Source organism: Acipenser ruthenus, chromosome 18 (genome assembly GCF_902713425.1).
Source record: "Acipenser ruthenus chromosome 18, fAciRut3.2 maternal haplotype, whole genome shotgun sequence".
Lineage (NCBI taxonomy): Eukaryota > Metazoa > Chordata > Actinopteri > Acipenseriformes > Acipenseridae > Acipenser > Acipenser ruthenus.
In genome coordinates this window covers 2,588,890-2,731,824 of record NC_081206.1, presented here as the reverse complement: position 1 = coordinate 2,731,824, position 142,935 = coordinate 2,588,890, and the positions used below count along the sequence as shown (strand labels likewise).

Genomic DNA, 142,935 nt, shown 5'->3' with positions numbered 1-142,935 from the left:
GGGCATGGAGCCTATAGGCACGTTCTTGAGCAGATATCAAAAAACATGCAGCCAGCTCATATTTTAAAACCACCGTGCAAATTAACTTAAGATGGGTATCATAGTAAATGATAACAATCCTCTCTGTCTACCAGCTATCCATCTGCAGAGGCTTGGAGAGAACTTGTGATCATCCACACCGCAAGCAAGCAAGCATCAAAACCACGCAATAGCAGTTATATAGCTTTTAACAGCATCTCACTGGCATGCAAGCATAGACCATCCAATTATTTTATGCATTCTGAATCCCCCTAGAGGAAGAAGAAGTATGCACTGGGGACTGTGAGGCTTACTAAAGTCTACTATTTTGTTTCCTCACAGGACCTGGATGCATCCCAGAAACCAAATGTGAGTGAGGAGAGTTCTCACCTTCTACCTCTTCATCTCTCCCAGCTGCCAGCTCATACCAGCTCCCTGCCCAGTACTCTCTCCCACATGGGGGGCCACAGGGCTTTGAGTCTGGCCTCTGGTTTCTCCCATCCTCTAGAGCAGAGGGAAGGATCCTATCTTGCTCCCTCTACAGTCAGATTCCCTGCTGTGCCTCACAAAGCCCGCCCACTCCCCAGGGGTGCCCTCTCATTGGACAGCGAGTGTGTTGCTAGGGGCCACGAGGAGGCTGAACTACAGAGGAACTCCAGGTCTTTGGAAACAACACAAGGCCTCTCGCTGCAGGAAGAACGACCCACCAGGAATGTAGGGTACGGAGAGGGTCCATCACAGAACATAGATAACAGGGAAAAGGCTGACTCTCTCCCACCGGCCCGAGTCTTTGGTGCAGAGGATAAAAACATTACGCAGTGGTCTTCAAAAGGAGACCTGGACCCAGCCTGTTTCAGTTTGAGTCGGAATTCGTTGTTCGGGGATTCCAGTGTGAATGCAGATGGAGAGGAATGTTTGAATTGGATTCCTGCAGATTCCTGCTTGAACAAGGAGGAGGTGAACAGCATTGGGTCAGGTCTACCGAAGACCTTGCAGGCTCTTCACAGAGCTGCCCAGGCTAACCTGGAGGAAGCGGACACAAGCAGCAGCGATGATGAAGGAAAGCTTGTCATCGAACTCTGAAGTGGGCGTGTCTTTAACAAGACTTTTATATAGACTCGTGAGAGAGTTAGAGTTAGATATGTGTGGCTCTCTCTAGACTGATGGTAAATAACTCATGAGTTAGCTTTGGAAACAGGGTCCACGGTGGACTGAGATGAGGTATGAGCTGATGGTTAGAGATGAAGATTGTGATACATGTACGCTTATGCTCATCTCCCTGGCCTAGTTTCTGTATTTGTGTGCGTGCAGAACTGACAACAGACAGTGTTACTTCAGATTATATTTGTAATGTTGGATTTTATTTCTGTTGCTGCAGATGTTCATAAGAAGCTCTTAATTGGGGTGGATTAGTGACCATTGTATTTGCCATTGGTTGTGCAAGCTGTTTTCGTCAGCTGTTTAATAAATTATATTTAATAAAGTATATTATGATATTCTGTTGCATCTTTCTCTCTTGCTGGTTCTTCCCTATGATACGGTGATAAATAAACTGATGTGCCCGCTCTATTCATATCACAAAAAGATTGACCTTATAGGACACCATAGGTGCCAGGACCTTGTTTGAGTGGAATTAGATGTGTCTTCAGTGGGGAAGTTTGAAGTGATTTGGACCACTGTAGCATGTCTGTTGCTTGCCAATGCACATTGTTCAATGCAGGCACTGCTTTGGTGGACGAGCCGGTTGCACCCGCTATCATGCACACTGTGCAGTTACTGAGATCTTTCTGCTTTGCCATGACCGTTGCTGAATAGTTGCACACACTCACACCTTAAATAGCTGATGGTGGTGCATCAAATGACCACCTGAATGTGCTTACATTGCTGACGTTCTACTCTTTTTTTGCTACAGAAAATTCAACACAGAAATGATGTCTAGCAGTTGGTGAAGGACCTGCACTTATAAAAGTTTACCACAGTATTTATGCAGTTTTGTCATGTTTTTTCCATGCTTATACTATGTATAGTACAGTTTAACCTGGTTTGCCATGTTTATTAATATGCTTTACCATACCTCGCAATTCTTTAAAATGCTTATCCATGCTGTCACTATTCTTTACTACACTTTGCTATGCTTTTACTATGGCAAACATTTATAAAGGTCAAAATACTTTACCTTCGAACTGTCTTTTTAAATCAGTAAAATAGGTTCCTACCTGTTGTTTTTTTTCACATATTATTTTAAGAGAGAAATATAGACGCTGTTATCCCTAACCTTGGCTCTGCAGCAATGCATATTTAGATCAATTGCAGTCCACTCCAGGGAATGCATTGAAACTGGATCAAGGTTTGATTGATTCAGATGGAAAGAAGCATATATTCAATGCAATGTCAAAGGCTGACGCACGTGCACATGCATACCAGCACTGCCTACCCTGTGAAGCATATGTGACCTGACCTGGAAAACCTCCTTCTTTTGGCAGGAGACTCCCTTCTTTTTGCTTTAAATATTATTTTCATGTAACTCATAACTCTTCAACAGCAGTTTAGCCCGGAGATTTTATTTTTTTAAAGCCTTTGTGGCATTCTAACCTCTGTATCCATCTGATCCCTTTAAGGAATGAAGCCGACATATCTCAGATTTAGTATTTTCCTGTGTTGTTATTTTTCTGTCTGCTCCCATCATTTGTCAGTGTCTTCAACGATGGCCAAAAAAAACCACCTATTTCACACTTGCCCAAACATCTCCACCCTCTCCTACCTCTTTTATCTCCTCTATCTCCCTTATCTCTTCCTTGAGAACACTATGTGGCAGTCAGCCAACTCCTCAGCGGTACTGTGAGATAGCATTTTGCCCATTCTGCACAATAATAAAGAGAATAGCAATGTAATCTAATAAATCATGTACTTCACTTCGATATATCCTGCCTCAAGGTGTGTGTCACAACAACATGAGTGGTTAAGACAGCTCTATATGTTTGTATTAAAAAAGCACGCTTGGAATTTGTTGGCATTAGAATAGTGGATGACGGTCAAGTGAAGTCCCCTCCATGCTATTTCCATTAACACTGTAGACTAGAGGCTTACAGAATCAAGGAAATATAACATGTTGTTTGTTAAGCACCTTTGATGAACTGGTATGCTTTGTGTTGTGTTGCTGTATTTATAACATAGCCAATGTACATGCTTTCTGTCGAAAGCCAAGATAAATATTTAGTTCAGGCCTCCTACATTTGCAAGCGAAGCAAAAAAGGTAAAAAGTCAAATTGAAAGCACATCAGCCTCTTCAGAACCAGCAGCTCAAACAATGTGTGAAGAGGGTCTGCATGGCGCTTGGGTGTGTTACTGTTCTCTTACCAGCTACCAGCAGCTATTGAGTGATTTAAAAGGGGTTTCGATGCTCGGAATCGAAATCACATCGATTCTCAAAACTGAAATAAACAGATCACAGTCTTGTGTGGATTCTTAATTTGTTTCTTATTGTTATTGCAGTTTTTACACCACACCATGGTTTTTAAATGGAGGCAGTGATTTCCGCTGATGTAAGAGAGCAGAGGCTGAGCGCGATCCTGTGCACCGCAATCAAGTGTCTTAACCACAATGCAAAAGAGCCAGGCTCAACTGCATACGTGGTTCTAGAGCTTTTAACCTCCTCGTCTCATCTCACCGACAGGACAGGACAGAATCCTTAACGGTAGTGTGTCACACGACACTGCCCATTGCACTGACACCCATTATTCTATGGCTTTTGTGTGAACTCTATGGAGTTTGAGAAGCTGCCCTGCCAAAATTAAAACATATTTGCATTATAAAACAGATATAGATAGGTAAACTTAACATGGTACAATTGTGCACACAGTGACTGAAGGGGATAAAAAACTGACCCAAAAACTAGCTCCTTAGCCAATGAACATTATGGTGTCCATAATTAATTCTTTGTATAATCTCATTAGAATTTTTTGCATGATAAGGTTGTCTAGACAGAAGCTCCCTCTGTACAAAATCTGTTCTCATCATTCCAACCAATGTGATTACACATCTCTTTGATTGGTTTGTATCTGTGGTTAATGTATCCCGCCTCAACCCTGCTTTCCCAGATTTCTCTCCATCCTGCACCCTTCATCTAGGAGACAAATAAGCTCTGAACCAGCAGGCCTGTGAAATACACCCATATTGTTTTAATTTGTCCAATAACAGTATAAATCCACATGTCTAGCTCCTTTTATTAACTTTACCCAACGCAGCGGTCATATCCAGGAAGATAATTGCCTGCAGAAGCAGGTAAGCACTGAGCCAAGAGCAAGGGTACATAATGAACACCAAGGAAGTGAGAACCATCAAAATTTCATTCAAAAGCTGGGAGAGTCAATATTAAAAACATCAGCATGCAGACTTCTGATAATCCTCAACCAAGACATTGAACTCCTCTGCACATATGTAGTACTATCTGTTTCTAAGCACAGTGAATTCCACCAGGCATGACATTTAAAAATACTCTATGTTTGCCCAAAATTGTGGAGAAAGCACTTGACAAGTCGACACACTGGATAAAAAGAAGGCTGATTTCTATTCTTATCCCATCTGTGTAAAAGGAGAGTGAAATGTGACCCAGCCCAGGTTCTACGATGATTACATTTTACTTTACTGTTCTTTAAAATATGATCTCAACTGCCAACAGACATTTTTCTTTAAAGTGATTTGAAGACTGAGGTTGCTTTCTATCATCCAGACGACATGAGGTCCACAGACAGACTGGCTCGCTCTTTGGCTGGCTGAGCATTCGTTTGTTTCTCATACCTCTTTTCTTACCTCCTATTAGCATTAGCAGCATTCCCTATCCCTCCACTCGTCTCTACTCTACAGCTGTTCCAGTGCTGAACTGTGCTTATTGAGTTGGCTTGAACTCCTACCACCCTTCATTCTAATATCTTTAGATCATAAAGATGAAGAAGGTTTGGAGCTGTCTGGATGGCTGTTGGGGAGAGCTCCAAGGACTTGGATTCCTGGTGCTGCAGATATTAACCTGTGAAATTACAGGTCCTCAGCAGCTACAAGGTCATAGGGCTTAGGTCGGCCAGGGTGTTCTCAGCCCACCGCGCACCAGCGACCCCTGTAGACTGGCCAGGCGCCTGCAGGCTTGCCTGTAATGTTGGCTGCATGGCAGGCCTGCAGAGTGAAAAAAAGCGGTCGGCTGACGGCACACTCTTCGGAGGACAGCGTGTGTTCATCTTCACAGCTCCCAAGTCAGCGCAGGGGTGGTAGCGGTGGGCTGAGCTTAAAAATATAATTGGATATATCAAATTGGTAGAAAAACTGGATAAAATCAATTGGCAACTACTAAATAATAATAAAAAAAGAAGATATGCATCCAATGTTTGACAGCAAGCATGACCCATTTATACCAAGAAATGATGCTGACTTGGCTTTAAGACACCATGGAGCCTTCTGACATAACAGTTTCTGACATGTGTGTGTAAAGAAACAGAATACTATGGAGGGTTAGACCTCCACATGGGTCTTCCTCCCAATACTGAGTCCTCCACCTGGTTCTCATACTGTAACGGTGAGAGCTGGATGATCTTCACATGACACCGTGCAGCTGTTTTCAATACCTAACATGACTGCGTGCCAATATCTTTGCATGCTTTTCACGCCCCCTCCCTCTCTCCACCCTTAACAACATTATTAAAACCCAGATTTAAAGCTAGCATCTTGCTATAACAAGTTTTGTTTTTCATTTTTCATTTGCTGTGACTGTAGTTTTTTTTTGTAGGTCTGTCTTGTAATTAAACAGTTCATGTGTGTTTTGTTTAGAAATTGACTTGACTGAAAAGAACAATTTCTGCAACAGGCTAGAAAAGGCTTGTGAATTTGATGAAAAGATAACAAATTATTCAAAGTTCAAATTATTATTATTTGCATTTCCAACCCACATATCCTTGATTTTTCCACAGTTTAAAAAGATCTATAGTATTGCAATTTTTTGTCTGTTTATTATATATTACTATATATATATATATTATAGTATAATATTCTGTAAACCAACGCTGGCGCTGAATTAACAATGTTTAATTCTGCAGCTCACCCACATCGCTATATGACATGTGGGGTGAGTCATGCAGTCAAGAGCTAGCTGGTTCAAATCCTGGTTGCGCTAAACTCACCTATCCGTGATTATCCTGAGGTTACTCATAAAAATAAGAGGTTGATGTAACCAAGATGGTTTCCCTGGTAACGCCCTAAAACAAAATCCCACTGAGCCTTTTCCCAGCGCGGTGTGGGTTGATGAAGTCAATCCCTTGGCCTCTCTCAGTGTTTTCAAATGAATATTTATCTGAGTTTAAAAAAGGGGAACTTGCTCCCCTGATGGCTTCAAATAATACCCTAAAACTGCATGGTGTGACTTAAAACTTTGTACTGTATAGAGATCAAAGTTATGTGCCCTTTGCAAATGTCTTTATATATGTATATATATATATATATACAGTATATATATTAGAGAGAGAGAGAGAGAGAGAGAGAGAGAGAGAGAGAGAGAGAGAGAGAGAGAGAGAGAGAGAGAGAGAGGGATATGCCTTGGCTTCTTCACCTTCATGAGTGGTGGAATGAAACGTAAAATTAGATCCGGCTAAGGAGGAAAAAGTACTTTTATCATGACGAACCCACCCAGTACAATAACCTTATTAAACACACTTATTAGGTTTCAGTCACAGGGGGGTGCTTTTAAAAATGCTGGGTCACACACTTTAATTAATTACCCTGAAATGTTACTTCGTGGTCAAAGCAAAGCTTCATTCATTTAACAATCAATGAAAGCCTGTATTCACTCATGTGACCGTTCTGAAGGCAGTGCCGCAGGGTGGCTCAGGGCTCTACGGAGGCTCCCTTCATTTCCCCGGGCTCTTCCATTCAAAGTGTACAGTGGGCACTTCAGTTTAACTTGGACAGCGTGGAGTAACTGAGCTCCCGTTGAGGCTGGTTCTTGTTTCCAGACCACCACCACCAGAGCATCAAGGACCTCAGATTAAAATCAGCATCTCAATAACATCAAATTCATTTTAAAAATCCAACTCATCGCATTACCTGGCCTTTGATACAGGTGACTGTTCTTTACTTGGCTGTGTGTTTTGTCCATTCTTCCACCGGGACTTTAACATTGTATTTGCCTCGCATCCAGATGTTCTCATTCCCCAAGTTATAACCCCTGCATACGATTAATTCATTTACAAGACAAAACATATGCATTGTAAAGTATAGCATAGTTAGAAAGTTATTATGGTACAATTATACATGCAACGACCAAGGGTTACCTTGACTAAGACAGCCTCCCCCCCCCTAAACAATGGGCTTGATTAGTCTAGCTGTGCGATGCAGCCTTGAAAAGCAACAAGACTGTCTGTCTCAGCTCCTGATTTACTTTGGTCAAACAAATGAAAAAACCTGCAAGCCGAATCCACAGTGTTAGCAGCATTGGGAGTACAGAGGTGGAAGTGACTCTGATCCATTGCAGGTATGAAACGGCTTGAAAGATTGTTTTCACTCTATTTAGTTTTCTTTCAGGGAGAAGGGGGTGTAATATCGCATATATGCGCTTGTCAGTCACAGCTTCCTCTAAATAAAACAAATATAGCAGTGAGCAAAGCACTAGCATTTCCTGTACATTATATTATTCCATACAGTATACTATATACAGCATTATCATGGTATTTTTTTATGTGGGGTGTAATTTTTGCCACCACTATTTTAAGCCCCCTTCCTGTCACTACTAATTATTCTCATTCTTTATAGCCCTCTTCAAAACCCAAACCACAATATGAGTTCTGCCTTGGGAGGTTGACAAGTTCACATGTCTCTACCAAGACGCTCCAGGGTTTATTCCACTAAATACATAAAGCGCACAGTCAAAGCTGCCAAGCCCGCATCCCTCTGGATGTTTGTCCTTTTCATGATGAAGGAAACAACCGGGTTCATATCAGCCATTTACTCGAGGATCGCTCACTGTCTTTGATTGCCAAATCCACAGGAATCCCTTCACTTAAGCACTCAAGATATTGACTATATTTTTGGCAGAAAACAGTGAGAGCCAACCCTGTCTGCCACTTCCCATTAACCAACTCTCTGTCTTCACAACTGCGGTTAAACTTTAGTGAAGGTGTATTATATTGGAGCTTGCTTTCTCACTACACAGAACTGCAGGAGACGAACCAGACGAGCATTGGTGACCCCCTCTTATTAGTAAAATGGCATTTTCTTGTTTTAAAACCAGAACCGCAGAACAATTACGAGCACATGTTGTCTACCACAGCTTAAAATCCACCGCTTAAAAACCTTAAACATAAATCTAAAAACACAACACATATAAGAAATGTATACTTTTCTTTTCGTAATAGTTTACCATCCGGTGTACACTCCAACATTGAAAATCTTTGGCTTTAGAGTTTGCTCGCTTTCACCTTTCAAAGTATTACAGGCACACAAGCTTACACCCTCCTCAGCCCTTTCTGGCCTCTCTTCTGTAAAATGAGGCAGCTACTTGAACCCTTTATGACCCAGGAGGAGTAAGGAGTACAAACCATTGACTTCTCACTATGTGAAGTTGTTGCAGCTGCTCTACATTACAAGCGCCTCAACTCCTATTGGCTTGGTATTATACCACACACAGTGTGCTAACCATAAGCACAAGGACAAGCATGAACTGTAAGACAACAGTTGCAACCTTTTAATACATGCAACAACAGTGCCTACAAAAAAACCCTAAAAAAACCATCCGCAAATCTGTAAAGAAGACCACATGGCTGGTGAGACAGCTTTCCTTGATTATAATGGAGCGCATCGCAGCAGCAGCTGGTGTCATGGGCTTCATTTCTGATTGGCTGGCTGCACGCTGTTGCCAGCTAGGATGGTCATACTATGCTGGAAGACACTGTCTTTACAAAAGTTGCTTGTGTGACCAATAATTAACAACAGCAAAAACTTGCTGTCTTGGATAACCAATACTATAGTTAAATAGGAAAGGAGGGGATTAGTTACTTTTAGTATTCATTTAGAGAAACTTGAGTATTCCTCAGCTGGTTCACACTAAGCAGGTGCTATGTTACTCTGAATCTCTTGAGACGGGTAAGGGTCATTGACGGGATGATCTCTTACAGATGTTTCAAAGGACCGCTTACCAAGGTTTGAGATTCCAGTAACACTTTACATTGTTCATCTCAAATTACTGTGCATTTACATAGCAGTTACTAACCCTAACCCTAACCCTAACCCTAACCCTGTCTCTAAACTCTGTAAACATTGCAATGTTATTATGCATAGTTACAGTGAGCTTAATGTGTAAATCTTTTTGCACGATATAACCCTAACTCTATCTCTTTTCTGCTACAATTGTGTGCTTACATATATCGTGCAAAAAGACTTACACATTAAGCTCACTGTAACTATGCATAATAACATTGTAATTATGTGTAAGTACACATGTATTTACTGATGTAAAGTGTTACCTTATAAATATAAAAATAAACACAGGAGTGGAAATGAAACATATAATGATAAGATGAGAGTGGACCTTGCTGGACCAGGACAGGAAATAATACAACCGAGCTTCGGAAAGGAAAACAAATGTCTAGAAATCACCCAAGTCCTCTATCTGTATTAGCAAGTTTTAAATTGAAAGCAGACCTTTTATTTAAAACATTTTCCTTCTCAACTTCTTGCAGTTTTTCTAGGACATTTTATTTTGACATTACATCATGTTGTTTTTTACATTATCTCCTTAACAGTGAAAAAAAAAAAAATCTGTCAAATTTATTTCTGTTTGTTTGGATTTAAACCAGATGGGTTTTGCATGAGATTGATACCATCAGGATGGATACTATACACAAACCGCAGGGACAAGTGGAAATGTGAAGCATCCCTTGAAATGAAAAGCAGGGTGATAACCCAAGCCAAGCACTAGCCATAATTCCAAACAGCAGCCGTTATGGTCTGGTTGATTTGACCTATGACCTTCTGCAAGGACCGTTTCCAGAGAGAAGGCAATGGAAGCATGTGGAAGACCAATAACTGGATAGGTTTAAACAGCTATGCAAAGGTGGGGGAGAAAATGGGAATACAATGGGGGATAAAGCAGGATTTCTTCTATATTTTACAATCTGTGTTTGCTGCCAGGATCTGCAAGTGCAGTCCATGCTGGAACGGTGAAAGGCAGGGATGCAGGGGCGTTTCCAAACACATAGCATCTTGACTTAATTAAAAGTGTAGCTTCACAAAGAGACGAGGCCAGGGGAGAGAGAGCCTTGTTATTACAGGTGTTCCTGTGCACCTTGCAAAACAGCCTCCTCATCAGCACAGACCTGTGGGCGTGACCGTCTGACATCCAACTCCTCAGCAATCATGTTGAGTGGGGTTCATGAGATCCCTAACCCCCTCTTTCACTGGTCTTCTCTGCTGACAGGTTGGAGTGCTTACCAGAGTCAGTAGTTATTTTACATTTTTTATATGGCCGTTTACAGGGTTCAAGGTTTGGTTTCACAACAGGGCTTGTCAAGAGAAGTAATTAAATTCTAGAATTAGAACTCCAAGGGGCAGTGAGGTGGTAGATAGAGGCTGTTGCACGGAATGCTATGAGCTTCTATTTCCCGGGGAAGCAGCCAGTTACACTGCAGCAATCCCTTCCAAAAGAAATGCTTGAAGTGTCTAACTGCTCTCAGGTGTGTCTGGTTAACATTTTCCCCTCGTATAAAGCAATGGGGAAAAAAAACACAAAAAACTTTATATTGTGTCCAGAACAGTTTTTTTCAGGTATCTGAAAATAATATCTCATGCATGCAAGGGTTAATGAAAAAAAGAAACTCACAACCTAAAAGCATTCAAAAAAATGCACATTACATATCATCACTATTATAATGCTACGCTTCATATCTGGATTGACCAGAATTACAGCTCTTAATCTGCGTCATCTCTGGCTATTCCCATCTCTTTAAATTGTAAATTGCTATAGCTCAATGTAACCCTTATTTAACAGATGCTTCAGAGAAAATGACAGGCTGTTACTGGGATAATTCCTCCAGTCATTCCTGGTAGTTTGTGTTCTGTAAATTGAAAGCAGGACCTGCAGGATTAGAATTGACAGGGCTGAATGGTGCAAGGATTCAATCAGTGACACAGAAGGGTTCAGTTATGTATCTCAGATGTACAGTTACTATTAATTGTCTGATAAAATGCTACTAATATGTGAAGGGAAGCTTTTGCACACAAAGATGAGTTAAAATAACTGATTCCAGACCTTTCTTGTGCATCGAGAAAGTGTCATAAACGTAAGAGGAAGGAAATACCTTCACCCTCACCCTCACCCTCACCCTCTCATTCACCCTCACCCTCACCCTCACCCTCTCATTCACCCTCACCCTCACCCTCTCCCTCACCCTCACCCTAACCCTCTCCCTCTCCCTCACCCTAACCCTAACCCTCTCCCTCTCCCTCTCCCTCTCCCTCACCCCCACCCCCACTATAAAAGCAAACCTGCTTTTTTTGCTCTTAAACAAACCTTATCCAATTATTTTTACAGTCAAGTCGTGAGCAAGAATGTCATTTTTCTTTACAGGAATGGTGTCTCTCTGGTCCACTCTGGAAGACTATTAAGTGAAGATTGATGTGTCCTTTAATGTTGAAGAGGACTTTGATCTACTCGAGCTGCATCGAAGCTAACTTACTGTTTTATACGTTTTCTTGTTTGGATGCTTGTGAGTTTGTTTCCAGGCTGGCTTTTGACTCCAGATAAATTCTGCTCCTCCTCAACTTTATTAAGCAGATTTACAATTTCTAAAAACATTTCCCTCCATAAAAAAACAAATTCAGTACCAAACCGGGATTGTAAAACCTTATGAATTGTACTGTTTACTCAGATAAACTGTTCAGGGACCATCTATGGAAAGCATAGTGTAAAGTTACAGCATGGCTTTCATACTTTCTTTTTTTTCACATGCTTCTCCAGTTTCACTCAATGCAGGATATGAAGTACTGTAATAAAATAACACTTTACAAAAGAGTGGTGTTAAAACAGGGTTTCATTCAAGCAGTCTTGGTCAGGAAACGTTAGTGGGGAGAGAAGACCTGTTCCTCACAATGTTTTCCAGCAGGTATTTCCTCATGTAATGTCAATATATTCCCCCTTTCTTCTGTTCCAGTTAGTTTTGTATGACATCACCACCTTGTATGACCTGCTCATTCATTAGAAGGCTGCCAGGGAACTTTGAACTGTTCACAGACCTGCAACCACAAAGCCAACCTGGTAGACAACAGAGCCAAACACCCTCCCCTCGAACTTCAGATCAAGCTACAGAACAACACATTTCCTCACGGCCCTCTTTCTCCTGGGCGATGCTGAAGAGCACTGCTCGGTTTCCTCGGCTTGGCAACTTCACTCCATTTTCTAATTTGCTTCAGAGGAATCCCAGCTGTGAGTTCAGCATCACTGTGAATTAGCCGCTGAACCTTGTCCAATCAAAGTAGAACACGGCATTGCAATATTTCCTAAACAGAGGGCAGGGGATTCAAAATGCAGTCATTATTACAGGAAGTGGATAACTGAGGTCTTATTTTAGGTCCCATTGACTCCAAGTGCACAGCCACAGGAACTCAACCAGACTGCTTTCAATTGGCTCCACTGTCTCTCTCCAACACTGCATCCCTGGGCAAGGGTTAAAGGTACTGCTGATATTACATGTGGTATTTTCCTGGCTAATAAACATGAAAAATGAAACGATCCAGGAACAAAAGCGGTCATTTCTTTCCATTATAATGCATGAGTAACTGTCTGTTTTGCAAGCATAATTTACAGATTTTGGACGAGGAGAGAAAGCAAGTAAAACATCTAATAATAATAAGAACCATGAACCCTTCGGTGCTGAAAGCCAGCTCAGTCATTGAATTGCTCTGGGTTAATAAAAACACTGAGCTACAGCCCTATTTAACTGAGAATTCTCAGGGAGAATGTGTTTGTTTTAGTAAATGTGGATTACCTTGACATAAAGACAATGCAAACTGGCAGCAGACTAGTTTGCATGTGTGATTGAATCGGTGTTCCTCTATTGACTCCTCTTGATTAGCAGGGAGCTGCAGATTTGCTTTGTTTTAGACACCGTGTGTTCAATCTGCCTAAGCACATCTTCATTATTGCACGGTTTGACAGAGCTGTGGCATCACTGGTGTTGAGTGATATGAGGCTGCTGTTTTCACAGGAAGCTCGCTGCCTGTAGCATTACCCACATGCTGCACTCATAGTGTACTCTCACACTCCGTCTAGTTCACTGTTAATATTTGTAGATCTGAGGTTAAAATGGTTTTTGAATCTCCACTGCATGCAATCAGACGGTGCGTATTTGCTGGTTGTTGAGTTTCGTGTTACTGTCTGTGACTGAATAAATAAACGACTTGTTAAATGCTGCTGACACGTTATTAAAGGATCATTGCAGTTGCTTTAGGTGTTGCTCACAATCCCTGGACATGCGTTCACCTCTTATTGTCAGCCAAAATCAGCAATGAAGCAAGAAGTTTTGCCAACCCCCTCCCTCCACAAGGCTGAGTCAGGGGCAGTAAGATACATCTAAACAGACATTAAAACAAATCAGAAACTAAAGGGAATAACATTGTACAGCATAACATTCAAACTCGAAGTCTGACATTTCTATCTAGGGATTTAAAATGTGAAAAGCGTGCTGTGTTGACAGTGCCTACCCCTACCCCTACCCTACCCCAGGAGGTTTACAGTGGAGACTCTTTCTGCATTTCAGTGCTGTCAGTTACTGAACCCCTCTCTGGGAAAGCAAATGGCTGACTCCTCTTCCTCGTGTTCTTGTTGACCGTCTTCATGAAACTGTAACACACCAATGCCAGCATCGCTTTTTGCGCTGCACGACCTAAAGGATTCTTTGGCATTATTATTGTATATTATGATGGGTTTTTTTTTCTTATTATTTTAGTAGGTAGGATTTACTGTACCTGCTTTGAGGAGGTTGCTGGTTCAGGATTTATGTCTGTGCAGGATCAAGAGGGGTTTAACAGGGCTTACACCCTCAGTGCGCAGGGTGCATAGGAGGGGTGGGGTTATGTCAATGCGAGTATAGCTGAATGGATAATTAAATGATAATTGCATTTAATAGTGGTTGCAGTCCAGGTTATCAGCATTAGCTAGCAGTGGCCCCATTCCGGATTTTAAAGTACACTCTTGACCTGGAACTGTGCTTGCAATAGGAGGAGAGCCTGGGAGGGTTGTGAAGCTGCCTCTATAGTGGAAAATGGTGGTTGCTCATGATTTGGATCAAACAGTTCCTTGATTAATACTGCTCAGTGTTATAGGGCTTATACTACGGTTTAATAGGAAGCATCACATTACACAGAGTCGCGGGTCATTTTCTTCATAAGGCCTGTGATGCTCCCTTGGCACAAGCTTCTAAAGGATGTTCAGCTAATAACACTCGTACAGGTGTGGATTTCATTTCATGCTTCGGATAGCAGTGTCAGGGAATTGGCACAGGGACTGGTCATGCTCTCTCGGGGTACAGAGAGACCTCCCTGCTCAGAGAGAGCTTGGGCTCGCCTCAGTTCACCTGCAGCTAGTCTGGATGGCTGAGCAAATCCGCGTGTTGAGGGAGCGCTCGGGGTCACTGAACAGAGCAAGATGATGACATCTACTGAGCAGATCTCGAGTATCTTCGTCTTGTCAGTTGAAATTAGAACCAACAACTGGACCAAAGTAATAATAAAAATAATTAAAAAAAAACACATATATAGTATTCGGTAGTTGAGGGCAAAACAGTTTACTTTAGTATAATACAGTAGATGAAAAAATCTAGTAAACTGTATTTTTTCATCAGTATTTATGAAACCTTACATTAGTTTATACAGTGCCTCAGACTGGGACCTTGCAGTCCCGTGAGGTTCCAATGTGATTTCCGACAGCATGTGTTAACATACGGCACTAAGATACAGCGGGACCTTGAGGTTCCAATAGGACTGAAAGGGTTCATGATTGCTAACTATGAGCGGATCACAAAAGGGAATGCTATTGTGCTGATACTAGCGTAAACTATTACATGGCCAGTGTCCTACAACGCAAGATTTTTTTCAGATTTGTCTTGCTAACATGAGGAAAACCATACCGTAGATGCTGAGTGGTGATGTGAAAAGCCCTGTTATCCAAGCTAACCTCAGATTGTTTAGAAGTTCTACAGTAAAGTACAGGGGATGGAAGTTGTGTGACAATTCCACTATGGTTAACCGCTGCTGCTGCACACACACACGCACACACACACACACACATGCACACACACACACACACACACACACACGCACACACACACACACACGCACGCACACACACGTACACACACACGCACACACACACACGGACACACACACACACACATGCACACACACACGCACACACACGCACACACACACACACGCACGCACACACACACACGCACGCACACACACACGCGCACACACACACGCACGCACGCACACACACGCACACACGCGCACACACACACTCGCACACACACTTTGTGAGTGATAACAATGGGAGCTGAGACTTTCATTGAACCTAATCGTTACTTCCTGGCACGGACCTCGTTGAAAACGTAGGGGAACACGAAGCTTTGAAAGAAGAAAAACAGTCATTAAAAGTTACAAAACTTGAGGTCAGTAACAATTTAATTCAAGGGCTCTTAGGCATTAGAAGTTTTTTTTTTAATGGAATTTTGTAACAGATGTTTTCCTGATGAGTTTTTTTTTACATGAACCAAAGAAAGGAGTGTTATATAATAGACCACCACATCAGAATAACTGTTTTATTAGCTTTGTGTAACAGGATGGAGGCTGGGTGTGAACCGGCGACCCTGCAAACCGCAAGCGAGCAACTTAACCACAATGCAAAAGAGCCGGGCTGGTCTGCGCTCGTGGTTTTACAGCTTTTAACCTCCTCTCATCTCACCGACAGGACACTGCCCAGTACAGTGTCATCATTCTACTAACACCTCATCAATGCCTGTTGACATGGACATCAGTGATAAAGTGTTCTCATGTTAGTACAGGCATCAGCAGGGGGAGTACAGCGGAGCATCGGAACACCGTGCCATAAGGTGAAAGGCCAAATTAAACAAAGTGATCTTTATCAGTATTTTACAACACTTGAAATAATAATACAACTGGAAATCTCCAATGATTAATGACTAAAGCTGAAAGCGAGCAGCTCTGTTGGGGATTTGTTGACCCTGGCGTGTTCATGCATGAATCACTCAAGGGACACGGCTGTAAAATTCAGCAGCTGGTCTGGGCTCTACATAACCCACTGAAGCGGACTGGAAGTCAGAGTCATGGGGGTAGCCTGAGCAGGAAATAGATACCTGCATCATTGTCACAAATTGTACCAAATACAGTAGATAATACTTTAGCAGTGTCAATCTTTTTATTCTGACATCAAACACAGCATCCCTGGCTGTATCTATCCCCTTTGGTCACGATTTGCTCATTACATTTTTAGAAATTTGAGAACAGTTTGTGTGAACTCTATGGTTCGAGAAGTTGCCCTGCCATAACTTTGAAGAGATAAAACTTATAAGCATTATAAAATAGATACATAGATAGGAAACTTAACATGGTCCAATTCTGCACACAGTGACTGGATTCCTCACTATATGTTGTTGATCAGCTGTTTTATTATTTATTTTTATTTTTTTATTTATTTATGTAACGGCCGAGTGACTTCTTGTGGACCAAAAGCTGAAAAGTGTATTGTTGGAAATAAAAATATTTATAAAAATAACACCCCAGAAACAGAGTTTTTATTACATTTAATGTGCTCCATTGTCACATTTATTATGACGTACTTTAAGTGTAACAAGCTTCATATTTATAAACAGAAAGCATGTGGGTCTGGTGGAGTTGAAAAGGTCAAAATGTCACATGGTTTGAAGCCAGGTATTCAGCAGAACCCTGAACCCCTCAGGAAGATCATAAAACAGTAAAGAGCATGGACCTAGCAAACACGGAAAATGTGCTCTTTAAGTCCCACCATCTGTAAGCGATGAGGAAAGGTTTTTGTTGATAAAATGATGACAGGAAGAAGAAAAGCAAAGATGAGAAAGAGCTGATGAGGTTCTGAGGGAAGTCCTTTCAATCCCAGAATCCCATTCCAGCCTCTGGTCATTGTTCAGACGCTCATGTGGTTTCCCGCAATTCCACAGATCCTACAACACAAACTCACGGTATCATTTTGACATGATGACAGTAATTGAGTCCATCTGGAGATTAGGTAATTGAGTTGAATAAATCACCATGGTAACCAGGCATAGCTTCTCAGAACTGCTTTTACCACCAGTTGCAATATAAGTTCAATAAAACCCCCAAAACTCATGTGTCTGATCGTTCCAAACACTGTGGGAGTAATACACAATTCCTCTATTTGTAATTTGGGGTGTGTTTGGGTGTGTTTATTGTTAGCTTAAACTTTCTTTCTGACTGAACCCTTGTAACATGTTATCACAGTGCATTTGTATGGTGTTCTGCAGTTCACCACGCTTTTCCTGTGGTTATACTATGCTTTACCATACCTCTCTGGCCTTTAAAATGCTTACCTATGCTTTACCATGCTTTCACTGTGCTTTATTACACTTGGCTATGCTCTCCCAAGCCTCCTTGGTCTCAATATATAAGCATGCGTGCCTTCTCAGCAGTTTCTAACAGCGTGCACATACCCCACAGCGTCTCATGAAAGCAAGGTTATTGTGTTTCTCTTTGTGATGGTTTCATTGGAATGCGTTTCACCGGAAGATGGTAAAAACCATCAAGATAAGAAAAATGGTTTTAAGGGCCTATGAGTCATTCGAACCATGCAGAGACCCCTATCAGACCACTGCGTGCAACACTGAGTACATACCACATCCTAACATTTTTTTTTTTTATCAGCTACCTAGCTGCGCAGCTCAATGGAGCGTTTTAAAAATATAGGCAGACCAAAGGCAAGATCATTCATCAATCTGTCTTACAAATACTTGAGTCTCAAGAGCGTGTGATCAAAAGCCTTGTCTGTGCCATGACAGACCTGTGTTTACTGTTTGCACTTTTATAAGTTACTTAACACGGAGAGACCCCGCGGAGGTGTTTCCAAGGCTGCTCCAGACACTTCTTCCTCCAGTCCTTTCTCTGAATGGAGAAGGAGGCTTCTTGCAGCTCTGCGTGTGCAGAACAACTGGACCTACCCTGCTGACCTTCTGGAAAGGTCTTCGGTGAAAGAAAAGAAACGCAGCAGGGTAGAAAGCATGCTATTGTTCACCAGCTGAGAGAAAGTCCAAGTAAAAATAGACTTGTTTAGTTATGGAATTGCATCAGAAAGAGAGATTATTGATGCAGGAGTGCCAGTTGCTTGGGTTCTTGTTTTTTAGGAAACTTTCAGGAAAGTCAAGTAGACAACCATCTCATGCCTTTATCGGTGCAGTGGCCAAATCTTGATAAATGGCTAGATTCCCAGAGCTATTAACTTTGAATAGTCACTACCACAGTTTTTTTTATAGCTGGTAATAACACACTCCATAAAGTTACCAAACTGCAAATAAACAGCTCAGAAATTTAATTGAGGGGGTTCTGAGTAATCTAAAGTTGTTTTCTAATTTGTTTGAGAATAGTTTTGGGGGTTGTTTTTTTCCTTTCAGACAAAAATTGCGCTAATGACGATTTGGAGCAAATCGCTTTGAGACTCCAGCGCAAAGTCGTCTTGAATCAGTGTGAAACAGAGGGCACAGTGGTGCAGTTGCTTTATGATTTGAAATGACTTCAGTGTTCAATGGTGCAAAACGTTTCACCGATCCTCTGGTTTAAATGAGGCTCCAGTCAAACCCCACGCTCGCCTGTCTTCCGATCAGCCGTGTTTAACAGCTCCGGGTGTGCAGTAGATTTACTCACACTGCCTTGAGGATTAAAGTATCTTAGCGTGTTCTGTTTAAATGGGACAATCTGTTTTCCCTCAATATTTATTGTTTTACTTCATTAAACTGAATCAGCAGTCTCTCGTTACGCTGAGGTCCAGGGCTAAGCGGCTGCAAGTTGCAAATGAAAATAAACACTGCCAACAAGATAATGCAAAATGATGGATTTTATAAACTGGATAACCAAAAGATAGTCCAGACTTAGCAGCAGGCTTGCAGGGTTCAGGGTGGGTCTGGTGGGCCCCAGATTCACAGGCTTCACAGTGAAGAATACACTGGAAACCCTGCTTAATAGGATCACTGGTTTTAGTTTACTTTAGTTTATTCACTTTGTGCACACATGGCCATCACAGGAGCATCTCAATAGTGCAGCACTAATACAAACAGAGACCTAAGCAGATCATAGTCAATAATAAACAATACAATTACTATACATCCAACATAATATCAATAACAATACACTACATACAATACACACATATATATAAAATACATTTAATCAGCTGCTTTATGTGATCAGAATGGATATATACAAACATGCTCACATTAAGAAGCGTTCATTACAAATCTGTCGTTTTGATCAATCGCTTTTATTTTTGGTTTCTTTGTAAATGAGGTATTGATCTGTTACATTTAGTTTACATGAGGATAGCCTGGAGTCATTCACACGCCCAGTGGAGTTGCATGCAGCACACAACAATCAAAAGGAATGTGGATCGATTATATTCAGAATATTCTGAGCATCATCATCAAACTCCTCTCGGCCAATCAAAGTGTTCCTCTTTGTACAAACTTTCCCACAACCCCCAGCTCTGACACACACCCTGGATCGAAACATTTTAAAACAATAGGAATTTCGTATAAATAAAATAAAACTTAAAACAAATATGCATGTCACCCTCTTCTTTGAAGTAAAGATGATTTATTATCATGTACAGTACAGCCGTCCTTTTTTAACCAAAGAAAAGAATGTCTTGACTTCCTAGCATTCTCCACTAAGACTGATTATAAGAATGTCAAGCAGACTGTATTTGGCTGAGAAAAGTCTAAAGACTGTAAAAATAACTTGACTGTATTAAAACAGAGGTTTCTCAGCACAGATAAACCTTATATACTAGACAACTAGAGAACCAGTGATTATCAGACCTCAGCACACTCCCCTCAAAGCTGATGATCGCCCAGCAGAATAATCCATGTGCTGCATGTGTTATTGAACGTGAAGTTAGGTTACTCCTTGGGAAGCAGGGAATGGGATATACAGCAATGTAAAACCACACCACTGAAGCTGGCTTGTGCTTCGGATGTATTTTTAACACATATATAAACATGTGAATTATCGCGTTTGGGAGAAGCATTTGCAGTCACTGGAATGAATTAGAGCCTGGCTACATTTCCAGATATGGAAACACAGATTTTATTTATGGTTCAGGGGGAGGGAGAGTATTTTTTTGGAGGTATTATTGAGATTATGCAATTATAGGAACACACTGGTTGCAAAGGAAAACATTGCAACATCACTTAGCATTCCTGTGCCTTATACCACAAGTTATATAAACAATAAATATTTTTCAAGTTCAAGTGTTGATCACTAGGTATCGCTGTCTCTGAGCTCCACTCCCAGCTTTCTCAATTGCTGGATAAACACTTTCCCATTAGTCCAGATACACTATCACATGGGTACTGATCTGATATTCCAGTCCTGCAATGGAATGTGTTCGGATTCATTAGCCTGGCTAGAACCCAGAACGTACTCAATTATCAAAAAAGGAGATGCTGAAGGTGTAAGCACAGTACCCCTTAGAAAGGTTTACTACAGTATTTTTGCAAGGTAATTTTGCAGTTTTCCTATGCGCTTCCTGTGGTTACACTTTGCATTTACCACGGTTTACCATGTTTTTTTAATATGCTTTGCCATACCTCTGGTTTTCACAATGCTTACCTATGCTTACCATACTTTCACTATGCTTTACCGCACTGTGTTATGCTTTTGCTATGGGAAACGCTTATAAGGTCCTGCACAGGAGACCTCAACAGAAAGCAGTGAGCTTGTTTTAAACTCCCCCGGACCCCCTCTGTTAGCATTGTAAATTATAAAGTTAGTGTACCAGTCAGGTTTGTCAGTTTTGTTCCAGTTTTGGGGGCACTTGTAAATCAGACGTCTGCAGGAGTAAATTAGCCCTGGGAGGGTTTGCATGTTTAAAAGCCCTTTACATCTGCTAGTCATTGCGCGTACACTCTTTGACTGTATTTAAAGGAAACAGTTGTCTGAACTCCAGGTGCTAACCACATTATAAACTTTCCTTCCTCTGGTTTCAAAGCTACCATAACTGTGCTTTCTTGAACCACACAACATATGCAACACACTAAACGGAGTGCTAAGCAAGGAAATCAAAATCCACAGCAACTTCTGTAAAACCTCTCTCTCCTGCAATTCTGCTTGATGTACACAAGGGGGCTGCCTCGCTGCCCCTACACACCTGTAGGCTGTTTCTTAGACTGACCAGGTTTGATTCTGCAAAAAACAGCACAGAAGTTTTGAGTTGTGTGTTGTCTCTTGAGTACACTATGATTTATACTGATGCTGAATTTGAACCAATAGAGCTATCATTAGTGGGTTCCTAACTCACTGCATTGGATTATGGAACCCCTATTTAGAACCATTCAGTTTCATATTGCACCCATCTTGACAGAACCCTATGTGTATAAGAACTGACGGAACCACGTGGTTCTAGAATGCTCGGGAAACTTCTTTTCTTAAGCTGAGGGAACAGGAAGCACTGTGTGGCTTGGAACTTGGTTTCAGGAGACTAGGTTTCAAGCCACTGCGTGGCACACCAGGGGAGGCTTGGGGTTTGATACAGCAAAGTTGCCTCAAACCAGGTCTGTGGGTCTCCTGGACCCAGTTTTCAAGCCACTGTTGCTGAAAAAGTGGCTTTGTGTTCCCTCGGCTTAAGCATGTAGAAATGTCAGCCCTGAAGCAAAAACATGCATTGAATCAGCAAAGAAAAAAAAAACTGGAAAAGGTTCATTATGCTGTAGTGTCAGAATTGGCCAGAGGGAATAGGACTATGTCAGCGATAGGAAACATGCTATACAGCAGGTCACAATGGGAACAATAAGAACACGGAGAAGCAGAAGAGGAATGCTTAGCCTCTTACATCACCAAGATGCCTTTATATGGAAAGCAAGAAATACCATCAATGATACTGCCAAAGAAAGCATTCTTATTGGGGCGCCTATACTTCCTGGCTGTGTTGTGTCCATATGCAGAATTGCGTTGTCGTTATTTTCTGCATTTAACTCCATACTCCAACTCCATACTGCAGTTATTATAGTCGAAAGTGATTCCTATTTATATGACATAAATGAATGTATTTCATTATTACACCTTTAAAATAACGATCGGTGACACAGGTGTGTGCGTTTCATAGCTGCAATGCAATAGTTACGTAAGGCATAAAAAAGGTATCGCTTCAGTTTGAAAGGGTGTGGCAGTCTTTACTCTTTCACATACATAAGACTTAAACACACGCACGCACGCACGCACAACAGGGGAGAGCGGGGACAGATGTAACATCCTGTAAATTTCTCTTCACTACGCTCATATGATTTGAGTTAGACATTGATACAAACAGCTTCCACCTGTCCTCTACCAATCCCCAATTATCCTGTTTTAAGACCTGATATACATACAGGAAGTGGTAGTCTTCGCGCAAAAATCATTCTCAGTGAGACAGTAGGTGTACAGAACACCTTCGATAAAACGAGCCTGTTGGGGTCCAAGCCTTTTGTTCGTTATATCGAGGGTAAACTGTTGGAGTAAGTTAATGAGATGATATTGTGAATACAAGTAGAAAGTAGAAATTAATTAAAACGCAGTACAAAAATCCCAAATTGAGGCTAAACTTTTATTCAAAATCAATCTGACGTTTCAAAGGCCACCAAATTTTTATCCAACATACAAGAATCGCAAACTGATCTTTTATTCCAAATCAACCCGACATCAACAGTTTGACATGAAAAGTTAATCAGATCCTCAAGTATTTTTTTTTTTTTTTAAATCAATTTTGCTTTGCCGCACGGTTGCTGGACAAGCCAAAGAAAGTGCTTTTTGACAACCTATATTCATGACAGAGATATGCCTGCGTGACTCCTTTTTTCAAACGATCGATATAGTTTCCAGATTTGTTGCAAAATAAAATGATTTTTGTTTAGGAGGCATAGTTACATACACATTCTCATTAAGACCAAAGAGTTGACTTCACAGTGATGTTGACAATGTGTGTATACTGTAACAAATAATCCTTAACCTAAGAAGGAGCCTTCCGTCGATTCAGGGCCAAACTCGATAATTATTACACTAATAAATGATCAAAGATAGTCTGCCAATTGCTAACTAACAATTAACACGTCGCTGTGGGCCACGACCTACGCCGCTAAAAGTAATTAATTTTTAAAAGGAATCTCAGGGTGGAAATATTCTCACTGTTTATTCGCTTCTCTCTCTGCTTCACAATAACAAATACGCCTGTCTTTAGACTCAGTTAGTCCCGCCTCGTCTCACTTCACGGCCAATCACCAGCAGCTCCTGTGGTCCATGCCTGTCCCCCATAGGCTGTTCGACTGATGTGACACACACCCGCTTCTACTCCAAGCGTATAATATTATCTTTTTTTAATTTGGAGTCCAGGGGCCAGGTTCAGGGATCAAAATGATAAAAGTGTGGATCCATAAACTGGGTAACACAAAAATAAAATTGGGGAAAATATTTTCTCTCCTAGGTGATAAAATCTCAGGTTGGCACAGGCAGCTCCTTGTCCATTGGCAGACAGAGACCTGAACTGAGCATCATGTGCCGAGTGAGTGAAGGCACTCTAGCTTGCTTCTGATTGGAGAAATTCAAGGTGTTACCAGCATCCCCTGTTACAACCGTCCCCGGTCTCACTCTGGCGGGTGTTATGGTGCTTTACCAGAGAGCAAGCAACTTGCACCGTGCTGTAACCCTGTTCACGCTAATCCAGAAACAAGTGCAGCAGCAGCCTCGCGTGCTCTGTGTGCGGTACTCGCGCTGCAATCGAGTTCCTGTCTTGCGGGTGGTGCCTCCTGCATGCCTAAGCGTTACACTATAAAAAGCGTCCCGAGGTTTGATCTCCACAGATCACTGAGCATGTCTGCTAGGGGCGACTCTCAATGCTTGGAAAAAGGACTGGCAAAGGGACCCTTGGATCTGCAAGCATGCTGGACACCTGAGATCTCACAGCACACATACAAAATGTGCGGGTTTTTTTTTCATTAGACCTTAGCTGCATTGGAACCGGTCTGCTATTTGGATATTAATGCAAGTTGTTGCTTTACAAGAGAGGGAAAAAAATACGGATTTTTTTATACGTTTTTTTTTTCTTTTCATTTTTTCCTTTGTCTTTTGCATGACATTTATATTTCGTTTCTGTTGGATAGTTGTAATTTCGTTGTAATAATTAATTTTCTCTCCTGGAGCTATTGTGGCATGGCTAGTGTGTTATTGATGGATCTGGTGGTTTGGTTGCTAATAGGACTAACAGCTACGTTTGCAAAAGGTAAGACTGCCGCTTTAATCCTAGTGTATTAACTTGCGCCTAAAGTTCAGATCCCATACTGAATCATACACTTAAAATAAATCAACTGCACTGGACTAATAAAGAGATTTATAATCACTTTAAAATGGAAGTAGTCTTTAATACTAAAACAGGTTTAAGGGGTGTGAAACTTTGTGTTTAATTGTATCCTTATATTATTATTATTATTATTATTATTATTATTATTATTATTATTATTATTATTATTATTATTATTATTATTATTAATTTACTAATTTAAGGCCAATGAACAGTATAATCTACTTAAAAAGAAAATTGTTAATACAGTTAGGAACTCTGTTTGTTCATCTTATTATAAGTAGGGCTATTTTGAACTGTATAAATAATATCGGATCAATTTAACAGCGCTACAACAACTGTTCTTTCGAATGACAGCAGCATTCCAGCGCTATGCAGGATCACAAGCAGAAAACAAGGCGAACCACTTGAAATCTTTATTATATTGTTCACTAATATGATTTTGATATGTATCTTTTTTTTGTGTCCATCACAGACATCAATGAGCTATGGTGTTATTAGGCCTATAACAATATGATCAGTTGTAATGATGTTTTACGATATGTACACACTTAGAAAAAAAGGTTCTATCTAGAACCATTAAAGGTTCTTGCATCGCTGTAGTAGGGAACCTTTTTAGGTTCTCTCCCCCCCCCCCCCCCAAAGATTCTTTCAAACCATTTCCTTACCCATGCATATTTTGTTTGCAATACAGACCCTCCCATCTTGATTTTTATTATATTGTTCCTACTACAAAATCATTGTGTGAAATTAAAGATTAATGTAATGTATTTTAACATTTAACTATGTAGATAGACCATTCCCTTTTACAATTCTCCTCTGTAAGTAAGCTATAGAAATATCTTAATTATTAGTTAAAGCAGTAATAAATAGAACACACAGATTACTAACTACTTCTGTGTAAGGTGAATTAAAATTTAAAAAATGCAGCAAAACTTTTTTTTTTCTCTAATTGGAGAAAAGCAGTTCCATTTATTAAATACAATCATAAAATATGTACATAATTAAATTGAAATTAAGTAAATTAATTAATAAAAATGAAAGGGTTAGAGACTTCCTTCACATTTTCTCCAGTAAACTCCAGTAGAAACAAACTTAAAACACTAAACATTTCTGCAGCACTTTCAGAACAGAACCTTAATGATCACTTTATGTGTTTATTTTCTAAACACAGGCCGAAACAGCATTATATAGTATTTTAAGACAAATTGGCACTGTCTTTAAAGTATTAAGTTTGAAGACAGATGCCTCCAAAAAGCTCATCGTCTTCCTCGTCTGCTTTGGATGTTCAATACCAAATATATAATATAAAGAAAAAACAGACAGCCCCCAAAGCAAGAGACGCATCCAGATTCAAATCATCAGTTAGCATGGACTGGCCATCCATTACGACGGTCACTCTCTCGTATGACAAAGGAGTTCCCTCTGTACAGTCATGTAAAACAAATCACAGGGGTTGGGAGGGCTGGGTCCTGAAATATATATTTTTTAAATTCAGAAACCCATACATGTCAAAAAAATAAATAAAATACAGTACAAAACAACAACAACAAAACATTATGGACTTGGAGGTCATTCAAAATGTTTGTGATAGGATAATTGCACTGGCTGAATACACATAAGAGCTATTACAAATGCACATGGGGTGGAAGGAAAGGCCACTTATGTTTACATAATATCAGAAAAAATATTATGAAACATTTACAAACTTTTGTTTTGATCAAGTAGTAATATATAGTACATGCAAAAGGTACACAAAATGTAAATATATCTGTTAGCTGCAATGCTTCTTTTACATTCTCTTACATTCAGCCTACAAGCAGTAAAAGATGGACACAACCGATCAATCAAAATGTACCTGATCTATCACAAATAAAGTTGACGAATCTTCTTTTAACAGGGATGGTAGAAGTAATATTGCTGCAGTCAACTCCAAACCTAGAAAAAAAAAAAAAAAAAAAAACCCATAATAACCGATAGGTTGTTACCTGACATCAGTATCAGTATCCAGAGAAATCACATTCCAAAAAGATCCAGGTGTTAGCTGCTTTAAAAAATACCTGTGTGTGTGTGTATAATATATATATATATATATATATATATATATATATATATATATATATATATATATATATATATATATATATATACACACACACACAGTATATCTATTTACCTGAATAATTATTTTGATAGCTATCAATATTAAAATCCAAAAAAAAGAAAATGTAATGTCAACCTCAATGTTTTCCACAACTGAATCAAAACTCAAACCAAAGCTTACCTTTCTTCTCTAGGTCATTCAAGCAGCTGGCACACGTTCTTTGGTTTTACAGTGCAGAGTACACACAGCACACCTACAATGTAAATAAACGTGAAAAAAAGAGATTGCAAAATAAATCATGAAAAAATAACACAATTTAAAAAAAGAAACTGAATTTTTGTTAAAAAAAATAAATTAAAAAAAGCCCCTTCCTATTCTCTCTGAAATTGCACATTTATTAAATACGCGTTTTATTAATCGTACGCAGATGTTTGAATAGACAGTAAAACGATTTTTAAATGTCATGTAATGAGATAGTTGTGAGCGACAGTCTCGTTAGGCGGTATACATGGCTTGTTTAAGGAACAAGTACTTACCTGAGCGCCTCGTATCCTGCAGACCTGTCTAAAATAAACACGCAGGCGAATTAAACTGCTCGGAACATCCGCAGAACAGAAGCAGTCCCTAGAAGTGAATGTGCCGGTAATTGTGTTTTGATCAGTCCCCATGGTGAATATCAATGTGTTACAGCCTACAGTAGGTATTTTAATTTTGTATGTTAAAAGCTTCACATTTAACTGAAATTCTAACATATACACCTCCGCTGCATGCAAAGACAACTTTTCGGTGTGTTTGTTTATTTCTCATCTCACATGTATCCTGTCGTTACAGGTTCTCCACCTCCCAATTCCGGATTCAGCGAACCCAGTTTGACACAGCAGGCGGGACACGAGGCGACCCCAGTGAACACAGTGGACACCAGCTCCGCTCTGGGTCGCGGTGTAGCCAACGGGTCGTCGCCGGGGAGTAATCTGGGCGAGAAGATTTCGAGCACGGGCAGCGAGTTTACAGCACCTCGCAGGAGATCCAAACGCTGTACTTGTTACACCTACAAAGACAAAGAATGCGTTTATTACTGTCATCTAGACATCATCTGGATCAACACACCCGAGTGAGTGACCCGAGTTTTAAAAATGATACTTATTTCACGGGTTGGTTTGTATTTGACTTTTTGACTATGGAAAGGCATGGGAGTTGTTGTGTATAAACTAGGCAGGCACCATGTATTCCGTGTAGGACACGGCTCCTTTAGCGCGGTGTGATTGTTTTCTGCTCTCGGATGTGTTTGTCTTGTGGAGATGAATACGGTAACGGTATCTGTGCTCATTAGGGTTAACCCTGCATTCAACCGTATCAAGATGTATGCAGTTTAAATTAAACTATGTAACTTTGCCCAGAGCGCAGAGGTCCCGATCGTTTTGTACGGTGAAGAAATTGCAAACTCCTGTAGGGAGGGCTCGACGTATTCTATACTATTTTAGGTTGGGGGCATATAGACAGGACTGGATATTACACAAAGGCGGCGTGGTTTTAGGGGTTTGAACCTCCCTATGAATTATTTAAATACGTGGGACAATAAAAAATTCAGGCATGTGCAAAAATCTCGATCCATCACCAGCACAAGCCTCCACCAGCCCTACGTGAGGAAAACTGTGGATTGACGGAGACTGCTGTTGTTCAGTTGCATTTTAGCTGTGATCTACAGTATACCTCAGGGATGGAAATAAGACTCCCATTGCATTGCAGTTTGACCCATTCCTGGTTTTACTAGGAGTTTAATCAAACACCACTGAGTTTGTTTCCTCTCCATTACACCTGAATTGTAATGGAGAAAGAATTCAGTTTGGTGAATTTCCTGTAACAGTGTTTTCCTTACTCACACTGTATTGCCTTTCGTGCAGTCCCATAGTGGCACAGCATTGATGCAGCTGGGTTAAACTGCAGAGAAAAGTGACTGAAATATATCCTTCTTGTGTTGACTCACTTAACATTAATTCATAAATTAAAAAAACACACTTGTGATGTGATTCTTTATCAATTGTCATACGATCTTCTGTTCTACAGTGTAACAGCAATTTGACTTCTCTATAACTAAACATGTTTTTTTTCTGGTACACTTGCCAGCCTAGTAGTCAGGTAACATGTATTGCACTGTAACTGCAGGCACAGTGACAGTGCAGCCTTTGCTCTTGATGGGATTGGTACCTAACCAGCGATAACTCTCATAGCTCTTTCATTTGTATTTTCCAATTGGTTGAACTTGGATTACAGCCATGTCCTAATATTATATATATATAAAAAAAATGTGAATTATATTTTTGGATTAAAAACAGTTTTGGCTGACCAGAACGACACATTAGCAAGCCCCCCCCCCCCCCCCCACTTTATTCACTGCAATAAAAACATCAAAGAACACTGAAGCTACTGTACCCAGCTGCAGCTCTCAACATGTAAACCATTCATCCCACTTAAAGAAACTTTGTCCAAAAAGCTGCTCTTAAATTGCGTTTGTGTTACAGTTAAAAACTCCTTGAATACCCACACATTTACTACCAGTGGACCTACAAAGCAGTAAGCTTCTGGCCATTGGATTTTACATTTTAAGCAAATCACCATGCAGTTTTTATATTTTTTAGAGAGGCTGCCAAATTTCAGACAATGCCCAGCTCTGTTGTAATATCCTTGTTAACGTTCAGAACACATGCAATAGTAGGACATATACTGGCCATACACAAGTAACAAAGGGGATCTCAAAAGTATAATGCTGATTACTTTTGTAACGTGTGTTCATCGAGAAACTGAGCTCTGGTGATGGGGGGTCTCAATTAAACAATGCTGTTGCTGTATTCATAAAGGAGTTGGAATTTATCAGGTTAAACCTGGATAGCCCAGTGTGTGCAAAGAGTAGCGCTCTGTGGCTTCTGGGGTGAAATTACCCATGCCTGCCATTAGAGGGAGCACAGATCATATGAGGGCTGGTGTGTGCTATCTGCAATTCTGCAGCAGTCCAGACAGAATGAATCTCTATTGAGGGAAATGGAAAGCCTTTCTGTAGAGCACTTTACAGCTACAGTACGGCATGTCTAGCCCTGCTCTGTTATTGTCGTCACACACAGGGTAGGTAACCAAAGATTTGTGGGGCGCTCAAGCTGTCACTTTGTTTTCTTGTAGAAATGTACGGAATGTCTTTTATTGATGGACGTCAGTGGCATTTTGGCGAACATGATGGGAGAGAGATTTCAATCGGCTTTCTAGCAGTTAGCAGTTCTTCATAAACGTTTATATTGACCTTGCTGCAGCGCAGTGTAACGTTATAGTACACTTAATGCAAATAAATAAAAAAATAAATAAATACTTTCACCTCAGTTGCTGGGTAACAGCAGGAGTTTTTACCAGACCAAATAAATATGCACTTTCGAAATGTAGTTTATAGAATATCCAGGTGAAATGAATACCATCAGAAGTAGTAGGCACTCTCTTGTTGCAGTGATCCCTTGCTTTGTTTTTTCACACTCCAGTATATGAGAAGGGGAGCAGGGAAGAAAGCTTTGCAGTAAATACTTAACATCCACAAAGAACAATCATGTAAACTGAAACCAGCACCTGCAGAGGGTTGTTAAAATATAGCCTCTAACCCACAACTCAAGTGTTGACCAATTACATTGTCAAAAAAGTGCTGCGAAACAGCAAATAAACCTTGATTTCATGACTTGAATACTTTATGATTTTAAACATGAGACCTTAATTTAAATAATAAAGGGGCTGAGAAGAGACTTTTGGAGACTTGATGCAAACTGTGACTAGTTTTTATTGAAGAGTCTGTTCTTGCAGCAGCAGTCTCTGAAATTGATACATGTGTGAGTGAGTGGTGATTTTATTAAGTCTTGCTTCTCCATCTTTTTTTGAAGGGCTTTACAGCTTATCTGGCACAGTTGACTGTATCTTTCTCTGACATCCAAGAGCGAGTGTCAAGCCAAGAAACAACAGAAATTCAGTTGGAGGCGATAACTGTTTGGCAGCGGTCTGTGAATGATCTCTCGGCTTTCTGGTCTGGTTAAATTGGACCACAAAGAAATCTATAGAGCATCCGTCTCAGTAGAATAAATGAGACAATTTTTTAATTTGTTTTTTTTTTAACAAGAATGAATGAAAGCGTATGTGAAAGGTGTCGAATGGAAGATGATGCTTTTCCCTCCTCGGGGTTTCAGACTGCATGCAATTCTAGTTATTGTACAGGGTGTGTCTCTTTGACCGTGCATGCTGGAATCTTAAGAGGCTTTGTCTCAGAGCACAGGTAACCTGATTGTGCAAGATATTCAGTGGATCACAGCCAACAATGCTTCTCCTAATAACTAGTGTTTGAGTTAATTGACTTCTCTCTCTTGCAGCGTGTTCTACTTAATGACATTTCAAATTCCTGGTAATTGCATTATTTGTGACGCCTACTAAATTAAGAATTGAGCAAGTTCAGCATTTAATGTTCACCTAATTGCACACCTGTTCCTAACTAGGCACACCATTGTGTGTTTTACAGGCACTTGTTAAAATAGTTTTAAAAAAATGGCTCAAACTGATGGATGCAATTGGAGACTTAGATTACACCTTCCTATTCTCTCTGAAATTGCACATATATTACATTCCTTATAATTCCAGTTACTGCATAAAACTGTGAAGCAATTAACAGTAATCAAAGGCTTTGGGGTCTGGTTGCCAGTGTAAATGTGCGCTCAAACAAGGAAAATAAGGATCACGCTTAAGTGTTGAGTAACAAGATTACAGATCAAAGCGAAGAAGGAAGGAACTGCCATCTCTGGGGGTGAAGTGTTTCTTGGGACGTTCAAGTCCTTGTTGATAATCCTGAGATGTAGATTTATTGTATTTTAAAGTGATTTAATAAAGTAGTTGGAGCTTTGGGACTCATAGCGGCAGGATGTTTTGCTTTACAAAGTGTACCTCCGCGGTAGCTGTGGTGCTGTTTCATGACTTTCCCCTGGCTCTAAGAAGCTGTAACGTGCGTGATTACCTAACAGCTTTCCTCCTTGGGATCCTGGTTCAGTCAGTCAGATGTTTTTTTTTTAGTTTAAGCTTGGACCTCATTTATAACGGCTAGCATTCGGCCTATGTTGGTTCTCGTGAAATAGGTTTTGAAAACCATTCATATTTCATGTAAATATTGGGGGATTTTCATGTCAGTGTACGGCCTCGGTGAGGCAGTAAAAATATCAGCAAAGCGAGAGAGGAACATTCTCTTCAATCGGCTTTTGAAACACTCAATGCAGACGTTAATTGCCGTTGATTGGTACTTGGTTGTAAAGGTGAGGAAAGGACCTCCACAGATTGAGGCGGGTGGCTGCGAGATTTAAAGCTGCTGCTGTTCATGCATGACGGCACACATATGCTCTCAGATTTCTGACTCTTGACATCCACAAGCACTGAAACAGCCCATTCTGCAGGCTTGGCATGCAGCAATCTTAACCTTTAAGATTAGTAGACCAAGCAAGAGGAGGTTTATTTAGCTGTAATAATTTATACCGTCGTGCCAGAGGTCTTCTGTGGTTCTTAATACAGATGTAGTTGTTTTGCTGAAGGAACTGGTTTGCTAACCCCATGGCTATCCAGTCCCAACTCTGCTATTGTAAGCTGTCGTGTAGAGAAAGTCCTTTATTTGACGGATTGCTTGACTTGCAGGGTAGAGGTTGCAGACACTTTCAAAACTCTTTACTTTGGGTCATTTATAATCCGTTTCAGACGACTTGCCACGTGTGACTCCTGGTTTACTGTGCTGTCAATGTTACCTTTCACCTATGGATGTGATACTGTAATGAAACAATCTCTCTTCCTCAACTCCTGCTAACAACCGACAGTGGACATTACGCCTGCAAATCTATGAATTTACAGCTACAGTTTCACAGCACTGTCCCTGTGAGGTATTGATGCGTTCTCCAGGGTTTGCTGGCACATCAAATGCATTGCAGTCGGCAGGCACAAAGCGGGATCTAGTATTTTGACTGTAATGAAACTTGAGAGCCTTTCAGCAAATGTAAAAAATGCTGCCACTGCAGCATTTACTGTAGGAAAGGTAACTACACGCAAAACAGCAGACCAGGCTTTGGAATTGGAATGGAATTTTAAAAGGAACTGGAAATAGAATTGGAATTGAAAACAAGGAACTGACCCCCAGCCCTGCTGCAGACTGCTGTAGAGGGATGATAACTGTCCACTCAACACTGCAGACCTGCAGGCTGTATCTAATATGCAGTGTGTGTGTGTGTGTGTGTGTATACCCCCGTGTTTATTGACGTCTTAAGAAGTGATTATAAAGGAGACTGGTCCACAATGCAAGATAAACTATTCTAGAACTCGTAAACTCATTCAGTGTGCTTTTACTGTTGCCAGATTGTGGGCTTCCCAGTGGATTAAGTTGGGTTTCGCTTTCCTAACGGCTGAACTGAAGGTTTGAAGGAAAACAGTTAGTGGAAGTGTCAGTCACAGTTCAGTGTTATCTCAGTCTCCACCTAACCTATCAGCAGTCTGTAAGTGATCTGTTATTTCTTTTCCTTTGGCCTCGGTCTCTGATCATTGAATCACTAACTGTGATGGACAGGCTGACATGCTAAAATGCTGACATGTGCAGGCACTCACGTAATTGCCAAGTCTGAGGTTTCCACACAGGCTTAAGAACAGAAGCCTAACAGAGGAGGAAAACCCTTACATAACCCCTTTAAGATTCCTTTAGTACTCCTGCATTTGACTATAGAAATGCACGTTTCCTGTTTGCTATAGGGTTCAATTCTCCTATCAGTCACACACAAATACTACAAAGTCCTATATAATATGCTCTAGGTAACTAATCTCCTAGATCTATCACAAACCAGCTAACTAAACGTCTAAGCGTTCTGCGTGCAATGCATTGGAAAGAGAAGGAGTGAAAAGGGATTAATAGACCAGTAAAAAGTATCAGGGTGTGTACAGTATAAGAAAGGTCCTCCTTCTCCTCTCCTGACGGTCTCTGCTCTTTCCTTTCTCTCCAGACGCACAGTCCCCTACGGCCTCTCCAGTTACCGGGGCTCACTGAGGATGAAACGCTCTGTGGAGCACATGCAGAGTGAGGGGCGAGCTGGGGCGGGCTCCCCCCGGTGTTCCTGTGTGGAGAGGGGGGACCCCCACTGTGAAAGCTTCTGTAGGGAAAGGTAAGGGACCCCCTCTTCTCATCAATCACTATGTCTAGCAACCACCTGCTGTGGTTTTCCACTACACTGATCTCTGTGTGTGTGTTACTGAAAAAAACTGCAGACAGGGATATCGGGACTCACCAGTATATTTGATAAAGAGGGTTTAAATAGATTCTACTGAATGCCAAAAAGAAAGGGCGCAGTGTTATGGGGTTACGTCTAAAAAACAAAACACATACTGTATATATATATATATATATATACATACATACATACATATATATATATGTTACTGCATCCTGCATTATAAAGAAAAGACAGACATTGCTAAAGCGCAATGGAGTCCAAAAAAACAGTGTGTTTGTCCCCGTACATGTAGCCTGGGATTCTATAGAGGAGTAAAAGTATTGTACTCTGTTGCTTCTGGAATGCACTTACTTCCTGCACAGTCCCTCCTCTATGGTAAAGCATATTCAAAACTTGGAGAAACCATGGGAAACTGCCATTTCCAAATCTATCGTGGCAAACTCTTTCTACACACGGGGACTGATAATTACTGCATATACAATTATCAATCATTCCTGGTTCTGGTGCATTCTTGCCCCCTGAAGGTAAACAGCTTGGACACGCAGCTCAGATCTCCTGATAAGCAACCCATTACACAGGAGACCAGTTAGACCTTTCACCTGTCTGGGACCTCATTCATCAGCACACTCAAACTGACAAGTGCCACTGTCAGCAGTGCCTTCTCAATCTGTTTGTTCTTTAGCAGGCAATCAACTGCATCGCTCTCAGCACCCCAGTTCACACAGGTAGGGAGACACTTGATCCTGTGATGGCAGTAAACTGTTTCCAGTAGCAGCTGCTGTTTAAGAGCGCTGTAGCTGAATCATAGCTATCAGACATCACTACCAAGGCTGAAGCTCTGTGTGTCAATATAAGATTTGACGATTTATTGTTGGTCTTCAGTTTACGTTAAGTTCATTTTCAGATACAGTGTTTAAGCTCTGTATAGCGGTCATGACTAAATAATTATGCTGATGAAGGCAGTAGTCTGTTTTACTTGCTTTCATAACAATACAGCGGTTTCCAATATAATGTACGTTGCAGTGTGAAATCTTAATAAAAGTACATCTTTGGTTAAACATTTATCAAACTTCTTTTCATTTCCAGTGCAGCTCAACTGTGTCGCCGCTTCACTGCCGCTTTTCACTGTAATGCAGATTAACACAGATTTGTACATTTCTCTTTAGGTATAAAGGAGACGCAGCGCAGCAGAAGAGACTGAGAGGGGAGAGCTTTCTGGCGACAGACAGCCGGACAGGACTCTTCACTGCGGCACACAGGTAATTACACAGGCTGGGAAACAGAACTTGACCCATGCATCTAAAATATTTGTGAGGAAATGTGATGCTCATGGTAGATGATGGTGACTGGATTGGAACGCTTTCCAACATGGACCAGTATGCCATTGCTACATGTTCTTCTTCGTCCGTTTATACAGTAAGTCACTTTATAAAGCTGGGCACTGACAAAGATGACTTGTGCAGCTAAAACAAGCCGTTGCAAGATGGATCAAACCAGGTTCAGTTTGGATTATCTCCAAGACTTCTTGATGGAAAACAAAATACAGCATACCGGAGAGGCAAAGCTATTGGGATTCCTGTACTATTCCCCTCTTCAGTAATGTAAGAATCATCTGCCTTTTGAAGATTGTCACTATTCTTATTGTATGCATTTCTCTTTGCAACAGGCATTTGAAGTGGAGGCAGAGGGCTCCCTTCGTTCAGTAGGGCACGCCCTCCCCAGAGTCCAGCCAGCCCTGCGCTCCAAACACACACGCTCTTCAAAGCTTTACTCTTCCTCCGAGCTCAGCTAACTGGCCACAAAAAAGGACGAAAGTTTGGAACGTAAGAGACTGGCCCTCCGAAAGGCCCCTGTATATTTCTGAATGCACCGAAATGGCTCAAACGGGCACCAACCAAATCGGCTGGTAATGGCTGGAACTCACTGATAATCTTTCCCAGCACCCTCTCTGGACAGGGCTGCACTGCGGTCACACTGAGGTATGGCAAGCATCCTCTGGGAGCGGGGTTACTCAGGACTCAAAATGAGCGCTAGTTATTCACTGCAGGGATTGTATAATGGGATGCAGTTTATAACTTGTGAACCGCAACGGATATCTGTCTTTTGGAGCCTTTGACCTACCTGACCAGAATGCTAGCTGTGTGTGCTACAAAACACGAGCATCACAGCACATGCATTCATACGCACTGCTACTGTTAAGGATCATCAGGTCTGATGGAGTATGTGTCATCTCCTCTTCACTGCCAGGATGTTTCAGCTCAATATACTGAGCCTTTGTGTGCTGCCTGCCTTATAAGGGTATATCAACTTGAAATATATAAATATATATATCATACAAATGTTCACATTAACAAGTATATGGGCATAGATACAGCATATAACCTGTGGGATCCAGATTACGTCTGGAATACAGTGCCTTTTTATTTCCTTATTTGTTGTTCCTGGTGTCGTATGTATGTATTGTAAAGCCTAATGTACAGTCAGTTGCAATGCCAAAAGAAACTTCATTAAATTCTGTGGCAAATGTTTTGACTAGAAGTCTTTCTCTGTGTCTTCAGAGAGACTTCTAGTCGAAACATTGGTCAAAGAGGTTTGTTTTTAGTATTACTTCATATTCTATCACTGAAAATGTTTGTATAGTTATGGATAAGACTAATATAATAAGTAGCCCCTCATAGGCAACATATATTAATCATTATGTGTAATGCAGAGCCTGGTCAAACCTCCTTTACTGCAAAATAACTGCAGCAAAGACCCAATTTATCGGTGAAAACAACAAGATGCAAAATGGGCAGTGTTCTTTCCTATTGTGCTATTTCTCAGATTAGTCTGCAATACAGTATATGTGCAATCTATGAAACTATTATTATTCACCTTCCTTAACACACAAACACAAACATCACACCCTGTACCTGTATACTAGATAAGGTTAGAGTGGGCATCCAACACATGTGCCTGTGTAATAGCTAGGGTTAGAGTGGTCCAGTCCAGCACAGCACCGAAGGCTGCTTTAGATACTAGGCTTGGGTGTGTTGTGAAGAACAGCTATGGCTGGATGCAAACTACTTGTGCCCAATCCGGTTGACCTTGCTGGTAAACAAGTCTGCAGACGCCTGCCCTTTCTGCATCCTATTATCCTATTACTAATATTGTTATAATAAATGTTTTGTATATAAAAAAGGCAATTGTAATGGTGTTTCTTTTTTAAAGTTCAGTGAATCTCCAGTTCTACAGACAGATTGAAAAAAAAAAAAAAAATCAAGTGGAACATTGTAGGAATAACAGTTACTCATTGCACTTCATATGACTTTGCAGCCATTGCTTTCAATCACGGTCCTAGAGGGCTGTTCCACTCCTGGTTTAACAGGTACACCAATATAATGAACTGCTTCAGGGTCTGCAGGGAGGTTTAATAGGTTTAATTAAACCATTTCGAATAGGGCTGGAACAAAGACCAGGAGTGGAAGGGGCAGCTTTGGACACCGCTGTCTTAAAGCATAACCATGGAAGGTGCTAAAATCAGAGCAATTTGTCAAGGGCTAGACGCTTCTATAAAAAACTTTAGAAGCAACAGTGACATAAAAACGAGAAGTAAATCCGGCACACTGCGCCCAGCACACACAACCAAACACTTTTCTGCGATTTGTCATTTGTTCCGGTTTCCAGTTGTAATGATTTACCCAAAAACTTTTTTTTTTTTTTTTTAAATAATTTTTTTTTTTTTTATTAAAACCAGACTACTCGTGTCAGACAAAACAAACACACTTTTTGTAGAAATGACCTTCCCAGCAGTCCTACAGCTACCCAGCAAGGAGGCACCAACACAGAAATACATACAACTCGTTATTTCCACAGTACAGTATATAGAGAGCAGGGCTCTCTGGTTACAATATCCTTCTCCAACAGCTTCAAATAAATGACCATTAAAAAAAAACAATTCTCTGTTACCATAATGTGTGCTTTTTAAATATAGGAAGACCAATGGACTTACAGCAATCTATACTGGGTAAGATTTACTGGAACTCTTTTGTTAGTAACTGTCCTGGAAAGTGTATGTTTATTGCTCCAAAATAATAGTACTTTTAATCTTTAAAAAAGCAATATACTTGATTTAAGACTTGTGTTGACAGACTCTATTAAGTTATATCTTGATTCTTCCATTGGTGGGTAACAAGTTGAAAACAGCCATTTCCTCTATAAAGAAAATACATAGCTGTAGGGCAAATGGACTGTTTTATTAACAAGAATCTGCAGTAGCAAAAACAAACATCAATCAAACAGCAAAAGGTACACTCTGCTATTTCCAAAAGCTAGAATCAGAAAACACATGTATATAAAAAGCACCTATTTTGGCTAAAAGGGGTAGTGTTTGCATGCGTCACCTCCAGCGGAGGGCTTTGCGTGGGCTTGGCTCGGGGGTCTGCGTGCACCCTCCTGCTCCCTGGCGGAAGATGTAACTCAGCAGCCCACAGAGGAAGCAGAGGAGCAGGATGGGGAAGAAGAAGGGCTGCCAGAGCGAAGGGATCTCCTGCATGATCAAGCGAAGACTACGCCCAAACCCCTGGGCCACCAGCTCCAGCGGCTGGACCACGACGCGGCTCGCTGCTGACGTCACGGCCTGCAAACAAGCACAGTCAACACAGCGTTACTCACGTGCAACACGCCTTAGCAGCTGGGACGCTGGGGATTTCCCATCTGAAACCTGAAGCCTTTATTAGCAGACCCTTGCCCCTCTTCAAAACGGGTTAAACCCCCAATCCGATTCCAGCTCGAGAGGCTTTTACATGCAAGAGGTACTGATGATTTTAGAATCATTCCTCAAACAGGGAGATTATGCATAAATGGATTCCAACACCGTTTAAAATTGAGTTCCATGGAATGTCAATAACAATCCAATTAGCAGAAGGGATTTTGTTAGAACGATGTAAAATCTTCATTTTTAAAATGGCACAGCAGGCATGCTAGCATTCTGCTGTATGTAGCTTGTCAGAGAATAGGTTAAGGAGACCTGTAGCTGAACAGGAATGCTCTGTCCCTGTGCGGATAGGTGTAGCAATTCAAGTGTTTGATATACTGTTGCTTTTGTTGCCCTGGTTGAACTTTTTCACTTTTATTTCGAATCCTCTGGAGTTCCAAGAGGAAAAGGGGATCATAATAATTCTTAGCAGCATGGTATGTTGTGTGTTGAGTCAGAGTTTTCAAAGTGAAGACAGTGCATTCGGAGAATGATAAGTTGCAATGCACAATGATAAGGGGGCAGTGAAAGTGCTACTGAAGCTTAGAAAGGGTAGGTACAGTAAATGGCTTCCTCAATCTCTGGAGATAGCAATCAAGTAGAAAGCTGCCTGTCGTGTGGAGAGTGAGAAGACTGAAACCTCATCTTGGGTGATGTGGTCTGCATTTCCTGTTTTCCTGGTTATTGTGTTTCGCACAGCACTAACAGGCGATTTCAAAACCACATAAATCACAACTAAAAAAAATAAATAAATAAAAAAGGATGAATGACATATTGAACTGTTTAGGACCTCACAATACGGACTCTACATACATGTATTATTAATTATTTCTCAGCAGACACCCTTATCTAGGGCGACTTACAGTTGTTACACAATATCACAATACAAAGTATCATATTGCAAAATATCACATTACACAATATCACATTACAGATAAGAGCAGTTATAAAAGTACAGGAAAATCAGTAGAAAATAAGATCCAATTCAAATAAGAGCAAAATAAAGAATACAGTTAAGAGTGAATTCATCTAACTTTGTTTACCTCTAACTCATACAGCTAGCTCTTGTGATCTGCAACCAATTAAAGGGGTCAGGGAAAATGTCCTGCAGCTACATATTTGCTAAAAGAAAAAAAGAAAAACAATGTGGTCTACAGTGCACATCAGAGTTGACATTTCTGGAAGGGGCAGCCAAAATGATCTGCTTTAGGAACACCAGACCATACAAACTAGGAACTAAATGCCAGGTTTGCCGACAGCTGTCAGACAGAGCTAAAGACTGCAGAGTTGTAAAAGACTCTTCTTACATTCTAGACAAGCGTCTCACATCCGCAGTACTGACTGCTTGTCAGACCATTAGACCAGTTCCATGTATTTAAGATTCCATTTACTGCTCCTTCAAAGTACCTGGAACCAGGTTACCTAAGCAGAACCCGATTTGTACATGCTATTAAACTAGCTAGGACCTGGAACTCTTCGGAACTGAGCAGTACGGCAAACGAATGGAAATCTACACGCTGGAATTATTTAGAAATGACGCACACAATTAGAGGTATAGATTGCATCTCGCTTCCGCCAGGCAAATCTCCATTGTGATTTCAATCTCCTTTTCCTTACCGGTCAATAATAAATAATAACATTGCAAATATGTACATACAAGTCAAAACTGTGCATCTGTTAATCATAAAAGGCTCAAGGAAATGTATTTTCCCCACGGCTGGCATAAGTACAAAGCCTCAATGGGAACATGCATAAATACTCAGAGGACGGATTGCTGGCTGGAGCAGGTGCCATTGCCACATCTTACTTTAATCACTCAGCAAGATGCATTCTTCATTCCTTTATCACTGCAGCCCCAGGCACCTACGTTCAGGTATGAGAAAGCCATTACTCGTTTTCTCTGTGTGAAGAACTTCGTTCTAAAACTCCATTATAAATTCCAGCTCAATAACAGGGGCAGCTAGACATCAATCATCCGCATGGCACAGTGGCATCTATCATCAACTTTTACTGCATTCTTCAAGTAATCTCAAGACAGGCTGATTTATAATGCGCTGGACCCTGGATTCGGAACACCATTTAGAAATGTTTTAACAGTGACAGTCTGGGGAACGTGTGGGCAATCAAGTCAAATAAAAAAAAACAAAAAAAAAAAAAAACCTTTCCATCTTAATCCCACATGATGGGATCTCGGTAATGCGCATGGAGCTGTACTCAGGATCACGCTCTTTAGTAGGTGCCACTGTACTCCCTGTACAGTACGCTGCTCATTAAAAAAGGGTGTGATGTTGTGTAACTACAGTACAATGGATCTTGATACCCTTTGCCTCCGAGCCACAGGACTGCATGAAAGAGACCGAATCGAAGGCAACTCAAAGCTGAACCATAGATACTTGATAATAGAGCCTATGCGTGATTGGGAGCGATTTGCTGACTAGTTATCACCGTCAAGGTAACAAATCTGTGCTTTTTTGAGTCAAATCAAGTTGGCAATGCTTGCGGAGTCCATTTTCTTCAGATCAAGTCACATTATTTTCTCAAGAGCAGTTTGATATTGGAAGGAGGTCCCCCTTGGAGGAGTTTCACAGACTGGTTTCAAGGTGAGGAAGGAATCTTGCCAAGTTTAATTGTTAAATAACCATTTCACTAACAGCTAACTGCTATGTGCCTTATGCTGAACACAGCCCAGTCAGTCACGTGACCTGTGGTTCAGCTGCTTTCGAACAGTATCCCGCCACCCACTCCTCGAAGATATAGTTCTGATAAATAGGGGGCTAGGTGTTTGAATCTAATCTTAAATTCTATGACCCCCTGGCCTGTTCCTAAACCTTGTGGGGCTTGCAACTGTTGTCATGAAAAACCCAAATCAGCCCTGTGTTGTACCTCGCATCATGAACTACACCACACTGATGATATCAAAGAAAGCTGTACCTCATATTATGAACCACACCACAGTGTGATAATATCAAAGAAAACTACCTCTATATACCTTTATTCTGCATTTCTAAATATTGTGGACTTCCTTTACATGGTTATATCGTATCATGATAGAGGCGTGTATAGTGATAATGAAAAGCACGACATATTGCAGCTATTTGCTGTCCACTGCATGGTTTTTGAATGATGAATAAATGCCATCTATAGCTGGTATGAATCACCAATGCTTTAACAGACAGTATCCTGAAGTTCCTGAAGATTCCGTTCTGCCATGTGACTTTTACATTCCAAGTGGCTTCTTTCGGTTTACTCAAGAGTTAATTACATAAACACATAAACAAACAGCCGCTTCCCCCCAGACACATTAAAGCATAAACAGTGCAGCTCAGTGCAGCGCGGCAGAAAGCCTGGGACAGTCTCTGGTCTCATTCCAATCCCTGTCCATAGTTTAGCTGGGTAACAATACAATAGTTAGGGGTCACTTCCTGTGCGGACTGCTGACAGAACTGGCACTGTTTGTTTATAATTTACCAGGACGGGAGGGGGGAGAGAAGAGAGGCAGGACTGCAGTTTATCAGTCCGCTGTCACATCCATCAGCCTGGACTTTATTTGGAGCCATGATGACAGATTTATTTACCTTACCACCCTTAAATTATCGCACTAGAACCATAAAGGAAACTTTTTAAAAACTAACCATGGCCCAGAAATACTGACACATGAGTACTCTCCATTGCGCTAATTGCTTGGGAACAGGTGGTTAGTTCTGCAAATTATATCTGTTATCTTACAGCACATTCCAGAATGAAATGTCATTTTTTTGTGTGAATTGAATACATATGAATGTCAAAACAGAACTGAACAGTGCAAGGGTGCAAATAGGTGCAAGATTTCACACCAGGGAGGTACAGGAGAACACTGCTTACAGGTTCAGCTAAAAAGTTTTAAAAAAAATCGCTGCATTAAATTGATCATCAAGTGCCGGCAGAACAGAGCCAACGACAGCCTTAAATTCTGACCCTTCATACTTAGTGTTACTTGATATTCATTACCCCTTTAGATGTTTTTGTTTGGTTATTATACTCCAGGAGATATCCATTCCCATACACACAGTCCAAGGGGTCTTGAAGGCAAAGGCTAGGCTACAATAACAGTCCATCGTTCCCCCTTTAACAAAACACAATTTATCAGTCCTTCACTAGCACCTACCTGGTCTACAGGCAAATAAACAGGCAATTGCTCATTCACATATGAACACGTGAGTCTCAGCATACCATTGTTCATTTCATGCACAAGTATGTGTTGCTCGCTTTAACTCAAGTACGCATATCCCATGGAGTTTGTACTGTTTTATGACATCACATTGTACTGCTTCACCATAATCCGCAAACGGCCACAGACTTGCTGAATCAGGTGTATCTCATGTAGCATTGCTGAAATAGCAAAAACAAGTTTATTTCTCCTTAACTAGAGCCGACCTTTGAAGCAATGATTTTCCGTACGTTTGCTAAATCTGAACTTTGAGGAGATGGTTTAGCAGTTATAAAAACAGTAAAAGAAAACTGTACAATTGACGTGGGGCTGTCATAAGTGCTGGGAGACAGGGGGTTTAACCATGTCTGTACCAAATGCTTGCGTTGCATTTCACAAAACACACTACTGTACTTACAGTTGCAGCCTCCTATGTTTCCCGTATTCCTGCAATATCAACATACTAACAGTATTGGTTCCAAGGTCATAAAACCAGCTGGGAAATAAAGCCCAGTGTATTGCAGCCAGCATTGTCACTTGCCATCAGATCATCCCTTGAAGCCTTTTTGGTGAGCGCTGCAGCATCAGAAGGATGTATCCAAATAAAAGCTCCCTCCTAAAACAACGGCAAAGCAGACACATGCAAACAGCTACGTTTTAGTGGGGCGATTTACTTAGATACAAAAAGTGGCTCTGACAGTCATGCAATACTCCACCACCTGAACCTACCCCAGACACAGCTCATTTAGTTTCAAAAGCCTGGCCTTTCATCCTAGCTTGACTCCAGCACGGCTTCTGACCCGTCTTCCTGGATTCAGATGCAAAGCGACTGGCAGCATCATGTCTGCAACAACCTTTGACCCCGTCCTCAAAGATCGCCCTGATCTGAACTGCTTCGTGGTGCATTAAGTTTCTACATTACTCTCATCCATCAGCCACTGCTGGCACAGCCGATTCCCAACAATACCAGGGAATGCACTGCGAATGGACTGAGACCAGGCATCACAGCCACTGACACTTCCCCAGGAAATCCTCAATCAGTCCTTATCCATTTGTCGGCGCTTGCTGGACTCTCAGGCAGGACAGACGACTTTTGTTGAATAGTAGAAGTGTCTCTGGATTTTGCTCTCAAACAAGCACAGTCGACAGGGCTGCCCAGATCTGGGTTCGAGGGTATCAAGAAAGGAGCAAGGTTTCCAGCTGCGGGAGGGACTTGAGAAGCAAATTTAAACACAAAGCAATCAAGATCCTGCAAAGAGGCAATTCAGAACCTTTCAGCACTTTTATAAGTTGCATGTACAAAGTGAACTTGCTTTCCCCCCCATGACATTTGTAGCACTGCAACTACTTGCTCTGGTGGCTTTCTGTATGCTACATATTGTTGGAGCAATTACGAAGCTCATCTCTAATCTTCAGTTCACTTTCTAAACTGATATTGTGTACATACTGTAAATATCCCTTACTGTGTCAACCTACAGTACAGAGTAGTGGACCTCAAAGTGTCTGGCCACATGCACATGCAGTATGTGCAAGGTTGAGGGCATGGTAAATATACAACGAAATGACATTAATATAGAGGCAGTATCCAATGGCACACAGCATTAGGATTGCTAATACTTGAATCTCTCTAGTACTACACCAGTGTTAATGTTGCAAGATTATGAGGCTCACAGGCAGAACAGTTAAGGACTTCCTTTATAGGGGATCCAGTGCGCCACCTTGTGCGCCATGTTTGACAGAGTCCTTTTTACAGGGTCTCTGCTGCTTTACATCACCAAACCAGCCACTCCAGCAGGAAACTGCCAAACCGCCTGTCCTACAGGAGAGCAGGGAGACGACAAGCCATCAAATCACTGCAAATCTTAAGTGCAACAGAGGGGAGGACGGGGTTAATCTAGTTCTGCAACACTGCTGTAAAACTACAGAGGTGTGAAACTTCATCGCAACAAACGATAAGCAAATCCGGATTTGATTTTTTTGTAGGTATGTAAAAACAATAATCCACATTTTTGGAATTTGATTGTTATTTGTGTGGTCTGTCCTGGGCTGCTGCTCAGCTGCCCCGGGCCCTCCCTGTCCTAACACACTTCATGATTAATGAGATGCCTCGAGATGGATTTCTGATAGTGCTGCCGTTGACACGTTCAGTCTACAGAGGGGGAGCGAGGGGGTCCGCTACTTATATTTCATTAAAAAATTCCTGTAACTGACACTAAAAAAAAGAAAAGCAACAGTTTATTTCCAAGGGCCAGAGATGCAGAACGAATGCCAGCTGAATACCACAGGAATAACACCTGAATATCTTCTGCCCTGAAGTTAGTTATTTTGAATTCAGCCCTGTTAATTCATGTGGAGTTAATTACCTGCATTCATCCCACGTTCCTTTGAAACAAATGATGTTGATCATGTTTATAAGTCAAGCCTTCCTGCATGAATTAACACTTCTCAATCTGCACCCACTATTTTAAACTGTTACCAAAATATCCAGCTTTAGCATGTTTAGCATGTTCCCTTGTGAACACAGGTCTCTCTAAATAAGCACATCTGCTCTTTTAGAATTTCACACTTGTTTGTTTCAGTATGAAGTTATTAGATTGTGACAGGATTGACCGAGGTTTGAGACTCAGAGACAGTTTTAAAGTTCAAAAATAAAGTTTTTAATAAACAAAAATGCAAAATAAACCGGCACGAGGGCCAAACAAAAAGGTTTTAAACATAAAATAAACACAAAGCAAAACTTACAAAATAAGCTTTCCAGGCTGGGCGTTGCCTTCACTGGATTACCAAAAACAGAAAACACAGCACAAACAAAACACTCCTTCTCTTCTAGAACTCTCCCCCCTAGCCAGGGCCTCTCCCCTGGCTTTTATCCCCTGTGGCTGGAGCCCAATTAATCAATAATTGCTAATTATTCAATTAGGGCTCCAGCCACATTCTCACATGTTTTCCTGGCAGGGAGGAATTTTAACCCCCTCCCTGCCAGTCCCAACCATGTTCATAAAGACGGGGCAGTCCCCCGTCACATAGATCAATAATAATAATTAAAAGTTAATAAAATAAAAAGTATGGTAATCAAATAATTAAGCAAAAAAATGTGTGTTAAACAAGCTGAAACTTGTTCCTCGCTCAATTTGAAGCCTGAGGCTTTGTTAAGATATTTGCTCTACAAGCCAAATACCTGTAAATATCTGTAACCCCTGACAGATATAAACAGTGCGTCCCTGTCTCTCGCCCTCAATCCGGCAGGATAAAACCTGAAAGCGTCCTGGTGGTTCAAAGGTTCAGTCTGCAACCTGCAGCCGTTCTGAGGTTTTCTCAAACAGCGGACCACAAAACAGATTCAAGTTCACACCTCCACGTCCCAGAAATTAGTAACCAGAGAGAGCCAACAGAGGTTACTCACCCTAGCCTCAGGGATTTTTACAGTTGCTGCCAAAACTCTGAGGTACAAACAGCAAAAAATCACTCATTAAGACAGTGGCAGAAAAGCTGGAGAGCTGACAAAGTTTTACAGGGACGATCGGTTCTGTGCAGGGTAATAACAAGCCGGAATGGGGAGCAGGGCTTGGGAGACAGCGAGGGAGAGTGGAGAACAGAGGATATCCGGCACACTGGCCTCTATTCATAAAGCTTTCAGGACTGTTAAAGGATCGCTTTTTGAACAGTGCTTATTAACCATTCTCTTAGCCTGAATGGTGAAAAAAAAAAGAATTAACAAACTCGCTTTTACATAGTTAAAAGGGGCATTGAAAAACACAAGACAAAAAGCAGGCCCATAAAAAATAGGGCTCCTAATCTGTAAGACAGCAATGGAGGGTCCTGGGTACAGCCAGTCTACAGTCCCCTGCTCTGTTTAGCCAGGGGCTGGCCCGATCTGTGTCATAGAGACCCAGAAGCCTCGGCAGCGCTGAACGGGAGTCCTGCGGCCATGTCGTGACAGCAGCCTGCTTATCTCTGGCTCACAGAGACAAGATGGCCGGCCACCACAGACCTGGATGCGCTGCTCTGCTCTCCGACCTGCTGGGATAATGACAGGAACCCTTCATCCAAGGGCACCTTTATGGGAAGATTTAATCAAAAACACAGGGAACTTTGGGGTTTCTTCAAAACAAAACAAAAACCTCAGGGAATATTTACATATATGATTCACTCTTCTTTTTCCAAGAAGTCCTTTTTCATTATCGCTTTTATGAGGCTTCATTTCTAATTCTAAGTGTACCACTACCTCCCAAGTCCATAAACTGTAACCACTATACCAACCTGCCAGAGCCGTAACTAAGCATTCTAGCGTCCGGGGGGGGCCCTTATGTGCAAACCGTGTTCGTCCGTCCACCTGTTTGACACACTCTACGTGGTCAACATGACAACTCTTGATTTGACACCGATCTTTACCAGTTTTATCACACACGTCTAGCTCCTGATAGATGCTTTGCATTTGGCTAGAATCTGATAAACTCTAGATTTCATACTTTCAAATATATTTAAATGAATATGAAGACCCTCTAAATGTGCATCGACTCACCATCAATGGCGTGACCTCCCAGAAGGGCTCCACCATCAGTGCCCGCTGGTACCTCTCGCATGCCTCTCCGCTCCACAGTATGTGCAATAAAATAGAGTTTCAGGTGCTATCATAACACTAGGCTGTACCTGCTGCATAGGGAGTGTGGTGCCTGGCTACAATGATATGTAACACGACTGTGAGCATCTGACTTTCAGCTAGAAAAAATGTCAATTCGGTGGAGTTGGCTACTATGGATTTGCTTACTGTGGTGTCTCTGACAAATCCAGCTGAGCTGTAAAATGAATCAACTGCAGCAGAATGGATCAGCTTGCATAGAAACTTGCCACTACCACCAGTATGCAACCGCCACTAAGAAATCTATGAGGGCACGACAGTGATAATAACATAGGATTGCATTGCATTGCTGTCAAAAGATTTCTAATAACTTACAGAGGGTCACTGAGAGGACCCTGGTGGGAGTCTGGAGCACAGACATTGAAAACACTGGGAACAGGCTAACCTCTGAACTTCAAAAAGGATGAGATCTTAGAAAAGCAATTAGGAATAGCTTGGGTAATTACCACAGGGTTAAGAGAAGGCTATGTTTTGATGAATTGGTTGTAAATCCTGGTAAGACAGCGTTAAACATTTTTAGGCTGGGATATGTCTAGTCGTGTACTGGATGTGCCATGACCCCCAATCCTGCCCTGGTGTGGAGGAACGTTCACATTGCAGGGCAATACAATTGTGCTCTACTAACGGCAATTACCTGATGTGTGTTCAACACTGCTGCCCTGGTCTTTCTGAGGAAATACATGCTGGAGTATGTTCCATGCAGGGTGTGCTCCTAAATCTTAAGGTACCAGAACACCACTAAAATATGAATATTCTTTAACAAGAAGTATTATACAAATTCACATTTTATCTACTACCATACAGAAGTCAAAATATTGCACCCTATTGACTTTATATTTCAGACACTTCACTGCCAGGGAAAGGTGATCTGTTGCAACTCTAGCTGAGGACAGACAGGTGGTGAGCTTATCGGATAGTTATGTGTCAGAAGGCATAAAGTAAGTAAGGAGGAGTCAATGATAGCAGCTTCTCTAGATAAACCAAACACACTCAGCTACCACTGTGCCACCTGAGCACTACCCTCTGAGAAAGTTTATTTAATGCCATGGCTAATTCCTTCCTAATAGTGCAAGGGTAAACACATCTCCAACAGATTCCTTTTTCTCAAACGGGATGAAATGAGATCTTTCAGTATATCTGACACTGTTTTGTTAATTATATTTTTCACATTTTCGTTCTCTAATTTCCCCCCCCCTGAGGTGTAGAGAAACAAGCAACCCCATTGTGGTGTTCTGGGTGGATCTCTCTTTCAGGTTTATTATCATGGCTTTGTGAAAATAGGAGGCTGTCTCGAGCAGGGGAACACTAACTTGTTGAAGCGGCTGTGCTGCTTTGGGCTTTGTTACAGTTTGCTTAATGTTTGCGTTCGCTTGAACACATTTTAATTCAAATGTTGTTTTTGCTCCAGCAAGTCAATGTGCCAATAACAATCCACCCTTTTGAGTTGATGTTTGACAGTCATGGCATTAAGATGTATTAGATTTATGATCCCCTTTATGAAGATAAAGAGTGCGTTCCTCGTTCTGATTACTTTGACCCGTGCAATAGGTTCTCTGGTAGATTTCTCAGGGAAGTGAAAGAGACATTGATAGAGCAATGCATTGCCCCCCTGGGTTCTGTCTGATATGTTTATAGAGAAGCTGAGAAAGTCCCAAATGGATATGCCCTTATAAAAGCATACCACAGTAAAAAACAAAAAACACACAAAACAATGGTTAACCATGACAAACTATTGTAAATGCACAGTAAAACCATGGGGAAAACTGCACAGAGGGAAACCTTTATGAGGGTGGTATAAGGGTGCTGTGAAGTTATTTTCTTGTTACCTATTCAGCTACAGTATATACTGTATCAGACATCAGCTGTGACTTGAACCACAAGAGAATGATTATTCAGAGACTGGGAGGAACTGCAATGGTCTTGAGTGCTGGATGTGTGTAAACACAGTAACAGACTAAGCTATTGTACTGCACATTACAGCGCAGTAAACTGAAATGCAAACAAAGGGTAAGTGATGCTCAAGATAGCATAACTGTTACACACGGATATTTATTATCCCAAGCCCATTCCAGTCCCTTTTCACACTGCAGTAACGCTTTCATCTCCCCTGAGCTACTTGAGCCAACAACAGTGCAGCCCAGCAACCCTAACACTGAGCTCCACAGAGAAAGACATCGAAATACAATATGAAATGAGACGGTGAAGCATGTTTTCATACCAGCGATTCATCACACTTGTTATTCATTCAGGAACCATTTGGAGGTCTACAAACGCAGCTGCCTGAGCACTTTGATCATGAATTATGTTCTGTCTCATGAAAAGTATTGTGTAATGAGGCATATGCGGTACTCATTTGTAATATTTTCTCCCCCTAGTATTTCAGACCTTCCACAGCAATTTGATTTTATTTTTCTTCTTAAAAAGGTGCCCAATAATGTTACCCCCTGATTTTCTCCTCAATTTAGAATGTCCCATTCTTATTTAATTCATGGGCAGGGGTTTAATTCCAGCTTAGATCATACAAAACAGATCACATTTTACCATGGTTAGGCAGGTTGACAACATCTGTTTGGGAGAGGACCAGGATGGGCTGAGTGGTAGGGTTGGGGCATCAGCTTTTTAGTTGAGGATTATTGAGATTCACCCATTGAGCATTGAAAGGAAACACCAGCCTGTACCCTGCTAACATGGATACAAAGTGCATGTGTGAGCATGTGTTGGAAAATTAGGAAAATATTTCTATGGGATCTATCAGCTACTAAAAACAGCAGATCTGGGATTCTGCAGGAACCTTCCTTAACAACACAGAAAGAGGGATCAAGCTTCAGGACAAATAACAGAGGAGTAAATTGAACCTCAAAAACTCACAGGTCAGTACCGCCATAGGGATTAGGAAGGAAGAGCTAAGAAAGTAAAGGGGATTTATCAGTGGCTCTTCACAGTGCTTAGGGAGGCTGGGGCTTTTGGCATGGTGTTGATTAAGACCTAATGTTTGATCGCCCATCTTGACGGTTATTTTCTCTATTTATTTGTATTACATCCTTGAGTTCAAGGAACAGGAAAAACCTGCTGTTATTTGGTGAATAAACATCTGGGTGTTTAGCAGCTGAATCTGATTGTGGAATACCTGAAGCACAATACTGCTACAAGGACTCAAATACTACAATTCAATATTATATTACACATATTAACACAGTGCATGGATACATCAGAACAGAAAAAAAAGCTGACTGGGAGCAAATTTTTCTCTCGTCCAGGATGCTGTCGTACCGAAAATATAACATGCCAGTACCCCGGATGAGAGGAAAATGCATTTAATTCCAGGGAAAGACTGGTTTTCTTGTATTGAAATCAACACATTAATGAATGGATTTAATGAATGCCTGCTGACAAATACTTCTTCAAGGCAATTCCGAGTCCGAGTCTCAGCACACCCCTGGTTTCTGGTACATGACGTGTGTCTTTTGCAAGGCGTACCAGGTGACATTTCTTAAAGGCAAGGTGGACAGGACACCTCTTAAAGGGATCATTAAAGCTCTCTCTCCCTTACCGTGGGATACATTCTTGCATGTTATACAAACAATTCCTTAGAGCAGTTGTATGTATTCGTCATAAACGCTGTGCACGAGGATTGTGCTGCTGTAAGAGCTTGCTTTTCATTCCAGCGCTCTGCGTGGCGCGTTGTTTTTTTCTGTGCCAGTGCTGAATGGTTACGCTCGGTGCTCTTTATACCACGCGACAGCTTTAACAGTTTAACTTTCACTGCTGGACAGGTTTCTCTCAGATGCCAACGTTTCCTTTTTCACAATAAAAACATCCATGTACGCCACTGCAGCGATTCAGAAACTGACGCAATGGCGAGGCTCTGTAAAACATGCATGTGCTAAGCACTATAATGTGGCCAAAACTGAAATAAATTTTAACCCTTCTTTTATCAAACATGCCTGCATTTTTACTGTATTTAAATGGGTCTAGGAGGAATTATATTTATATATATATAATAGCGGTAAGTACACTGAGCCACAGCTTCCTGCTCATGAAATGTTTAAAACACATCATCAGATTTGTTTCTGTACCGATTGTATTTCTACCTAAGACCTGCAGTCTCTTCAAACCCATTCAAAACCTCAACAATGGGATACTTGGAAAGAGCCACATTGCAGCGCATGTACAGACTGCCATCAGACAGCCCTGGCCGAAATCATTCCAAACGAAATTCGGGAAATACTGTCAATTCTTAGAAGGGTTAAAAGCCCTGCCCAGGTGTGAAACTGAGAAGCCCAATGAATCAGCCCCACACAGCTGCCTCTGTTGCCCCTCAAGCACAGCTGGCTTATTACTCAGTGCAGTGCCTGCCGATTCCTGAAAGCCAAGTCACAGCTCGTCGCTTTGATCTCTGCTAAAAATTTAATAAATCTGCGTTCCAATGGCCTGGTTTGTCTCATGCACATTCTAATATTCCTTTTCTCATGAACATGTTTCAACTTTTAAGTCATGAAAAAAAATCCTTCTGGCTGTAAATTGCACAAAAAAAAAGCCAAATTATAAACATGTACTGCAATAAAAAATAAATAAAAAATGATAGCTTCAGCTTTGTGTCGTGTTACAGACCACAGGATCACCATTATGTCAGTCAAGTCATTACAGGGTGCTTAAGAGAAATATCGTTTAGAAATGTAACATGTGGTTTCACTCGGGTATCAAATGAAGCTGCTATTATCATCTTAGAACTGCAGGATGATTTATTGATATTTACTTGAGTAAACTTTAATTAGGATCATTATGAATTAATTGATATGGTTACTGCTAAGCAAGGTGTGAATTTTGACCACATCATTCTTTTAATTCACAGCTCTTTGCATTTCACATGCATCATGGAATGAGCCTGTTGTTGGATGCTGGCCAAAACCTTTGAGAATAAAAAGCATACGCATGAAGACTAATTAAAGTAGTAGGGAACGTATTTATTCAAGGCTATGAAAGATTATGATAGCAGTCTCCCCATTCTCAGCTCTCCAGCCCCGTCACACTGCAAGCTATCAAAACACACTAAAGCCATCATCATTCAAACTATTTCTCATCCAAGGGTTCTTCAGAAGTCAGTCTTTTAATCTCTATCAACCATCTGACCTAATAAAGACCGAATACAAAAAGAAAACAGGGATTTCCATTATCAGCCTGATCTACAGCATGGATCTCCAATCCATCGCGTAGCTTCAACGTATGACCATGTGATTGGGGCGGATACAGGGCAGCGTTCCGTAGGGTCACCTGTCACGGCAGAAATTTAAAGCATGGAACACCGGGCACAGCTGGGGTTAAATCTGTTACTATAGGGCAACCGTCCAGGAAGCAGTCTCTCATTACTAGGCAGTGAGACCCCATGAAAAGGAGCCTCAGGTTTAGATTTCTGATATTAAAAGGAACTCATTTCCCAAGACGGCCACGCAGACAGCCTTGACTAGCCCTTCCAGAGAGGCTTTCGCTGGAAAAATGCATGTAATTGCAGTACTTACATTTAGACATGCTTTCCAGCTAAACTGTGGAGTGAACTCTTTCTAGGAAACAAACTCCAAGGGCGTCAGAAAGCTGCTGGTTTCTGTGTCTTTAAAATGAATACGTTTTGCACCAAAATCTATCCTAAAAGATAAATTACGAATATTATTGTATGTAAACCAACAATATGAGCCAAAACATAAGTGCATCACAAGAGATTTGGCAAAATGAATATGGCAAAACCTCACTTTTATGTCATACTGCTTAAATCTAAACTATAGGAGCTGGCTAGTAAAGATTGCTGCAAGGGGTTAATGAAGATCCCGGCTTTCACATTATCAGTTAAAAACCAAAACCCTTCAATTATACAACTGTGCTGTATGTGAACCTTATTGAAATCGGTTGATTACATGATCCTAATAAACTGTGTTTCAAAAGATTGCCCAACTTTGGTGGCAGACATACTTAGCCATTACATGACACTGCAGAGCTGGTGCCAAGGAACAGTGTGCCCCAGGTGAACTTTGCCTACTTGTTTGCCTCTGTGCACCTGGGTAGAAGGCGGGGATGCGAGCTGCGATGCTTGCCTCTTGGCTTCGGGTTCGACCAGCTCCCTCCCCGCAGGCTCTTTGTGGGTAAGAAGTCATGCAAAGAATCAAAGATGTCTGCTCCACAGCCATGCTGATCCATGTAAGGCAATGCAAGTTTACAGCAAACGTGTTGTGCTTTCTCCACCATCGTTGCATAACAAAAAGCATTTTGGCCCTTGTGCGTTCAAGTGATCAAACAACGGCTCTCGCACTGGATGCAGTAAAGCTTCAGGATCCATGTTGAGTGCCAGCTCTTAAACACTGCTTTGATCACAGTGGATGATAACTAAATGAAGGCAGAAGGACTTGGAAGGTAACAGAGATTAGTAATGCTTTCTAATTGCAGGAGGTAGGTCAAATCCTGTGTTACCTAATTACAGCAGGGTTGTCTGCTTTTATTTATTAAGGACACTTTCCAAAGGCACCAAAAGTAGGGAGACCGGATTTCCAAAGCTCACATTGTTACAAAATCAATAAAACCATTTCAATATTTAATGGTTATTTAAATAGCCATCGTCTCACTCTTAGTAATGAACCCGCTTGAACCCCTTGCAGCTTCTGGATGTGTATCTTAACATTTAAAAACAAGTTCCTAATACTTCAAGACAACGTGTGGGTCGTAGTATTCAGTGTATGCCCTGCGATGCGCTACAGAAGAGAGTCATGAAGGACTCCAATAACGTCTTGCACAGAACTGATTACAGCTCTCATTTCCCAATTATAGAAAGACACGGCATGGTCTGCAAAAGCGCTTTGTGTGGTGATGGTGTTGTGCTGTCAAGTCAGACTAAATCACTACAAAGAAAGACAACACAACCAATCACCTCTTTTCCAGTATCAAAACCGCAGACCCTGAACTCCCCTTGAGCACCCAACGAGCAGATCACAGTCCTTCCCATGGCAAATGTGTTGCCGTTGGCCCGGAGATCAAAGATGGGTAGAAACTTGCCATAAATGGAACTGAACAGCTTGAATTTTTTTTTTCCCTGCAATGTAAAACTATACACCGTGACAAATGACTTTTTCGCTGTTGTTTGCACATGCCCTTTTCAGACAGCTATACTTTTCAGCAAACCAAGGGAAAAACAGAGATTAAAAACTGAAGAAAACACAAGTTCATTATTGTTTTAAAGGATCGGGTCTGTTTTTTGATATATTTATTCAGGATAGTGTTATGAGCCAACACGGTTCTCTCCTGCAAGGCCTAATCGCTGTGCTGTGTGTGAGAAAATACAGATATATCGGAGTACATGCCTGTTACCACAGAGGACTTATCCCCATGTGGGGGAAGAAGGGTGATATTTATATTGGAAAGCCTTCCAAATATACTCTACATGTGCTGTTAAATCTATGTGAACCAGACAGAACAAAAACATTTAACAGCTTTTTTGTTTTACATGTTTATCGTCTCGCAGTAAAGTCGAGTTTTTAAAATATGTTAAAAGGTAGAGAAAATATGTATCTTTGCAGGCTCCACTTGCTCCTCAGGAAAACTGTTTCATAATTGACTGTTTGTAAATCATGCCCAGGCAGGTAAGAGCTGTTTGGAAGCTGTGCCTAAGGTGTTCAGAGATAGTTTGGCTAATTTTAGGTGCCATGTATAATACAGTATGTTGCCAACGGGGGGTGCTATCCCAATAATATTACTGATTTGCACAGATATTTTCTCGTGATGTGGCATGACTGTATTGCCAATAACTGGACTACGCTGAATTGTTTCAAATGAACTCTCCCTCCCTGATGTCTACGTTTATCCTTGTGATTTGGTAAATTAACCGTCAGTGACTGGAGGCTTTCTCTTCTACTGACCTCTGTGTCTAAGGGTAGAAGCAATCGTCTTCTGTTGTATCTAGTTGCACTCTTGGGACAAAATCAGTCCGTCTTTGCAAGGTCAAGCTCTGAAGGTTCCCAATGGGAAAACATCAATGGGTAAAAAAAACACTTTTCTATCTTCTTGAAGCTGTCTTCCAGTCTCTTTTAGTTCAGTAAGAGCAATTTACTGCACGACTTCTTGAAGCTGAAATTCCTATGCATTTCTTATAAAAAGTTTACCATGGTAAATTTGCACAGTATTTTTGCAGTTTTCCCATAGTTATATTATGCATTTGCCATAGTTCACCTTTTTTTTCAAATATGCTTTACCATACCTCTATGGACATTACAATGCTTTCACTATGCTTTATTACACTTTGCTATGTTTTTACTTTGGTACATTTATTATAAGGGTCTTGTGTGTCAGATCGCTCTCCACCCTAATACAAATCTTGCTATGTAACGTACAGCTTCATATCTTGTTCAGAGAAAGTAGTCTTTGAAAAATGGTAATTATACATGGATTATTACAAACTTTGACATGGTTAGCATGACTTAAGAATCTCCTTTCATGTAACGCTTGAGGGCAATAAAGGGTTAAATCATACTAAAACACACACACGCACCCGTCAATGATTTTCCCCCATTACTACAATAAGATAAAGGCATGCAAGGGATCTGTTGAAGTACCCTTATTATTTATCATCGGGACATTTCGTTGATTTGTAAATACTCTGCAATACGTCTATATGCTGATGCTGTGAGACCGCAGCTTTTGATTTTAACAGGTTTATGATTAATAGTACTAAGGCCATCGCAAAAGTTATTTGGCTCCAGATGTAACTGTAAAAATATGCCGTTCAAAAACCATCATTAAAACAGTACCTGTTTTCATCAGCTTCCCAACCACTTCCAGCACCAGGTTTTTCAGTTAGAAGAGGTATCCTCTGCAAACTATCCTTATTAGAACATAACTACTCAAATAATGTCAAGAATGGGTTACGAGTGAATAATGAAACACTGGGTTTCTAAAAGACAAATGCGTTCAGAACCACGAACAAGGAAAGCGGCTCTTAGTTGTCATCAGTCATTTCTGTGGGTCTGGTTTCCACCACAGACCCTCCACATGCTTTTCAAACTCGCTGAAGTCACTCTTGTCTCATGAGAGAACACTGGAAACAGAGAAGAAAAAAGAGCGGTCGCCCCTTTCCATACAGGGACAGCTGCTGCATAAACAGCAAACAGCACAAAGCAATTAGACGTGGCAGCCTGATAAACCCAATTCACTTCCATAACAAAATGAAACTAAATAGCACGCTTATCCATTAGTCATATACACTTGCTGAGTGGATTTCTACTCAACTTTATCGTTCTCGTGCTAGCTAACAGCCTGCTCAGTGCTAACAGTGCTTTGTGAAACTAGCCCCATGTTTTTAAAACACCATTATACATTGTGTGGTAGAAATAACTAAGAAACTGAGGGTTTGTTTGGTTGGTAGATATCATTGTTCTCGGCCAATCACATTGCTACCCTTCAATGTGTTAAACTACTGTGTACAGAGGATAGAACACACCAGTGAAGGACTGGATTCGGAGTGGAATGTATTAGTCGACTCGTTGATGGTGTTTATGAATGACTTACACACACACACACACACTCACAGGACACGCAGACTTTAATACATATCTTTGCCTGAAAGAATGCATTGCCAACTCACGTCAGCGCCCACGCTAAGTGGCTCGATAGCTATTTGAAGACTCATCTTTCCCAAGTATCCATATCTAAGTCATACCCCCCCGCTAGAACCGAATCGTATCAGCTACTCACCCCCGGAATACCAATGGCAACATTTTAAACTTTTAACAGTGAACATTCTATATAGCACAGGGGGGTCAGACTCCGGTCCTCGAGGGCCGCAGGGTCTTCTGGTTTTCATTCCAACTTAAGCTCTCAATTAACATAACCGATCAAATTATTTGTTCAATTAGACATAGTTCACATTTTTCAAGGTCTTTTACAGTTGATGATGGTAATAATGACGTAAATTGTGTTGCACTGTCGATGCTTTTAGATTCAGAAGTTTAAAGGAAAATTCAATCCCTTCCTAATGGGAACCCATTCATTACTACTGGTGGCGAGGCTGCAGAGGAGAATGGGCTGCTCAGTAGGCTTGCCAGTACTTCACAAGGCACTGCAAAGCAAGCAGGGATTTTGAGAGGCTGGGATATGACATACACAGGTGATGACAAGGCTATTATACAATTTCAATTCAAACTTCTCTGTTAGCAGAAAGTAGCGCTCATTTTGTTTATTGAAAGTAAAATATTATTACATTTGGTAGGAAAGGCAGAATATACCTTTTTTCTAATTTACTACAATCTCATTACTTGTTCTTCTCCTGGGGCTCCAAGTATTCAAATATTTAAGACCCAAGTTTTTGTTCTTTCCAGGTAGTTAACTCCGGGCTGGTAAGTACTGCAGCTAGGCAGGGGGTCTGAGGATCATAGTATTTACATGCGGTCAGACATGGTGAGGCTGGGCTCTGAATGAATGACCTTAATCTATATTAGAACAAGTCTAAGGTGGTCTTGTGCGACACTGAGGTATCATTTAGACTTGGGCACGTAGTTCATGGGACAGATGGTGTTGCCATACGTCTGAAAGAACACATGCGCTGTCAGGTTTGGAATTTCCTTTATTTCATATGCCATCCATAAACTGGATTTCGGCACTCTGCTCAGACACTGCCCATGTGTCTCCTCTGCTACTATCCAAGTGTACTGGGTCAAAGGTCCAAGGTCTCGATTCTGTCTGCAGTGGACCCACGTAACGTACGTTCTCATACTCACATCACGGAAATTCATTTGAAATACTGACCTGACTGCTCCTTTGCTGTAATGCCACCCACATGGAGAAGAATTTGTTGTTTAAAAAAAAACATCTTTACAGGTTTAAGTCTTTTTTTTTACTGGGGCTCTCTGTCCAATTGGTACACTGGAAACCTGAACCTCCAATCCATACTATACCAGTGAGCATAGCTTTCTTCAAAAAGCTGCTTCATATCTGCTTATGTTGAAAAAAAAAATCACCTGACAATGCAGAAAAATATTCTTTTTTGTGGAAGAAACCCAGGAGTCTGAAAACTCCTTATCCGATGACGGAGTTGACATCAATTCATTACAACGAAGCAACAAATGAACAGAGAGTTAGTTCAGTGTCATTTCCTCCTTGTGCAGTTCATCTACATTCTGACAGTGCCATGGACCTGCTGGGTTTCTTTCCCCTTGTCTATGCAGATCCAGCGACCTGGAACCCTGGGTCTCGTGGCTACAAATCATTTCAAACACATTTACTGCATCTCATTGTGTGCACATGCAATGCAGGAAACATGCTTGGCTGCTTACCTACTAAAAAGATGGACCCTGGAGAGGAAGATTGAGAACAGTATGTACATGCGTGGAGAGGGTTTCTGTACTGTAGCTGCCTGTGCTAGTCTGTGGATATGTCTCAAAAATAATGTCAAATCTCTTCACCTTCTGGTCAAGGCAAACTGGGATATCAAAGTAATTACATTGATCAGCATGCATTTATTTACCTTCATCTCAACTGTATAAAAAGAACACGCGCAGAGGTTTGAAAATGCCGTCACTAGGGTGTAGGATCCCATTGCACAGGCAGAAAGGCAGAGATTCAACGTAACATGCCTGCAAGGAGTCCGGCTTGTTTCTGAGGGATATGTGACAGGTCCACACTCCTTAACACCGGCCATTTGCTTAACTAATGAAATCGGTCAGATGAGGGGCAGCCCATTTGTACACCCATGTGTGCAACAGAAGGCAGATGTTCCATGGTTGGCTATACATTTGGATAATGAAATTATTACTGCATCTGTGGACCGTGAATGAATAACTTTGGTCAGTGTGCGTTGCTTTTGTGAGACCCGAGACTGACAGTAGCTATGAAGCTCTTCCTTAAGTAATGCTGCAGTGCTCCACAATTATGTCTCTTGTTTATACTAAAATATGATTCATTAGGAAATACTGACCATGTTATTTTACCCCTTCACCCTACTGACCACCAGGTCTGGATGGCTTGCAGCTGCTTTATATTCCCTAAAGGTAGCAGTGACTGCAGACACACAAGCTTACTATAAAGTTCTTGCCCCTCAATGAAATACAGAGAGCAGCTGGAAGTTATGAAAGTCATCTGTCAGCTCAAGAAAAGCCAAACAAAAATGTAAGCATGTGCTGCTGGGTTCATAAAGCACTGGGTTTTTGCACTACATAAAATCGGCTAGATTTAGAATACCGTACTGTTAACTGAATCTTTCAAACACACTTGTGCTGTTGTAGCTACACTATCCGAAGAGCACTTCAGCAGATGCTTGGACAAAGAAAGGTGTACTCAACAGGATAGGCTCACCACAAAATAGAAACAAATTTCACAATCCAGAAGGCTGATTTGACCTGGAACTTTAATTCCCACAAGCACAAAAACCTTATTTTGTTTCCTGACACGGTTTGTTTTATCTGAAAAAACCACCAGAGTACAAAATCAGGTTCAGCATCTGCACAGCATTCTCGATTTACAAGCTGGAACGCTTCCATCACTCCCTGGATGAACATCAACAGTTCTTTCAAAAGAAGCAGCAGTGCACTCACTGGGCTGCACTAAACCAAGGCTCCCACATGGTCCCGGAGCAGTTCTGAAACTGGAGTCGCCTCAGATCTGCAGGGGGCAGACTTGATTAAAAGCAATCAGCCATTTGCACAGATGTTATCATTTTAAGGAGTGTTCCTTAAGAGTGGGCAAAGAGATGCACCTTAAATAAGGGTAAGAGTAGCCGTTTTTCAACTGGGTCGTGTCTGATGTTTTGCACGGCTTCGATTTCTGTACATTTACAGGCTTACTTTCCTATTCAGTTCCAGGTCCCTGGTCATGTAGTATTGATCTGATCGGAGGTGTATAGAGCACACAGCTTGCACTCTCTTCAGGTTCCCCGGCACCACGCACAGCGACCCCACACATCAAACCCACTATAAGAAGAGCAACAGACCCAAGCCCTGCCCTGGTAAACTCAGAGAACATGGACTTACCGCCCCCTTTGTTTTCACAAGTGTGCAGATCATTTTCCAGCTCGTGGATTCCAATAAATCAAGGGATTTGGTCTTCCAGACATTTGGAATATTAATCTTTTTTTTTAAATTATATTTTGAAAAATGACCTTGGTGCTCTCTATAAACCCATAAAAAAAAAAAAAAAACAAAAAAAAACTCCCCCAAAAAAGATTTTCAATTAATGGTACAGTCTGCTTGCTGGATTTACAGTATGTATCCTTTGGGGATGGCCAATTAAGTAGGAAATAAAATTATGAAGATGTTTGTAGAAGAGGGAAAAGCCATGACCATGGGGGGGCGGGGGGGAGGCATGAATGAATGCACCCATAAACTTCACTTTGCTAGCTTCCCACTGGGCATGGCTAACCTACAGTAATGCTGAGTGGGTAACTCTGTGTGTCTGCCTTTGCATGCTTACCTGTGTCCATATGTTTGCAGGTATGTGTTGATTTGCATAAGTTTTCTGAACTTATGCCCTCCAGACCTATCTGTCTTATGAATGGATTAATGAAGACGTAGAACCACAATTCATAGCCTTGCAGCTGCTGTCCTTGCCAACGACCCGTTTACCTTCTGTTAATTAAGATATCAGGGTGATGAATCGCTTATGGAATCATATTTGAAACCATTCCCTTTTCAGTCTGGTGGGATCAGTTCATTTCTTTCGTTTGAAGGGGAGAGGGCCGGCTAGCTGCACAAAGAAGCAAGGACAACACTCAAACAGGCACAGCTCCTGGGTTTGTTAGCGAGCTGCTTTGCGTTGGAACCCTTTCAATTCACCCCTGCTGCGATCTAGCAGTCGGGCGCGCTGCCGAGTTTAAGGTCTGTAACATGGGCAGTAATCAGTGGAATAAACACCACCTCAATAAATCATATCGACATATTGTGAGGCTATAAAATCTCAGTTTATTTATTTTTAAACTGAGCAATCAGTTTAATAAGACTACCCTGGCTGTTTTGTAATTGTGCATTATTTCTTTATTTTATATCTTCTCAGTTTTTTTTTCAGCTTGGACCCCCAGTATGACACCATGGAGACTAGGCTTGTGATCAGTCTTTCATATCACAGCCACAACAACAAGATCGCTCTGCAAAAGAAGATTCTGTTGCTTCAATGAAGACGGCACCTGCGCTGACGAACACAGAACCGCTTTGAAACCAACGCTAGGCTTGCATGTTGTGAGCTGTTGAATTCAGTCCAGTCGTCTGTCAAGCCTAAACTGCCTTTCTTATTTATTCTGTTTAGTTCGAAGGAGAACAGATGCAGAGCATGCAAGACGATAACGACATACCTCAGACAGCACAGCCATCTTCTTAGCCACTTCAATCTGGTAGAGACGGATCCATTCCCAGGGGACAGACACCAACACACACACAAGCACCATGTCTCGTACAAGCTGCAGCCATGGGTACAGCGACAGGCAGGGTGTGGGGCAGAGGAGGGGCACCACTCTCCTGCCCCTCCCCCTGCCTATCGCCTCCTGCTGGTAAGGTTGATGCCGGCACGCTGCCAGCACCACGAGCATGCTCAGAGACAGGAGGGAGGCGCCCAGGAAGAACTGAGAGTAGATGTTCCAGGTCGTGAAGGACGAGCTCCTGCCCCAGGAGTCATGCTCCTCACTGGACAGGAACTGCTGCTTCAGCCAGGAGAACGGGCTCCACAGCTCCATTCACTCACCACCCCTTCTGCACTGGGTCCCCTAATTGAAAAAAAAACAAGGGGAAAAAAATATAATTTTATTTGCATTTAAAAAAAAAAAAAAACCTCACCTTCAGGGTATGGCAATTACACAGCAAGCAAGTTCTTTAACAGCTTTGCATTTTAAACATGTGGAAGCAATTTAAAAAGCTGGATTAAAAAATGAAATTGTATACTACACAAGAAAGTATTCAAAGATCATTAAACGCAAAACATTTTTAATGAGTAAAGTCATTAAAGCACTCGGTATTTTCTACAGTTACTATTTACAGCTTCTACATGGTATCATAAATTACTTCCAGATTTTCACACTGTAAACATTTGTTTTCGGAGAATCAGGACTTCAGTATTTAACAAACCAAAGTTTGTACCTCCCGCCTTGTGCACGACACCATGTTCCTCACTCGCCTCCTCTAAATAAGACTTTACAGTGTATGAATAATATATGTGTGTGTGTGTGTGTGTGTGTGTGTGTGTGTGCGTGTGTGTGCGCGTGTGTGTGTGTGCGTGTGCCTGTGTGAGTTCCTGACCATTTCGTATGCATGTGTGTAGTTGACTTCCATATCATGACGATTTTAATTTATTTTTTTAAACATGAAAGGGTTGTTAAGCTGTGTGTGATTCAGAAACATTTTGAAAATGATTAAAATTACACTGAAACCAAAGATTATTTATACTGGCAGTGAAACGAAGCATTAGAAAACATGATTCACTTCACAATGGAAAACATTAAAATCTATAAAACAGTCACTATAATACAGGAGACTACATGCCCTTGTAGAATCTAATGAGCCCTGAAAAATAACTGAATACAAATCTGCCTGGAAATGTATAATTGTATGAATAGAACTGGATAAGATACTGCATGCACACAGAAATCTGCCACCAATGGCATTTAAAAAAAAAATGTTATGTCTAAATAAATCTTAAACTGGACGAGTGTATTTTAATAAGTATATGTGTTGCGATTAGTTCTGGGGTTTGGATCACTCCTCAATAGGAGCCATCACGTCTGAGACAATGACAGAAATCCTGGGGGACGGCTCTAACAGCGTCTGGATTCTCTCTGAAACTGGCTTTTGAAAGGAGATTTGAAGGGTACAGGTGCTGCAGATTTGAAGGGTGCAGGTGCTGCAGATTTGAAGGGTACAGGTGCTGCAGATTTGAAGGGTACAGGTACTGCAGATTTGAAGGGTACAGGTGCTGCAGATTTGAAGGGTACAGGTGCTGCAGATTTGAAGGGTACAGGTGCTGCAGATTTGAAGGGTACAGGTGCTGCAGATTTGAAGGGTACAGGTGCTGCAGATTTGAAGGGTACAGGTGCTGCAGGTACATCACGAGTCGTTTGGTGGACGGCTTTTGGTCACGTATGACATAACGCACACTGTATCATGATACAATACAGTAGACTAAAGAAAATATCATCATTGCAATTAGGCAACGAAGCAATAAACCCAACTAAGAACTGAACACACCAATGTCTATACCGGTATTCATGCATTCTTATCGTTTAAAATGTACTGCTCTAAAGTGCGCCCAGTTTTGTTGCATATGGTAAGATCATCAGTCATCAATTATCACTTAAAAAGGTGGATGACATGGTTCAATGCTGTTTATATATTTAAGCTGAACCGATATCATTAAGTTATCCAGGCAGAACTATTTTGCTATATTTATTGTCAACACATTGTCTTCCTTTTTGGCAGCTGAGCTTCAAATTAAATACTGTCACCTGAAACTGCAGTATCTTAAGCAAAGCCTTTATTGTGAAGCCAAGAATACTATGAACACAGTATGGGCCTCACTGTAAAGAAACAAATGAGAACTGTCCAATGCTTAATCGTGGTGGGAACCCCGTGCCAAATTCAACAACTAACAAGGATAGCTTTGCTGGATAGCAATGATGCACTGATCTACTGAAACACACAGCCTTCCACACTACAATCCTCTGCGGTGTTCCAAATCTACTAACGTTCTCCATTCTGTTCCAGTGGTTTCAGCATACACTCCACTGCTTCACATCACTAGATCAATCCACCCCAAACCTGTGCAAAAACCACACAGTAACTCCAATTAAACAACACGCTGCAGCCTAGCAGCTGAACCACACTGCGCGTGTTACTGGACAGGGCTGGGTCATACTGGCAGCTCTGTAAATGACAGGCATCTTCCCACCTTGATATTCCTAATATAATGAGGTGTTATTGCTGCTCTTTGTCATACACAGCACATGCTAATTGAGCTGTATCCCGGCTTCTCTGCATAGGCATTCCAGTTGCTTGTATCTCTACTAGAAGATGTCCGCAAGCCATTTTGCAGCCTCTCCCAACACTAAATGTCTTATTTATCACGTGGAAAGGTGCCAAGGCACCCTGGATAGCGATGTCTATTAATAACTGCTTGAGATCCACCCTCTGTAGCCTGCTGCAGATCCTGTGCAGTGACTCCTGCTCAAACAGTGTAGCTGTGGTAGATTTTCTCTTGCATGCTTTCAATTTTAGATACAGCTGCTATCGTCCTGTAAGAGGCACAGAGCAATGCAACAGCAAGCTGTCTGTCAAACCAAACAACAACTGGGATAAGCCAGAGAGCTGCATATTTGGAATGTATTCAGGTTTGTTTATGTGCCATAAAATAATTCTTAAGTAACCGCATCAAAACTATGTCATGCAAAGGAAATCAATGCAAAAGTGACAACTGAATCCAGTAACAGCACTGGTCCTGTATAGAGCGTGTCTCTTCTTTTGTTTATTTACTAGAGCTGAACATAGAACCTAGATAGAAACCTCTATCCAGAGCAGGATGCCAAACCATTTCTGCGAGAACACGCACATCACCTTGTGACTATGGCAACTAAAACATTTCAGAAAAATACATACATTTTGTTTTCCCCCTCGGGGGGGGGGGGCTTTGCCGGTCAGTACTTTGCAGATGATTTAGCATCTTAAAAAAAGGAAAGTGTGGTCTCTAAGTGTGAGCTAAAACTGCACTTTCCAGCTGCTTAACAGATAAGAGATTCAGCAACAATCCCTCCCCCCCAAGAAAACAAACACAAGAACACACAGCCCTCGCAATCCCACCCACACTCACAACATGTGCCACCGACACAGAACCTTGTAAAACAGCACAGCAACATGACATCATCCCGGAGTCACCACACAAGGACTGTGAGCCTAGCATTCTCACTGGTTTAGTTTGCCCTGTGACAGACACGAGCCCCACCCACACACTCCACACGTGCAGGGTTACACAACATAACACATCCACCCAGACTGCGAGCAATACTGCTGGGGGCGCTCTGTACACACCCACTAGAGCACCGATCAGTGGGTCCCCTGACTGGTCTTTCTATAATTACAAGAGCCAAAAGCTCTTTAACACCACAGACTGTTTATCAGCACCTTCGTATGTGCATGTGAGTTACTCTTAGTCACTGTGATAATGACCATTCATGTTCTCACACGACCTGGTTGTTTTTTTTTTTATGTTCAATTCAATTATAATCCTTATAGGCTGATATATTATACATAAGGACTCTGAATTAATAGATAGAGTAACATGTCATTAATAATGCACTGAATCGGGTATTAGCATGCTCAGATTTGGAACATTCCAGATGCATTTCTCACATTCTGTTTGTATTACTGTGTTCTGAAAAGTTCCACTGATATGTCCAGTTCTGTCAGATGGATGTCGGGGGATGGGGGGACCCTAAAGGGTTATCGTTACAATATCACAAAACAAACATTCATCATGCACTACATGACAAACCTGCAAAAAACGTTTTAAATGGGAGTCCGTTGATGTTTGTTAAGATTAATTGCAGAGCAATTTATACAGTATGTGCCCCATACAAAAACATTCCATGCAAGGCTGTATGGATTGAGAACAGCTTTTTTACAGGACATTTTTTATTATGAGCATGCTGACTGCGCAGAGCAAAACCAAGTGCTCCGATACTGTATGTGCGATTGAGTGCACCCTGTCAGCTATCACTGCTATAAAGACAGTCTTCTAAGAAGCTGCACGCTGTGTATGCTATAGTGTTAATGTAACCCTGTTTATTCTATCTAATTTGAAGTAGCCAATTCGAATGTGGTCCCATCACTGAAAATCCCTAAAGATCAGTGGGCACCTTCAACCTCCAACCTGCAACCTTCAGCCTTTTATGGGCGTCTCTTGAAACATTAGCCCCATCTGCTCCCAGTATGAGAACTTGTTTGCAGGACATGACAGTGAAAAGTCCTCTCACCCCACCCTAAGAGAAAGCGCAGGGACAGGTGTGGCTAACGCATGGGAACTCTGAGCCGTTCCACAGCTGACTTCACAAAGCCAGAACCGAGATGGAGATGGTGATACAGCACAGTGCTAACGAAAGCCAGGTTTTTAAAGAGACACTCCGAGCCAAAGCAGTGCGCAGAAGATGAATCATACCGCAGCAACCTGCCAAGAGAGCGGTAAATGCTTGGAAGATAGCAGCACGTCAAGTATGGTACAAACACCACAGCCTGAAACACATCCCTGTGCAAACACAGCTTCTGGGGAGGGCTGGGTGAGCAGGTCTAGATACAAAGGGGTCACCCATTTACTTTAAAAGACAGCTTGTTCAAATACAATTCTGTATTTAACACTGTGACCACGGCCGTCTCTTTTTGAAGAGGTATGTTACCATTAAAGTGGCCTGGGAGATAGAAGATCACACGGTCTGCAGACGGGATCTCACATCACAAAAGTAACTGCACACACACGCCAGTGTAAAAACACACTGCAAGCAAAGCATGAAATGCCCTCTTGGTGCTTGCCGTGGTCCCTGTGTGTTTCACAGGTGGTCTCTGCTGTACAGCGTCAGAGGTCAGAGAGGAGACGGCGTGACACGAACACTGTTAATCCTTGAAAGGTACACCGCAGCAACCACACGCAGGCCGGGGTTAAAAAATATTATGGCAAGTTTGCAAGCTTTGAAGCTCAAGATCCGATTTCAAAAAAGTGGAAAATATTTCCCAGCTCTTCTCCTAACCGCCTGCAGATGCACAGTATCAATCTTCTTATAGTTCTGGAATATCAGAGGGTGTAAAGTGTAAAGTCTGGATGGTCTACATTTCAGAGCACTTCAACACACAATCCACAGCTTCCCCTATCAAGGGCTTGTATCAGAGCGAGTCAAGTGCACTGTATTCGTGGTTGAAAATGCATCGTTTCAAATATTTTAGTGTGAGGATCAGGAACATGCTCAGCTGAAAAAGGCTACCTGGTGTCACATATTCTTCTTCAAACCCATAATATATCCTAGAAAACAGAATAAAAATGGAGGTGTCTTACCTGTGTAGTCATTGTCATGCAGGTCTCTCTCTGAAGCTGCTTGTGGAGGTGTATTACCTGTGTAGTCATTGTCATGCAGGTCTCTCTCTGAAGCTGCTTGTGGAGGTGTATTACCTGTGTAGTCATTGTCATGCAGGTCTCTCTGAAGCTGCTTGTGGAGGTGTATTACCTGTGTAGTCATTGTCATGCAGGTCTCTCTCTGAAGCTGCTTGTGGAGGTGTATTACCTGTGTAGTCATTGTCATGCAGGTCTCTCTCTGAAGCTGCTTGTGGAGGTGTATTACCTGTGTAATAACAGCTTTCACAACACTGAATCGGAAGCCTACAGGATATCATATGGACATACGCTAAGCCTATTTATTTATATTTATATTTATGCCTGTCGACCTTCCCATTACGTAAAAACAAAAACAAAAAGCTTCCAGACAACAATAAACCACAACATCTGAAGAGACGCACAATTTACTTTGGCCTGCCAACGTCCCTAAAACAAACTTTGTAATTGTGTTACAGCCTTATGAAAGCAATTTAAACAAATCTGTCAGAATTCATGTTAAAAGTGTGTCAATTTAAACTAGGGTGAAATGTTCTAGAACGAGAACACACACACACACGCACGCACACAGACACAGAGACACACACAGAGACACACACAAACACACACAAACAAACACAAACACACACACACACAAACACACACGAAAGCATTCAACAAAAGGAATCCACAGCTCAACATGTGATCCAGGCAGCGACACCCGCTGGATTCAGGTTACAAGAGCAATCCGACTCACTTCAGTCCTTGTCATGCAATACAGCTCAGAAGAACCAAACAAACTGGTCTCCCAACGTTATGAAACATCCAAGCTGTCTGTTCAACCAGCACACCATGGCCTGTCCAACGGCTGCAGAATATCAACACACACCAACAGGTTTCAGGTCAATTCCAATTCCAATTCCAATTCCAATTCCAATTCCAATTCCAATTCCAGCTCCTTCGAAGGAACTTGAAGTGATATTTGTGGGACATAACTGTTGTGATTGTTCAACTGCTTTCATACTGTAGCCAGTTCAATTAACTTCAACGGAAGTGCTGTGCTGTCACTGTGAGAAGCTCATTTTAACAGAATTCTGCCAGTCGCAATGTTGATCAATGCTGTGTTGGAATTGATTAAAAGGGAATTGGATATTGATGTTAAAACGGAACGGGCACTGAAAACCAGGAGTTTTATTGAATGACCCCCCAACCTCTCAGTTTGGCTGTTACTCAAGAAACACATTCACACAATCAGCTGTCTATCTCGCGGACTCATCATTTCCTTCAATTAACTGAACCATTAGGAACTTGTCAGATGAGATTTACAGTTTGAACATGTTGGGATTTGCACAGGCTGTTCTCATTCATTGCCAAAGCGGTCATGGTTTCTCACCTCCGATCTACTCATCACTTCCAATAACAGCGTCAATGTTAGACACTTACTGCTCGTGCAAACACATTATACAGCAGAACAACAAAACCAGACACAACTTCTGGAATAGGGAAAAGCCTGCATCAGGGAGTGGGCTGAAAACAGACTTGTTCAAATCGTATTTATTCAGCAAGGGCCGTTTCAGCTAAGCATCCCTGCACAGTGACAGCTCAGAAAATTAGCCCTTTTCTTTTACCTACATGACTTTTAGTTATTTTGTTCTTCCACAGAGTGCGGTCAAAACCCCACCTTTTGTCTTATTTGAAGAAGTCTAGTATGGTCAAAATGTTAATAATTAACGTGTGTGCGTGTTGTTTTTTTTTCTTTTCTTTTTTAGATTTCCACTGTGAAATACCCCAAGCCTTTTGCTTGCAATGCTGGCGCCCCCTTGTGAAAAAAAACAAACATAACAACTACGAGCACGGGATTAAGGATATAAATTGTGCCAGTCTTCATGGAATAATTATGCATGTAGACCTGGTAACAATGCGGAGTGCTTTACAGCGGTGTCTATTTAAAACTATATTATAAATAAGCTATATTTCTCTGGTTAAAAAAAAAACACATTCTCAAGACCGTCTGTTATTATTTGAAGAAAAGTAAGGAAACGGTGCCCTCTAGTGGTTCAAAACTGTACTAAATTACAACATATCCAGTTTAAGCAATTTTGAATCCTCAGTTCTAATTGCATCTTCTTAACTTTACAGGGGGTCTCAAAATACCAGAATAACCATCGCGCAACAGTAATGAAAGGGGTGAATTTACTCAATGCAAATAGTTATCAGTAAGGTAAAAACTTCCGACAACTTGTGTTGTTTCTGTTCAATTAAAGCATTGCATGACAGCCAAACACAACAGTAAATACTACCTACGGTCCTTACCGCGTTGTTTCAGAATGCTTCTTTTCAAACAGTAACTGTATTTTGTTCTTGCATCGTGAGAAAAATGTAAAATGTTTTCAATCAGCCGCCTCTTGACTACGGAAAGTTCCGTGGGACACTTGCGACGCAGTACGCAATAGCAAAACATTCTTCGATTGGTCCTTTTGCTCTGACCTCAGCGTGACAGGGGAGGAGCTTTAAGAGTTACCAGGGTTACGGGTACACACAACATGGTGGCTGGGAACCGTGAACTTCTCTCACCGGTGAAAAAAAACATCCACACAGGAAAGTATATCACCGACGAGACGGACTGAAGAAAGAAAAGGATAAAAAAGCAAATGTCAAAAAAGGTTAAAAAAAAGGAGCTTCATTCTAAATCGGTGACATTTTAGTCGCAACTTAACAGCATCACCAAACAAGTGTTGCTTCTCGTTCACTGTTGTTGTAACTTACACCCTTGGTAAACGCGATCCGGTTTGAATAACGTTTTGCGGTATTCTGGTATTAAAGGTTTCTTGTGACAGCGAGGTTTAGCTAATAACACATAGAACACTTGTATTATTTTTTTTTACAGTGTTATACTGAACTTGTTATTGTTTCTGGAGAAGTTAATGCGACAATGTGTACTTTTTCCACAGACGATGGTGCATAAGGGACCCGGCTATCAAAAGAAGCGGGAGGGGTAAGTGTGACTTCTTGTTAACTATTTCAACACTGCCGGCCTGTATTTCATTAGCGTATTAACTGTTTAATTAGCTACATTGGTGTAGCCTTGCAGTGCCTGCGCTCTGTCACTTCAGCGGTGTCTTCCGCGTCGATCCAGGCCATTGTCATTAGGGGAATAAAAAGGGGCGGATAGACCGCCTCTCTACAGGTGGAATTCTCTATGAAGAGTAACAGAGTACCTCAAAGCAAGACATGCAAACTTCGAGCGGTTGTTAAATATCTGTTACATTTGTTTTTATTGCAATCCTTTTTTTCCCCCCGTCAGCGAGCCGAGAAGCTGTATCCGATTTAAGTGCACCCTGATAAATACGATACAAGATGTGCTTCGACAGAGAGCTGGCTGGGTGGAAGTGAAGGAGTGAGTCTGGAGTCTTTATTTTTGGAAAACAAGACAGATGTGTCTGGCCGGGTGTTAGGAGACGCTATGAGAGTTTAGTACTGGCTGGATAGTTGCCCCTCTTTCCTGGTTGCAGTAGACCATACACACCTTACATTCTTGTTATACAGAACTGGCTTTACAAAGATCACATGACAGAAAAGGACAGGTATTACGCAGCGTGTCCCCATTTTAATGCCGGTTAAATGGTTGTTTTGAGATGTTTAATGATTGTTTTAATGCTACTTCTAATGCTAATTCCTTGTTTCTGCCCTTGTGCGGAAATCTGTTGTCTTGTCGTCAGTGACAGCGAGTGGGATTTTTACTGGTGTGATGTCGGATGGCTCCGGGAAAATTTTGACCACATCTACATGGAAGAGCATGTGCGAATCTGTCACTTCAGAAACCACTATGAGGTAGGGGCGCTGAAATTTCAATACTAACAGTTCATCAGCTAAGACTCCTGTAGCATAGCAGCTTCAGCCATTTCAGTTTTAATGGGACCTGGTAAGTCAAACATGAACCTAATTTGACACATCCTGGTACCAGCAGGCTCCTCTGTAAGCAGCTCACAGTAAAGCCCCGAGTGGTTTTGAACTGTTGTGAAATGAAGGTAGGGTACGCTCCAGTCACGCGTGGGTTAGGGTGCTTTTGTCCGAGGTTGGGAATGCGATGCACCCCGTCTTCAGGTGTGTTTAGTGACTGGCCCTTGTTCCCCCGTGAAGCTGACTCGTAAGAATCTGATGGTGAAGAATCTGAAGAGGTATCGCAAGCTGCTGGAGCGAGAGGCGGGGAGGCAGGAGGCGGCCAAGTGTGACTTCTTCCCCCGCACCTTTGAGCTGCCCTGCGAGTATCACCTGTTCGTGGAGGAGTTCAAGAGGAGCCCCGGGAGCACCTGGATCATGAAGCCAGTAAGGAGGGGGCCCTGAGGGAGTGCGGGGATTACTCAACACACTCAGCCTGCATGCTGGGGTTTGTTTAGGACGTTACAGATAGTTTGAAACTACACTGTTGCTTCCTTGAGGATTTTCAAGGCTCCTTCGCACTTCACTGTGCCCTTTCTGGTTGATTGCAGGTTGCCAGGTCCCAGGGAAAGGGCATCTTCCTCTTTCGCAAACTGAAGGATATCATGGACTGGAAGAAGGTAACCCATGCTATCGTGTGCTTTTCTTAACAACCAGCTGTATTGCAGTTACACTGGCCTCGTCTTACAGTAACAAAGCATTTACCCCAGTGCTAAGCTTACACCTTAGTTTCTTATAGCTTAGCCTTAATATTGAATCTCCAGTGTGCAGTGAGGGTCTTGTACAGAATCCCCCCGCTATTTCAGGATGGGAACCGTTCAGAGGATCAGAAGGACGAGACGCAGGTGGAGAGCTACGTGGCTCAGCGTTACATCGAGAATCCATATCTCATTGGAGGTAAGGGTCTCAGCCATGGCATGTTCTGACCAAACTCAGGCAGTACTGGCCATGATGCAGTACACTTAACCTTCAAACTTCATGTTTATATATATATATATCAAGCTGCTTCCATCAAAACACACTTGCAGAAACATTCAATTCAATTGTACAATTTCAACAGAGGTAGCTTTGTAGCGATGTGTCAGCACTCTTGTGGTTAATTGCAGTTTGGTTTATTTTCAGGTAGGAAGTTTGATCTACGAGTCTATGTGCTGGTAACATCAGTAAGTATGGTTATATCCAACTGTTGTATATACCAGCATTTGGAGATGCGTAGAGATACACACACACATCTAATTTAACCTACTGTACAATATAACCCTTTGTCTGTCCAATTATTATTTGTACTGCCTTTTGTAATCAGATGAAGAATACAAAAACACCCAGATTGTGTGTCTTGAGACTGTCTCTGTGTTTCAGTACGTTCCTCTCAAAGCCTGGCTGTACCGAGACGGATTTGCTCGTTTTTCCCTGACTCGCTTTTCCCTCAGCTGCATTGACGATCACTGTATCCTTTCCAGTGTTGACTGTGCCAGTAGGATTGACTAAGCCCTGAACGATCAGTTTTTATCTTCTCAGTGTTAGCTGTATTAATCAGTCACGAGCGGTCTGTAGTAATCTAATTTCAGGACTCAGGCTCTCTCCATCGATGTATGTTGCTTGCTAGTTGTGTAATATTAATGATACAGTCTGGAGTAAATAGTTTTTATAACCCATGGCATCATTCCCGGCTGTTTAAAATGGGCTCATTTGATTTGTATCATCTTCACTATTTATCAGCTACATATATGAAATCTCTAGATCCAGTATGACTAATCGTTTGCAATACAGGAAATGCATTACCTATTTGCTGTTTGTTTTGCATACTTCCAAGCTGAAAAGTCTGGTCCTTAATCATCATTTCTGCACAGATGTCCATCTCACAAACGTAGCAATACAGAAAACAGCTCCGGATTACGATCCTGAAAAGGTGAGTCCACGTTTATTATATAAAAACAGCTGCAGCTGCTGGGCAAGAGTGACACGTGACTCAGCATGGCTCTAGAACATCCCGCTGTCATTGCAGCGCTGTAATGCAGTGCCATTCTACGCAGGGCTGTAAGTGGCAGATGCAGCAGCTGCGACGGTACCTGAGCGCTCGGCACGGAGCGGAGCGCGTGGAGGCGCTCTTCAGGAACATCGACGGCATCTTCATCCGGAGCCTGCAGAGCGTTCAGAAGGTCATCATCAACGACAAGCACTGCTTTGAGCTCTACGGATACGACATCCTGCTGGACCAGGCTCTCAAACCGTAAGCCTTTGTTAGTACCTGCAGTGCTGCGCCGCGCCAGTGCCAATGGAACGCGACAGTGAACCTAGCAGCAAGCCGCACCCTCTCTTTCACACCTCCTTAATCCAAAATGTAATTTGAAATCTGCATCTCCGTAAACTCAGATAGTTATTGATACTTAAACATGGTCAAAATTCTAATTGTGGGCATTAATTGCCGTTTGGTTTTAATAGAAACACCACAATGACACCGTGGTAGAAGCCACTTTGTAACTGTGGGCTGTTTTAAGCAGAGTGATGACCCCGTCTTTCTTTAGGTGGTTAATAGAAGTGAATGCTTCCCCCTCACTCACTGCCAGCAGCCAGGAGGACTATGAATTGAAGTGCCGTCTTCTGGAGGACACTTTGCATGTTGTAGACATGGAAGGGAGGTAGGTAGGTTGGTTTGGACTGTCTCTATATCCAGCACTGCCCATATTAGCCATCGCAGAGTGACAGATACTTGGAAATGGATTCACATCACTGTTTTCTTATTCCCCAACCAGGCTCACTGGCAAAGAGAAGCAGATTGGAGGATTCGACCTCATGTGGAACGACGGTCCTGTCTCTAAGGACGATGTAAACCTGGACGCTTTGGGGAGCTCCACCTTAACTGCCAACACTCACTTAGGTAGGACATCTGGACAGAGGAATCCACAACCAAAGACATGTGAATGTGACAGTGATCATGCCTGGGTGGTTTTCATTTCATCAACACATCAGAATAAAAATTGATCAAACTGCAGCTTGTCAATTGAATACATTTGTATTTTCCTAAAACCCTTTCGCACATCTAAACAGTTTTAGAGTTGAGCCCTTAATAGTGTCACTTAGCAACATAAATATGGAATGTACATTATTTATTATTTTATTAGCACCTCCCCTGATTTGTATATGTGGATTGGTATTCTGGTTTCGGGCTTTAGACTAATATTCTCCCCTCGGATTTCCAGGGTATGTGAATGACAGGAAGACACAGCTGAGACAGCTTCTGAAACCCCTCCCAGGACAGAAGAAAGTATGACAGGAAACAGCCAACCCACAGAGGGACCGAGAGAACAAAGGAAGAGGACTCGGACAAGCCGGAGCAGAACGAGAACGATAATGACATCAGTAGTCAGGCTGACCAGCAGTAAAACATGTTTTAGTAAATCATTTTTTAAAACAAGACTCAAGTGGATGACAACTCTGTAGCAGCTTTACATGAAGAAAAAACACATTTTATTTTTATCATGGTAACAATGCAGTCCCAAAAATGTGATTGGTGGATCCTAGTGCATGTGCCAGACTACCTTTGTCTGAAACAAGTACACAATGAGTGATCACAGTGCCAGCATGGCTTACCGAGGTGGTGTAATGACACATGCGCACACATGAATGACTTGTACCCTCTGAATATTTCATTCAGGCCCTCTGTGTAGCACTAGCACACCAAGGACAGACAGCAGATGCATTACAAATACGCTGCTCATGTCAAAGTATCACATTGAAGTGAAAGACAGACTCTGAACAGAGGCTCCTATTACAAAAGCTGAGTTTTTAGTCCACACAAATAAGCAAAGACTTTTACAGTCACAGCTGATTCTCCAAAACGATGAACCCTGGATGGAGCTCATCTTCTAAGTTGCATGTTAACAGCCTGCAGCTCCTCTTTCGTGAGTGGGGCGAGGTTGAAACCCCTGAGTTCTGGCTTGCCTGGGAAGAGAGAGATGATGTAAAGGTAACATGGATAGCAGCCTTTGATCAGACAGTGCTGTCTAGGATAAAAGCTTGCAGTGTGTAGAACAGAGAGTGGTCGAGTGTATGAGTAGATACTCTTTACAGCCTCGCAGTGTTTAGGACACAGGGTGTTCTGAAAGTATGGCAGATTGACAAGGGAAAACATGGAATGGGTTTCATACCTTGCAACTCGTTCAGTCGATTCACTTTGGCTTTCAGTTGGTTTCTTAGATCGCAAATCTCCTTATCAAGCTGTTTCTGGTCTGAGAAGGACAATAATGATTCAATAAAAATAATATAGCAATGTAATAAATTGAAAATGTTAACCTCCGATGGAACGACATTCCAGGGCAGAAGCTGCCTGCTGCAATCTTACAATTCCTGAATGTACAAACCTTTTTGAATCATCTCTCTGGTCTTTGCTCTAGGGAGCTTAATAAACATGTTCCCAAAGCAAACCTTCACCTTGTCTGGAAAAAAAAATGAAGTGTTCTGTTAAACAACATAATGTCCAAGACCAAAAAAAAAAAAAAAAAAACAGAATTGTGATAAAACAGTAAATCAGTTATATTCACAGACAATTTAAATGCTACAGATCAGCAAAAATATAAATGCGAACACATAAATACTTTGAATTATTGATGGTGTGATTTTATATATATATATAAAATGTGTGTGCGTGTGCATCCACGTTTTGGAAATTGCAACGTTTGGCCATACATTTTATTGTGAACACCAGGAGAGGTTAATAAGCAGTACAATTAATTATAAACCCCAGAAACAGCCCCGTCTTACCAGCCTGCTCTCTGTCATCTTGCAGGGCTCTCAGTGCCTCCCTGTTTCTGTTTCTTTTGATGTCCAGATCCACAATCTGAGGGGACCAGGTAATAAAACAGTTCAGACTACTGCGACACTACAACGCAATGTACTAGCAGCAAACCCTACTTACAACAACGAACCCTCCTAAACACATAGGTTCCACAACCTGTGTGATCCCACAACATACTGCTAAATTACACTACTACCAAAGTGATTTTTAATCCAAATATTCATCGTTAACAAACACTCGCCACATTATCATTATCAACAAACCAACGTGTCGCTGTCTATGCGCAGTGCCAAATCGATTCACACGCATCTCCGCGCAAACGATGAAGAATACAAATTCAAAACCAAAGCGTATAGCATGTATGTTCCCTTCCTTACCTGCTGTCTATCTGCTAAAACCTCTTCGGCCGCCTCCTCAACTTCACACAGGTATTGTAGCACCTTCTCAGATTCCATATTTCCAGAAACGAAGCCACCACGCAAACACCTCCGAGCAGAAAAGGGAAACAAGGATGCATAAAGAAGTGTTCCGGGGAAACACGCTTAGCTCGAACCACAGCGACACAGTCCTTGATTTGAACCTACAACTGCGTTACGTGCCTTTAGAAAAAAAGTGTGTACGGTTCTGTTTTAATAATAGGACTTCAATCAGTTTATGCTTATACATTTCCAAAATGAGACGTGATAAGAAACAGAAATGTGTGTGCTTGCCATGCTTTACAATAGGCAGATTTATTGAAAAAACAGCAACATCACCAAAGCCCCCATAAAATACAAGATTAACAAATACACAACACAACCTTCAAACTCTTGAGGTACACATTTTCGTTTCATCCCTGATTCATGAATACTGGTCACAAACACATGTGTAAATGTTCTAGAATAAATAGAAGCTGGTTGAAGTTTTGAACCAAATAGATTCTGACATTGTTTTGGTCCCTACAAGTAACCCATGCAAACCAATTATTAGTAAATGTGTTTTTGTGTGTGTGTGATTTTCAGAATAATTTCTGTGCAACAAAAGATGTGTGTGAAGTTCTACAATAAATAAAAAGATATTACACACTAAAAAAAAAAAAAGTGCTTTCCATAATAAGTTATTTCAGTAACCCACCGAATATACATTCAGAGTAAGGAACAACTTATTGTAACAAAAACTTCATGTAAACTTTAATCACATTCTGTAACATGGTTCCCAAGACCGCAGCTAAGCTTAATGTTTAAGGTATGGGCAGTAAGTTTGCAACATTGGATTGCATATTTAAAATGAAAAAAAAAAACCCACCTATTAAGATAAACCAGAAGTCTCACATTGGGTATGAAAGACACACAAATGAGATTATTTTTTTCCCTTAACAATCAATATAAAAGTATATCTCAACCTCCTAAAAAGACAAAATCAGGCTTCCTGAAAACTCATCATAACATCTTCAACAAAATATTTTACAGTACACATAAAAATATATATTTCCTATCACAATCTTCATCTTTCAGTCCTTCGACAGTTAAGAACAATGAGTTAAAAATAATTCTAGCCATACACCGAGTGCCGTTTCCATCCCTGAAATATGACTTTACCAAGTTTACAAACATACAACATGACACAACAAAATAGATTCTTCTTATTTCTGCTTTATGTTAAAACTACAAATGTCTATTACAATTGGGACCTTTAAGCCTATTACTTTTCAGAAAAATTAATGAAAACTTTTTTAATGCACGATTACAGTCCATTCTGTATGTTCTGTAGAGATGCTATTTACAAAAAAAAAAAACAATTTAAAAAGGACAATGCAAATATATATATATATATTTTTTTTCTTATGCAAACCACAAACACACTATTCTTCAAAAAAGAAAATGCGTATTCATATCTAAATACTTTCAGTCGATCCTACTAACCCTTCAGTGACAGACCAAGGGGGAACTAATTGTATTTCACTCCTGAAAACGAAACTGGCAGCAAATAGTTTACGTGCTACGGTAACTACTTAAATAAAACTTCATCGTGACTGTAATAATAAGAATTTAAATGGTTGCTGTATCTAAAAAGTTATTGAACTTTTTGAAATGGTATTTAAATGCAGTACTTGTATTTGTACTCCCCTAATAAGTACGATCTGGTGTGTTTTTCTCTCTACATAAAAGATACAAATTGATTGACCACATGTGGCTTCAGCACATTAAAACAAAAAGCATTTTAAATAATTTTGTTTGAATTGAGCAGTTTCAGAGAAAGCACTGAAAATGAACACAGTTCCTAATGAACACATCCTTGCAACATTTTCTTCAAGTTGTTGGGTGCAGAAGGAATCCTGATCTTTTGGTAAGCGGCTATATAGTAAGGAACTGGACGTGTTTCACTTTCCCGTTGGACTTGGCACGGGGGGGGCCCTTTGAGACAGGGGAAGGTTCCTTCCCCCCCACCGACGGTCCTCCCGGTTTGATATCCCGGCCCGCCGCCCCTACTGGGGCCCTCTGCCTCTCATTGCCGCCTCTCCTCAGGGGACTCCCCTCACGCACATTCCCATGAGTCTCCAAGGGGACCCCACTTTCCATATCACCCCTCTTCCCAACCGCGGGCCCCCTCTGTCTTCCGTTCCTGGCAGCTGCGGACCCAACACTGCCATTCCTCGGTGCAGCCTGCGGTTTTGCGGTGGAGCCTGCCGCCTGTGTCGGGTTCCTGATATTGCCGGTCGACTGCATGCGCCTCAGGTGGCTGTTCGGCTGGGAGGGGCTCCCTGGTTTCTGCCCCTGCGTCTGGGCCCCCCTCCCCTCGTTAACAGCAGCCCTCGTCTCGCTGCTGCACCTCTTCTGTGGAGCCTCCGAACCTCCACTCCGCTGCTGGACCGGATTGAGCCGGGAGTGGCGCTGGTATGCGTATGAGCGGCAGGAGCCGTTACAGAAGGGGTAGCGGACCCGGCAGTGAGGGCAAGCCGCCCGGGAGAGCTGGGGGGCGGAGCCGTTCCCCAGACAGGACAGGAAGGCAGTGGGGAAGGCACGCTGGCACTGCCGGATGCTCTTGGGCGAGCTGAGGTACCAAGCCGGAGCTGTGTGGGGTCTGGGGCGGCTGGCGGGGGCGCTGGCAGTGGCAGAGGCGGGGGTGGTTGTTTTTCCGTTGTCCGCCTCAACGGTTTGGATCTGCAGCCACTCCAGCTGCAGGAGGCGCTCCAGGTACTTCTCCAGCTGGCCCACAGGCTGTGGACGATAAGCGCATCGCCCCTCCGTGTTCAGGAACAGAGCCAGCTGCCGCAGGCTCCAGGTGTTGAAGGGAGGGGGCAGGAAGTCTGGGTAGCCGTAGCCACTCTGGTTCCCCCGGGGGCCAGGGAAATAGGGGTCAAGGTCGTTGGGGTCAAAGACCTCGGCCCGCAGGTGGAGCTGAGGAGGCGAACAGGGGGAGGGAGGCACTGGGAGCCTCTCGGAGTCCGAGAGGTCGCTGGCGCTGTCTGCCTCCTCTGCCTCTCCCTCGTACAGCCGCAGGGTCTCGATGCTGGGGACCCACTGCCTCTCTGTCAGCATAGGGCATGGTTCAGAGGCAACGAGGGAAAGCGGAAGAGACATTTTGGGCCTGTTCCTGCCTGAGCCAGGTGACTCTCTAGTGCATTCCCCGTTGTCTCTCCCTCTATTGCTCCTCGTGGAGGTAGACACAGCCTGCTTCAGCTCTATCGCGCCAGGTGTCCTGAGGAAACAAAACTCTTGGGTCACATAAATAGTCTCTGCAATTGTAACAGATGACATATAGAGGCACGTGTGTATCAACACAGTTGGTGTTCAGAAATATAAACATGAAGGTTAGAAAATGTATTATTAAAAATGCTTTCCATTGGACCCATTGTAATCCTGTGACAGCAATAGTCACGTCCTGGCCAGTGGCTTGTGAGCCTGTTTCACGGTGCAGTGTGTGTGTGTGTGTGTGTTTCTCACCGAGCTCTGCCTCCAGGTAGCAGTGGGGAGCTCTCTGCGGATGAGGTGCTCACAGGTTTGGCCCTGTTCCCTCTCTTCTGGGTCCCCTGCAATCACAATGTGGGCAGTCAGACACACACACAGAAACACAACGACAACTGAGAAGGGCCCTCATCGGCTACTTAAAAAAGTCACCTTCTAGTACTTAGGTCACTGTCACAGCGTCCTAAAGCCACAGCAAGTTATTAATCTCACAACACAGAGGTCACATTACAACAGTCCTGATCCATTTCTAATACAGTACGGCTAACTAATTACCTAGAACAGTTAGCTACTTCATTATAAACTACACAGGTAATCATGATGACATGCTCCAGCTGCTCTGCAGAACATTCACTCACAGTGTTGTTACATTACACAGGGGACTAGGAGTTGCTGGTGGTCCTGCACTGCATTAGACCTTTGCATAATGTAACAGTGCATCATGAGTCACTGAGACCTCTAGCTTCTATTATGCTGGCCTTACCCGCTCAGCCTGAGCTGGGTCCTTGCCCTGACGAGGTGCCACATGCTTGGGCTGCAGACCTGCCTTTTTCAGGGTCCGGTGACTCTGGTTGGCCTTCCCCTTCTTGGAGCTGCCGAGCAATCAGGAGTATAATTGATTTAATATAGGAGAAAATATATAATTGTATTTCTAGACAAGAATCTAGAACAGGGCTGGAAATAAAACTTACCAAAGGTGTTTTTGTTTTTTTTTTAGTAGGGAATTAAATATAAATATTTGTAAGCAATAAAAAAAAACTTACCAGCAAATAGGGCATAACGATTCAGACAACTACAAATAATAATAATAATAATAATAATAATAATAATATCCAGTCTCTGACCTGGGTGCTGATCCGCCTGTCCCAGGTCCTTTGCTTCTGATCTGCTCTTTGGATGCGCACTTCTTCAGCGCTGAAGCGGGTCTCTCTTGCAAACTCGGACCCATGCTGTACCTCTCAGAGACAAGGCAATTTATAACGGTGCTCCGGGACCTCGCTAAGAACGAAACTGCGCGGAGTCGAGCATGTCTACCAGCACTGTTTTATTGGTATTATAACTAAACACGTACGCAGTGTTCATTTATCAAACGTTGTCCCTGTCTGAAAACGATGCGGCGGTTCAATGTATATTGTCTGTTATTGTTAAAACGTCACTTTTGTATTTTTAAGTCGTTGCTCTGTATTTTAAACATGCAACACTTCTTCGTTCCATTATATAATCCAGGTCTGTGTATTTATTGATTTCTAAATGCTCTTGTTCGCACACACACACATTAATATGACTTGCTGCATCATACGTTTAATAAACAATACTACACGAAATGGATTCAATATGAAATAAAAACCCCAGGCACAATACTTTTGTTTTTAGATAAACACACAACACGAATGCCCCTTCTATTTTAATCGATTTATTTACCTTCCGCTAAAGGTTTGTTCATCTCCTCACTGTATCCAGCTGTTTAAAGGGGTCGGGCTAGCGTTTGATAAACATTGCATTCTGGGATTTGAAGTCCCTAGGCAAGACCAAAACTAGATCACTGCAGGCCGACCAAATTAATTTCCATAAAGTCATTGACACATCACACGTAGCCTAATCTCTGAGACCGTTACATTAAATATTTCAATTTCCTAAAATTACACTGCTATGCATTTAAAAATGTTATTCTTTATAAAACTACAAATACCATAAAGCACACTACGCCTTCTGTGTCAACAGCGATGTAAAAAATAAAACACGCATACTACACATAGATACGCACCAAGCAGGCCTGCATACCACTATACGGATATCAGAGGCTTTCGTGCTGCAGGACGCAGAAAGACGGGCCCAGATTCTGCAAAATGTATCGGATAATTATATAGATACGCTGGCAAGTGCACATTTGCATGTAGTTGGTGCACCGGCCAGTAAATGGTTTGCTAATGACGTTGAGAGAGGCTCGTTGAAGTGAACTCGACCTCTTCTTGGATTTCTGAGAACATGAACTCTGCGGTGTTCGGCGGACGTGACTAACTGAGCTCTGGTTGACACTACGCGCTGTGCAGCTGAACTGGGACCACAAACACTAAACTTCTGATGCCAAATGTAACAGTGGAATAAAAAACGGAGCTGTTTCGTTACATGTGATGTTTTAAAACAGAAAGCCAGGCAGGATGACGGTTTTTGAAAACAGTCCTGTCTCTTTCTAGAACTTAAGTTTGAGAAGAAATGAAATCTGTTCAAAAGCTGGAAAAAAACTTAACCAAACCACATTTGAACCACAAGTACTGTTTTACTAACCTCCTACAGTAATCAAAACCGGGGTACTGATTAATCTAAAAACACAAATACAATTACTTATTCCTCCTGGTTAAAATATCGAAATCTAATAATCAGATTGAATCAAAGATGGACCCCCACCAGCCCCCTAGTTACGCCTCTACGTTTTATTCATATTTAGTTGCCTAGCGTTCTTCTGTGCAGGTGAACAATGGCGAGTTTCACGTGGCAGCACCACCTCCCCCAGCAGCAGCTACTGCAGAAGCAGGTTGAGTTGGGGACCTCCAGGAACCTCGCTTACATCACGGGGCATTTCCAGCACGCCCGGTTGACAGAGGGATTCGGGTGCGATGCCATGAGTGGCGAGCCGGGCAGGGTCAAGATTCGCCCCCCACCACCCCGACAGCAGGATGTGAACAAGGAGCCTGCCCCGCGAGGACCTTTTGCGAGCCCCAGCCACGGCCCATCATCCGTCGACGCGAGAGAAACAGGGGCGCTTCCAGGGAGGGCCGGAGCCAGAGGGTGCGCTTTGTGGATTCCCTAGGTCTGGAGCTGGCGGAGGTGAAGGTGTTCAGAGCCGGGGAAGACCCCACGGTGCCCCTGCACGTCCTCACCAGGCTCATGCTGAGCTCCGAGCTGGCTTCAGGCAGGGACCTGGTGATCCCTATTCCCTACCTGGAGCCGGACTTCCCCCCAGAGCAGGGCAAGCGAGAGGATTTCCTGGAGCGCCTGGCCCGGCAGAGGGTTTGCCTGGGGAGGGTCTCGTGCTCGGAGATGGGGATCACAGGACTCGCGTGGGTCCAGAACCTCTCCTTCAGGAAGGAGGTCAGCGTCAGGTACTCCTTCACGGCCTGGAAGAGCAGCTCCGACACCAAGGCCTGCTGGGACTCCAGCGAGGGCGGGGAGGGGGCTGCAGGGAGGGGGCCCGACCGGGACGTCTTCCGGTTCTGCCTGCCTGTGCCCCCTTTCATCCTGCAGCCCGGAGCCTCCCTGGAGTTCGCTATCCGCTACCGGGTCTTGGGGGCTGAGTTCTGGGACAACAACAATGGCCGCAACTACAGCCTGACCTGCCACAGCTACAAACTGACCGTCCCTAAAGAGTGTGAGGACAGCTGGATCCACTTCATCTGAGCCCCACTGCAGAGAGAGCTGAGGAAGAAGGAGCAGCTTGAGCACACCGGCATCGCTTACAGTGCTTTTTACTAGAGCTGATCATGAAAGAAACTGTGCTACGCTTCTATCTGCTTTTAAAAAGTGCCAAGTATCGAATCATACACCGCCTGTGATGAAGATAACAGGTGGCATGTTATGGAGTGATAGCATTAAATAGCTGGAGGTATTAGTTTGTTGTTACTCATTACAGCTACAATGGTATTAGGATAGTAGAGCCATCATTTGAATTTAATCCTAGGGGTCAGGTGCATATTATAGATGTGTACTAATCTGCTGAATGCTGTTCCTGCTTGAGATGCCAGTTTGATGTCTGTGGCCAAGGTGTTATTAATGCACTGTAACTTTTCAACAAATTGTTTCAGTAACTTCTCACTTCAAATGACTACATTCATGTGCTCACCAGCCAGCAGGGAGTAAAGCAGGGAGCTTCCCAGTTGTAATCTCTTTCTGTTATGTATATGCTGTAAAGCCTGGCCACCCTACAAAGCCCTTTGTATTATTCCACAGAATTGATATATCTTTTGCACTGCTGGTATGCTGTGTTTGCACTAGCTTGCCGTGTCAAAGTGTCAAAGTTTGCACTTTTTTTGCCCTGCAAAATGAAAGCAGACCTGCTGCAGTTTCTAGCAGACAAGGGCAACATCATATTTTGCAAAGTTAGTTTGTTAGTTTTAGTAACATTAACATTCCTTTTAGACTTTGTTCATATGTCTCAATGTTTCTGTTGCTTGTTTGGAAGGTGAAACTATGCACTGGAAATGCACCTGATCAATTGGAATCAGTCATGGATTTGAAGTCCATTTGTTTCTATTGGGCTTGTCAGCAGGTGGGGCAGACAGTGCAATGCTGCACAGGGAGCAGCAGAGGGCAGCAGATTACCCCGAGATTCACAACTTGGGAGTCTGTGAGTATCTCAGGTGGTCCCTGCTACTGTATCTATCTGCCCATTGCTGCACACCCAAACTACACTGCACCTAACATGGTATTCGTAAACCTAGTCTAGCAATAGTGAGTTAATTAATCGCTGATGAAATGAAGCCACGTGCAGCCATTTGCTAATACCTTTTGATTGTTCGGCCCCCAGTTTGTATGCGTTTGAATGATTGTGTTTTTATGCGCGAAATTGTTTGAATAACAATGTATAGCATTATAAAGTACCAGCGGTGGTGTAGATGTGTATAGAGGGACTGCCACCGCATTGCAGTTTGATCCATTTCAGATTTTACTGGGAGCTCCAATCAGCCACAGCGTAGAGAGGCATCTGGCAATGTGTGTGACAGACTCGCAAACTGTACTGCATTATGTTATTTACTGGGATTTTTGTAACATTAAAAAAAAGATATTTTGAAAAAAAACTGCAAATACAAATCTATATATCAATATTATGCCGTAATCGTGGATTGCTGACGATGAGGCACTTTTCACACAAGTCGTTTCTGTTAAAAATGTAAGTGTATTAAACTTTTAAAAAGACGTTTGTTTTTGCATGTATATTACTGATACACATGATTTTTTTCACAGTTTCGTTTTGGTGACAAATATATTAAAATTCAAAAAAATGCTTTGTTTATTTTGTCAGTAGTATGTATATGTGTGTGTGTATAATATATATATATATATATAAGAACGGACACAAATGGGGTCGTGGATCTTACTGCGCTCTCGCTTCGCTGCACTGCACGCGCATTGATCACGTTTGAAGTATTTTCGCGCCTCGTCTCGAGTGCAGACGTACCAACGCAACCGATAACGGACGGCGAACACTGAATCCTTCTTTTATTGTATATTTGTAAATGTATTTATTGAACTAGACAACAACCTCGTTTTATATTAAACAATTTGATATACATTTGTTCTATTTAGAGTAAATATTTCGTCAATAATCGTTTAAGAGGTTATGTGATCGTCAAGAGAGGAAACTTACATTGGTGGTAAGTTATTTTTTTATTTTTATTTTTGTTACTTTTTTTGTTACTTTTTTCGCTTGGAGTATTTTATGGTTTTCATTATTTACTGTGAACAGCCTGGTAATAGATCAAAGTTATATATTATTTATGAAATGTACCGGTATGTGTCCTAGACTAGAGAAAGAAACTACAGCTCTTGTTCGTCTGATATTTTGAAAACGTGCTGGGAGATCCACGAACTTATCTTTTTTAAATCGTAGTGATGTTTAACTGCACAAGTCACCACATTTCTTTAAATATTGATGTAGGAGAGCACATGACTTATAAATCGGTAAACCGTTTTGTAAACAACATTTGATCCCGTTTAAAAAAAAGGAAGAAAAAAAAACGTGAATTGGCAATGAACTGTAAACATGCTCTTAAATATAGACTATTGTCAGAATTACATAAAATATTCTGTCATTGCTGTTGTGTGAGTCAACTGATCGTAGGGTTCTAAAGACAGTGAGATAATTCCACTGAAATGTACCATACAGTCAGCAGTGCTGACTCTGAAAGCAAATGCAGTTCATTAAAAAGACCTCTCAGGGGCAGTAGAGTCTTTTAGTTTCTCCATGCGGCTGACTTCTTTCTACACACATACAAACTATTCTTTTAAATGAAAGGTTAGTTTACAGCCTGCTTTACACATGAATCTTCGAGCCAAGGCTCATTCGCTGTATGTAATTGATTACTGCTGATCCCATTTTATTTGATAGACATGCATAAACTAGCTTATTTTCCATTTTTAAACATATTATTAGGCTGCCTGAACCTATTATCAAAAGGCTGATTTATACTGGAGTACCAAGAAAGAATATTTTGCCCAGAAGCAGGTTTTTATACATTTCAACTCCTGATCTGTTAAGACTACTACTGAATGTGACCTAATTCAAACTGAGTATTCTTCCCTAGATGGCACACAACACTGTGGTCACAGACCCACAGGTGAATCTTTTTCAGTGATCTTGTTCGATGTAACAGATATCATTTGTATAAAAGTTGATCTCATGTGAGATTCAAATGATGATGCCATATTCTGTATTGTTTTACAGACCTGCTCCTTTAGCTGCTCAAGATGCCAGTCAGACAAGACGCCCAGGTAATGTTAAGGCATTGCAATTAGCAAACCCATGTGCCCATGATCGTCTTTCAAAAAATCTGATAAACTAGTTAGTTATTTAAGCCTGTGTGTTTCTTCCTGCCTCAAGCTTGAAAAACTGATTGATGAGACGTTGAAGAAGAGTGAATTCCAGAGCTTGGAAGAGTTCCTGCAGGGTGACATCAACGAAGACGCATGTCAGAAATGCACCAAACAGTTCATAAATAAACTGGACAAAGTGATCAGAAGGGTAGGATTGGAAATATAAGGATGTTGTACTATAAACTTCCTTACCTCACATTAGTATCTTTAAGTATTTCTGAAGATATTTTAAGTGAAGGTTTAAAATTATGAAAGAGCAGTAATATTAATTCCCAGCCCTATTGTTAATAACCCTTTCAATCCATTGCCATAATAACTTGAAGGCCTCAATCAGCAAATGACTCTTTTTTTTTTTCCCTACAGGAGCTTGATAAAAACAATGTTAAGAATGCCTCTCTGGTGTTGTCAGGCCTGCATAAGTTTGGGAAGACCCTGAGCATTCAGGCAGCTGATGGAGTCACTGTAATGATAAAGCAAGGGCTTGTTGATAAGATAAGTATAAAGATGTAGCCTCTTGGCTGCTGAGTGGGATGCACACGGTTATATTGCTGCCTTTATTTAATCATCAAAATGAAATCTTGGGGATAAGTAACTCGATATTTAGTGTGCTTCTTTTGCAGTTTATTAATCAGCTAACAGATTTTGATGCTCCAGGTTAATCTGCTAATATTTTGCTTTTTTACATGGTGCAGTGGTTTGAGAAAGCCAGGGACATCTGGGTAGAGGGAGGACAGCTGAAAAGCGAAGCACTGTTAAATCTTACAGAAGACTTTTTTGATGCTTTGATGGTGGGTAGCTGGTTCATAGCAACATTCCTCAACCTTTGTAGCTTGTGATTGGAGAAGGTATGAGGGAGCAGGTTAAGTGCAAATATATAACAAAACATTGATATCATATTACACAGCAGTTCTGTTCACAAACACAGTTGTTTTTAATATTGTATGCGTTGTATATCTATTTCAAGTATTCTGCCATTGGTTTTTTAACAAGTGAAAAGGATGACACTCTAAAAGCATGTTTGTTTTTTATAGGTTGTGTATGAAAATAGCAGTGAAGGTAATTAATGTATTTATTTTATGCCTGTTTAAGTGAATCTCTAGTTTTAAAGTGAAATGTCACATTTCTTACGATGTATATTTTGTTTCAGCAGACAGGAAGTGTTGGCAAACATCCTTTCGAGGTGTTTATTTAATCATTTAAGAACAAGAGATTGCTAGAATCTCAGTTATGCTAGGAAATGTTCTTGTTTTATGCTGTGGTTATCCTTTTCCTCAGGAAAAAAACAAGTCATTGGATCGTTCTTACATCGAACAGGAGAGCTGATTGCTGATTCCGGTGTACATATAACTATCCAGCAGGAGGTAATGTCTCTAAATACAGGTTCTGCACTGCTATATAACATTTGAATACCTTTAATAAGTTAATTACTTTTTTTTCCAAATTTAAAGTCTTGATTGCTTTTTTTTCAACGTACTAGGCTGTGAGAAAACTCAACATGATTCTGGATGAAATCCCAAAAGAAGACAAAACACAAGTCTTATCATCTGGGAAGGTTTTATGTGTCATGTACGTGAGTTGAAAGTACCGTGTCTGATCTGCTTCAGGGTTTAAAAGAAGGAGCCTATGAATTAGCAATACTATTTAATTATTTTTTTTTTTAACTTATACTGTATTTTTGCTGTAAGAGTTTTTTCCATGCTAACATAGAGTGAATAGTATTTTTACAAGTGGTAAAATATTTCCTATAACAGATTATTGTGTCTTACAGGAGTGGGTTGGGGAAAAGAATATTGATTGGTGGAGGTGAGTGAAATTGTTGTTTTTAATAAAGTTAGTAGCGGTGTATAAGAATGTAGTCTATTTTTGGAAATACGTATTTTACAACTGTTTTGAAACTTCAGTTTACAAACTGTAGATTTGGAGGTATGCAGAACGTCTGAGAAGACTATTAGTATGTCTTTTATCTCCATGAATTTCTGGGGCTCATTTAGGAACCTCCATACAGGAGCAACACAATTGATGTGGATAGAAGTGTTTGGCCTGTCAAAACTCAAAGATTAGTAACCATAAGTAAATTGATGACATGCAAACAAACTCTGCATCTTTCAGATTATGACTTGCAAGTTGCTATAACTGAAGCTCTGTGCAGAATGACTACAGGGAAGCAGAGGCAGGAGCTGGCAGACCAGTGGTTTATTATGGAGTTTGTTGCAAATGCCTTTAAAGGGATTAAAGACTCTGAATTTGAAACGGTAACTATGCTATCTCCAGAATGGATTGCTTTTATATAAGGTCTGAAAATAGTCTATTAGAACACAGTCAGAAGACATGTTTAATTTCTCCTTCTTATAATTGCAAGGATTGCCGAAAATTCCTTAACCTGGTGAATGGCATGCTGGGGGATAGAAGAAGGTATTACAGTTTTATTTATGCATATTGTTTTGCATACAGTAAAGTGTATTTATGTTACAATGTTAAGCTTGTGCATTTGTGAACAATAGGCTAGGGACTGCCATATTAACATGTGCTGTTGTCTGTATTTGTGTAATATTTCTGAATGCTGTTGTGTGAGTTTATCTTTTTATTTACAGCGTTTACACTTATCCATGTCTCAAAGTGTTTCTTGATGAACATGAGGTGAGTGGTTTAAAAATGTTTCTATGATATCCTGATTCTACCTTTAGATGGTATCAACATAATACTTGTTTTTGTATTTGTATTTAAAATGACGTGTTAATAAGAGGGGGTAAAATATGAGATACATTTACCGGTACTTTTGTGCATATGCTGTTACAGGGCTGAACCTAAACTTTGTATTTTCAGCTGCTAATGCCTGCTGATGACAAACTGCAGGACTTCTGGATTGATTTCAATGTAGGCAGCCAGAGTATAACGTTTTATATTTCTCCTGATGACAATGAAGAGGTAAGTGTCACAGCAAGTCCCAGAGGTGTATGTGGAGCTCTTTATGTTTAAAAGCAGTATGTAACTGGTAATGGATCTGCTACTATAAATATAATTTAAATGCAAAGATATCATTCTTAATAGCCAGGCAAGCTTTCTCAACATAAAATAAATACATATATTTATGTATAGGAAACCCAGTGGGAGACTGTCTGCCTTCCTGAAGATGAAGTAGAAAAGTATCTTGTTGAAGGTAGGTCTTCAGATGGAGGTTCAGATTTCAACACTGGATATTTTGATTCAAATAATCTGTGAGCCCTTGATTTACTGTTGGATTTGTATCTGGAAATGTAATGTATTTTATTTTACTGGCGTTCAGTAAAGCATGTATACTAATACTTTTCGACAGTGTCAACCACATAATTCATTTCATGTACTGTACCATTTACAACCTGTAAATGAAAAGGAATGCCAAATAATCTGCAATTGCACTATGTAGAATTTTTGCTTTCTTTCATTTTACCCAATTAGAGAAGGATGGAAATAACCTATTAAAGGTGTCTATGAAACATCCATTGAATGTCAGTGGCAAGGAAGGATCCCAGATTCAGATATATTTCAGTGCTGCACTGAACATCGCTGAAGCAATCAGAAATGTGTATGGAGCCATAAAAGCCAAAGTAAGCTTTACTGCTTTATCCTTCTGGGGTCGTTAAAAGTATTTATCACATATACTTACAGTGTATTGCATTCATATATGCATACACATATATGCAGGTTTGTATCTGTGTATCATTTTATTTAACATGCTGATAGTATATTTGTATAATACATATTTACATATAGTACTTTTGTTTTCATAGGAATTTGTTGGAAAGTGTGGGAGTTCTGTAGCGAAAACCACAGTTCGAATTATCTTTGATGAAGATGGCTCACAGGTCTGTACAGTCATGCTTTCTTGTTGCATTAAGGAAATCTTTTAATTAGATTTCATGACTTTGTACACATGTGTATATTGTGTGTTTTTGTGCATACCTGACAGCTTTTAGTTCCGGAAAGCCAAGTCTCCTTAACACCCAAGAGTTACAAAAGGTCATCAGGGAGGGAAAAGAAAAGAATCATTCAGTATTCTCAAGAATCAGTCGTGCCTCCAGAGAGGGCTAGAGCCAGCCTGGAGCAAACCCCACAGCTTCCTTCTAAGGCAAGTCATGTAGACTACAGCAAAGTGAAGCTCTGCAATGCCAGTTTTCCTTGTGAAGCTAGTAGTTGGAGTAGAGGACTTGGAGCCAACTATTAAAAGGGCAAAAAGTGAGCCTTTGCTTCACAGATATTATGGGCTGTCCAGGAAACAAACAGTTACCAGTACGTTGTGCTTTCTTACAGCTGGATACTCCTGCAAAGATGAGGGTGTCTGAAGCCACATTGGCCATCTCCAGTTGCGGGGGGAGCCGAACAGCAATGAGTCCAATTGCACGTGTCATGATGACCTGTAAGTAAAATGTAACTAGCTCATCAGATATCTTCAGCATGCGTTAAAATCACTCGACAGGTGTTCGAAAATGTGAATATAACTAACCGTAATTGTTGGGACCCAGGCAGCTGTGGGAATACTTTTGTAAAGTATCTGTGTGTGTTAATTATTCTGACTTCTGTTGTTTTATTTTAGCGACTCCTGCAAGGAAAGGGAAAGTTAAACCAGCTTTAGAGCTGGTTGGCTCTTCTAAAAGAAACAGTGACTATAACCTCATTAAACTAAAATCAGAAACTCCCATCAGAAAGTCACCAGGATGTATCCCTGCTGAAAGAGAATATGGGACTTCAGCCAACAACAAGGTTAGCAACTATACACTATTATTAATATCGAGTCATTGTATCAGATATTTTGGGATGGTTGGATTCATTTTTTTAATATTAAGCTTTTTAGATTGACATTCCATGAAATGAGTTGTGAATTCTTCCACAGCCTGTTGGAGCAGCTCCAGAGAGCAGTAAAGCAGATTCAGAAGGCAAGCAGGAACCAAGGCCCCGAAATGGATCAAAGAAATTTTGCAAGGTGTCCAAGTGCTCAGAATGTCCTTCTTAAAAGTGTTTTAGATTTATCCCTTGTTTTGTTGATACAAAGTGATTTGTATTTAATACAATCTTTCTTGTCACAGCCTTGTTATAAGAGCCGATGCACTAATTAGTAAGTAATCTTGTTTATTCCTTTCTAGCAGATTCCTGCAGCCAAGGTTGCTGAGATGCTGCAGGAGGATCAAGACAATGCCAGAGCGTCTGAAGAAGAACATTTAGGTACTAAATATTTCAAAATCCAAATCATTTTGGTAAATATCATGATGTACCCCTGTAACATCTACTTTCTCGCTTTGATTTTCAGCTGATTCAATGAATATTGTGCCTGACTCCCAGCCGGTGATGAAAAAAGACAAGACTTTGTAAGTCTATTTGCAAACGTTTCCCCATATTATACTTTAATAAATTCTTGCATGCTGTTTCTGTTTAATAATTTGAAAAATGACTTAGATTGGCCTTAGTTTGAATTACTAATACTAATCCCTGTATTCCAGGGAACAGTCTGTCTTGCATCTTTACTTCCAATTACAACGTTTCCATGTTCACTATTCTGGATTATATTCCATATATCTTATGTATAGTATATCGGTGTCATTTTTTCCCACCTTTATGTTTTTGTTTGTGCCTTCATCTTTAGGTTGCCTGGCCCGCTGACTAGCTTTTCCAGGGATCAGGATTTCATCTCTAGACGCAGAGTTTCAGTGTCTGGGGGTGTCTCTCTTCTTCAACAAGGTGTTTGTCTGTTTAGCATTATTTGTCATAGGCAAAAAAGAAATTTAATTACTCATCATTTATTGAAATTAAAGATGTTGGCTTGTGCTTTCAACATACTTGCATGCAATTAGTGTAGGGCTCAGCTAGAAGCACAATTTAGAAAGGGATGTTTGAAGACAATATTAGTAAAATCATTTATCACAATAAAAAATCTACTCATTACCCCCTAACAGGTCAATCTTTCCAGAACCGAGTGTCCAAACAGCGAGCCTTCTCAGCGGCTTTCAATGACCAGTCACCTCCACAGCTGCAAAGCTCCAAAGAGCCAAGCCAAAAACAAGTACAAGAACAGCTGGCTGAAAAACTGGAAAAACCCAACAAAGAGAAGAAACAGAAACGGAAACACGAAGCTGATGGCAAAAGGTCTTCTGGGGAGACGAGAGCTTTGGAAGAAAATCAGGCTGCAGCGAGAGGCATCGAGGGACAAGGGCAGGCACCTCTGGCTGTACAGAAGGCAGAGAACAGCGCAGTACAATGCAGCAAATCTAATAAGAAACCTGCATTGGGCAGCTCCAGAAAAGAAGCAATACCCCAGGAGATGAGTCCAGCTAGAAATCATAGAGTCTCTGTGTCTCACAGACAGGAGAATCTTCAAAGAAGGGAGAGAGAGATGGAAGTGTCCTATAGGGAAATGAAAGAGAAGGTGAGGTTGTTTATGTGTTTTCTTATTTATCAAACCAGGTGCACAATCACCAAAACTGCTAGCAAATTGATTACGCAGCAATCCTAGCTGTCCTAGACAATACCCTTGATGAAAACTTACTCTCTGTCATGTGGTTTTAAGTTTTTGAATATGATTTCATAGGTGGAAATTGAGCTTTTTTATTTAATTTTTTTTTTTTTTTTTTTAGAAAACCAAGTCCATTGGAAAAGATTGCATTGGTGTGACAGAAACAATGATTAGCTCTATTTCAAGCAAATATAGAACACAGACAGACCCTTCTGCTTTGAACAGGTAAACTTGACAAGCAGCACTGCAGTGATTTAATTCCATTAGTATTGTGCTGTATTTCTTAAGATAGCATAACATCATTTATTATGTTCTTTTATTGTAGGGCTCATCTGGAAAAATCGTGGTCTTTCTCTTTTTTAGTGAGTATAGTACAGGTGTATCCATAAGTGTTTGTAAGAGTACAGTTAATGCTCTACCAGTGAATGCTAACAAATGTGAACAGTTTCCAGCTCCGAAAGTAATGAAAGATGGGCTTCATGTAACACTGTGCCACAGAGGATGCTTTGTTTGGGTTTAATAAAGAAAAGATAGACGAAGCACAGTCAGAGCAGTGCCGTACATGGACATCCGTTTTAATACAGTATTGTACATGTACTGTAACATACTCTGCAGATTCTGGTTGTCATGAGGCATTAAACCTGTGCAAATTTCATTTTCTTTCTGATAGGAAAAGGGACAAACAGGAAACAGTGGATTTCTGAAAGGATCGAGTCATTCCAAACAAATTAAGATGAATGCTGTGCAGACTGGGTATGAAGTATTACATGCAGTAAAAAAATAAATATGTGCTTTACTCTTAAAACTGTATTGTATGGCTGTCCCTATAATATGTTGTCTCATTAAGTACAGCAGTTTCGATGAAGTTTTTAATCAAATATTAAGCATTATAATTGAAATGTAACACCCTGTTTATAAATGATATCGTCTGTAAATTGTTATATACCTGTATTTGTAGTAAGCATCTGAATAATTTTAAAATCATCTCAATTGTTATAATTTACAATTGCGGTTTTAAAATTGTAACTGCTCCGTGTAAAAAGAACGCTGACACATTTTTATTGTTTGTATATTTTTCATTAGGGATGATATTTACAATTTCAGCGATGAGTCCACAGGTAATCTTGGGGTAGGTTTTTCTAAATTCTTGTGTGTCTCTATTGGGATAGATATTCTTTAAAGTAGAATATTGATTTTACATATACTTACCGCAAAATATGAATTTACCTTTTTTTTTTAAATTATCTTTCTCTTTTTGCCAAATTTGACTTTTTAACACGTATGAAGATTTTTTCAATACAACTGACCTTCAGTAAGCTTATCCAAAGAAACTGTATTTGATTGAATTTACAGTTTTTGTAAAACTGATTTTATCCTAGTGTAATCCCCACTCATTTTTACTCTGTCCTGTGTCTTAGGCAAATGATACAAGACGCTTGGAAAAATCAGGAAAATCAGACAAAAGGTAAACCTACTGTATAGTGCAAGTGCCAAACCTCTTTAGGGAGCAAGAGAAACTACATGATGTCCAGTAAGAAAATATTGATGCCAAGTAAAATTCTACTTTTCTCCCTCTTCCATACTTTATTTACATGTTTCTTTAACTTTTTAGTGGGAAATCTGAAGAATCCAGAATCAAATCTGGCTCCCTAGAGAAAGGTGAATGTAAAAAGGTAAAAAAGAATCTGGGTTTAAGTCATTGTCAGTTTTGTAGCCAGTTGTAGCAATCTTATCCAAGCTCCTGTGTCCCTTTTGTGTCAGTGTCAGTTTAAATGGCTATTTTAATTAAATCCACATGAGTTAAATATGTTAAAATGATTGCTGTACTGAAATACACGGCATTGTTTTGGAACAGTGGTTGCTGTTATCACTGAAGGGATTCCTTGTTGTTGTTGTCAGCCTGGAGGTCGCTATGTGAAGAAGCACCTGTTCAGTGACACAGACACAGAGCCCAGGCCGGATGACAGTAGGAATGAGGTCAGCTGGCTCCAGGATTATAACAGGAGGCCCAAACCAAACGTTGTGGACTATAGCAGACAGCGGCACGACAAGCCGCCCCCCAGTCCTGGCAATGGTAAGGCTTATCCTGATCATGTCTGCTATCTAATTGTAAAAAAACAGAAGCATATTAATGGAAGGATTTTTTTTTACTCTGAAATGGGTTTATTTAAAATAAAGAAAACAAAAAATCTTCAGTCATAGTGTTCTTTATTTAGATGAATCACCAGAGTTCCCTCCAGCGATTCCAAAGCCACGGAAAGAAAAAGCAAAAGCCAAAAAGGTAAGAAAAATGTGTGATTGCCCTGTTCACTTTCTGTGAAGTCATGTCCTTGAAATGTTTGTGTAGGTGTGTAGGAACCCCCCATGAAAAGGTTCTGTTTTATTAACAGAAAGTGGGAGGGAATGAAAATGCACAGAAGGACAAAGCAGTGCCCACCAGGCAGACAGGGAGGCCACAAAGGGCAGCTGCCAAAGGCCGTCGGTATTGGGAGCCCTCGGAATCAGGGAGTGATGTTGAATCAGTGGCATCGTCACAAGAAGAAGAGCAGTCTGTTTATAAGGTACCAGATAAAATACACTTCTTGCTCACTGCTGCTGTCCAAATGTATTGAGATGTATTGGCAATTGTGATACTTATGTTCTCCAAATTAGTCTTATTATTATAACGTAATTATGTTTATGTTATTTGTTAAGCCGGGTTCTTTGCTGTAAAAAGCATTCCCCTTTTGCTTAATAGAAACATGGCTTAAAAGTAACAAGCAGTAGGGTTATAAGCCATGTTTCCCCTTTCTGTTAGAAATCCCTTAGGGACCCAAAAGTATGTGCCTGTAGTACAGTGTCAGGTCCCTTGTATGCCAGCTTCACTCAATGTGTTTTGTTGTTTTCATCAGTATATTCAGTGTAAACTGTTTCTGTTATAATTTGTTACAGCCTAAGCAGCATCCAGCTAAAACAAATCAGGAACGGAACAAAAAGGTGTCTGCACCTCCAGAGCAGAAGAAGAGTGCTGGTGCATTGCCGCAGGTTACAATGCGTAAAGAGCTGCAGAAAACATGGATATCGCCGTTCTCTCCTTTAACCTCACCTCCACCGTCCATAGAAAAGATGAGATGTAGGCATTTTCTCACTTTAATAGGGGTCAGCTGTTTGTCATTGTACAGAGCAGTACTTAATCAGAGATAACAATATATATATATATATATATATATATATATATATATATATATATATATATATATATATATGTATATATATATATATATATATGTATATATATATATATATATATTTATTTTATCATTCCCAGAACAATAGAAATAGCTTACCTAAACACAATGTAACTGTGCTAATAATAGACTAGAATTTCAGAAGGAGAAATGAAGCAGAAATCACTGCTGCAGAACAGTATTGGTAATATACTACCTGCAGTAATATATTACTCTATATAGTCTGTATTTGCAATTTTAGAATGTGTGTGAATGTCAGGAGCAGGAATGATTTATTTTTTTGTCTGTGAAATTTAATGTGATTTGAAGAAACTGCATCTTTTAACTTTGTCATTTTGTAAGGTCATCTATATTTGTTAAACCCCCAGATACTCCCATCTCATAGATTCTCAGATATGTAAATACATAAATAATGTTTTTATGAATGGAAAATATATGAGATTCTGAAAACACAAACTTGGATATTAGGTGAATTTGCATAGTGAAGCATCTTTTTATAAAGCAATCCGTTTTAGGTCTATTCAGAGGATAGAGTGCTGTAACAAGTTACCTTTTATCTGCAGGTGCAGAGAAGTCGAAAGTAGTTGCAAGACCCACTGTTGCTGCTGCTGCTGCTGCTGCTGCTCCAGCTCTGCCTGATTTAACCCCCAAGCCTAAAAATCCCCATGAGACCCCAAAACAAATCCATCCCAAAAAGTTCTATAAATCAAATAAGAGTAAGCAGAAAGCACCATCCCCTCCTCCACCTGAGGCAGCTGCCAAGTCACCAAAGATCATAGTACAGGATATTGATGATGTGTCACCTCTTTTAAGTCCAGTGGTAATGGTACGTAACTGTTTATGCATCAGTTCAATCAAATACATGAATAAATAAAAACTGATTAGACCTGATTCTCTTGAATCCAATAGCCGTTACTCACCTCGACTATTCTGAAGAAGTCTTTGGTTAGTGAGAAGGATCTGTATGAGGAGATGAAGCCATGTCTGGATACCCAGGATAGCCTGGAACAGGCTGCCTCATCGGACAACGAATGCGCCATATCAGTCGGATCACACAGCAATTCCTCTGACAAAATAGCGCTGTACACTGAGAGAGAAGTATGTATCTATAAATGTTACCAGTTCCAGGTTGAATAGAACTGCAATACTGCTTAGTTGTTTGCTAAGCTTTGTGGTAGAGTATATATATATATTTATTTCTTTTTTACCAGTTTCCCTGGTTAGCTAATGATTAACTATTTGATTGAATACCTATATATTTGCCTGCTTACTAGTTTATGTAACTTGATAGTAATTATTTGATTTGCTTGTTGGATTCCAGAAAACTCCCTCTTCCTTTGTGATGTCTGAAAGTAGCAGAAGACATGGAGCCAGAATAAATGAAGTCCATGTCTCAGGTACAGGCACACACAATTCTGTTTTACCAGCTTACATGTTCGCTTGTACATAGGTCAGCTTTCCTATATGGTCACATAGTGTTTCCAGTTCTCAATTCATACCTTTAACTCACATTTTAAGATCCCGACAGTTTCAAAACCCTACAGCCATTGAGACCTATACAGTTGGGTGTAGCCGTCCTTTGTAATATGTTTTATAAGTTTAGTATTATCGGTTATTTGTTGGTGTTTGTTTATTTAAAAAAAATATTGATCATAAAATGTAAAACAAAAAACAGCTTTCATCAATGGATACCTAGACATGACTGGCTAAAGGTGAGTAAAAGTATTGATTACAAAAGTGGCGAAACATCCCTAATAACATAATGATGTTACCCAATATAAATATATTATAATGATGGTTATACAATAGCCAGTGCCTACTGATCTAGCGGTGGTATCTTCCTGTTCACAGGACCATCAGTGTTCTCCTCTGCAACCCTGAAGCGGCTCCATGTAGACCAAAGTGAAAACTGTTCAGAAGAGGAAGATGAAGAAGAGGAACCAAAAGACAAAGGGTCCAAACTGAGACCCAGAAAACTCTTTAAATCAGATGCTTCAGCCCGCTGCACTGAAATTGGTGTGTTTCAAAGAAGTGCTGTTCTGAGTCAGCTTGCACGCAGCAAAAGGAACGATGTTAGGTTATTCTGCGGTGGAAATCTGTGAAGAAATGCTGGTTGCCTTTATCACTGTTTCTTATTTCACTTTTCCTGAAAATGAAAGTTACATACATACATTTACAGAATATCACTGAAACATGTAGGTGTCTTAATCTGTTTGTTTCATTTTAAGGGCTGACATAAATCCAGCATTGTACCCATAACGTGTTGCTTATGTATGTAATGTATGTAAGGTACCAAAGCAGCAGATCCCATTTGTCTCTTTGACTGATTTAAAAGCCAGGATTCTCAAAATATGTACTGAACATATCGGTATCTTCTCAGCCCTTAATCCTTACCTGGTTGGTGTCCATGGAGAAGGATTAGTTAGCAGGCTTTGGTGATTCTTCAGATAAAAATAGTCATAGTCAATGCTACACAACTACATTTATTTTATGTGTAAAATTATTTCATTTTTGAATTATGCACATACCTGGAGTGCTATTGGAAGGTCTGACTTGATGGGATAATGTAAAATAACAATTAAATAAAGCATGCACTCACAGGCAATGAGAAATAAAAAAAATCTACACCACTTAAACAAAGAAGATAATTGTAAAATATACTGTGATGCAAGGCAGCTATTTTTAACTCATTTATGTAGTAAATTTGTAAATAACTGATACACTTCCTTATATCTACAGCGACAACTTCAACCATTATAAGGAAGGAAATGTATCGGGAGGATTGTGCCAGCAGCTATGATGAGGAAGAAGAAGAGGAAGAATGGAGTGAAACAGAAAGAGAAGTGATGCTTAGACCCCCAAAACTCTTACAGATGGATGGTAATGACAGGACAGCTGACAGAGGTCTCTTCCTTTCTTCTTTAATAGTTAAACATGAAACAAAATGTAATAAATGGACAGCACACCAAACTGAAGGGCACTGTTATTTACAAATACCAACTCCAATTACTGCGCAGAGAAACACATAAGGATGCAATCATTACAGAACACTGTTGCTACATAGCAAGAATGTACCAGGATTCGGAATACAATAACATACAGCATTGTAAACATGCTATTTATGAATTCATCAGCACATTAGAAATTCTGGACAACATTGGACAAACATGACATTTAGCTACATTTGAAAATATTTTTTTCCAGTCTTTGTTTAGTATTTGTTTTCAGAAGGACTGGTACAACAGGAATATTGTACATTTTAAAATATTTACATTTTTTCCATGCAAAGTGAAAAGTGAAAGTGGAAGCTTCCTATTGTTGCCTCCTTGGTGACAACACATAATGTTCTGTGACTGTGTACCAGAACAAGAGCTCTCTGTATGTGGCTACATCAGCAGGAGAGTGGATTCCTACAATAAAGCTTATAAAGCAGAACAGTTTTGCCTTAAAGGAATTCTGGAACCGTAAGAAAGTCTGACTGAGAAGAAACACATAGCCAAAAAATACAAAAGCCTTCCGGCATCACTTAAAATAAGCAATTGCAAAGAAGGCCAGTATACATTCTATACTAAGAACCGGTTTCATGCAGCATTGATGCTACTTTACTTAAAAAAAAAAAAATCAACAATACAATGTATATTAAATAACATTGAATAACTCATTAATGAAGGCTTTCAGAAAAGGAAAGCATATAAATAATAAAACTTGAGGTAATAAATGATTTGAATCTTTCATAATGCCTAGATCAGCCTGGTTGTGGAAGAATATGCAAGTGTAATTACTGTTAGTGCTGAAAACAGCCAAACCTGTGCAAGTAATGTAATTACTGTTAATACAGGGATCAGGAACACATACTGACAAACCTGTCCCCCTCACAGACCAAGAAGTGCAGTCCACCATCTCCTCTCACATGGTGTCTACTGTGGACATGAGCTCCTGGGAGACCAGTGGAAACCAAGACATGGGGATGATGTGTCAGAAATTTAGTACTGATTTAAAGAGGAAATTCCAGGTAGAGTCTTTTATGGCTGGCCTTTTTTTTCCTGGTTAGCTCAAAGCAAGACAGGTTTTTGGGGCATGGCCGTCACTTTTCATTTTTTTTAAGGATGCAGTAATTGGCTTACTTTAAAACTAGCAAAAACATTTGAGCAATGGGTTAACTGTTCTGTCCTGTATGTAACTAAGTTGTTTCTTGATAATTTTACACCATTATTATTAATTTATTTAATTGTTCTTGCATTTCTCTTATAAATAGGGCCTGCAGAGTTTATACCTGTTAGTTTGTATATCTCATTCTCTGGGTAGCCCTGCTACCACAGTAACATTATTGCTTTTCACGTGAATAAAAGACTCTACCGTTTTAGAAAAGTTAACAATATGCATTTATGATTGATGTTTACTTATTTCTTGAATTCCTGTCTCGCAGAAGACTGTATTTATGTAAAGGTGTGTGTTTGTTTTCAGAATCGCTCCAGGAAGATGGAGTATTACACCAAGCAGTCACTGCAGTCCGTGCAGCAGCACCTCTCCTCTGTGAGTGTGCAGGTTCGGGAGTGCAGGTCAGTGTCATGGTGTTCTGGGGACTGTGAGAATGCAGGGGATGCTGGAAGGAACGCCTCTTACCTTTCTTCTGTCCCTCTTTCCCTCTCCACAGGGTGCAGAAACTGGAGAGCTTCATGGGTGAGATCATGAATGAGCTAAACGACTTTGAAAAGGACACTTCGACCTTGAAAAACATGGAAAAAGAACTCACTGTAGGTTACCATTTTTTCTTTTTTTTTTTTTTGGCAAAACATGATAAATGGTCATGTGTAGCAGTGTGAGTATTCTGCCCATTTGATAATTTAACATTCTGGACTTGAAAATAAAACGAATTGGCAGCTCAATTGGGAGGCAGAATACATTTGTATATACAATAGATGTATATAGACAAAACGAAGTAGCATTGTTTGAATAGGTGCCTTACAGACAGAAATAAAGTAATGCATGTGTTCCTTCTCAATAGAACTTTTGGAAAAAGCAGACTCAAGAATTGACTTCTTATCAGGAGAAAGAACAAAGGAGGTGAGTGGTATTTCTTATTAAGACCAGTGTTCTAATGCTCCAGGGTTAGCAGCTACAGCTGGGCTGAAAGATGCAGTGGGCTCAAGGTCAGGATTCCCTGCCCATGCAAGCAGAGTCTGTTTCCCTAAATTAGTTCTGTTTTATAACTGGGTAACAGAACCAAAAGAGGATCACTTATATAATAGCAAGGGGCTCAGCTGAGGACATTTTTAATGTACATTATTTCTCATGGCCAGTTCAATGTGACTGTCACCATATGGGTTTCTTTGTGCCCGGTGTGAAAAAGTGGTATTACAGGTTCTCCATAGAGAACAGAATCAAAGGAGCTATGCTGGTTATCACCCAAGTTTTCAAAGTTTATTAAGTTATATGAGTATTGGCTTGATCAGTGTTACCATTATGCCATGTAGCAGGTTATAAATAAAAAACAGCAATATGCAATTTGTTGCGATTGGCTGTCTATCACACATTTCCTGGCTATCTTTTTTCCTGCAGAATTCATCACCTCAAGACTTCCTTTGAAAAGAATGTACGTCACAGTCTTGAGTATGAGGGGAGAATCTTCACCTCTGAGGTATGTTTTGGGAATAGATTATAATACATGCCATGTACTATAACGTTGTACTTCCTAAACAGACTGACACACACACACTACAGAAGCTGTTTTAATCCTTCTTCAGTGATTTGGGGAAGTATTTTAAATCACACATTAAGAAAGATTTGAATTGAAACGGCAGCTCAAAAACCAATGTTGACTTCTGAATTATGAATATTAAAATGTATCACAATCTGTCTGTTTGAGAACTGTTTGCAACCCTTCCCACACTCTTGCACTTTTTACATTTTATATGCATTTCAGTTTTACATTTTGTAGCTCCAGAAGTCTGTTTTCCGGACTCCTGCTTACAGGTCTATAGTCGGGACAGTGAAGAAAGAGACATGAACTGTTACAGTACATTCATTCTTGACCATGAGTTTTAAAAGGGCACCAGTATTTGGGGAACTTTTATTTTGCTGACAACAGATCTTTGAAACAGTAAACAGAAGAGCTGAATATATTATTAAGGACTACGCCAACTGAACATTTTTAATGAGTTTGCTCTAGGCACTGCATGTCCAAGTCCCATAGCTGGTTTCAGAGCACACATAAAAAGGGATTTTTTTTTATTTTTTATCAAACATCAATTAGATGGAATTGAAATGCAGATCATGTGTACAGCTAATTACAGCTCCCCCATTATAGTCACTGAGGGAGAGACGGGCTGCAGAATATCATAATAGCGGTTATTACTGAATATATTTGGACGGGAAAGCCCTTGCTTGTTTTCAGTGAAGCCACGTCTCAGTGTTGTGGCACTGGGTAGGAAATGTAGGTATTTGAAATGTCTGGAATAATCCCTTGCAGACCCTCACTTAATGCAGAACTCCACGATACACTGCTCTGCAATGCGTTCATATAGTCTGTTATTTTGTCCTAGATGCATTTGATGAGGAAGGACATGAATACAGTTCAGGAGAGGTTTCTCAAGGAAATGGTGGGTGTGATTGTCTGAAATTCTTTGTGAACAGCATGACTGGGTTCTTATATAAAAAGTCAGTGCAATGTTTACCACACAGAATTGCTGGCTCCTAAGCACAGATGACCCCATTTTGTCCTGTTATCTAACTGTTTTCTTGGCTGCCCTTCCATGCCTAAGGCTCTCATTTCAGTAACAAATGCATTTGATGTCCTTTAATCTAAAGCAAGAAGAGGAGCTGCTTGGTGTTCGCAGAGGACTGCAATCGCTGTTTCTGCCCGAAGGCAGGAAATTCTAAGTTGAGCGCCGGCTCGACATTTTGTGAACAGCAGACTTATATAGTTGTTTATTTCTCTTCTTCTAAGTTTCAGTTTTTGTGTTCTGCATTTACACAAAAGAGGAGACCCAGCTGTCAAGAAATTGTTGTGTGTCTTTGGTCACTCATTTCTTACATTTTGCATTAAGACACCAACAGAGCATTCTTTGAATACCATGCATCTTCTCATACACATTGCAAATCGTTCCACACTGATAGACAATTTTAATGCAAAATTACTAATATATTACCAGTAGAAGGGTGTTCTAATAACTGCACTAAAAACATAAATAAAGCTAATGTTAAATATACATTTTAACTAAAAAAAGATTTTGCCACAGACAATGGAATGATTTCCAATAAATGTTAGGATTAAATTGTTTGAAATATTGTACTATTTTAATTACATTTTGTGTTTAACTGTAATAAAGGTTTCATACAATTTAGAAATTATTTTCTATTTCCCTTTTTTATATACCATAAACTGATAATAGATACGGACTAGTTCTTTGAGCACGGCATGCTCATTTCCACATTTAACACTGCGTTTTTTTGCCAAAGCAAATATCTCGACATGTAAACTATGGCACTTCTGACAGTGTGCCGCCCACACACGGTGCTGTCAGCAGATGGAGGTATGCCCCAGCTATCTGGATGTGCTGTTACTCCCCCATATGCCATCATCAATGACTGACTGGGGCATCACTGTATATATGTAGGCTATCTCTAGGCAGAATATTCTATTCCTTCCTTGGTCTGAAGAGGAAGGTCCTTCCTGCTGTGCCACCCACACCTTGAACAGGGAAAAAGCTGCTTGATTTTGCTGCTGGCGTGTCGGAGACAGTGAAAAGTTACATAAGGCAACTGGCACAGCAGGAGGAACCAGTAGAGCGTCCCACCTGAAAGGGTTCAGTTTAGTGCACACATTTGAAGTCTTATTTACTGTGCTACTGATTGCTGCTAGTATACTTGCAGCACCTAAAGTTGTAAAGCAGAGATGACAGACCCTGGCAATCAGTAAAGCCCATACCCTGCCCTTTATTTCCCTACTGCAGGATAGCTCTTTCCATAGGGTCTCCTACATGTAACAAAGTAACATCCCTATAGGACTGAAGCACAAAGTAGTGATTAAACACAGAACCACACACACACATACACCACATGTCAGGAGTACAGCTGATACAGTACTCTAGAGACCAAGGTCTGGGGTCCACAGTTTAACCCACCAGCAACAAGTAGACTCAACCTACCTCCTTGAAAGTTATTCTTCTAAAAGAAAAAATAAAACGTTTTTTTTTTTTTAAAAACTTGTATTGTGCAGACAATAAATAGTGCTTACAAAGGGATATTTTTTGTGATAAGACATGGATTCTCATTAGATTGATATTTACACATTTGCTCTAGATCAGTGAGCCCACAATCCACGAGTTGTGACTGGTAATGCGGTGTAGGAAAGGTTAAGATGGTCACATGCACAACTCCCCCCTTTGTATCGATAGGCTGCCTTCAAACAGTCTGTATAGAGCCTTGGAAATGAACAGCAAATGTATCTCCATTCTCTTCCCCTCTCTTGAACATCATCGGAGATGTCTTGCTGAACTGTTGGTGTCCCCTATGTGAGCTGCGCCACGCCACGCCCACCAGCAGTGCCCACTGAAGAGGCATGGCCCCCAAGGTTCAGAGCACCCAAATGTCAGAAAGGATACCAGGGTATCTGGCTAGGGACATTGGAAGAATCCTTTCAAGGTCTTCATTAACAGAACCAGGTTTAGGAAGATTCTTCATAGAAGAACTCTTTCTACGGTCTGTGAAACCTGAAACAACAAGAAAAAATGGATTTAAAATATAGTTTCTTGTTTATTAGCAAGCTTCATATAAGCAGAAGTCCACTTTAACAACCAACAAAAAACTATCCTGCAAAAATATGCTGTGGTATGTTACTCAAAAAAAAAAAAAAAACCTTGTAAAATACTGGTGCAGCAATCTAAAGTGCAAGTAAAATGAACAAAATATAAAATGATCTAACAGGACATCCTAAAGTTGCATAATGCTGGCGTTGGCGCTGTTGGCAGGGCTGTCATCGCTTTGGCACAAACTCGACATTTTCAAACTAAGTGAACTGTTGAAATTCTATGATTATTTGCGACAAACTGTCAACACAGGATACAAACGTTGATACAATGTTGACATGTATTGCCAGATTGAGAATGTATCTAGAATAGTAGAAAGGGTTTCGACAGCACCTGTGATGCTCTCCCCTGGAAGGGTAGCCCTATCGACATTCAGCATACAGAGCTCTCCCTGTGGCGATTAGTGTAGCAAGGGGCAGGAATAGAAGTCTCTTTGTTAATTAACTGTTATGATTTAGTGTCTGCCCCCTGAAATAACTGAAAAGGGACGTCATGAATAACCTGTGTTGGGCCAGTTGAATGCCAGCCAGAGAACTAATTATTTACATAGCAAGCAAACCCCAAAGGGATGAATAACTGAGGGCTGTGTCCTTTACAGTACGCTTGATTCTGTCATGTGACCAGACAGAAACAAGAGAATTAGGAGAACAGGGGCTAAATCGGGAACTGCATTAGTTATTTTTGACAGCGTTTGCCAGTGTGTGCAAGTCTCGGGCCCCAGGGGACAGAGAGCCCTGCTAAGTCTGGCTCAGCACTATATTGTTGTGCCACTGGCTGCCCGTGCTGCTTAAAATAGCAGCCCGCAGCTGAAGCAGAGCTGCCCATACTGACCTTGTCAAGTGTTTGCTCGACGCGTGCACTTGCATCTCGTTGCTTTTGTACTCGTTCAGCTCTTTCCTTATCGCTGCCTGCAACAAATAAAACCACAACGCGGTCAGAACTGTCAATACTGGGGCTTGACGGAAAAAAAAAGAAATTGGAACGATCAACAAGGGAAATGTGACAGGCAGTGAAGGATTCAGTGCCAGGGAAAGGACAGGAACAGACAGGACACTTATCTACAGGGTTGGCGCCACACCAGACAGGCACAGGGATTAATTAGGTGTTTGTGAAGAGGATTGGACATTAAAAGAAGTGACAGAAAAGCTTGCTTCCTATACATTAAATTACTCCTGCATGTCGTTACTATCTAAGACATAAACTGGCAACCACTGCAGCTAGACCTGCAGCCATGCTTCTCCCAGTACGTTTTACTAATGTGTAATTAAAATGTATAGGAAATATTAAGCAGGTTTCATTCACCTGTCCAGTAAAGCAGGACTACACTACCAATGGACATCTGGGGATTCTTCATAGGTGAAGACCAACATGTAAAATAAGCCTGCTCTATAGTGCTGTACATTTTCCAAAGTGAAGGAATACATCTCAGCCAATTAATAATAAGAGCATCAAAAAAAGAGCCCACGGGATTAAAGGCTTGCTCCCTGATCTGTCATAGATACCTTGTCTGCTGCAGAGAGCCGCGTCCAGGGCTTGTCCGCCCGCCTGTCGTAATCCTGGGCTTTGGCCACCTCCACGTAATCGCTAAAGCGGATGAGGATTTTCCGATCCCGCAGCTCATCAACTGTGGGCCGCTGGTTGAGCTGAAATTCAAGAAGGGCAACACACAGATCAGAACAGGGTAGAGCAGAGCAGATCAGAACAGGGCAGAGCACAGCAGGGCAGAACACAGCAGGGCACAGCAGAGCACAGCAGGCTAAAGCACAGCAGAGCAGAGCAGGGCACAGCAGAGCACAGCAGGGCAGAGCTCTGCTGCAAACTGAGATGTACAGCACCCCTGCAACGCAACCTAGTGCTTCAAGACAACCTTCAGAGGATTTGTTTGTACTCTAAACAATTAATGTGCAAAAATACTGTCGTCTAAATTTAGCTGTAGAAAAGTACTTTGTATTTGTCACCATTTAAAACAGCCACTGGTCATTTTGTATAAATAGACTTTTGCTAATTTTATGAAAAAACACCTCATATTTTAAGAATTAAAGCACAGCCTGATATCATTCTGGCTGGAGTGAAGGTGGGCACTGGCAGCAATACAAGCCCATCTGGAAACAGCATGCAGCGCTGCTGTGTGGCGAAGGGAAGGGGCCATGCTTGCAACGCAACATGTATTTTATCCCTGACTCAGGACTCGGAAAGTGTTTGTTTCAACAGTAGCAGGACGAAACACCTGGTGCTAACAGGGGCGTCGGTGTGAGGGCAGATTTAAAAAACGCTGCCTCATGAACATTTTATTTATAATCTGCAAAAAAATAACCAATAAAATGTGAATGAGCAGCTGTTTTGTTAATTACACGCCTGGCCTCTCGGCTGGGCTGCACCAAGACTGCTGGTGCATTTCTGCTTCCTCAATTTCCATACGAGATTCGAGTCATCGTTTGTCTTTGTGAATACGATTGGTAAAAAAAAAAAAAAGAAATTAAAAAAAGATGTGACGTTTGTGGTTGAGCTGTTTGTGCTGATCACAAAACGTCCTGCATTACTCGACACTCACTGGACATGCACCCCAGCACACAGATCAAGGGTTAGATCAAGTTTCACATACCTTTCTGTTCAGCCTCTGTTTGATTTCTCTCCTCTCCTCCTGTTCTATCTGGTCGTTCCTCTCTGCGTGACACAAATGGAAATCAAAGGTTAGTATTTGGAATTAAATCATGTTTGAAAATCATTTGACAAGATCATTCCCTTTCATGTTCGATGCACTGAATTACCCATGACTGCATCGGGCGTCTGTATGCATGTTTTAAATGATATATATATAAAATAATACAACCCGGTGGAATGCCTCTCATTTTATTGGGGTAATGATTCATGGATGAATGAGTGAAAACATTGTGTGGATGTGTAGAAATGTCACTTTAAATCTCCCTACAAGTAAGATTTAATACAACAACTTCGAGAAAGGCAATCTGGACTTAAATGGAGTTCAAGGTGCTACCTTATTATTATTATTATTATTATTATTATTATTATTATTATTATTATTATTATTATTATTATTATTATGTTTTAATGGCAGCCTCTGGTGACACACGTATCGTTCTCTAAAACATTTTACACATCAGTGTTCTCTGTTTTAATTGCATTCAGTCTAGAGACTGGAAAGCTGACACATAAAGAGTTAATAGGACTCCGATTCATTAAGTTACACGGGATCGCTTTTTGTCTCCTATTTGCATACGGAGATAATGGGCTTTCTATTTCTATAAGTAGAACCAGAACTGTCAGACACGTCACCAAACCTGGGGAATTTACAAAGACAACTGCCAGCGGTTGTTAGTGTGGGAGGGAGGAGGACGATACATTTGAAAGGCTTCATTTAAAACTTTTTCACGGCTTACACGGTGTAAATGAAGTCACAGGACACGGACACAAGTGGATCTGGCAGCCCTCTGCAACAATATAACATGCCATGTTTGCAGCAGCTGCTCAGTAACAGCAGCACAGACATGCTTCCCTACCGGAGGGTTTAACTTGTCATGTGACTTTACTGACACCCTGCGCAGCACAGTGCACGTGCACAGGGGCTTTCCCATTCGCTCTGCAATGTAATGCTTGTTTTGAATAACATCTTTGAGCCTATAAAAGAGAGAGAGAGCGGTAACACACTGCATCTAGGAGTGAATAAAAAACACTCCTCAAATAAACAGCATGAGCGTTGTGAGAATGGAAACAGTAATGCAGCCCACAAGGTCATGCACAGTGAACGAATGCAGCCAGCAGTGTACGCTACATTCAGATTTGCAATACACAACCAAGGTCAAAAAATGAACCTTGATCAGGAATTCAGATCATTTTTAACGGTAACGTTTCTGCTTCTAATTACACAGCACTGTTGCTGCTGTTGTCATTCCCAGCTCAAGGTCCAATCCTCTGCCTGATGTGCAGAACACAGTGTTCCTGAAAGGAAAGCTGCTATTAAGCAACCGGCACACCGCTGAGGAGTAAGTGAGAGAGGGCACCTCTGCCCTCTTGCCATCAAGTCCATCAAGCATTGAAGGATCAGGGAGGAGTGTTATACATCACAACAACCCATCAGCACAAACCCTGTAGAGTTAGATACAGCGCAGCTGAAATGATCATTCAAAACTGGTGTTTGAGCCCTAAATCCAGCAGGTACTGTAAACGCTGGTGTTGCTGTTTCCAGAGAGCAGCTGGTACCCTGCACTCCAGTCAGTCATTCCCCTCGGGGGAATCCCCCAATGAAATGCTTGGCCTCCGTGTGGGGGTGAGAAGGCGCTACAGTAAAGGCTATCTGTGCACTTAGGCAATCTGAAATTCAAATGCACTGTGCAAATCAATACCTGAAACTGAATACTCCCCCAAGTCCCTCGCAAGCCCAAGCTGCTGTTATGTTTTATTGCTCGCCCTTTTCATTAAAGGCCCAACGGTGTCAGTAAAATGAGTTATTCTTGAGCCATTGTTTCCCCTGCTCAAGGTAGCGCTTTCAAGGCTAGAGTAAACGCAGCGGTGTGCTTTCAGGGTTTCACACTAATATGACATAGGGTTTGCTTTAAAGCATCACCCATATTAACAACAAAAATAAAACCTATTTACATTTGAGTTATATCTGTAGCTGTCAAAAAAATCTGTGACAAAACTCAATAAACAGGTGGATACAATGAATTGGCCTACTGTTGTTTTTTTGTTTTAAGGATAAGTGAAAAATGCATTTATTTGTATAAAAAGAACCTTTCCTATTCTTTGTCTTTGGGGGTTTAGTGTCAGGCACTGTCGCGTGTTTTTTTTTTTTTTGTGGTTTCTGAGGCGGTGTTAATTTAGCCTTGAGAGGGATACCCTTCTCTTGTGCTGCGCAGACAGCTGACTGGGATGCGTGGAGTCGCTTGCTAATAATACACCGCGGCTTCCTTCTACTGCGGTATTCTCCTGCCGGTGTCAACGGGACACAGTGCACACCTAACTGCGCTGTGTGCACAGCTCGCCAACGATACTGTCTGCAAATGACGATTAATAACTAAACTCGTGATTATGGAGGATACCTTTAATAAGGTATTTAAAAAAATAAAAAAAAATCACAGTGCACAGTATCCGAGGCAATCCCGAACCAACACCGACTGTAGCCTACCATCGGTGTCTGATCTGGTGGAAATCGTATCCTTAATGACTTAATGACCACTACCAATTATTCATAACAAGGTGACGTGTGTGTGTGTGTGTGTGTGTGTGTGTGTGTTTGTGTGTGTTTTATTCTGGTAAAATAAAGCACTGTATCTTGATGAATTATTTAGAGTCAGCCATAATAACATGATCGAAGCAGTATGCTATGCACGCAAACCTGGTATAAAAAACAAACAAACACAGGTATACCGAACCTGAATGTGCATTAATACAGCTACAAATCAATCATATTATTATTATTAATTATTAGTAGTAGTAGTAGTAGTAAAGCTGAATGCATGTTTTTGTCTGACGTGTTTTAATATAGATATCCCCTGCATATCATTGTGTAGAAATACAGTATTTACACAAAAAGACACTGTATGAACAGGTGTGTGCAGAAGTGGTGAAAAGGGTGGGGGACTTACGTTTTAGGATATTCCGGCTTTCCAGTTCCTCCACTGCCGGCCGCTGGCTTAGCCTCCTGCGAAAAAACACCAAAATCACGTTTTGTACCATGGTGTGGATCTGGGAAAATCACAGTCCTTTTCCAGCGCTCTCCTAACTCCTCAGATCCCCGGCGAGAGGGGCGATAACAGGCGAGACTCGTATCAAAAGAAGCCAAGCTGCACACTCCCCCTCCGCGCTCCGTTAGGAAGAATTCAAGACCAGCAGACTCGGCCAACATCGAGGAAAAGATTCAGCGCTCCAGGATGTATAATAATAATAATAATAATAATAATAATAATAATAATAATAATAATAATACTGTAAAAATAACAATACAAATCTGTATACAAATATAAATGGTCAATTTATCAAAACGGCGCGCATCACATAAGTCCCTTATGTCCTCTTGCAGATGCTCAAGATTCAAATGCTGCCAGTTCTGCCTCGCAACCTGGGTTGTCGTGATCCAAGTGGTCAAGCCTCCTTTTCTTCCGTGCATAATAGAGGCGGTGCCAGAGAAATTCCCACGCACCCTCACATCTCCGCGGAAAATACTGCTGCAGTCAGGACGATCCTATTACACCGAGGCTTCCCCCATCTCGATTTCACGCTGCACTGACTAACAACCTCGTCCGCTCAATGCAACACCCTCTCCGGCTCTCAATCTAAAGAGTATCTGTCTGTCTCAAACCGCCTCTCTCAATCCAAAAAAATATATATATTTTTTTATCTCAGCACAGCTATTCTGCCTCCTTGACAAACGCAATCTCGCCGCATCTATACCGAGAGGTGCAGGAGAAAATGGAAATCTCCTTAGGGGTACATAAAAATGCGTCTTATCAGTTTTACAACGTGCACCCGTGCGTATACCGCAGACTGCTGCTCCCGGCGCCGCTCGCTGTTCTTGTCACTGCAGAGAACGATTAATCCGTGAAATCGGCTGATCTACGTGTCCCCCCTGCCCCGCCCTCTGATACCGCCGTTCTGTACCCGGGAGGCTACGCTGCTTGCAAATCTCCTTCTAGCACTGCTGCTTCTTCCAAATCAAGAGGTATCGCCAGTAAAGATCCACGAACAGACCCACGGTGTAGCACAGCAGCATTCAACAGCACGATGTGTTCTTTGTAATCAAAAGCAGGTATCGCGATAGGAGTAATAAATAATACAGATGTACAGAGAAGCGCTTCCCCGTCAGTGTATTGCATTTTTATTTTATTTGAAGTGATGAAGGTTTGATGTATTTTGTTTTCTATAGAAACAATGAAAGATGTGTAAACAGGTTTTCATACAGAATAATATATATATAGTCTCTGATGCTAGAAACTTACTTTAAGAAGACATGCATTGGATTATAACCAGCAGTGGTTATATTGGGCAGCAGTGTGGAGTAGTGGTTAGGGCTCTGGACTCTTGACCGGAGGGTTGTGGGTTCAATCCCCAGTTGGGGGACATTGCTGTTGTACCCTTGAGCAAGGTACTTTACCTAGATTGCTCCAGTAAAAACCCAGCTGTATAAATGGGTAATTGTATGTAAAAATAATGTGATATTTGCATAATGTGATATCTTGTAACAATTGTAAGTCGCCCTGGATAAGGGCGTCTGCTAAGAAATAAATAATAATAATAATAAATAAAGAATGCCAGAGTCACAGTGATGGCGTGTTCTTTCTTTCAATCTCTTTTAAAATGTAACACCCTTAGGACTGTCCTCACAGACACTATGTTCTCTATAAATGTGTATTGATTTTTCATGGAAATGAGTTAAATATAGACACAGGGCTATAAATATGGTATCAACAAACACTACTGGTGCATGTAAACTGTTATGACTTTGTTTGGAGAAAAACCTTTTAAAATCATGAATAGAACTGTACCACTGTAATATTTACATTCATTGCCCTCCCCAGACTTTGCCTGTTGTCAGAAGTGCAACGTGTCAGGCTTTCAGGATGAAGGATTGTTTAACTGCTGCAGAATGCAGAGAGGAATTCCCTAAAGCATTCCAGAACACAAGCATGCTGGAATGCAAGTAGGCAGAACGCCACTGGCATTTCCTACCCCCCACCCTGTTCCTTAAAAACGTTCTGGAATGCACCCATTGTGTTGGCTCAACACAGGTGCCCACGTATTTACTCCTTATAATCACTGCTTGTATTGACACTAGCAGGGCTTCTGAAAAGACACAAACAGGGACTCATCATGCAGCAGAGCCCTTGTTTCATATACCTCGAGTCAGCGTTCCCCCTGGCTGGGGGGCTGTTTGTTTGTTGAGATGGAAGAAAGGAAGAACCACACAAACACAGCTGCTGCCATGCATGGGCAGGGGATAAAGAGGACTGTGTGGGAGCAACCCAGACTGGATTAGAACCAAGAACAGATGGACTACACTCCGGCAAGCTTGGGGTGCCTTAGGAATGCCTTGTGCTCTGGCCTGCCTTGTATGTGTATCTCTCTCTCTCTCTCTGTCTCTCTCTCTGTCTGTCTCTCTCTCTCCCATTAAAGAGCTGTGCACACACAGCGCTGCCTCGTAATTGCATGATTCCATTTTGAATTTGAATAATTCTCGGTGAGACTGTAAATTCGACTTGTACTACACTTCACTGTACAAGCACCCTTCACCAGTTCACTGTATTTCTTTTTTTATCTGCATGTAAGACAGATAGCAGCATCACGGTAGCACTGTAAAAATAATAAGGCATCGTGTGCATCACTGCGCCTTAGTCACAAAGACTGCATTTCACTCTGTTCCACTCAGTAATTAAACCCCCAGGCCCAGCTCAGCGCTGTGCTCGCTGCAGGGGTTACGCCCCCTACAGGTGGGCAGGGATAATACTATCGCTGGCACCACTGGGGAGGGCTTTGCAGATTATCTGCAACACAAAAAAAAATTCTGAAATGCATAAATACGACCAAACCTTCTTCTGGAGATTGGAGATCCTTTCGCATCCTTTTTTGCAGATTCTAGTGGTGTAATAAATGTAAGAAATGACAATTCAATTCCATTTGTATGGGGGGCGTTCATAATGACTTCTCGTTGGAACGTTTTGTCAGAGGAGTGAGCCAGTTTTTTTCTATCACACACATTCTGCTGCAGCTGGGGCTCCAGTGGCGACGCACACGAGACGCAGATTTCTATATTGCTCGACGGAGTTAAAAATAACCCTGTGCTATTTTGATCCAATTATGTTTTCTGGCCAACATCTGCTGTACCTCAAGTGAGCTGCAAATGACTGTGGCCCAGTTCTAAAATTAACACAGCTGTTCACAAGTCACCTGAGCTAGCTCTGCACAAAACCGAACAAATCACATCAAAATAATGTGTTTTTTACTTTTTAACCCTTTTCGGCAGTCCTCCCAAGATTAAAGCTGAAAAAAAATGTCCTTCAACAGCGCTGGCGCTTCTGAACATAAAGACGCGCAGGCTGATCAAGCCTGTATTACACAGCTGACAACCAGAACTGAAGAACAGCTTCTGAACTCAAGCACCAAAGCACAGACCAGGGAACAAAAGAGCATGTGACTGAAGTCATTGCCTTTAGAACCGCTCTGAATCGTGGAAAAGTAAGCGGACAGTAACAAACTCAACTTCATTGTTATTACATTCCTTTGGGTGAAAATGTTTGTCATCCTCATTTCAAATAATGTTGCAGAGCAATTATGCTAAGCAAGACTCCTACCCAGCCACTGTGCTGCACAGACCTGTGCCAATTACCCTCCCACTTACCCTCCACAGCGTCATCGTTACACCGTCCTCTATACCCTTCTATGGTGATTGATAAAGGATCCACTGTGTGCAGTAATTTAATGCTAACACACTGCATACAATGCCTCAAAAGTGTATCATTCCTGCTGCTCACAGTCGTATGTTTGTTTAAATACTTGGATTTTTTAAAAAGCCGCTGCAAGGATAGCATTGCCATAATCAGAATTTAAGATGGCAGAGGAGCGGAGACCTTCTCTATAGATAAGATTCACGTATCTGCCTCTCCCTCTCCCCAGGGGTGGAATCCTGGAACGAGACAAGCAGCTCTGGCTTCACTTCCTATTAGAGAGCAAGCTTAACACTGATTCAAGATGAAGCTATCTGCTGTAGCTTTACTATCTCCTACATTGCACTTGACAGTTGTTCTCACGTCTGAGCCCCATGCTCCTCTCTTCCAAGCCGCAGCAATCACCTCTCTTTCCTAGATGCAACGTGAGCGGCTGGCATTCAGAGAAGCACAGCTACCACAGGCTTTCCAAGGCAGTCACTTGCTGCCTGTTCCTAAACATTCGGGGAGAAGACGGTTTCCAAAAAGGTGTTCTAGACATCTTCAACACCGTTGCTGTAAGTGCCATGGGCCATGTTTATACCATTAGCGTGGAGGTAGCTGTGTTGTGAAGCCCGACCCGGCTCAGTAATGTGCTGGTTCAGTCTGGCAGGGACGCGGACGGGGCAGCGGGTCGGATCAGGTTCTCGGGGGGAGGCAGCAATGCCGTCGGAAGCCTCTTGCCACTGTTCATTAAAAATCACCTTTAATCTGGGTGTAAATAAAGTGTTGCGTTTGGTGGTGGTTGGCAGGGACTGCCAAAAACATGTGAGAATGTGGCTGCTCCCAAACGAGATCACTGGTGTCAATTGGGAACAGCCACAGACTATAAAAAGAGAGCTTGCAGCTCCATTAGATGAGAGATCACCAGGGAGCTGGATTAAGAAGTGAAGTGAAGTGAAGTGAAGTGAAGTGACGTGACGTGAAGTGAAGTGAAGTGCTGTCTAGAAAGGAAAAGGTGTTGTGTTAAAGCTACACTTGTGTGTAATAATGTGTTTGGCTGTGTTTCAACTGCAACCTCTAGGCTGTGTTTTCCTACTGTTTCTGCCTTGACCATCGGCCACTCTTTAACTATATATATATATAGCAGTCTGGTGTCTCTGTGCATGTGCACCTCATGTCAGTCTTGCCATCAAAGTAACCAGAGAAATGCCAAGTACAGCTTGCTTATGTTTTTATTTTTCATTTAGTTTATTTTCCCCAGATCAAAGAGGTTAGAAGCTCACCTCCCCGCCTACCCCAAGTGTGCCGAGACTGACAACAAAGAGTTTCTTTTTCCAGAAAGCAAAAAATAAACAGAACCTGCTTTTCATGTGCGCCTCATCAATGATTCATCAGATACCTGCCCGGTCCAGTCCCAGACTCTCTGAATTATTAACACAGCAGCCCTGTGGTGGAGCTCATTGATCCTGCTGTGGAACAGCCTTTCTGTCCTGGTCTCTCCCCTGCAGAGCTGCACATGACCAGGGTGCTCGTGAGGACACCTGCTGAGCAGTGTGGCTGCCGAGAGCACTCCTGACATGAAGGTCACATGATCCACGTGACTCCCCAAACCATTGCCTTTTCATTTATAAAGGTCGCTGTTTACTGTTTATAAAGAAAACCGAAATGTTATGTATTAAAATAAATTATCCTCTTCACCTTCACTGAGTTCTAGACAAAGCGTTTGTCTAAAAGTCTCTTTCAGTATCACTGCTGCAGGACCATGATAGTTTGGTTCACAGAGAGGCACAGAGGGCTACATCTAGCTAACAGTCAGGCAGGTATTTTAGCATATTACTTACATGATTTCAACTCATGTTTTAATTTATTTTTAATCTTCAATTTTTTAAATGCACACATAAAGGTATGATAAAAGAACTCAGAAAGACACACTAGAACTCCTTTGACCTGAAGAGTAAACCTCCAAGGACCGTCCTGTACGTAACTCCACTTCTCTAATAAATATCTAAAAACAAATGACCTAAAAAAAAAGACTGACACGAGCCAAGATTATTCTGGGAACACTAAGAATAGCACCTTCTCAATCAATTCCGAAGTGTCGACGCAGAGATCCGAGATCTGTCAAGGGCTAGGCGGCGTTTAATTGCTTTCAATATTCATCTGAAGATTTTAACTCTGTAACTTCCGGACCTTCCTTTGGAATAATAATGCTATTAACTGAAGGGTCTCAGGGAAGCTTTTGGGTGCTGCTTCTGTCCATGCTAACTTGCTCAATGGTGCAGCCTTCCTCCATCCCACCACACCATTGTGTCATTTTAAACAGACACAGTTGACATCGCCCATTCAGTTTCAAATAAGAATGTCTGATTGATCTATTGACCTGTGACAACTGTGATGGTCTGGATGTGTTCCAAAGACAAAAAAAATGGAGACAGCTGATTGCCTACTTTTTAAAATCTATGTGCATGAATCCGTCCTATGCTGTGGATGTCTGTATATTGCCTGTGCAGATGTTTATTTCAGTTCCTTCAGTGCAGCCCGTACAATATAAAGAGTTACTGTGCTATACCTTTGTCAAAGCACAGCAAATATCCACCTAATAAGGGATAAGGAAAACTAAGGATTCAATGTAGTTGTCCAGTTATTGAACTGTATAAATAGATAGAGATAGCCACATGCCTTTTGGTAATTGTGCAGCCAATATAATGTATGCTACTCAGACTCCTGATGGAAACTGCACCCGATAATATCACCTCATCCAGGGTTTAAACAGCTGTGCTACAAGTCTGTCCTGTTTATATTTGACTATATATTCAATACAACTCTGTAGTTTTGATATTTCGATCTGCCACTGTTAAATTGAATAAATAGACCCACACATACCTAACCGTGTTCTTATAAGGACCCTGTTAATACTCTATATACCACCCGTACTTCACTTTATATAACAACGCTGAGCTCACTTTCATTTCTTAATATCATTGGTTGATCTATACTGTATTCCCTTTCCCAAGCATTCCTAAATAATCTTCCTGTATATCATTGTACAAGCCCATATATCACTGACTGATCTCTTTGTGCAGTCAGTGATATAATTGTGTATATCATTGTACAAGCCCATGTTTAAGTAAGCAGTCACACACACAGATATTCAAATTGCATCTCTCCACTGGACTTGCCTGCATAAATATTTTAACAAATGAAATTAAAGATCCTTCCTGCTGCCGCGGCACAGACACGCTAGAACTTCCAAGAACTTTATTGATCTGGGGTTGCCTAGCAACCGACGTTGCCGTTGAAATTGTAAAGAATGAGATTTGATGAAGGTGGCAGCAGACAGACCAGGCTACTGTAGCTAGGGAATGTGTTCTGAATAACAAGCAGCATCTCCTTCTTCACGACTAGGTCTCAAAGCATTCTGTTAAATGTGAGATTTTAATGTGAGATTTTAAAGTTTTAGATCATAATTGATATCAGGTGAGGCTTAAATGGAATAATAATTATGCACTTAAAGTAGTGTTGGGACAAACATGTATTTTTAATCTAGCAAATCTCAGAAGTAAAATGAAACCCCACACCACACCCAATTACTTCATAAACAAATGAGAGAAACACACCTAACATTATGCATTGCTATCCTCTGCACGATTGCATTGTTTGCTATACCATAATCAGTGCGCATATGATGCTAAGGTCATTTCTGCCATTCCATGACCTTGAAAATACATTTGAAGCAACAGAATATAATCGAACTTCAAGCAATAGAATAGTCAGATATCAATAGTGTAAGGCTGTTCTTAAAATATATGCTTTCATTTAACTGATCCAGCTGCCATTCAGAACCTGTTCATAGTCTGCAATGAAAGACCGAAGGAATGTATTCATTTAAGACAAAATGCGAATACATCTAAAACACGGGCATCTCCGAATGCAAGAGTTAAAAATAACTCCATCAGATGCCATGCGTGGGCGCCAGTATAATGCCTCACGGATTCTCGCGCTGGCGGTGAAGACAGGCTGTTCAGAAGAAAATGCTAAAGAGAATAATTAGTGCACTCCTACACGATTCCTAGTGGAGTCCCTGACTCCTCCAAGCTCCGCTTTGTTCACCCGAGTGTTTCACCAGGAGGAGGGGGAGCTGCTATTCCGGGGGCTGGGAGCTATATTTAGCAGCTGCAGGCTCTTGTCCCCTCTGAAATGCCATTTCTAGAATGCTATAGATAGAAAGGCCAGCATCGTGGTTCTAAAATTGGAAACATCGATAAGGGCTGTTTGCCAATCCTCCCTTTTTCTGCCAGTAGCCATTCCTTTGAGGTGATCTGTGCTCATTTATTCCAGCTTCACAACAGCATTGTGAGGGGTTAGACGAGCTTGACTGGCTGGGAGAATGTGGATTTGTTTCACATCCATTCTGGGGCTGAATCATTCGACGTGAGCAATCGCAAGCTGACTGGGGATGCCTGAAATAAGGTAAATCCTTCCTGATCAGCCAACAGGAAACAAAGAGGTGATCTTGCAGGCATTACTACTTGCGAGGAAAACTATAATTTCCCCTTAGATTTCTCAATTATCTCTTCTCTCCTGATCACTGTGTAGCTGACCTACAGTAGATGTTTAAGGTGGTCAAATTGATCCGGCTGGCTTACAAGATCAGATAATAATGCATAAGAATGTATTGTAATGCCTTTCACAAGCATTCCTAATTTCTATTCATATTTCAAGGACATCAATTTGAAGTAAAAAAAATGCTTTGAGCCATAGGATAAAGATAAACTGGATTTACAGACGGCCACATTCTCATAAATCCTACCTAATAAATATATAAATAGCAGCTATGGAGACCATAATAATCCGCAGGGTTCTCGTTCACATAAATGATCCAAACTGCAGGTCAGACACCTGCTGGCCGACCTGCTCTTCAAATAGATGACCTTTCACCTCCCAAGCAGCTACACCTAACTCCAAACACCCCAGGTCTCAGCTCTTCAACTCCACATGGTCCCAGAATAGAACAACTGACTCATCATTAATCAACACTGCTGGACAATAAGGAATCAGAAATCAGCAATTAGGAAATGTACAGCAGATACAAAGGCTGTAGAGCACAGGAAATGACATGCATCTGAACAGCTGCTTTTCACACAGGAGACATGAATTCAAAATATTAAAGCAATCCCTGGAATGGCCCAAACAACTATGAAACAGGAGTCACTGGCTGTGCAGCTCTGCCAAATGAAGAAGGGTGTCCCAAGCACTGCTTTCTGTGCATGCACAACCTCTCACCTCACAACCCTGCATCCTTCAGCCAGCAGGTCCAGCCTCGTGCAATATTGATTCAGCTTGCATGCTTACACAAGCTGGTTCTGCTTTGCACTTAACCTTATGTAAGTTGCACCATGGGATAACACAGTAGCTAAGACTACACATTATCCGTGACCTTATTTCTGTGCCTGTGTAATTATTTAAGAAACTAACAGCTGCATTTAATTGTGCATGAGATGCAGCACCTTGTTTTCAATGGGATCTCCAAAGATAATATACACAGCAACATCTAATTCTATCTTCATAAAACCATATGCAAATACAGGTGTGTGTACATATATATATATATATGCACCACAATCCAGTTTGTCTTATTTTGCTTTAGCTTAATTTCTTTGCCATCCAGTGCCGTCAGTCCTCACTCACACCCCAAACCACAAACCCTCCTCCCCAACCCTGCCTGCCATTCCCCAGCCACCACTGCCTGCTAATCCCTCTATTAGCTGGATGTGACCGACAAGCCTTTCCACAGGTAGAGCAGCCTGACACCATGCAGAACAGCCCCAGTGGGACAGCCTGCTTATAACACCATGAACGACTTCCAGAGCGAGAGAGAGAGCGCTAGCGAGAGCGAGAGCCAGCCCATTGACTGCACGCCCACACGCCTCTCACAGAAACACTCACGCCTCCTTCGCTGCTCTGGAGACTTTTAATAATTCATTGAACGTCAGACTTCATAGCCTGTCGAGGTACACGATTACTCCTCCTGGACCCAGATTTGGTTTTCAATATTTATTTCACCCCATTCTGTGAATTCACACTTTGTTTGTGACTTATACCGGGGATTATCAATTGATTATTAAAACTGTGATTTCTTAGACTGGAATTGTATCCTACCATTCAGTGCCACTCGCTGGCAAAAGGTTGTAATTGCAGTTTAACAGAATACTATACAATGCCACTTCATGTACCATTTGCCTTAAGGATCTCAAGTCAAGGGAACATCAAATCTATCTGAAGAGTCCGAAAAAAAGAGTCTAACATGAATTCTTCCTCCAACAGATTGCATAACACGTTCAGTAAATCACTGAGATTAGAATTATCCTGGTGAGAAAAGCAGCCATTATAATGTACTTCAAATCCAGAGGCTAATGATGCAATTCAAGAGAATGAATGGAACTGCGTAGCTGTGCTATTTATAGAGCCATCTCGAAATGAGCCGACTGGTACAAATGCATCAGTGCCCATGAATAAGAGCAACATTATCTCTTCGAGAGACATGAATAGATTTAAACAGTGCGATGCACAGCATTCCAGGGGACACTCAAACGTAAAGCTTTCTAACAATCTCACTTCTTACAACTGCTGCCCTCCGGGTACCACGTGATTGTGTTAGATTCTTTTATTATTATTCACATGTTCTGGGTTAACTGGAGCATTTCATCCCTACCCCACCACTGGAAATACAATTCAACTGGAGCCTCGTAATCAAACAGCAGTATGACTGCTGGGGCCAGTTAATTCACGGCATAAAAAACAATCTATATTGATTGCATAAGGGCAGCTCACTTCTACTGTGTATACAAATTCAAAGCAGTAATAATGCTTATTTTGCAAGTTGTACATTTTGCAGAAACGAGTGAACATCCCATGTTTTCCAGTGTTTTGTCCCGCGTGGTTCTTACTTGGAGAGCTTCAGCTCGATCTGTTGCCGGATCTCTTGCCGCTCCTCATCGCTGCGCACTGGGAAGATGTTGCGATCCTCCAGCTCCTGCTTGCTGGGCCGGTTCCGCAGCTTCACTGTCAGCAGCTCCTTGTGCATCCTCCGAGGCAGCGTGCCTGAGAGGAGAGGAGAGGGGAGGAGAGGAGAGGAGGAGGAGGGGAGAGGAGAGGGGGGGAGGAGAGAGGAGTGGAGAGGAGGAGAGGAGAGGAGAGGAGAGAGGAGGGGAGGGGAGAGGAGGAGAGGAGAGGGGAGGACAGGGGAGAGGAGGGGAGGGGAGAGGAGGAGAGGGGAGGGGAGGGGAGGGGAGAGGAGGGGGGCCATTAGTGACTGCTGACTGCTGTCCACCAACCACCTACAACCCCCCACACAACTCACCATTCACAGTTAGACGAAAATGTCCTATATAACATTCCAGTGATTAAAAGGTTAATTTCCTGACTGTGCTGGCGAGACTTACCCGAGATGATGGAGTCATTCCAGCTGTCCTGGTCCTGGGGCAGCCCGGAGGCGTCGGTCCGACACTCATCCAGTCTCTCGTTCTCTTTGTTCTCGTCTGAGTCCTTCCCCGCACCCTGCTTGCTCTCGGGGACCCCCGCGCCCCCCGCCGGCTCCCTCTCTGTGCTGGAGGTGCGTGACAGACGACCCTCCGACCTCCTCTTCGGCGACGGCCTCATCTCCTTCCTGAGGAAACTGCAATAAGAGTGCAGGGGATGAGAAGGGAGCGAGAAGCTGTCCAAGGCATTGGAAATCATGGCGAGCGCTCACCTGTCCTGCCGGTGCTTGATGGCCAGGGCCCGGTGCAGCTCCTCGATGATGCAGCTGGGGGGGAGCGGGGGGTGGATGATGCCCATGTGAGGGGACCCTGTGGGGGGCGTGGCGTGCTGCCCTCGCAGGGGGCCTGTTGGCTGCTGCTCCAAACCCATCACAGCAGAGCCCGGCTCTTTGGGAAGGATGGAATTCCTCAGGATGGGAGATAACGGATTCTGCCCTGCCGATTCAGAATGGGATCCTGGCAGGGAACATGGAGACAGGGATTACTGCACATAGTGATATAGTGGAGGTAGAAATACCGGTATGACTATTAATAATACCAGCATTATAATGTTACAAAAACATGTACCTAGGTTACAGTAAGATACATGTATCAACATACACAATACAGCTCTGCAATACAGGAACTTATTCAGAGGCAGCTGTAGTACTGAAGCAGGACGCTTTTTGGAACGATCCCTTTCGGGGCAGCTCACCTTCCGTGCCCCCCAGCTTGTTCAGGAATTTGGCGGGCAGGCCAGGTGCGGGAGGGGGGCTGGGGTGTCCTGTGGGGGAGTCCCCCTCCTCCTGGTTCTCAGGGGAGTCGTCGGCAGGGGGAGGCAGCGAGGGCTTGTCCTCAGAGCTGGGGCTCAGCTCCCCCACAGTCTCGCTGTCTGTTGGAAACCACAGAAACAAACATCACTGCGTGACTAACGCATGGTGTTTGCTATATTATGGGTATCCTGTCTTTTGGTTCTGGTACAAGTTGCTGCTGGACTGCTGCTCTGTTCACACATTGAAATCCTCTTGCATTACAGTTGCAATGCAAACTGCAGTTCAGTCAGAAACCCCTCAAACACATACAGTACTATTTCCTGCATTACACTGCAGCATTTTCTATTGCACTTTGATTTCAACTAAAGTCTGCTATTTGTGGACAGCAGTACCATCGTCCAAACACTGAAGAGGCTTCTTATTGTAAACATAGACCTTACACACAGCCGCTGTGTACTGTGGGATTTTTATACTGTGTTTTTTTATTGAACATAGGATGCCCTCTGGTGGTTGTATACAGCCCAACATTCACGGAACTGTGAAGGTCAAGGCTGTGCAACGAGCTGAACGTGCAGCTGGTGCTCTACCTGTGGAGGTGATCTCCTTATCCGAGCCCATGTCCTCCAGAGTGTTGAGGTTGACCAGGGGGGCCATGCCCTCCTCCTCCTCCTCCTCTTCCTCAGCGTCCGAGGACCCCAGCGTGGGAGTGTCGGGGTCCCCGGGGGTCACCCCACAAGCCAGATCCTGGTCCTTCCCGTCTGAGTCTGTAAGGGGAAGGAGGTATCAAAAGGGGTGCAGGTAGAGTTGGGTGCTGCTCGGATGAGAGCGAGTCCCTTCTTTCTTCATTGTGTGAGCTGAGTTTAAATTGAATTTAAAAGGAACCACAGTTCTAATGTTAGCTGGCACTGTGTGTGAAGCAAAGATAATAAGAGTGTTAGGCATGAGTGATTTTAACAAAGCATTCAGATTTTATCACATCCCTCATCGAAGACTCAAAAGGATGAAATGTGATTGTATGTTTGGTACATTTTCTTTTATGTAAAACGTTATGGCAAAAGTTTATTAACAAGACGGGCGCTTGAATATCAGGAGTTTTAAGGGTGAAAAAAATTAATCTTGCAGACAGTTCTCCAGTTCAAACTCCGGTTATAAAGAGTAAAGCTTCATGAGCCATAACTGATCTGGCTGGTATTGGCTGGATTTTGTTATTGCCGCATTTCTGTGAATTATGTAAGCTGCTGCATCCTTCCCCAGGATCACATTGAGCTCAGGGAGCGATCTCTGCAAGGCAGGTATATATGGAGTTTATACAGGATCACACTGAGCTCAGGGAGTGATCTCTGCAAGGCAGGTATATATGGAGTTTATACAGGATCACACTGAGCTCAGGGAGTGATCTCTGCAAGGCAGGTATATATGGAGTTTATACAGGATCACACTGAGCTCAGGGAGTGATCTCTGCAAGGCAGGTATATATGGAGTTTATACAGACATGCCTCCAGCTCCACTCACCTTGTTCCATCATCTCCGCCAGTCCTTTCCGCACCAGCTCATCGCGGCTCTGCCGTGCAGCCACCTTCCTCTCCAGCGCTGTCAAGAGACACCAGAAAGCAGCCGTGAATTCACTGAACACGCCCTCGCACTATTCCTGATGCAAGGCAAGACTCACTGCATACTGCTGTGTGTGAGAACTGATGTAACCAACGCAAGATGCCATTCATGTGAGTGCGGAAGGACGCAGAAGCATGTCAAAAACGATTGACAGCGAAGAGGTTAAATCACCCATGGTGTGAAGGATCAGAACCCCATTCATGAATCTGCAGCAGCATCCCAAAGCACACATATTATTAATAAATAAACTGATAAGCTCTGGTGCTTGTTTGATCATGAGTTTACAAACCAGACATCAAAACATCACAGATTTATACATTTTCTTTGAGGTTTAAAGATCACAAGCCAAACATCTCACTGTGAATAATTTCACCAAGTCACACATTCATTTATTTAAGAAAAAATCTATTTTATACTAATTTATGGATCGGGGAACTACCAGAAAACAAGAGCAGAGCCAGCCTATGAAGGGAGCCCCCCCCCCCCCCCCCCGACTCCTCGCTCAGACAACACTCACCTGTGGAGTTCTGCTTCAGCTTGTCGTTTTTCTTTTTCCTCCATTTCCAGGGTTTGAAGATACGCCCCAGTGTGGCCAGCTTGCTGTTGCGACGGATCGGGGGGGTCCGCACCCCCGACACCAAGCAGCCAGAGTGCAGCGCCCTCTGCTGGTCCATCACATCTACAGCAACAACAAAATACCAGGTTAGGATGACACCCCAATCAGCAACACAGCACGCAGGTATTTACATTGTTAAAATTCAGTGCTGGCAGAGAGCTCAGCACTGGATGTCTGTAAAGACAGTTAATGTCATCCAGATAGCTCAGTACTGGGGATCAGAGAGCCAGTAAACTATGCATCAGCTACAGAGTCACTTACAACGACGTCTCACCCGAAAGACGGAGCACAAGGAGGTGAAGTGATTTGCTCAGGGTCACACAGCGAGTCAGTGAGTGAGCCGGGATTTGAACCGGGGACCTCCTGGTTACAAGCCCTTTTCTTTAACCTCTGGACCTACAATGTGTGAACATTGAACTACAGTACATTTATATTGTGAGACTAACTGTACACTTCTTATTAAGAGAATTACATTATGTCCATAGACTTGTACCAGCACATTGCCACACTCTCAAAAAGAGAAGTGCTGCATAAGAAAGAAAGAACTCTAAAGTTGGATCAGTGAAGGGTTAAGCCAGGTTCAGGTGCTGCTGTTCAGTTCTGTGGTAGGAATCAGGGCTGGGGAATCCCGTGCACTCTGCAGACTCCAGACACACAAACACATCATCACGCATTTATAAGACTGCTGTGTCTCCACAGGGGACTGCCGGTTCATTCAGCTTTAAGGAGAGCCGTCAATCCAGACGTGCATGCGTTCAAATTGAACTTGGCAGCCTCCTTTATTTAAACCAAGCAGTCTGGCGTGCTGAGCACCTGAAGAGCAGCCGAGGCTTGGTGCCTCGGGGGAGTAACATGCAGGGGATTCTGTCATTCACGTACCCAGGCCACAGGATCGAACCCAGCCCAAGGGGCTTAAAGGAGGCAAGCTGCCCAGTCACACTGCAGTGACAGTGCAGTCAGTGGAGAAGCAGCAGCACTGTCAGACTGCACAGGGGGGTGTGTAGTGAATTGTGTGACTTCCCTTTTTCTGGTACCTGATACAGACCCATCTGCCCCGCTCCATGCGCGGTCATGGGATGGTATTTATTCTAATGCTAGTCTCTTTGCTGTGGACGAACGGCAGTCTCAATACTGACCACTCTAACCAGTAATATAGCAGTGGGTAGGGTGCCATGTACAACATAACTGTTAATAAGACAGAGTATTTAAATGGTCACAGTGACTAGAGGGGGATAGCCTAATGAACTCTGATGCTTGCCTTGAGAAAGGTTTAATCTCATTAAAATAAATAATGCAATACCCAGCCTAGACTCGCTGCTTAAGAGCGAGAGACTTTAGACAGCTGCAGCGTTCCTATTAAAAACTAGAGGTCTGCGTCGGCTGGGAAGCCTAGTCCAGTAAACTTTCACTCAGGGGACGGCTGAACTAGACTGAAAATTAAAGTGAAACACGTCTAACTTCTCAGGGAGTCCGTCTGACTAACACGTCACAGCAAATGCAGCAGCAGCACCAGCAGCAAGACAGGGTAAGGCCACGGTTGCCATGGATACCGCTCCACAACCCGCAAGCAGTTGGGAGGAGCGGAGGTGACGTCATACAGTAAGAAGAACCAAGAAAGGGTAAAAGGACCAAGCGAGCTGCTTGTGTGTAGAATGCAAGACGGCATTAGTCGAGGATGCTTTTAAAAACAGTAGGTGTAGTAAACTCCGCCCTACCTGTAAATTACAGGGTCATTTAATTTTCAGCACTGCATGCAGGTTGCTGTTGGTTTTAAAATGTTTTACGATTTGATGTTTTCATTTACATACCGTGTATTCTACAATGCCATTGTTTATGCAGGTGGTCACATGATTTGTTTAGCCATTGCTAATGACAATATTAACAATAACATAATATATTAAAATTACAATATATACATAAATACACACATGCATAAATAGCAAACAGGCACATATTTGCATGAGTGTATTTGCATGATTGCTATTTTTATTGCATTAAAGCTGGCGGTAAATAACGTTGGTGAGATTCATATTACAGTACAATGTTTACTTGCCGGTGTCAGTGGAGTGCCTAACAATCTGTGTGGATGCGACCTCGCCATACAGTCAGCCTAATCCAGCCACGCTAGAGCCACACCACAGTAACAAAGATCACGCCTCCTGCAACCGATGTCGGTTTAGCGCAGTTCTGCTGGCTTCGTGTTTTCTGTACATGAACGCCAAGATTCGTCCTGACTGACTGACAACGCGAAGCGAATCGTGTAAACTGCGAAACTCCAGAATCTCCGCAGTATGCTTGTCATTCAAATTCAGTGTGTGTGTTTTTTTAAAAAACAGCAATGTTTTTTTATATAACATAAGAACGTGAGCACTGCTCTTTTTCTCATCGAAAAGACATGAGGCAAGAATTAACAAGATCATTAAATAAATAAAAATACAAACATTCGACTTAAACGCGTTTAGACCATTAAATTGCACAGCAGAATATTATTATGTATAAGTGAAAAACAGGCACCATGACACACCCCCTTTAAAAAAAACACATATACACTTACTGTGATAGAAAAGTATTTGCCAGCTATTTTTTTAGCACACACACATCGCTCACTTTTTAATTCAACTATAACAATCTCATCGTTCGCTCCTCGTTTGCATCTCCCGCCACCTATCCTTTTCCGTAGCCGCTGTAAGGGTCCTGGAAGGCGGCACTTATATTCCTGTGCTTCCCGCTAACAAGAAAAAGCCAGAAGGTACCACGACAGCGTCCAGGTACGGTAGCTCGCAGCCCGCACAGAGTGAGGGCTAATGGGGTTTCTATAACCCTGACTAGGAGCGCATGCTCTTTTTTATAGCGCAATCAGCAAAACGCTGAGCGCTCACTCTCATCCAGAGCATCACCCTTTTACTGCAATCACCGGTCTGGGCTGTGTTAACCCCTTACGCTCCCTTGCCGTTGCATTTATTTCCCCTTATACTGCAAAATACTTACACATAGCAGTCCTTGCGCAAACTGATCAGTGGTGCGGTTAATGTGCTTCTTAACCTTGTTGAAATCTGAGAAACGACCAGCACGGGTCTATTCTGTTCAGCAACACATGGTGAGCATTAACTGTACTCCTGCACTCCTGATCTGAGTCTCAGTTAGTAAATCTGACCTTTGGCATTTCACATTAAGAATGCATATCAGTGGTGTCACTCTGTCCTGAGCATAATGGAGATGCACAGGTGCGCCTCTCTGTGACCCTTCCAGCAGGAGAACCCTTTCCATTATCATGGACTACCATTACCTTCACTCAATCCCCATCAATCCTTATGAATACACATACGACAGTGTATGAGGACAGCATCAGAAGAAAAGCAAGCAGTCATTAGGTGTAGCTGCACCAGGGGTGTGTTTGGCACACTGATCAATGAGGGTCACATGGAAAGTCAAAGCAACGATACCAAGTAAGGAATAACAGATGGCAGGGAGTGTGGTACCGTATGTGTAGAGGTGATGCAGTTTGTGTATTGCCATATGCACAAATTCTCTTCAGTGACTATGCAATGTCAACTAGTGTATATATTATTATTATTAATTAGTCATTTAGCAGACGCTTTTATCCAAAGCGATTTACAGAGACTAGGGGGTGAACTATGCATCAACAACTGCTGCTGCTACAGAGTCACTTACAATAGGACCTTGGTTTTATGTTTTATTCAAAGGACGGAGCACAAGGAGGTTAAGATTAGCAGAGATTGCCAGAGATTAGCAAAGATTGCCAGAGATTATCAGAGATTAGCAGTGCCAGAGATTATCAGATAGCAGTGCCAGAGATTATCAGAGATTGCCAGAGATTATCAAAGATTGCCAGAGATTAGCAGATAGCAGTGCCAGATTAGCAGAGATGAGCAGTGCCAGAGATTAGCAGAGATATTAGCAGAGATTGCTAATGTTCCTTAACAACTAACAAATAGTAGTTTAATGGCTCAAACTGTGCTTGGGTTGTCTGTTACAAGTACAGTTGTGCCCATGGCATGTCAATGAAAAGTCTTCACAATTTAGTTCCATTGCATACAGCAGTGATGCTCAAGCAGACGTTTGAAAGCCCAGACCAGCCTCTACGATTCTAAATAAAAACATAAAACTGCAGCTACTCGTTTTCACCAGTTTTGAAATGAAGCTCATAAAATATTGAGGGGCTGGTATTACAAATGTAGAAGAGCAGAGTTTAGGTAGAGCTGGTTACTGTAGGGCAGTGGAGCCGAGTTAGACTCATTATATCAGCATTACAGACCTTCAAAGAAGAAAAACAAACGTCTAGGGCTTTGCAGCATTTCGTTTTACAGTATAATCTTCATCAAACACATTGTTTTCAATCAGTTTGAAATGCCTAACTCGTCTGACTTTGGGGCAACTCTTTCTACAGTACAGCCCCTCCTGGGTCCAGACAGTGTTATCCTCACACAGATGTATATAAATAATCCCTTGCACAAGCCTGGGGTCTCCCTTTCCTGCTCGCTACACCTCCGCAGCACAAACACACACACACTTCCCTGGCAGCGTGGGCTGGTGCATTCAGGTGACTGCAGGGAAGAGTGGGAGGCTATGTGACGCAGTGGTTGGAGCCTGGCGGCGTAGTGGTTAGAGCTGAGGACTGGGAGGAAGTGCAAACTACTTGTGCTATTTTTTTTAACACTTTTTAAATGTTAGGCCAGATTACTTCTCTTGTGCAACATTTGCTTTTTTTAATGTAAGATGATTTGAAAAGGTGCACAGCTCCACTGCTGATACACACTGTGAGGCTGGTTTGCTCCATACCTGTCCAGGGTCCTGAATTATATATTCTGTATTTGTGTGTCCTTCTCTATGTTGCTTGCCTCACAATAGAACTGTCCATGGTACTGAACATAACACTGTCACTAAAGACTGCTAATAGCCTGCAGTTTGGAATTTCTCCACTGGCCTTCTATCACCCAGTAAAACAGAGTATTCATTATTTTTGTCTCGAGTATGCAATTCAATAATAATAATAATAATAATAATACTAATAATAATAATATAGGTTGGAGGTTTTACCCACTCTAATACATTATATTATTTTTTATTCCTTCTGCTTGAAATAGGTATTTTGTTCTCGGTTTATCCTTTGCAGTCGCTGCTCTACCTCTCCAGATCTGCCGCTCTGCTGTCCTTGCCTGTGCTTTTCCTTAGGCTGCCTGCATCACATGCTCCATTGTTTCCCTCTCCCTTATGTTGAACAACACCTGGGTGATTGCGACCAATCAGGGAGCTCTTGTGTAAATGCTGGCACTGTCTACACTGCGATGTGATTGGAGAGGAATGACATCATGCTCACCCAGCCTGCCCACCCCCTGTAGCTGTCCATGGTGCTGAATCTCATGCTGTTCTTGTGTTCTTCTTGTTCTCCAATGAGAATATCTGCTACAGCATGTCGGGACTGACAAACCCTGGTACCCGTGGGATACTGTCGTCCAGGTTTTGTGTCCTAACAAGACCCAAAATATTCATTTTCACAATGCATTGGCAGCACATATAATACAACATATTCTACAATAATAAGTATATTCACAATACACTGTAACATGAAGTGCAACAATGTCCAGGGACCCAGATTAAGCAACGCATCAATGGACCTTATTGGATGTGAGAAGAGATAGGCTTCTTAAAGATGGCTAGCAGCATTCTCCTGTAAAGCAGAGCAAACCTCCAATGTGGAGGACTGAACACTAAGAAAGCTGACGCTGGTTTTATTTAAACTACTGAAACAGCATGGGATATTGTGGTTATAGGACCTTCCAGGATAAGCAGGTCAGTGTGACTGACAATATTATTATTCACCAGCAATCGTGCCATTGTTATGCAAGCCTTCTGCAGTCAATGCATCAGCCTTGGGATGACTCACTGTATAAAGAACTGCCCTTTATTAAAGATCACATGTATTCAAGCCACTCTATTAAATGTACCCTCAAGTGGTTGTTATTGGATAAGCTTGTTTGATCTCATTGGGTAAAATATATTGCATTGCAGTGCCTAGCAAGCGGCAGCCCCATTTGAAAGGATGCTGAAGCATTTTGACCCCTGCCTCCTTTTTTTGCACTGCGGAGTTATAACTAATCTTTCCTTCACTCATCTCTCTCTCTCTGATCCTCCCTGTCCCCCCTCCACCTCCCCTCTTTTATAACGTGTTCTCTTTTCTCTCTCTGATCTCACTTCAAGGTTAGACACTAGCACTAGCCCTGAATCCAGTCCTGGGTTTTGGAAGTACCCTCTCCTGTATGTATTGCTGCAATGGCTAGGTGACAGAAGCTTGAGGAATCAGATCTTTGTTCAAATGACCCTTGTCTTGTTCTGAAATGCTCCTGACATGTTACCAATTAATGACCCACAGACACAAGTATGATGTATTAGTGTATTAACACTCCTGTGATAAGAAGGTTCAGCTGACAGTAGAATGTGCTGATAGCTACAATCTCAGGCACCTAACCATTTAAATAATACATCTAAATGAGAGCTGTTCCAACAGCCAGGACTGAGTAGTGCTTTCTATGGCTCCTCTTGTCCTTTCTACCACACCCTCTCTCTCTCTCTCTCTCTCTCTCTCTCTCTCTCTCTCTCTCTCTCTCTCTCTCTCTCTCTCTCTCTCTCTCTCTCTCTCTCTCTCTCTCTCTCTCTCTCTCTACACACACCTCTTTGTTTCCTCTCCCTCCCCCACTCAGCATTCTCTAAAGCTTGTGGGCTGCCCCTTGTTCTCATGTGCATTTTCTGATGGTTCAAAACAGATCAACACCGCAGGATTGCCCTGCCTCAGACACAGCCCTCCTGTCCACATCCACAAGATCTTTCCTACTAGTCTATTCATACCTTGTCAGTAAATTAGGGCTGGAGTTGGGGTTGGAGTTGGGGTTAGGGTTAGGGGGGAAGAAAATAATGCTGCACAACCCAAGTGCACACTTGGCTATTCATACTGACAGTGACCCTGCTCCACACTGACCCAGCATTCAAGCATTCTGTGCAATACCTTTCAATATGATAGGCAGAAAGTGCATATATAATAATACACTAGATTCTTGCATTGAACTGAACTCTTTTAAACAAACCCCAGGGTAAGTTCTCCCCATATCTCCTATTGCTCTATTCAATTGATCTGTTTAAACATTAAAAACAGGACTCAATGTTCTACTTCCTTCTATTAAAAACCCAACGCTGTGCTTACTTTTAAAGACAAAAGTACACTAAAGAAACCCACCCCCACCCTCCACCACTACCCTCACACACACACGCGCACGCACGCACGCACGCATGCACGCACACACCACACACGCACGCACGCACGCACGCACACACACCACACACGCACACACACACCACACACGCACACTCACACAACACACGCACGCACGCACACACACACACAACACACGCACACACGCACGCACACACACACCACACGCACACACACACCACACACTCACACACACATAACACACGCACGCACGCACACACGCACACACACACACACAACACACGCACGCACACACACACCACACACGCACACTCAACACACGCACGTACGCACACACACACACGTATTCCTATATTTGTGGGGACTTCTCATTGACTCTCACTATATTTTTATTTACTATTTCTAAATCCAGTCAGACAAAACTCCACCCAGGTTGAAAGTCGACAACAAACTAAATATTTTGTTTAGTTGTGTTCCATGGAGGCATTCTTTGAAATAATTAAATGGATTAATTGAATAGACCCCCATATCTCTTTCGCTGTCTTTTGATTTATTTTCACTGTTGCTCTGCTCCCACGAGCCAACCCAGAGGCACTTTATCTAATTACAGGCAATAAATCAGCATCTCTCCCTTCTCACTAAGGAAGGAGCACAGTCAAGCCTCACTGTCCCCGGGGCTGGGAGCACCTCTGCAGCCAGGACAGAGATGAGTGACTCAGTGACTCTGTTTCAATGCAGCAACAGCAGCTCTGGGTTTGCTCAGCTAGTAGAGTCTGTGCTTCATCAGATTGCCTGCTGGCAGCCACTGTCTCTCTGTCTCTCTGCTTTGCAAGAAGGCTGAAACTGCCCACTGATGTCATTATGACCGTTTGACTCTGGGTTGTTTACAATGCAGAAGGAAACTGCGCTGGTAGGTTCTGTCACTGGCGAATGATGCAGTTCTTGTGAAAAAAATCCTTCAAATCTGAAAAAAGCAAGGGGCACTACCTTCTATGGGTTTGTGACACAGCTACAACAGAGTCTAGCACTTTATTTTCATACCACATTGCACATGTTGCCTTAACTCCCATCCAGACTCCTGCAGCCCCCAATGCAATGTGATTCTTATCTGCCTTGCCACAATACAGATTGTTCATCTATCAAGCTGTATATATGAAGATTTTCTACCAGTTTACATTCAGGGAGCTCAAGCTGGCAACTACTGTCACTTGGTAATCTACAACCTACATTCACCAGCACAGTGTCTGAAAGCCATTCTCTGAGGCACCACTAACCACATGAGATCAGCCTACTACACCTTTTGCTTGAACCCCCACTAAAGACATGCAAATCATGCTGTTATTGCGCTCTCATGTTCAGCCATCACAGTGCTGCGATGTATAGATCCACAGGCCCCTTGTCAGTAATGGTCTGTTTCATGACATCACTCAAGAGCCATGGCTGTATAAACTATAGATTTCCGATAAATCCCTGTCTTGTTAAAGTCCGGCTATAGGGAGTGTTTCTTGGTGGTAAACACTCTCAGTTATCTATATGTTGCAATAAATGGAACAGGATGCTATTTGACAAACACATCCTCACGCCATGACACAAACGTTTGATTACTTGACTCTAGTCTCTTAGAAGTTTTCTCTTTGAGTTTTTTCAAGTTAAGGATGAAGTTGTAGACTGCAGTGTAAGCGCACTCCGCAGTGGTGACTGACAGCTCCTCTATCCTGCGGATTGATCCCATCCCAGCCCCAGGACAGTGAATCCCTGTTGTAGAGGACTGAGATCACCCTGTGAAAGAGACCTGCTTGTACTGCTCAATTGAAAAAAAAAATCACATGCTTAATTTCCAGATACCCAGTGCACGGCGGTAATGGATGATTTCATTTTCGTGCTATTACGTGCAATCTCTGAAGCCTCTACTCGCTCAGAACGCACATTAAAACATTTCTATCAAGCGTTTGTCACGCAAAGTGAACACTAATAGATACACATCGGCTTTCTTTGGTAACAATACCAGATAAATGCACACAAATAGTGTAAAGGACAGCTTGATTTTGATCAGCGAGTCAACGGCTCCTGTGTGGTTCACTGGGACTCTCTCAATTACTAGGCTGGGAAAATACCTTATTCTTACAGTTCCTAAATGGCATTTCTTAGCTATAATTCTGACAAGGTTTAATATCATCTCCTGTATGAGGATTTCTGTTTATTTCTATTAACTATTAAGGGGGTCTGTTCAGTACATTAGAGCGTGTGCAGAGATTTAAGTCTCGTTTCAGCTAGCTCCCAGTCCTCAGCTCTACCCATTGTGCCACACCACCTCCTGTCTGCTGTATCTGACAAGGGAGTGGGATGCATGTTCAGAGTTGAGAAAAAAAAGATGATTTCAGAATATCAGAAACATCAACCAAAGTGTTTCAGTAAAGCCATTATCAATGCCTTGATTAGCAATGCCTTTTGAAAAAACAAAAGCAAAGGCTAAAATCACTTGCAGATGTTACTGTTTGCTTTTGATTTGAAGAGCCTGGCACATACAGTAGTGCAACTTGGTAGCCAATGGGCCAAATATCGAGACCATGCTATTATTCTGAAAGATAACTGCAGCGGTGGAAATGCAAATATCCTGTGCTGCATTTCCAATAATGATTTATACCAAAAGGCTTCTTAGAAGAAATAGGCAGCGAGCCTGTGGCCTGGGGAATGGTTATGGTTGAGATGACACAGAGATGCCCCTGATATGTGCCTGTTCACATCAGCAACCATTCTGCAAACCGTGGCTGGTAAAACAGCCAGCCTCTGTTAGCAAACTGAGCAACTGAGTTAACAGAATGAGTCACAGTCCTGAATATTCACCACAAAGAGAAGGGGCGGGATCTATATATAGCCTCTGATTAATAATACATGAGCCCTGTCGATTTAAATACAGTGTCCTAATCCTTCTGTCAAGACGCCCGCTTGCAGTAGCTGGAATGGATGGGGGAATGTTTTTGCCTTACAAAGTGATCATAAAAAAAAGTCTGAGTCCCTTTGATGTAACTTTGAGGAAGGTTAATCCAATAGAATCCAATCCAACCCAATCCAATCTCAAAGCTGCAGGGCCTTTGGAGATCAGCAGCAGCCACAGAGTCTTCAGGGTTCCTTCCAGGGAACAGCAGAGGGGCGGTGAGGCAGGCAGCCCACGCTGAGGCAGCCAGGGTCTCCCAGGACAAGTGCATGACAGCCTGGGCACTCCGTGATGACAGAGAACAGAATCTGCAATGGCTTGAGTGAGCAGGGCTGTCCTTCAACTCTGCTCCATTATCTTAGGACTCACTTTGGACCCAGTGGTTGGCTGAGCAGGTTCACAGTGCCTGTCTGTAACATGGAAGTGCTGAATAAGGGTCTGAACAATTTCCTCTGAAACCCCAAACAGTGCCTCTGTTTCTGGTTACTGGTGGCCAACCCCACATGTCTAATCCTTGATTGGGAGATGATTGTTAAAGGAAGGTGTGACAGAGCAAAAGCCCTGCTTGTGCATATAGTGTGTGTGGGACTGTAAGGTTGGCAGGGGTGGGGTTAATTCTGTCCCTCCAATCAATCACAGGTGTGACCATTCTCCAATTAGGTAATGGAGTGCTAACTAGAGAATAGCCACCTGTTAAAAGGAAGAGAAATCCTTTATCTGGTTGAGAAAACAGACAAAAACTGGACCTGCTGTGGCACACAAGTGGGATGTTGCTGTTAGGAGGAACACGTTTTAGTGTATTTAACTGAAGAGACCCTCATTTTCCTCTCTCGTCTCCCCAGTATTTAAAACCACGACTAGGGTGCCTTCTTTAAACTGGTACCACGTTTGAGCTGTCAAATCTGCAAACTACTTCAAAAGTAACAACATGGTCCCTGCTTTTGGAATTTCGACTGATTACAAGGAGGCTGTATGGTCCAGTGGTTAAAGAAAAGGGCTTGTAATCAGGAGGTCCCCGGTTCAAATCCCACCTCAGCCACTGACTCATTGTGTGACCCTAAGCAAGTCACTTAACCTCCTTGTGCTCCGTCTTTCGGGTGAGATGTAGTTGTAAGTGACTCTGCAGCTGATGCATAGTTCACACACCCTAGTCTCTGTAAGTCGCCTTGGATAAAGGCGTCTGCTAAATAAACAAATAATATCACATTGTTTAGAAAATTCATCTTTGTTAATCCAAGTGGCGTACTGGTAATTTTGAAGAATCATCCAGCTAAGCCTATTTTAAGTATGTGCATTCCATTCTCAGGTTTCATAATCCTAATGAACAAACGCCTGGTTGCCAGAGAGCATTGCCATGAAGCCAGCAGCTGTGAAGTGATTCTGCTATTCTGGGACTGGTTTCCTCGCAGAGAGGAGTTACAAACTGCTGCACAAGTGCAAAGCTAATACCAGGACGTAGCTCAAGGATCCTTGCTAAAATAACCAACATGATCTATACAGTGGCAGATAACGCAGGTCTTCCGATTGGTGTGTCTGTTACTGTCGAAGCTGTATTCATAAAGCACTGGCATGCTGCTTGTAAATGCATGAGATCTTCACAGTGTGGATAGTCGAGGGGTGGGCACCATGGGTTAGTTCATCCCATGAGATGATGCAGTCACTGTGGGGACGGATGGGTTTCTCTTTCACTACAGTGGTGGAATGGTTTAACCACTGCTGTTGCAGTCACCATAGTAACAGTTAACTGTGAGAGCAAAATGATCATCAGTCTCTCTACAGCTCATTAGCATCGCACTATGATGAAGCTGTTCAGAACACTCGCTCTATCCAAACTTACTGGGCTCGTGAAGACCACTTTGTTCTTCGATAACACTATACTAGAGTGTGTAATAAGTATAGGGACAGTATCGAGAGTGGAGTGAGGATTATTTATTTTATTTCAGTGTGTTTAAATCAGGATATCTCCCGTGGGGATATCCCATGAGATCAATACTAAAAAAAGAAATACAGTAATTGGAACAGACTAGTTAATATCAAAGACGTGACAAGCATCGCTTTAAAATCAATATCGAATCTCTTAACGGGATTACCAACGTCCCCAATGCCCCCTCTCCCCTTACTACTACCTAAAAGCTGTTGGGTTGAGGATGTGCACAACTTTCAAACAGAACAAGTAGATCAAATGCTGCTGTTCTGTTTGCTGGTACCTGGCACCTTCCTGCTCTGTCGGTCAGTCTCCCTGCAATAGTCTTTCTGTAAACAGACCTGCAGAAGCAGCAGTAACAGACTCTTAAAACACAGACAGTAGCTGTGCTCCTAATACGCCTCTCCTGATCTCTAGGTAACGGACATGAAACCAAAGCTATTTCTAATAGTAGCAGGCATTTCCTTTGCATCTTGCTGAATAACCTACTGGTGCTGTTGAGGCAAGTCCCTGATAGAACCAGATGCTGCACCTCAACAGAGTGCATTGTCTAAACAGTTTGAAACGGAACAATGGGATAATGAATTGCCAGTCTCCTAATGACAGGTATGAACCTTTCACTGGTGTGAAGTTTTGTGCACCTGCTTCAGAGGAGCCACCTTATGCTGAGAAGTTGTGCCCCTGTTTAGCTTGCTTGGAATTGCTGGTGGCACATTCTTAATAAAGTGTTAAGGTTCTGTCGAAATGCTGAAAATGTAGTCGAGGACAAAGGGGCGTTGAATTACCAGTCTCCCCCCGCAGCACTGAACACCCCCAAACTGAAACACACAGGAGTCTTCTGTAGTACCATCAATAAAACAATGACTATGTATACAAACTCACACACTCGAATAGAGGTTAAAACAAGTTCTTACTGTGTTTAAAATTAGATGTGTCTTCAATGAAAACAATAAAAGGCTCATGATCCCTTAACATAGGAAATAGTCTGTGTGTGTGTGTGTCTGCCTTTGTCTATGTTTGTGTGTAACACACGCACACACACAGAAACATACACAGACCATACTCTGAGCAAGCTGAATGGGGTGGGGGGGGGGGGGGGGGGGGGGAATAATTCACATTTTATCAGTGAAAATGTCACATCAGGGTCACTGCTGATAGCTAAACTATAGACACAAATGCATTTGATATTTGAAAGATTTAGAACTGAACTAATATATCTCACATAATAACATATATAATGTATATGTTGCTTGAGGAGAGAGACCAGGACAATGGGAGAAAAGAGAAACCTAGTGTTTGCGCTAAGGAATCCCCAGGAAACAATGCAATTAGGGTCTTCTTGCCAGCTGTGTCCTGCATTGTAGTGTACACGGATACATATACTGTAGGAACTCGTGTATGTATCAGAGCACTTTCATTTTAGACAAAAATGTTAAGCGCTATGTGTGATCACTGTGTCTGGGTAGGTTCAGCAGTGGTCAGCTCCAAAGAAGCCGCTTTATAAAAGAACCAAAATACCGCAATAGCACAGAAATGATTTCATTATTATATATATAAAAAAATCATAATATAACATTATATTTGTATATCAAATTCGGATGGCTTATTGCTTCCTTTATTCGTTGAGCGGTAAATAAATAAATGAAAACCGACCACCTCGCGTTTGTCTTTCCTCGAGATGTTTCTTATTAAAAGTACCAAGCATCCCTAAAATGGTGACCCCCCCCCCCCCCCCGACCCACCCATAGACATGGTCTAGAAGAACAGTCAAAGCTGTAACAGTACAAAACACGCTGCTTCCAGTCCACAGCGAGGCTGCCTCTTACCTGTGTTCTGTACCTGATCAACGCCAGTCTCTGTGAGGATGTTGGGGTCGCTCTGAGATCGTCCACGCTGCAGCACACAGTTTTCTATTCCATCCGATGATGCCATGGATGTGAACCACAAGTATGCAGAACGAAATATTGAAACCCAGATCGGTGAAGCCAAGGTCACCACCAAATAGCGGCAGCGCGGATTTAATTTGGTCTGACAACAGCAGCTTCAGACAAACTAGCAGCCAGGGAGGTTGAAGAAAATTCCTCAATGCGAGTCACACTGCGATCGTGTGTGTACGCGTGCGGACTGTGTTCCCCACCTTGGAATAATCCCAATGTCCCAATGTGAAGAAGGTACAGGCTCAAGCCTGAGTTCTGATTTGGCGACTCCAGGTGTGCTCCATTATGACGTGGAAATGAAAATTAAACAGAGAATATATGCATGGAAAAACAAGCACACACACACACAGATAATACATCAGCAAAATCCCAAAATAGATTCTGTAAAAAGAAAAGAAAAAAAAGCCGAGGATCTCCTTAATTCCACGAATGCATCTAATTCTGAAATCGGTTCAATGTGTAATCGATCACATAGCATCTGTGTGAAGGGAATAGATTCTACCAGAATCCCCTGCGCTGGGCGACAGGAGAGGAGAGGAAGGGAGAGGAGAGGAGGGGGCGGGGACGAACATTGATAGAAAGGAGACGGGGAATGGTTGGAAATAGTGTTTGGTGATTCATTGGGGGTTTAGGAGACAGAAAAGGGGATGGGTTATATAGCAGATGGGAGCTATATTGATGTATTGGGAGGGGTTGTACATTAGATACAGTGGGAGATGGCGGCATTTAAATGGAGAATATAGGCTGTAGACGATTGCAATGCCGAGGGATGCAACAGACCAATAACCAATAGACAAAACCAAAGCTCCCGATGTTTGCTGTACAGTCTATGCCTTAAATAGCATTATATTCTTCAAAGACAATACCTGATAGCTAATAGTAAGGGCCAGGTGTATGCATAGTATGAGATTTCAAACTGTGTAACGACAGCCGTCAGCAGCCTCTATTGTCTCCGGCTGCAGGACTCACCAGTGGGGTAGACGGTGTGCAGACTCCACGGGCCACAGTTGACAGGAGTATTTTACTTTAGGGAAACGTCTTTGAAAAAGATCGCACTCAAACGCAAGGCTGCATGCTCTACCTTTTTTTCCCTTTGTTCAAACATCTCCACGGGGTATGAGGTTAATCAATTTGTTTCCACTGAGCTGTAGCATCGCTCTCATCCATCTGCCTGCTTTTCGCTGGACTGCCTTGCTTTACCTGGCATCTTTGGGTTCTTCCACGCTCTATACATTCACGATATATGAAGTCGCCAGTGCACACTGTCTGTAGGATTGTTTTCAATGGATATTCTTTAATCCCTATAAGAATTTGTTATAATCCTTGTAGATTAAATACAATCTAATAAAGTCAAACCATAATGTACACTAAAATGCGCTAAATCTGCGATTAACCGTCATATTATTAAAAATAAATAGATAAATAAAATACCACGAATCACCACTCTTTGGTAAAACGATGTACACTTTTTGAACAGGATTTGGTTGACTTTTGTTTTGCTCTCTTTTAAACATTTAACAAAACCTTTCATATAGGGTAATGTCTTCATTGCACGAATTCCTACAACAGCTGTATTTTCTGTTCTTTTCTGTCTGGGGAGACCATGGCGCTATCTGTGTATCGCATTGGGCGCACTGTCGTCTTTGTTTAAATTGGAAGACAATAAGAAAGACATGTCTATGTCCCCTTGTATTTATTCATGTTGGTATATATGTGAATGGTGTGCCGGGAGCAGGCACGCAGTTACACCGTGGCAGTAATGAAAGTCTGCTGTGTGCGGGGCACTGCGATGCTTATTCAAGAGCTGAGTCTGTTGATTGAGAACAAGGCAGTTACTGTTTTAAGAGAAAGCGAGTAGGAGTAAACACTACAGTCTGTAGCCTGCAGTACTGGTACAAAACGACCAGAGCAGGGAAAATAAAACGCTCATGTTTATCTATACACACACACACACACACTGTAAACCAGACTATTACATAATAAAATACGCAACAGATTTTAATATGCAATCGAGGCTTATTTTGACAACCTTTTTTTTTTTTTTTTTTTTTTTTTTTTTTTGGTTGCTCATGAAGTTTATTATCAAATAGGCCCACTTTAAAATAAACACGATGATCTGAAGCCTGTGCTTTATGTTTAATTCTTAAAAATGTGTTTTTACAGTGCAGTTCCCAAGACAGTTGCTGTGAACCTGCAAATTGCAATTTTAGCAAGTTATTTTTAGGATACTGTAGAGCATGTTTTTTTTTTTTTATTGTACTGTGAACTTTCCAAACGGGACTAATTGAATTTCTAATTAAAGGCAGCACACAACATAAGTGAAACATTCATAGCGTAAATGCTATTGATCTGATCTAAGTATCTTTTTAAAATAAACAGCTAAATAATCTTCACTAAATAATGCATGCATTGGACTAGAACATGGACAAACATTCTTTAAAAAAAAAACTGAACGGGTTGAAATGAATGTTTAAAAAGTTTAAATGCCTCCCAAACTCGCTAATTATTGGTGTTCTCCTGTAATCAAAACTAGCTCAGTATTCCTGAAATGAACCACCGGATTTGCTGCCATCTGCCCGCCCCGCCCCGCCCCGCCCCGCCCACGTTACCCATTCCTCACCACTGTAGTAGAGTACGACGCTGTGAATCAATCCTACCTTTTACCAATTTAAACTCACCTTCATGTTAAGAACATGAGAGCATAAGAACATAAGAAAGTTTACAATCGAGAGGAGACCATTTAGCCCATCTTGCTCGTTTGGTTGTTAGTAGTTTATTGATCCCAGAATCTCATCAAGCAGCTTCTTGAAGGATCCCAGGGTGTCAGCTTCAACAACATTACTGGGGAGTTGGTTCCAGACCCTCACAATTCTCTGTGTAAAAAAGTGCCTCCTATTTTCTGTTCTGAATGCCCCTTTATGTAATCTCCATTTGCGACCCCTGATCCTTGTTTCTTTTTTCAGGTTAAACATTAGAAATGAAGAAAGCAAACCAGAAAGGAGATAGACAGTCCAATTCCATCCTCCTGCTTGCTAACTCATCTCAAATCAACAAACCAAAATGTTGGGCACAGTTTTTAAAAATGGAAAGACCTGTTTTTAAAGAAATATTTGTTTAAAACCTTCTCTCAGATAAAACAGGGCTTTGATTAGTGAAAAGGAATGTCCAACCTTTTCTTTTTGAGAAAAATTGAAAACTTATTATGATCTTAATAACCCAAAACAAACAAAAAGAGACATGCACTAGATAAGCTTGCTAGTCCTACTAGAGTTTTTAGCAATCAATAACATGACTGAATGATTTCAGCGATGTTGCTATAAGGATCTCGCTCTGTGTAGATCGATTAAATACACTTCCATGTGCCAAACTGAACAGAAATAAGCATGTAAAACATATAGGGCTGCCGGTCAAACACATTCACCGGCCACCGCAAGTTCCGGGTAACAGCAGGTTTCACGTGTTCTGCTCTTTGTCGTTCCATTCCGTACAGCTAACACCGAGTCACGAATAATGTACACACTTCTCTTTGACGATCACACTTTATACTGTAAACTCAATAAAGAGGGCAACACTGTG

General features: G+C 41.8%; 9 protein-coding genes across 16 annotated transcripts in view; 5 read left to right on the top strand and 4 right to left on the bottom strand.

Annotated features, from left to right (window-relative positions):
• The window catches only part of LOC117401203 (uncharacterized), a 15,881-nt gene extending 14,324 nt beyond the window's left edge, over positions 1-1,557 (top strand). Inside the window, exon 4 of the mRNA XM_058990808.1 lies at positions 361-1,557. Coding sequence (XP_058846791.1) covers positions 361-1,101 — 741 coding nt within the window. The 3' untranslated portion in view covers positions 1,102-1,557. The remainder of the gene's footprint in view (positions 1-360) is intronic.
• A 22,200-nt stretch (positions 1,558-23,757) lies between these two features.
• On the top strand, positions 23,758-37,195 carry LOC131698573 (endothelin-3-like). The gene is made up of 5 exons (XM_058990803.1): positions 23,758-24,574; positions 27,588-27,867; positions 33,788-33,946; positions 35,182-35,274; positions 35,682-37,195. The coding sequence occupies exons 1-5, from the start codon at positions 24,505-24,507 to the stop codon at positions 35,719-35,721; spliced, it is 642 nt and encodes a 213-aa protein (XP_058846786.1). The 5' UTR covers positions 23,758-24,504; the 3' UTR covers positions 35,722-37,195.
• Positions 37,196-38,229: 1,034 nt separating this feature from the next.
• On the bottom strand, positions 38,230-70,096 carry LOC117394632 (uncharacterized). The gene is made up of 3 exons (XM_058990805.1): positions 69,956-70,096; positions 61,884-62,291; positions 38,230-38,633 (listed from the first exon to the last, which is right to left on the bottom strand). Exons 2-3 carry the CDS (start codon positions 62,259-62,261, stop codon positions 38,394-38,396), a joined length of 618 nt encoding a protein of 205 aa, XP_058846788.1. The 5' UTR covers positions 62,262-62,291; positions 69,956-70,096; the 3' UTR covers positions 38,230-38,393.
• Positions 70,097-70,163: 67 nt separating this feature from the next.
• Positions 70,164-74,917, top strand: LOC117429656 (probable tubulin polyglutamylase TTLL9). Of its 3 annotated transcripts, none has more exons than XM_058990800.1 (14): positions 70,166-70,305; positions 70,594-70,637; positions 70,947-71,039; positions 71,362-71,473; positions 71,783-71,968; positions 72,133-72,201; positions 72,346-72,478; positions 72,704-72,744; positions 72,941-73,028; positions 73,432-73,490; positions 73,615-73,811; positions 74,107-74,220; positions 74,335-74,459; positions 74,782-74,917. In XM_058990800.1, exons 1-14 carry the CDS (start codon positions 70,294-70,296, stop codon positions 74,850-74,852), a joined length of 1,344 nt encoding a protein of 447 aa, XP_058846783.1. In that variant the 5' UTR covers positions 70,166-70,293; the 3' UTR covers positions 74,853-74,917. The 3 variants fall into 3 exon arrangements, with proteins under 3 accessions (XP_058846785.1, XP_058846783.1, XP_058846784.1); XM_058990801.1 differs by having other exon boundaries at positions 70,167-70,305; positions 72,388-72,478; XM_058990802.1 differs by lacking the exon at positions 74,782-74,917 and having other exon boundaries at positions 70,164-70,305; positions 74,107-74,224; positions 74,335-74,408.
• Positions 74,918-75,070: 153 nt separating this feature from the next.
• On the bottom strand, positions 75,071-76,953 carry pdrg1 (p53 and DNA-damage regulated 1). The gene is made up of 5 exons (XM_058990806.1): positions 76,754-76,953; positions 76,343-76,418; positions 75,943-76,017; positions 75,730-75,810; positions 75,071-75,523 (listed from the first exon to the last, which is right to left on the bottom strand). The coding sequence occupies exons 1-5, from the start codon at positions 76,829-76,831 to the stop codon at positions 75,441-75,443; spliced, it is 393 nt and encodes a 130-aa protein (XP_058846789.1). The 5' UTR covers positions 76,832-76,953; the 3' UTR covers positions 75,071-75,440.
• A 332-nt stretch (positions 76,954-77,285) lies between these two features.
• On the bottom strand, positions 77,286-82,072 carry LOC117421655 (protein FAM217B-like). Of its 2 annotated transcripts, XM_058990799.1 has the most exons (5): positions 81,743-82,072; positions 81,166-81,276; positions 80,805-80,913; positions 80,300-80,385; positions 77,286-80,054 (listed from the first exon to the last, which is right to left on the bottom strand). In XM_058990799.1, the coding sequence occupies exons 2-5, from the start codon at positions 81,267-81,269 to the stop codon at positions 78,710-78,712; spliced, it is 1,644 nt and encodes a 547-aa protein (XP_058846782.1). In that variant the 5' UTR covers positions 81,270-81,276; positions 81,743-82,072; the 3' UTR covers positions 77,286-78,709. The 2 variants fall into 2 exon arrangements, with proteins under 2 accessions (XP_058846782.1, XP_033892029.3); XM_034036138.3 differs by having other exon boundaries at positions 81,166-82,072.
• Positions 82,073-82,858: 786 nt separating this feature from the next.
• On the top strand, positions 82,859-85,311 carry LOC117963929 (protein phosphatase 1 regulatory subunit 3D-like; the record flags this gene model as incomplete). Its single annotated transcript, XM_034905827.2, has 1 exon — positions 82,859-85,311. A coding segment is annotated over one exon (858 nt), but the record flags the coding sequence as incomplete, so codon positions are not given.
• Positions 85,312-85,410: 99 nt separating this feature from the next.
• LOC117422387 (synaptonemal complex protein 2-like) lies at positions 85,411-103,873 on the top strand. The gene is made up of 44 exons (XM_058990796.1): positions 85,411-85,689; positions 86,760-86,806; positions 86,916-87,056; positions 87,272-87,696; positions 87,940-87,964; positions 88,184-88,269; positions 88,386-88,474; positions 88,677-88,711; positions 89,018-89,160; positions 89,268-89,320; positions 89,500-89,545; positions 89,732-89,833; positions 90,005-90,065; positions 90,344-90,492; positions 90,676-90,750; positions 91,196-91,301; positions 91,479-91,645; positions 91,776-91,865; positions 92,026-92,104; positions 92,190-92,247; positions 92,523-92,617; positions 92,833-93,302; positions 93,511-93,614; positions 93,715-93,751; positions 94,060-94,142; positions 94,473-94,518; positions 94,808-94,854; positions 95,002-95,062; positions 95,289-95,463; positions 95,606-95,670; positions 95,780-95,950; positions 96,321-96,501; positions 97,180-97,442; positions 97,526-97,714; positions 97,938-98,013; positions 98,468-98,632; positions 99,356-99,496; positions 100,495-100,628; positions 101,081-101,175; positions 101,271-101,370; positions 101,622-101,680; positions 102,176-102,254; positions 103,159-103,215; positions 103,424-103,873. The coding sequence occupies exons 4-44, from the start codon at positions 87,592-87,594 to the stop codon at positions 103,493-103,495; spliced, it is 4,434 nt and encodes a 1,477-aa protein (XP_058846779.1). The 5' UTR covers positions 85,411-85,689; positions 86,760-86,806; positions 86,916-87,056; positions 87,272-87,591; the 3' UTR covers positions 103,496-103,873.
• A 930-nt stretch (positions 103,874-104,803) lies between these two features.
• LOC117401392 (phosphatase and actin regulator 3-like) lies at positions 104,804-139,895 on the bottom strand. Of its 5 annotated transcripts, none has more exons than XM_034905251.2 (13): positions 127,925-128,043; positions 125,219-125,380; positions 124,603-124,680; positions 123,678-123,854; positions 123,033-123,209; positions 122,551-122,794; positions 122,243-122,475; positions 121,748-121,901; positions 111,027-111,082; positions 108,026-108,087; positions 106,926-107,066; positions 106,255-106,331; positions 104,804-105,327 (listed from the first exon to the last, which is right to left on the bottom strand). In XM_034905251.2, exons 2-13 carry the CDS (start codon positions 125,373-125,375, stop codon positions 105,312-105,314), a joined length of 1,572 nt encoding a protein of 523 aa, XP_034761142.2. In that variant the 5' UTR covers positions 125,376-125,380; positions 127,925-128,043; the 3' UTR covers positions 104,804-105,311. The 5 variants fall into 5 exon arrangements, with proteins under 5 accessions (XP_034761142.2, XP_034761138.2, XP_034761141.2 ...); XM_034905247.2 differs by lacking the exon at positions 127,925-128,043 and adding an exon at positions 139,249-139,895 and having other exon boundaries at positions 104,805-105,327; XM_034905250.2 differs by lacking the exon at positions 127,925-128,043 and adding an exon at positions 139,262-139,894 and having other exon boundaries at positions 104,805-105,327.
• Positions 139,896-142,935: the final 3,040 nt, after the last annotated feature.

What these genes read in the sequence shown, in the direction of transcription:
- LOC131698573 (XM_058990803.1), top strand. Translation starts at nt 24,505, where the DNA reads ATGGCTAGTGTGTTATTGATGGATCTGGTGGTTTGGTTGCTAATAGGA. An exon ending in AACAGCTACGTTTGCAAAAG is followed by an intron (nt 24,575 to 27,587) that starts GTAAGACTGCCG and finishes CTGTCGTTACAG; the next exon opens with GTTCTCCACCTCCCAATTCC. An exon ending in GAAAGCTTCTGTAGGGAAAG is followed by an intron (nt 33,947 to 35,181) that starts GTAAGGGACCCC and finishes ATTTCTCTTTAG; the next exon opens with GTATAAAGGAGACGCAGCGC.
- LOC117394632 (XM_058990805.1), bottom strand. Translation starts at nt 62,261, where the DNA reads ATGGAGCTGTGGAGCCCGTTCTCCTGGCTGAAGCAGCAGTTCCTGTCC. An exon ending in AGATGGCTGTGCTGTCTGAG is followed by an intron (nt 38,634 to 61,883) that starts GTATGTCGTTAT and finishes GCTTGTTTGCAG; the next exon opens with GCCGTGACGTCAGCAGCGAG.
- LOC117429656 (XM_058990800.1), top strand. An exon ending in GAATCCATATCTCATTGGAG is followed by an intron (nt 72,479 to 72,703) that starts GTAAGGGTCTCA and finishes GTTTATTTTCAG; the next exon opens with GTAGGAAGTTTGATCTACGA. An exon ending in TCTATGTGCTGGTAACATCA is followed by an intron (nt 72,745 to 72,940) that starts GTAAGTATGGTT and finishes TCTGTGTTTCAG; the next exon opens with TACGTTCCTCTCAAAGCCTG.
- pdrg1 (XM_058990806.1), bottom strand. Translation starts at nt 76,831, where the DNA reads ATGGAATCTGAGAAGGTGCTACAATACCTGTGTGAAGTTGAGGAGGCG. An exon ending in TTTTAGCAGATAGACAGCAG is followed by an intron (nt 76,419 to 76,753) that starts GTAAGGAAGGGA and finishes TGGTCCCCTCAG; the next exon opens with ATTGTGGATCTGGACATCAA. An exon ending in CAGAGAGATGATTCAAAAAG is followed by an intron (nt 75,811 to 75,942) that starts GTTTGTACATTC and finishes TGTCCTTCTCAG; the next exon opens with ACCAGAAACAGCTTGATAAG.
- LOC117421655 (XM_034036138.3), bottom strand. Translation starts at nt 81,269, where the DNA reads ATGGGTCCGAGTTTGCAAGAGAGACCCGCTTCAGCGCTGAAGAAGTGC. An exon ending in ACCCAGCTCAGGCTGAGCGG is followed by an intron (nt 80,386 to 80,804) that starts GTAAGGCCAGCA and finishes TTGTGATTGCAG; the next exon opens with GGGACCCAGAAGAGAGGGAA. An exon ending in CTACCTGGAGGCAGAGCTCG is followed by an intron (nt 80,055 to 80,299) that starts GTGAGAAACACA and finishes TTGTTTCCTCAG; the next exon opens with GACACCTGGCGCGATAGAGC.
- LOC117422387 (XM_058990796.1), top strand. Translation starts at nt 87,592, where the DNA reads ATGGTGCAGTGGTTTGAGAAAGCCAGGGACATCTGGGTAGAGGGAGGA. An exon ending in ATGCTGGGGGATAGAAGAAG is followed by an intron (nt 89,321 to 89,499) that starts GTATTACAGTTT and finishes TTTTATTTACAG; the next exon opens with CGTTTACACTTATCCATGTC. An exon ending in TGTTTCTTGATGAACATGAG is followed by an intron (nt 89,546 to 89,731) that starts GTGAGTGGTTTA and finishes TTGTATTTTCAG; the next exon opens with CTGCTAATGCCTGCTGATGA.
- LOC117401392 (XM_034905247.2), bottom strand. Translation starts at nt 139,354, where the DNA reads ATGGCATCATCGGATGGAATAGAAAACTGTGTGCTGCAGCGTGGACGA. An exon ending in TGATCAGGTACAGAACACAG is followed by an intron (nt 125,381 to 139,248) that starts GTAAGAGGCAGC and finishes TTGTTGCTGTAG; the next exon opens with ATGTGATGGACCAGCAGAGG. An exon ending in GCTGAAGCAGAACTCCACAG is followed by an intron (nt 124,681 to 125,218) that starts GTGAGTGTTGTC and finishes GTCTCTTGACAG; the next exon opens with CGCTGGAGAGGAAGGTGGCT.